The sequence below is a fragment of the Daktulosphaira vitifoliae genome, unplaced genomic scaffold (genome assembly GCF_025091365.1).
Source record: "Daktulosphaira vitifoliae isolate Bord-2020 unplaced genomic scaffold, ASM2509136v1 Scaffold_5, whole genome shotgun sequence".
Lineage (NCBI taxonomy): Eukaryota > Metazoa > Arthropoda > Insecta > Hemiptera > Phylloxeridae > Daktulosphaira > Daktulosphaira vitifoliae.
This window is the reverse complement of record NW_026099576.1, coordinates 31,681,362-31,799,733: the sequence shown is the minus strand read 5'-3', so window position 1 is coordinate 31,799,733 and position 118,372 is coordinate 31,681,362. Positions and strand designations below refer to the sequence as shown.

Genomic DNA, 118,372 nt, shown 5'->3' with positions numbered 1-118,372 from the left:
GTTTTTTTAGATGATTTTTTAAATTTTTATTTATTTAAATAAATTAAAAAATAATTTTTTGTAGTTAAAAACATTTTATTTATTAAATTTATTTTATAAAAATACTGTGAAAAAGTCACTGGATCAAAAGTTATAAGATTTGTTAAAACCACTCAATAAATACTGAGTAGGACAGATTTAACTGACACTATTTAAAACTTATGATACAGTTATCATTTTGATATAATTTTTTTTTTAACAATTTTTGCATTTGTAAAGTATTATAAATCATATTTTTTACTATTTCTTTTAAAACATTTTTAAAATAAAATAATTTTTTCAAAATAAATATTTTTTTACTTTTTTACAAAAAAAATTTAATTATTGAAAAACATTTTTAAAACAAGTACTTTTAAAGTTCAAGAATTTTAAAACATATAGTGGGTGTAACAGTTTGTACTGGTGTAAATATATAAACTCCATAATAAGAAAAAGTTTGATAACAAAAGCTCTTCCTAATGTTTTGAAGTTAAAGTTCTGGAACATTTAAAAGCTTTAACATTATCTTAGATTTGAAGCAGTCAAACATAGATAGATTATTTACATACTAAATACTGCTCCTAAGTATAGAGATTTTGCCTATGAAAATTACCCTTAATAAACCCAGCCGCAAAAATTTAATCAAATAAAATTGATATTTTTTAAGTTTGCAGTTATATGTATGAATAAAAAAATGTATAATTTGATAATTTTTTATTTCAAAAAACAAAAAAGTAATAAGTCTATACAAACCATGCACTAGAAAATGCTGTACCTTGTGCTAAATATCTGCAAGACTTTTTAAATCTTTTGTATTAAAAAATTATTTTTTGTTAATAAATTTAATTTATATGGGTATACCTCACATGCTCATGATGTTGACACTTGGTCTACAATGATATATTCCAAATATGTTAGTCAGACAGTGGTTGATATGTGTGTGAAAAAAAAGATACATTATTATGGAATAGGTAGGAGGCGAAGCATGTAGGTTTTTTTGTTATAAGTTAATTGTGAACCGTACGTTGAATATTAAGTCCAGTGTGTCTATTCGCACTGAAAGTTGAATTCATATGTAAAATTTACAAGGAATATTCTAAAAAAATTAACCAAAATAAAGTGTTTTAATTTAATAAAATATTGTAAGCTACCAACCAGAGAGTAAGTAAGAAAGTCAAACATTTTTTAATTCTTAGATTTATTTAAAATATATAATTTTAAAAAAATTAATAATTTCTAATTAGGGAATAAAATCAAATGAATTTTTTAATTAATATCTCTATAATTATTATAATTTCCAATGTATCAAACATTTCATTTAAGATTTAATTAATTTAATGACTTTATCATTTAAATTATACAAAGTATAAAGAATAATTTAAAGCAATGACCCAAAAAATATAATATAAGGTAAATCTATAGATAAATTCTGTGAACTAAATTGACAAACAAAATAAAAATAATTATTAAATCACCAAAACATTTATTTTAAAGTAAAAAATCATTAATAATAAGAGATTCAAACATTTTTTATATTTAATGTTAAATAAAGAAAAGCGTATCCATTATTTTTAACAATTGAACTGTTTCCTTACTGTTTAACCCTGGAACACTAGCGTAAGTCAGACTGATGCATGCGCCGATCGCTTCCTCTTCTATCCCTTCCCTCCTGCACCTCTGTACTTTTTTTACGTGATTTGAATAAAGACACTTAAAAATGATCATAGCTCGTTTTTATTGCAACTCACCCTATACTCACACCATAAACAATAAAAACTATCAAAGGAGTCAAAATGACGCATCACTAATAATATGCGCCTATAAGATATCGCTAGCGTTCCAGGGTTAAACATTTGTATATTACTTCATACTAAATTTACCTGAGGAATTGACACAATTAAAGAATCATATTTATTCAGTATTTCATTTTCATCCTTCTTTTTGGTAGAAAATGTAAAGTTTTTAATACTATATTGAAGTCCTTTATCTCCTGCAATCCAATTTTCAGATATTGTTGAACTATAACCAAGTGCTAACAACGGTTCAGATGTAGTTTTGAACTGTCTTGGAGGAGCTTTTATAGGATCAATAGTCCAATCTAAACAGTTAGGAGGCACTTGATTTGAATGTGGCGATCGTAAATTTGAAGTAGATGGATAAATGTATGAAGATGGCTGAGTAGAATTGGACATCACATAAGGTGGATGGTTTTGAAAATTAGGCCAAGATAACAAAGGGCCAGGATATGCAAGTGAAACTACAGCTTGTGTTGAGACAGGCTGCACATCATAAATGAAAGAGGAAAAGTGAATACCTTCAGAGGTATTTGTTTGTAATTCTATAAGACTTTGAGGATTAAGTGGAAAAGGATTTGTAAACTTTGAAGGATCCGAATCCATCAGATTTATTTATAACTCGTTAACTTTTTTTTAGCGAACCATAGTTTAATAATAAAACACAAATTTAATTAAATAATATTAAAATCGATAAACTATAATCTTATTTAAATTAAAATCTTAAAAAATTACTCTTAACAGTATAAGTACTAGTTCCAACGGTATTTTTATTAACTATATCACCCCATATTACGAAACTAGTATAGTTACCAAGAATGATACCAAGTGCAATTTTCTATATTCTTTCCATGACAAATATTTTTCTCCATGAGGATTTCTAATTAATAAATATTTGTGGAAAACTGTAATACCTCGTCTACATTTTTTCGATTTTTTTTTTTGTATAGCATAAAAACAACACTATTAAATCTCCATAGGAAAAATACGACTATGAAGTTAGCAATTTCTTTGTAACAATTTCTAATCAGATACCAGCAGCGGTTACAACCCATTTCCACCTTATATTGCCTATCAATAACACTAGAGAGAGCTACTTATTCCAAATATTTATTATATTATTATTAGTGATGGGAAATATCGAATAGTAACTATCGAACTATTCGATAGTCATTCAAAAACTATTCGATAGTCTATTCAAATAGTTTTTAAAACTATTCGGTACCTCCATTCGAATATTTTTTAAAATATTTGATAGCCTATTCGAATAGTTTTTAAAATATTTGAAAATGCCCATCGCTAATTTTTTTTATTATAAATTGTATCCTATTTATAATCGTAGTACCTTGAATAAACAGTTTTAAACAATCTTATTTAGTCGTTAGTGTTATTAAAACAGCAAAACTATAAATCTGACTATAATTTTACATAAGACCAATGTTTTAAAAAATTTAACTTGACATATTTTTTTTTACGAAACATTTTGTTGTAAAATGATTATTTCGAGAATTAAGAATGATTTATATTCAAAAAATGAATTTTAGCAAATTATTTTTTTATTTTATTTGTTTGAGCAAGTAAAAATAATTTTAGAAAATTTTTGTGAATATAATTTTAGAAGAAAATATTAAAATCTATAATTTATATTCTATATATTGTTACGCTAAATGTTCAATGATTAACCGACTAATAAAAATAGTTCATATAATTTTTAAAGAGGAGCAGTATTTATTGTTGTCGCCACTTTTACAAATGTAAAAATTTAAAACGCGCTGTTCTCTTTATCGGTGTTATACCTTTATATGACAAAAGAGCAGGTAATGCTAGACTAAGAACAGTATACAAGGTATTAAGTGTAAAATAAGACTTTAGTCAAAAAATTGTATAACTGTTCAAAAGTCAAATGTTATACCTAAAACAGTGAAACGTCAAAAGAAGGTCTTGGAAGAGGGACGTCAATCATAAGACTTGGAAAATCACTTTGTATCTTTCTTAAAAAACAAAAAACCTGAGTAAAATGATCGTGATAAATTATTTCTTCTTTCCTTACTTCCACAAATCAAAAAAAATTCCCGAAGACCAGAAACCTCAATTGTATATTATAATTTTAAGGACTATCCAAAGAGCCAATTTAGGTAATCATCAAGATCCTTATTATTATCAACAACCACATGGTTTTAGCAATATTAATAATTTTCAAATGCCGCTCCTCATAGTTCACCCCAAAGTTCTTCATCCTCCTTCTCTCAGAAAACTCAATATTCAAATTTCCAGAATTATTCCCTCCAAAAAGATATTCCATCAACTTCTCAAAAAACTATTATAAATATGATGTTCTCTTCAACGCCTGTTGTAGATCCAAGATCCGACACACTATTAAACTCAACTCCTTCTCACTTACAAACACCAAACACAGGATCTTTATTTAGTAGATATTAATTTGAAAACTTATAATAAAATGTACATTACAAATTTCTTTTTAACACTCTTATATTAGTTTCACCTGTATGTATGTATGTTTGTAACTCTCCAAACGCCACGCGTTATCGCATATTCCGTCGTCTAGGCTAGACTGTCATAACGCATTCACCACACTCCACGCCACGCTCAACACACGCCGGCAATACTATTCCTACAAAAATTTATTTTTAGTTATCGTACCCGTACACACGTGCTTGTCATCAATTATATATATATGTATAAACACATTTTTATTTTGACTGACCATTATCATCCGCGTGCATACGGCTTACGTATATATTCCTACCGCCGTTTATACCTAAGGTATAACGTTAGTCCGATCCGCCCGCCCACAAAACACGGCTATACCTAATGCATGATACGTTTACGTACTTAAGTCGCTTTACATGTATATATATATATATATTCTAATTACTATTAAAAATATATATTAACACACTTTATTCTTATTTAGAGATATAGAACTCATTCATTCCGATTACAAAGGATGAATCCAGTATCGTCATTTTTCGTCACTACCTCCATGTTCCGGGAGTGGGTAATTTACGCGTCTGCTGCTTTCCTTGGATGTGGTAGCCGATTCTCAGACTCCCTCCCTGGAATTGAACCCTGATTTCCTGTTACCCGTTACAACCATGATATTGATAGTAACTATTATCATAACATAAAACTAAAAAGTAAAAAATATATATAGTTTAAAAAAACTAAAAAAACACGCTTTTAAAGCACATCGAACTAAAAAGTTAAAAATCATTTTTAAAATAATTATGAATAAAAAATACTAGTATTATTGTGATAAAAGCGTCGGGCGCTCAATATAAGAAAAATNAATAAAAGCATGAGTGTTTTGTGCCATATTTTTCTTATATTGAGCGCCCGACGCTTTTATCACAATAATACTAGTATTTTTTATTCATAATTATTTTAAAAATGATTTTTAACTTTTTAGTTCGATGTGCTTTAAAAGCGTGTTTTTTTAAACTATATTTTTATTTTTTACCTCAATTTAACTGTAAATCGCTCTTCTGGTGGTATTGCTAATCGTAAATAAGTATCCTCGTTTTGAAGTTTTGATTCTAATTATTTGAACTAATAGCATCTTTAAATTTCACATAATTCATATGTTTTTTTTAAATTTAATATTGATTCCAAACCGTCCTCTCTTTTACCGTCTTCACAAAATCTTTTTCATTTTCTCCTTTTAATTTCCACCACCGAATCTTTGATTTTTCCCCAGTGTTTCTTCTATTTTTGTTTATCCTCTTTCCAGTACATCACAACTCCATTACCATCTATATTGTGTAATTACACTCTCAACTGGTAAAACTTTACTCGCTTTACGCTCTCTCTCTTCCACATAAAATAATCCATCTGTGATCTATTCCTCCCACTCTTATATGTTATATAATGTTCTTCTCTCTTTCTAAAATAAGTATTAACCACAGCAAGATCATACGATATTGCAAAATCCTGGATTCATTCTCCAGCCTCATTCTTCCCACTAAAACAATACCTTCCATGTACTCTTTCATATCCTCTCCTCTCATTACCTACATGTCCATTCATATCTCCACCTATCACCGCATCCTCATTACCAGGTACCCCTTGCATCATCTCGTCTATCTCTCTCCAAAACACTTCCTTGTCTATTTCATCACATCCCACTTGTGGTGCATAGGCACTTATTACATTCAGCACTTTTTCTTCTAATATCGATTTTACGACCATAATTCTGTCACTATTCCTAGCTACTTCTACTACTCTACTTTTCATCTCCTCATTTATTATTATCCCTACACCATTTTTTGTACTAGACTTACCTGAGTATATTATTTTATAACCCTCACCTATTTTCCTTGATTTCTTTCCTTTCTACTTAGTTTCCTGCACTCAACTAACGTTAACTTTTCTCCTCTTCACTACTTCTACTAATTCTCCACTTCTAACAGTTAATGTTTCAACATTCCAAGTACCTATTCTCACTTTGTATCTATCTTTCTCCCTTATACACGAGTCCAGCCTAGAGTTAATTGGTGATGTCCCTACACTGTTGACACTGTAAGCATTGGGTAGACCTATACACATAACTGGTGAAACAGCTACTGCACAAGTTGGCCGGCTAGTATCAAACATTATTCCTTAGGCCTTCTCCGTTTTTAACTACTTTCTGTTGTCCCCGCGTACATCCGAAATGGGACAATCCGCCTAAGTTTTTTTCAGGATTCCTCATACTTTTTTGACAAAGATTTTTACGCCGACTGTCGAACTGACACAACCTCATTAATCGTCTCTTACGACTGACAGAGGGGCCGTGGAAGTATTCTTATGCAATATCCACAGGGAATAATGAACAAAAAGTACGATTTAGTTATATTAATAGTAATAGTAGTAATTAATTCTAACAGATTTTTATAATACACTATTAAAGAAATCGTCAATAATATTTTTAATTTTTATTATATCATAAATTAAATTTATGATGATAACTGATAATAATTTATACCAATGATAATGTCCTATAGAGTTATCATGTACTATGATTGGCATTAATAAAAAATATTTTATAGCCTTATTAATATGTGGCCCTTGCTATATTTGTCATGTAAATTATGGCAACACTGTTACCATTTGATGAATAACGTCTAATTCTTTAGATTTTTATAAAATAATGATAAAATTTCTTGATTACCTGTTTTATTTTACACTTTTCATTACTCTTTGATGTAAATATATTTTATTAAGTAAAAAAAAATTATTTATCTAAATAATATCTAATACCCAAGACTATAAGTTGAATTTTTTTTTTATTTTGTATTATGTTCAAAACTCAAAGCTAATTATGTCTGACATTTCTTTGAGACTAAAATGTCGTTCGGGTACATTCCCTGTTCAAATATCATCAACATGTAGTTTAATTGATTTTAGGGAGCAAATAGCGGTTCTTAGTGATATATCGTCTAATAAAATCAAGTTATTGTTTGGATTTCCACCAAAACTTATATTACAATTTGAAGGTTCTGTGGCAGATGCAGGAATTAAATCTGGTGATACTATTATAGCTGAATTGGATACCAATAGTTCTAGTATTCAAAAAGCTAAATGTAAAGCAGAAGAAAATACTATGAAACATGTTACTGAACATGAAGTTGGTGAAGGGCCACCATTAATATTACGGAAAGTTGTACCAGCTGATAATTCATGTTTATTCACCAGCATGGGATTTGTTTTAGGAGGTAAGCTATTAATACAAAATTTAAGTTTTAAATATTTTTTGCCTTACTACTTTTTTTATCAAGGTATAATTGTATGAAGGCATTTAATGTTATTCATTGTAAACTATAAAAAGTAGTAAATAATATAAGTTACCCTATTATTTATATTTTAAATAAAAATTTTTTTTAACTAATAGAAAAATAGTAATAAATGGTTACTATAGTTCTTATAATTTCTATAATCTGTTTTTATTCTCCTTATAATTTTGTTTATTGCTATTTTAATTATTATTACATTTTTATTTTTAGTCCTAAAAAATTAATTTTTTATGAGGTTGATGGGTTTAGTAAGTTTCTAGAACAAACAATAATATTAACTTTACGCTATCACTATCCTTACTACCAAAATTTTACATTAATGCAAGGTCCAAAGTCTCCATGTAAATATTTCATTTCCAGCCTCATAAATTTAATATTTTGGGAGACTTTAGGGTTTGAACTAAAAAATTTGATAATTAAATTTTCATATAATAATTAATATCAAAATGCTATAGGAGTTTTCTTTTTACAAATCTTGTTTTAAATATATTTCTGTTGTTTATTTGAACTAAGATTTTTATATATTTGTAGGTAAAATTGACTTAGGTAGTGGTAGTTATATGCGAGAAATAATTGCTAATGCAGTAAAAGATAACCAAGTTGAATTTAGTGAAGCTGTTTTAGGCAAGCCTAATGAAGACTATTGTAAATGGATTCGAAATCCAGATTCATGGGGTGGTGCAATTGAAGTATCTATTTTATCAAATTTCTATGGAGTAGAAATAGCTGTGATTGATACACAAAGTGGGTCAATTAGTAAGTTTGGAGAAGACAAAGATTATCCTCACCGTGTATTCCTGATTTATGATGGAATTCATTATGATCCGTTATATTTGGAATCACCTTTTGGTGTAAGTCTTTAAAAATCATAAGCTTTAGAATCAATAGTAAATTATCACACTTTCTATTGACCTTCAAAAATAATTTGTAATTCTATTATTTGGTAGCATAAAAAACAATTTCATTAAGTATTAAATGAATAAATTGTAAAATTATATTATTATATTCATATGTAAAAATAATAATAAAATTTAACATTTTCTTCCATTCATGGGCAAGACATTACAATGTCACAATTTACGGTTTAATAACATTAGTTATGACAATTTTATTTTTTATTAAATGGCAATTTTTTTTTTAATTATAAGAAGTATATTATAAAAAAAAAAGGTTTATATTTAAATTTAAAATTTGTGTCAATTGATTCCATTTATCAGCAAATTGTTATATGTCTTGGGAATACAGACAACATTAAAATGTTAATAGTATTAACCTTTTTGTTATTTAAGTTATGTATTAACTTAATTCATAATAATTATGATTCAATTATATTTTAGATTGGTGAAATACAAACATTGTTTCCAAAAAATGATGATAGAATGTTGGAAGCTGCTCAAATACTCGCTAATGAAGCCAAATCTAGTAGACAATATACTGATGTAAATCGATTTACGCTCAAGTGTCTGGACTGTGGCTGTATAATGATTGGACAAAACCAAGCACAAGAGCATGCTAAATTGACTGCCCATACAAATTTTAACGAATATTAATATAAGATAGCAAACTTTCAATCTTTTTATATCATATTAGGTACCAATAAATTATTTTAAAATGAATTTTTGCTAAAATATTTATTATTGAATAAACTAAAAGTTTATATTAAATAACAAATCTGAATTAATATAAATACTTAATAATCAATATAAATAGTTTTGAAATTAGTAAAATATTGCAAAAAATTCCTTTATAAACTTATTTGAAATTAATTAATACTTGATCTTATTATATTCAGCTTTATTGCATACAAACCATTGTATGATATGAGCTTTTAAAAAATAGTAAAACATTTTACTTAATATTAAAAACATTTCTTAAAATAACTTGAATTATCAACATTCTTTTTATGTCTTAACAATTTTTAATGCAGTACATCTTTGATATCTATTATGATCTATTTTCCTTGCATGTCTTTTTAAACATTTGTAAAAAATGAAATGTTTACTGTATTGTAGGATTTTAATAAAATTATTTATTTATAAACTGTATTAGCTAATGTTGAGTAAATTACTTCTAAATAATATGAATAGTATGTAAGTTTTTTGTTATATCTATGACATTAAGAAAGTCACTTATTATGGAATTGTTCTTGGTATTCGTTCTAATATATACTGCTTTGATTATAGCTATTATGAAAGGGTAGTCTATGTATTACATAGTTGATTTGGGAATAATTCTATTATGAGGTTAAACCAGTTTTTATATATCATGCTAATAGTACTTTTTTTGTGAAATGAAGCCAGTTTAGTGTTGATATCTAGCTTTATATCTCATGGAACAATTATCAATTGTGTTCTGTTTTATGTTAGTTTGCTAATTTTTTTAATTTTTTTATAGAGTTTTGATTTTGTTGCGGAATAGATTCTTTACATTTTAGCTGCATGTTTGAGTGAGATATTCAATCTTCTTACTTTGAGTGATAGTTCTTCCAATAGATTGAGAATGTTGTCTGAAGAGTTCATACGAAATACCCCTATAGTTAGTTTAAAACCTGCGTTATAAGTGCCATAAAACATTTTAAAAATTGTCACAAGTCTGAAAAGTCGGGAAATTTGAAAATTTTTAATTTTTTGTGGCAACCAAGATTTTCTGTTTAGTGTAGACCAGGTGCTATGAGGGAGATTCATCCCTTGTACTTCAATATTAGGGTCGAGTACAAGTTTCCCGTTTGTTACAGTAGCGCTAGCCCATTCTTTCCGCCATTCCTCAGCACTGTAAAATCCTGAACTGGACAGTTTCCTAGCGGTCTCGACTAAAATTTTGTTTTACATTTTGAATTACGGAAATACAAGACTTGATATTCGAAAGACTTTTTAACTCGAGAAAATTAAATATATTATCTGTATAAATAAATATCTTGCAAAACAAAATCAACAAATACACGAATTTTGTATCATTGATCTTGTCATAAAGACCTGATGCTGTATAAACACATATTGGGTGCTAATAAGGATCTTCAATTGAATGTAAAATAGCATTTTTAAGTTCTAAGAAATGTTTTTTATAGTAGAAGCGACTCTAGAATAATTCCATCTAGTGTCACTTCTCTTGGTAGACCGACTAAAAAACGTTTATCTTGGATATATATATATATGTATGAAGCATTCCATACCAAATCAGCCACTTTTTAAGGTCGTCCTCTCCAATTTTTTTGAAAATTTTTCATGTTTTTAATACCGTCAAAAAACACCTTCATGAATTTTTTTCAAATTTTTTTGACCACCCGTTTCTCTTAGATATTGATTATTTCCAAAATTCAAGTTTTTTTTTCAAATAGCTATACTTTGTGAAAAATACAGCTACCGAGTCCCGTTTTTTTTTCAAAATATTTGTGTTTTAATGTTATTTTAAGAAAAAAATGTGATCTTTATTAATTTATTCATAGTTTTTTTTTAAGTTTTAAGCAAAAAAGCTACTTTTTCATAATGTATGCTCCCTTTGATTTTTTTTTGAAAAAATTCTCAAGAATAATTGAACAAATATAGAAAGTTTTTAGACCAATACGATAGTGGGCAAACATTTTGTTCATTTTTCTTCTTAATTCAATTGATCTATTGAAACAATATGTATAGTAAATAATAAATATTTCTTTACATTTTTTAGCTAAATCAACTTTCTGACACAAAAAACTTAATAATCAAGATACATAACTAAAGCCATTTAATACATTTTTTGTATTATGCAAGTTATACATAAATTATAAAGCAAAATCTAATTTTCTATTGGATTTTGAAAATCTATCAATCACTTTAGTGACCTCTACATGTATTAAATGGCTATAGTTATGTATCTATATATTTTTTGTCAACTATGTCAGAGACAAGATTAACTGGACTTGCTCTTTTGAACATTCATCGTGATATTACCGCTGGTCCTTTAGTCGATCTTAATAATTAATGTGCGTGTTGGCTAGTTTTTGGGCTTAACCGTCCTTTAGTTGGTATAGTGAAAAGGTTTGTGCTGGTAGCTGACGAGAAGCCACCCTTCAGTCTGTTACTTTTGAGCTAGACCACCATGCTGACGGGTCTAAACTCTACCCTTTAAGTAGTTCACTAATTGGAGGGATTGGGGCTGACCAGTGTATCCAACGGGAGGATTTGAGAAAAGCTAAAAACGATGAACTCGTCGTTAGTTAATTTGTGTACTACTTTTGTGTCTACGTTGGGGTACTACCGACGTACGAAAACGAAAAAGAACCCAATAATGTAATAATTGATACACAAAACAATGTTATATGAATAATGTTATACCACCGACTCGAAACACCTCTTGGTCGAGGCATCCAATATTTTCGCCTGTTATGGACACGACTTATTAACTTAGTTCAACTAAGATAATTAGTAACAATATTTTTCTAGTACATAAAAAAAACAAACGATTATTTATTTATAATTAATTACAATCTTAACTATAATTAGTACTAAAAATGTTAATATACAATCAATATTGTGTGGTTCATGTGCAACCTGGCTACAGTTCTCCGTCTTCGGTCCTTACGGTACAGAAAGGAGATGTTCTCCTGAAGTTGATCAGCTAAAGGACATCCAAAATTTTCCACTTGGAACAAAAACCGCGATCACAGGCTTAAGACGGGGCTCTCAAAACCGAGACGCACCGTTACCCGTCATAGGACCGTTTTAGCACAAGCGCCGAACACAGGCTCGCCGTATACACCACACGCGACCACTTAGATCGAGTTAACAGGTGCGGCGCCACTGGCGCTGCGTTTGAATAGGAATTTCATTCCTATTGAGTGAAAACGCTGAATGCCACCATACATATCAAATGAAATCCGAAAAACCATTAGAGTTATACTCAAAATATTAAACTAAAAACTACTCAAAATATAGATGATGCAGTAAAAAACTTAAGAAAGTCAATACAATACAAGCCTCTACCATTTCTGCTACTCCTTCCAGTAATAATCAGTCCCATTTTAACACGCTTTTATTAGTTTCACATGTATGTTGTTTGTATGTTGTAAGTTTGTAACTCCACGCGGCACGTGTTATTATGTCGCGTATCCCGTCGTCTATGACCTTGAGACTAGACCGTCGTAACGCATTCACCCCACCCCGCTCACCAGTCGGCAACTACACTATTTTTAACACGCTTATATTAGTTTCACGTGTATGTTGTTTGTCGTTTGTAAGTTTGTAACTCCACGCGGCACGTGTTATTATGTCGCGTATCCCGTCGTCTATGACCTTGAGACTAGACCGTCGTAACGCATTCACCCCACCCCGCTCACCAGTCGGCAACTACACTATTTTTTTTCTGTATAATTTTGAGTATTTGACTGACCAACACCGCGCGTTATACGCCGCGGTGCAAAGTCCAGCAAGTGCCGCACGGCCGACGACGTACCGCCGCTAATGATACCGTAGTATTCTTCCTGTTGTCAAAGTGGCAACGTCAATAAACCGATCTCCACTCGCGCACCGTCGCCATCAACGCTGCTAACCTTTTGACGCCCGAGGATCACGCCGGACATCGCGTCGTCGACGCCAACGAAAGTGCCACGATATTATGCGAAGATTATATATTCTTACCATCGCCGCTAATATTAATATATATATACATATATATATTATTATTTATATATACGTATATGTTAATATTCATTTATATATCCCTACAGCCGACGCCGCTACCGCCATATATGCCTCGCGCCCCGCCCGCCAACAAAACACAGCTATACCTCGTGCATGATACGTTTACGTACTTAAGTCGCTTTACATGTATATATATATATATTTTAATTACTATTAAAACTTATATATTAATACGCTTTATTCTCATTAAGAGATATATAGGGTATTTATTCCGATTACAAAGGATGATTCCCGTATCGTCATTTTACGTCACTACCTCCACGTTGCGCGTCTGCTGCTTTCCTTGGATGTGGTAGCTGTTTCTCAGACTACCTCTCCGGAATCGAACCCTGATTCCCCTTTACCCGTTACAACCATGATATTGATAGTAACTACTAGAGTAACATGTAACTAAAAAGTGAAAAATAAATATAGTTTAAAAAAACTAAAAAACACGCTTTTAAAGAACATTGAACTAAANGCACGCTTTTAAAGCACATCGAACTAAAAAGTTCAAAATTATTTTTAAAATAAGCTTAAAACAATAATGAACAAAAAATACTAATATTATTGTGATAAAAGCGTGGGTGCTTTGTGCCATATTTTTCGTATATTGAGCGCCCGACGCTTTTATCACAATAATACTAGTATTTTTTGTTCATAATTATTTTAAAAATTATTTTTAACTTTTTAGTTCGATGTACTTTAAAAGCGTGTTTTTTTAGTTTTTTAAACTNAATTTTGAACTTTTTAGTTCGATGTGCTTTAAAAGCGTGCTTTTAGTTTTTTTAAACTATATTTTTTAACACGCTTTTATTAGTTTCACATGTATGTTTGTTGTAAGTTTGTAACTCCACGCGGCACGTGTTATTATGTCGCGTATCCTGTCGTCTATGACCTTGAGACTAGACTGTCGTAACGCATTCACCCCACCCCGCTCACCGCTCATAGAAAAACTATTTTACTGTATAATTTTTTCATTTATCTTCCAACTTACATTCGTAGATTAATAACTTAAAAACACAATAATTAAAAAAAATAAAAAACCTAAATACTAAATAATATTATTTCAAAAAGAGTGTTGTCAGTGGATAGCTTTTCTTCTCAAAATAGTCATGTCAAAAAATCATAATCACCTTTTATGGTTATTGTACTAATATTGTATAGATTGTATAAATCAAATAAAAAAGTAAAAAAATTTTTTGATTGTTACATAGCAACAAGTTTTTATTAAAAAAATTATAGTTCTAATCCTACATATTTTGCATTGTTCTACTTATAAAACATAAATGAGGTTAATAGAAATCAAAATTACAATATTAACATACATTTTTATTCAATATAACTTTTTTCTTGGGTGTATAAAGTGAAAACTAAAAATTGATTATATTATAACTGTAATTTTTTGGAAAATTTCCTTAAATTATGAGGACTTTAGAGTATTCATAATAATTATTGAACTGATAGCTTCAACTAGATATGTTTATTGATTTTATGACATAATATTGATCAAAATTGTGTCATATAAAAAAAAAAAAACACCGAAGAGTAAAATCAGTAGTTTCTCAGTTATGCATTAAAGCTAAAATTTGTAATAATATTTATAAATTATTATTTATTTAAAATTGATAGGAAAAATTGTTTTTTTAAACTTAAAAAATACAATATATCTAGTACTATTTTAATTTTATTTTTATATTAATAGAAGCACAATTTCAATTTATATTCATTATTTTTATAATTAAAATTAAATTACATAGATATTTTATTGGTTATTGCTTATCTTTGAAACACAATCATCATAAACCTGTTTAAAGTGTTGAGCCGATTCTTCATTTTTAAAACGAACAGCCAATAATTCTTTTTGTGCTTTAGGATTATCTTCTGTAGTATTCATACATCCCCAGCATAACGCTTTGTTCGACGACTTCATTGGAACTAAAGTTATTTCTGATGATATGAGGTGATTACATACAACTTTAAAAACCTATTTTTACAATAAAATATAATAAATTATTCAGTGTAAAATATTAATTTTTTTAGGGTAAATGGACTTTCTGATTTTTTTTTCACTTTCATTTTTTTGCATAATATGTAATTTGATTATAGGGGTGATCACACTATTTGGCCAACATCCAAAGAGCTATCAGTATTAGGGGTCGACAATATAAAGGACATGAAACAGTATGAAAAGCAGATAGTATATTTAAACAAATTTCAAAAATTATATTATTATTGAATCAAATAAATTATACTAATTAAAAATAAACTTTTCTCGTCATTACTTTTGCTTACATATTTGGCAAACTATCACCCATTGGCGTACGTAAGGAGAGGGAGAGGATTAGGGGGTTGAAATCTCCCCCAAAAATTTATAAGCTAAACGACAATTTTGAACCATAAACAATAAGTAATAACTATAAAAAAGATCATATCATACTATAAAGTAATTGAAAACAGGAATTTTTGTAAGCTAACAATATGGGCAGTGTCACATCTAATTTTCTTTAAATTTCAAAACCACCCCAAGTTTAATTTCTGTGTACTCCACGGCTATCACCTATAATAATTTTATAGAAAAGTAACAAAACTCAATCAAACTACGGTGCCTACCACAATTAAAAAAAACTTAATTCACATGATTAAACTAATTTAATACAAGAACTTATAATAGAATGAAAATTATGTAAATAAATATTAACTTACTTTTTCTCGTCTAAATAAAAGGCGATAGGTTTTTCTATTTGGATGATGAAGTATTTTCATTTCACCAATTCCTCTTTCTTTGTATTCATTGCCATCTTTTCGAAACAGCTTAGCCCTCTCACAAAATACTAAAAATTATTTAGCATGAATAAATGCCATAGTAAATATAATTTAATTATATAATAAAAATTAATCACTTACGGCTAATATTATTTAAAATTTTAAGTACAGGAGTTACGAAGTTATGACAAAAATTCAATAACTTTTTCAAATTCAATTAATATTTAATATTAATTTCTTAATTTTTATAATTTAATTCTAATATTTTTTTTATATTGTTTTTTAAATCAGTAAAATTATATTACACTTTGATATGATTTAATGATTAAAAAATTCATATTATAACTTAGATTATAATAATAATTGACATACTTATAAATTTAAAAATTAATGATTTATAAAACTATTAAATTATGTTAAAAAATATAATGTGAATTTTATAATATAAAAGCTGGTTTAGCTAAGAACAATATGAACTACTGTGTAATAGAGAAATTAAAATTTATAAAATATATTTTATAATATATTATAACTTTAAGTATGAAAAAAAAAAATTAATAAGAAAATTTCGATTTTAAATGATTTTTAGGTTACAAATTAGAGTTTTCGATTATTATTAATTTGTTAATTTCAGTATATCATATAATAATGATAGATATTTTTATCACCTTCTTTATCACATTTTTATAACCTTATGAATATAACAAAAGAGATATATAATGAAGAGAAAGAAAGGTACCCAATCTACTATACGGTACAACCAAAAATACTGGCACTTAACTTTGAAGAAATAAAAAACATTGTAAAAATGTTAAAGAATAACAAAGAACCGGGAGAAGATAATATAAACATAAAACTAATTAAAATATCAAACTCAAAATAGCGTCAAAAATAAATGGAATTATTAAGGATAATTTAGAAAATGAAATTATTCCTCAAGAATGGAAAACTTCGATTATATGTAAAATGTATAAAAAAGGAGACCCAATGGACACTAATAACTACAGAAGATTATCACTACTTAACACGTGTTAATCGACAATAGACTACACAGGTGGCCCACCACTCACTGACAACTTAAATAACTTTTGATCCAGTTAATAATTTTAGTTGATTTTTTTTTTAAATAATAGTTAGACGTTAGGTCTATAGCTATATCTCAATAATTAATTTTTTTACATTTTATTAAAAATATTAATTATTTTTAAATTTTAAATAAAATGTAAAAAAAAAATCTAAGATAGCTATTTTGTAGAGTAGAATTTAAGAAAAATTTTAGTAAAAAAATATCTTATTAATATTCAGTAGTAAATATTCTGTAGCGTTTTGAAGTTTGTGAAAATTTGAATTTTCATGTACTATTTTACGGTATTAAACATTGAAATACGTATTGAGAAAAGGACAGAAGAAAACGCTATCTTTTCAATATACTTTTGAATGAGAGTGATAAGTAATAATTGCCTTATCTAATTTCTTATCATGGTATTTATGCCAAGTTTGTAATGTATACACACTATCATCATATGTATACACAGTAATCATGAAAAGATAGCGTTTTCTTCTGTCCTTTTCTCAATACGTATTTCAATGTTTAATACCGTAAAATAGTACATGAAAATTCAAATTTTCACAAACTTCAAAACGCTACAGAATATTTACTACTGAATATTAATAAGATATTTTTTTACTAAAATTTTTCTTAAATTCTACTCTACAAAATAGCTATCTTAGATTTTTTTTTTACATTTTATTTAAAATTTAAAAATAATTAATATTTTTAATAAAATGTAAAAAAATTAATTATTGAGATATAGCTATAGACCTAACGTCTAACTATTATTTAAATAGTTAAATATTTACTTCAAACTAGCATATAATAGTATTATAAGAAAAGTTATAGAAGACCCAAGAAGAGTTTGAAGTTCCAGATAAATTAATTCAACTGGTGAAAGAATGTAATTCAAACATCTTTTGCAAAGTTAAATTTAGAAACAAGATAACATAGAGTTTTGAAGTAGGTACAGAGATTAGACAAGAAGGTGCACTGTCTCTAACTCTGTTCAACGTAGCTCTAGAGAAAAATAAGATATTTGCCAGTTTAATAAGGAATGGAATTACTTGGAAACAAAACTATACTTGCATATGCAGATGATATAATGGTAATTAGATGCTCACGTTAAGAAATTATTACTAAAATGTGTCCTTAACGAGGTGGCATAGCCTATGGAACTCGAAATAAATCAATTATATGATTATAGACAGAAAGGCTGAAAGTGCACAGGACCTAATAGTCGGCAATTACAATTTTAAGGCTGTAATCGACTTTAAATATTTGGGAACTAATATAAACAATGCAAATAATATGCATAATGAGATAAAGCTAAGAATTGCAGCCGCTAACAAAAGTTATTTTGCACTGGGAATATTATTTAAATATTAATTCAAAGTTTAAAACCAATAAAATCAATATTTACCCTTAACACAAGTTACCGATGATCATCTTTATTTTATGTATGTGAAACGTAGTCGGTTACAAAGGGCAGTCAAAAGAAGCTTATTGACATTCATAAGGAAAATATAGACTCTAACATAAAAAATGGAGAATATAGAAGAAAAACCAATAAAAAAGTCTACCAAATATACTCCAAGCTCAACATCAAGACATTTTTAAGAGGCAAATGATTAGAATAGACGGGACATGCTTGGAGATCCATTGGTATAATAAGAGATATAAAGACAGGTATTATCAATGGAAAAAACCTAAGGATAACTAAGACAGAGGTGGATAGACATAGTCCAATCAGACATTGAAAAATGTGCATCAGGATCAAAATTAGAAGAGTGCGTAGGTAAAGATAGATGACATCAAATAGTAGAAGTAGTAAATGCCCTAAATTATATTTAGGGCCAAGAAGATCCATTGCCTCCAGAAACTGTTGTAACTCGTTGTATATCGATAAATGCTACAATTTATTATTTCTAACATAACGAAAAAATTTGTGAAATTGTTAATATGTTAAGACTCAGAAGAAGCTCTTTGTATAAAAATGGCAAAAAAAAAAAAAAATTAAAGAAAAAATGTGTTAAAAATAATTTTGTATATATTTGGTCAAATTTTAAAATTCTACCATACTCAATTGTAAAAATACAAAAACAAAATATGTTGAATCTTGAAAAAATAGAAGAATCTTTAGGTATTGCGGAAGAAGTTCAAACTCAGGGTAATGATGGAAAAAAAATACATAAAAATTTGAAGCAGTATTTAATAAAAATCATGGATTAACAGCATTGAAACAAAGATATAAAATTATTTGTGAAACAAATACTGACATGGAAGGCACACCTGAAGAACTAAACCTTAATAATTTAAATTTTTACAAATTATCTCTTATTACATCAGTTGATATAGAGAGATCATTATCAATATACAAAAATATTTTGGGCGACAACCGAAGATCATTCAAAATTGACCAAATAAAAAAACACTCCTTACTTCAGTGTAATCAAGTAATTTAAATAAAATTTTTAAATTTAATTTAACATATATTACTTTTAACACATCATAAGGACGCACTATTTCTATAACATTTTCAAAAGTTGAAAATATTAATTGTTAATACAAATATTGCTACTTTGAATTCATCTGTGGTCAAGTATAGGTTGAGATTTCAAAAAATGATGTTTTCTCTGACCTTTGGTTATTAATAAATTAATGGATATTGATAAACAAAAATTTGTGTATGGAGCTTTATGTCAACATAACTTAATAAAGTACACCTGTTATTTACTAAAGCTTCTCTAATTAATATACAACACTGATATTGTTGCATGATATTGAGTAGTTTTTTAAATTGTGTTTTTAAATACTTGTACTTAATTATAATTAATAAATTTAGTTTAAATTATTTAAATGAATTTTTATTATAACCTTAATTATAAATTTATTTTATAATACACTTCTATTCAAGAACCAATCTATTTACATATTTGCTTAAAGATTTTACTCTTTTTAAAATTTTTAATATTCAATAATTATGACTAGTAAACTATTTAAGGTATAAAATAAATTGACTTACAAACAGTTTCATTTTCTTCTCCAGTAGAAACTACAACAGCTTCAGGTAATGGTATAATTGGTTCAAATTGAGGATCATGACTATTATCAACTTCTTCTTCTCCATTTTCTTCTTTTTCATCCTCAGCAGTTATATTTTGATTAGTTTTACCATTGCATGGATCAACTAACATACACATTAAAATATTGAATACAAATTTACTTGAGTTAAATAATAATTGAGAAATATACACACTTGTAGGTTTAGAATTTTTTTCTAATGTTCCAAATTTAAAAGAGCTTTCACATTTTGGAGCAAATGAAAATATGTTTTCTGACTTTTTATAATCAGACTTAAAAAACTGTGGCTTGGTGGTAGAAGGTAAATTAAAAAGTGAATTGGTTTGAGTTGTTGTAGGAGATACACCAAAAATATTATTAGATTTATCATTACTAGAATTTCCATAATTAGTTCTAGTATTACCAAATATTGGATTGGATCCAAAAATAGTAAGGTTTGTTGAGATATTTTTTAATGCATTTGAAGTTTTATCACCAAATAAGAAAGATGTTGGTGAAATATTATTGGTTGTTGTTATTAATGAATCACTTAAATCAGAAATAGTAGATAAAGTATCTTCTTTTGCATTGATATTTCCCGTTTCCTAGTAATTAAATATTGTTAGATAATTTACAAAAAACATTTTTGGTTTTTTTTTTAATATTATTTAATTTATTAAATACCTTTTCACAAAATGTTTCTGAACAAGTAATTTCAGGTTTATATTCTTCTTTGTCTTGATTCTTAAACAAAATTCAATAAGAAATATTTCAACTTAGGTAGCATTTAAAATTAATTAAAATAATGTTTATAAACATGTTTTAACATATAATGTTATATTAACATTATAAAAATGTTATCTGGAAATTAATAATAAAGACGAAATATACTTCTTAATTATGCAAATACATACATCATCACATCCAATACATCCTTTACATTTGGGTTTCACCTTATATAAGAAAAAATATAAAGGAAGTTTTGTTTTTTCAGCCATAACTTGATCTTCTAAAGAAATTATATCTTTTAGATTTTGTACTTCAAGTAATTTAACACCATCATCTGAAATATTGGACATTAGTTTATGTTTCAAATATTATATTCTCATTACTCATATTTGTTAAAAGTTTTTTCTAAAAGTTGTTACTTATACCAGAAATAGAAAAATATACATAGATAAGCACAATAAAATAAACCCTAGGGTATCTTTATACCAATGCGTACAACAATAGTACACAATGCATTTATAGCACCGTGTACTGAATACTTAAATGGCTCATTAAAAAATTTTATTAATTTTTACTTTAAAATTAAATATGAGGTTTTTACCTTTGAAGGAATGAAAAAAATTATTTAACTACATATTATTGTATTTTTTCAAATCAAACAAAATTTTCAATAGTTTTCTAAAATGATTGTCTTTATTATTAACGAATCATCTAATACATAGTTTTTGTCAGATACAATAACCTGCATTGAAAAATAAAACATTGATTTTTCCAAAAGAACTTAGATATCAGAAAATGCTTTTTTAAAATTTTCATATCCTCTAAGTGTTGTCGAATAATTAATACAGCAAAAAATAGATTACGTTGACAAACAAATTTAAATCATCTATCATAACTTTATTTTGATGTTTTTTTATTCATTATCGCATTCTAAATCATAGATCCTAACAGAACCTTATTAAAACCATCAGATACCTTCTTTTTTTTGTATGAGCTACCCTGAAACTGTCTTAAATTATAACTTCTGAACAGCAAACCCACCAGATACCTAATTGATCTTAAAAAATATACTAATCAGTCTTTCTAAAAAATAATAATTAAAACTGAGGTGCTCACCATTATCCAAGTTTTGATATGTGTTCACTGAAGCTATTTACAGAAAAAAATTGAATTAAAATTACAGTTATTAGTTACAGATAATATGACAAAAATATTATTAACAATAAGAAATAAGGTAGAATTGAAGAATAGTTTTGACTTTAACTTTCCAGATTTGTCGATAAAATATAAGAGTAAAGTTCAACTTGACTAAAATAAAATTTTTATAAAAATAATCTTTTTTTTTTAAGAAAAACATTTGTCAATTCGGTTTTAGAATGTTAACTTTTTTGATTTTTCAAAATGTCTAGTGATAAAAGTAGCAGTGCCCCCATTCCTCAAATTCAGTCAATATTTTAAATTGTTAATAACTTCTGAAATTTTGGTCAAAAATATATTTTCAGTAATTTTCTTAATTGCATCATTTTATAAGCTAGTAAAATGTATTTGTTGCCATTTGAAAAATAAAATTAACACCTCAATGAAGGGATGAACATAAAAAATATTTTATAAGAGATAAATGGAAATACACATGTAACTAAACAAAGACAAAAAAAAAAAAATATTATTTTAAAAGAAATTGAGCGGGTAATGTTAAAAGAATCACCTATATATTAATCAATTCTAACAAGAAATAAATACTTACTTTCTAAATGTTTGGGTAATATATCAACATTTAACAAAGGAGATTCTAATTTCACTAAAATTTAAATAAATTTTAATTAGTTTTTAATTTTTTATAGTCAGTTTAATAAATAAGAGCTTACCATTGGGAAACTTATGATTAGAACTTTCAAATTTTATTGTAGATTGTGGTTTGTTATATTCATCACTTTCATTATCACTTTCTTCCTCATTACTATTATCGCTTTTGTCAGAATCATATTTAACGAGTCCTGCACTTTCTTCCCTCCATGTTAATGGTTTAAATTGATCTATATGCTGAGATGTATTATTAGATGCATTACAGTTTACACTTAGTGAACCAAAAGATAATTCAGACGTATTAAGTTTAGGTGCAAAAGTTGAAATAGCTTGAGCATTTTCTGATTGTGATTGAGGCATACCAAACTTAAACATTGAAGAAAAGGATGACTGTCCAAATGAAAAACCAGTGTTTGATGATTTAATTTCAGTAGTGTTGTCTATTATAACACCAGGTTTAGTAGTATTACATGCAGGACATTTGAGAACACTTGATTCGTGCGATAAATAACATCCTTGGCAAGTCCATGAACCAGGCTTAGGTTTGAATTGTGCCAAGTCATTTAATTTAGGGAGATTTATATTTTGTTGAATATCTGATTTATTACTAATTCCTAAAAGTTCATTTGAATTGTTCTCTGGCTTGATAGATACTGGAGCACAATCTTTAATATTTTCTTTCAGCTCATTAACTTTATTTTTAAATTGATTTAACTGTTGCACAGTTTTAAATCTAATTGCATATAATTCTCTTTTATTTTCTCCTTCAGAAAAATCTTGGCCAATCCATGATACAGCTTTATCAGAAGACAAAACAGGTTTTAGTTCTAAATCTGCAGTAAGTCTTTGATTACAACAAATTTTAAATATTATTTCTCTTCTCATTAATAACTGATAGTATCCTTTTTTTGAGTTATGCAAAATTTTCATTTGACCAATACCTTTTTCTTTCCATTCTTTTGAAGTTGAATCAAATCGTAGTAATTTTGCTCTATCTTCAAATACAACATTAAGTCCTTCTTCTCCTGTGACTATATCAACTTTATCAGGTAATGGTATAACTGGTGTAAATTCTGCGGTTGGAACAAAGTCTTCACTTTCTTCAGTTGGTGTATTAGGTAAATCATTACTTGAAATATTAGATTTTATTATAGCATGTGGAGAAGGATTAGTTTTGATATTAAAAACAGTGCTACCAGCTCCTGGAAAACCTTTAAAATCAGAAGAATTGTTAAAACCAACAGAAGGTGAACTTTTGGCTAATGTACTGAAATAAGATGTTGCAGATAATCCAGATGTTAAATCTAATTTAGGAGTGAAATTAAGTAGTTTATTGTCATCAGTTTTAGAAAAATTAAATGATGAATTATCATTTGCAGTACTTCGATTCAAAGATTCATTTATAGGTGAATTGAATACAGTTTTTTTCTCTTCTGTTGAATTAATTTGACTTTCTGTCATACTAAATAAAGGTTTTGTCAAGATTGATGTTAGAGTAGGAGTTTCTTGAGTATTAATAACTGGCGTTGAAAATTTTAAACTAGAGAACAATCCTTTAGATTTTTCTGGAGTTTTTTCTATTTGTTTAGGTTCAACTACTTCATTGACAATAGGGGGTGCACTAAAAGTAAACCCACCTAAAGTGTGTTTCAATGAATTTTCATTTTCTAAAGATAATGACAAACCACTTAGCCCTTGTGAATTTTTTTTGTTTTCATCAAAAATATTTTGTTTGTTATTAGTAAGTGAATTTTCAACCAATGAAGAATTCTGTGAACATGGCTGTTTTGTTTCGTTGAAAACTTTAATAAAGTCTTTACAATCTTCAGCAGACTTAAATCTTGCACATAAATTTTCAATTTGCATTTGAGTTGTGTCAGAATAATCATTAGCTGTCCATAATACTGCCTTATCATTTTTAGGTTTAAGTTCCATATTGTCATACAAGAAATGATTTGCACAAACTTTAAGTACTTGTTCCCTTCTCATAACCAACCTAACTTTTGCAGTGTCTTTGTTTCTTAAAATTTTTAAAACTCCAACACCTTTTTCTTTCCATTCTTTTTCAGTATATTTATATAATTTTGCTCTGCGCTCAAATAACACAATATCATTTTCTTCGCCTGTAAACTCTTCAGCTTTATTTGGTAATGGTATGATTGGTAGAAACTCAGGTATAGGATCGTGTTCTTCAGTATGACTATCATCAGTGTCAGTGTTTTTAGATTTATTAAGAGATATGTCTAAACTCTCTTTAAATGTAGATAAAGATGTTTGAAAAACAGAAGGTTTCTCTGAAGATTTAGATAGCCAATTGGATGGTTTTAAATTATGGAAAGTAGCAGATTCAGGTTGATTTCCTAAAAGCTGATTATTGTAATTAATAGGTAGATTAGAATGAGAATCAATGGTTCGATTTATTCCACTAAGAATATGATGTGTTGGTATAATAACACTGAGTTGAGGCTGAGAGACAGGAGGTCCAACAGGTAAAGTATCAGAAGATGTAATATTTACATTGGGATTTGAACAAAGAGAAAAACTTTTATTGGTTTGGCTATTTGCTTGACTGTATACTTCATAATTATCACTATTTGTTAATGGAAGTTGGTTCAAAGGAGACTCTTCAAATGTATTATTATCTTGGTAAATATTATATAAATCATCATCTTGTTTAATCTGAATAATATCACTCAACGTATTAATTTTTTCATTTAAATGGTCCTCAAATTTGCTTATTCTATCAATAATTTTAGTGTCTGGTGTAATCTTCATGGGCAAATTATTTGATAAATTATCAAATTTAACAATGGATTCTTTTATATTATTTAACTGATCAATTATTTTATCCACTTTTTGTGATAAAGTACGCATGGTTTCAGTTAAATTATAATATTGTAATCCCATAGTTTGACATTGAACATTTTGTGATTGTACAGCTATTTTCAATTCATTCAATTCTTTCATAACAAGATTATCATCTTCTAGTTTTCGACTCTAAATATAAATACCAAACAATTTTTAATAAAAGAGAAAAATTTTATTTTAACAAAAATTTACATTTGTAGAATGCATAATTAATGAATTATGTGGAGATTTTACAGGTGTACTGGTGGTATTATGATAAGACTTATCATTAAATTTGTGTTGATTTTTTCTACTTGATATATTCATTGTATCTACATATTCTTCTCCAGAATCAAAGTTCATTTCTTTTCCTACACATACATGAAATAAAATAAATCGATTATCAATATATTTATATTAACAATATACAATAATCATAATATAAAATAAAATTTATACATACGACTATTAACTGTTCCATTAAGGTCAGTTTCTAATTGCAATTCTAAAATTTCATCTTTAACTTGAAAATTTAATGGATGTTGAGGATTATTTTTTAAGCGCTCTTTAGTAAGATTTAATAGGTCTTTGACTTTAGATAGTAAAACAGAAGATGAAATGGTATTAGCATTATAAGTGTTCACATCATGCTTTGCCATTTTTTTATAAATCTAAAAAAAGTAATTATTTTTTATGTTGCAATAAAGTTTCAATTATAATGATTATTAGTCTACTTTAAAAGTTACATATTGTTATATTTTTCACTATTAGTTTACAATTTATTTGAAATACAGTTTTGCTACTTAAAATGTTAGCAAAAAAAGTTGTCATGTGAAAAGGATAATATCCTTTTATACATATAATATATAAAGTATATTAAGTATTAATAAATATTTTATAAATTAGTAAGGGGGATTGTTCACTACCAATGATCACGCGTACGATCACCGGTACACGCATTATTAACAATTTATTGTTTATCAATAAAGACTTAATTTCTGTTTAACTATTTGATGTTAAAAACTTTCATATTAAAAACACAACAAAGTATTAAAAAAAAAACAATTTGTATTATTTTATTAAAAAGTTATAGCAAAAAAAACAGGAAATCTAAAATCAAAAATTTTAACACAAAAATAGCATGGTTTTTAATTATGAATTTAGTAAACTAATTTAGAGTTTTTACAAAAATGTAATAATTTTTTTACTTTTAACACTTAAATTTCAGTATTCAAAAAAAGTTATATTTATCTTTTTCTTAATTATGTATTTTTAAATATATTTGGAATTTTTAAATTTTATTGTGTTCTCAATATTGAACAAGATATTGATAAAAAATAAAATATTTTTTCATAAAAATAATTTTTTTTTTAATTTTATGTTAATAGGTAATCATACAAAAATATATGCAAGGACCTTTTATATTGCTTATATGTTTTCCTAGAAAATTAATTTTATCCTTTTTCCCTCATTTTAATATTTAAAAAGATACATGCAAAATACTATATTTCTACCTATTTTCATCAATTTTCAACTGCTATGAGGCAAGGGAAGGGGTTAACTTAGAATGCTCAAAATTTACAAAAAAATTTTTATTTACCACATAGAACAAATTGTTGGGTTCTACCATTAGATTTTTTTTTGGTCAAATAAGGACCACCCCACTGATGATATAAAAATACATAAGGTATTTATATAAAATAAAATCATTTTGATTCATATATTTTAAAGAGTTATGATAGTTTTAAGAAAGATACGTTTAAAAAAATAACAAATTTACTAATTTTAAAAATTGTAATTTTTGTAGATGAATTTCCCCATTTATAGAGAATGAGGACATTTCTTCAATTTTAACAGCAATGTCTTCAACTAGATACGTTTTGTGACCTTTGACATATTGTTAAAAGAAATGGGTCCAATGAAAACTGAGAAAAGTGGCAACAGACAAAAAAAAAAATTATTTAAACATACCAAAGTAAAATTAATACCTTCTCAGTTTCATATCGAAGACAAAAGGTTTTTTTGATAATATAGTGCATTTAGTACAGACCAATTAGAAGTAGGGAATCTTCGCCACTATAAAAATATTTTAAATTTTAAAAATAAGTTTAAATTCATAAATTTAACTAAAATAATGAATTATTCTATTGGGAATTTTATAGTAATGAGTTTTCCTGTTAAAATGGATTTTAAGAAAATTAGTATACATAATTCCAGAAAGTAGAAATAATTAATAACAAAACATTTGTTACTTACCATAGCTTGGTAAAATGATGCATATGGAGAATTTAACTTTTTAAATGCTTCAATAGCTTTCTCATATTGGTCATTATTCATCATATTACAAGCCAGATAAAATTTACCTTCCTCCAACAAATCCGCTATTTCAAGGGATGTAAGTTTTTTTCTATTTTAAGTTAAAAAAATATATTCATTACATATTTTGCTTAAGAAATTGTATAAAAACACACAAATTAATGCACCTTGAAAATTCAAAGAGAGTATGTTTGGGTTGATGCTCAGTCCCATTATATACAATTCTTTCAAGTAATTGAACAGCCATTTTCCAGTAAAGAATAGCTCTTTTTTCTAATCCATCTTTTAGGAGAAGATCATCCACTACTTTATTTGCCTGTTTATATAAAGAATGAATGTATAAATAAAAAAAACAATGAACATTTATATAAATTAAATGTTAAAAATTGAATCAATAATAAAATAGCACAGAAATACTGACTTACACATTGTAATATACCTAAAAAAATATACCTAAAGTTGAGGTTGGCAAGTACTCTCTTTATTTTTAATATTTGGAAAATTATTAAATACAGTAAATATATAATAGTGTATATAATTTATTGTAATATAAGTTATCCATATTTTTATTGAATTTTCCCAGTTTTAATAAATTAATTATTGATAATAAGTATAGTAATAGTTAATACATTTTACATTATCAAATTATTTGATAATAACTAAATGTTCATAACACAATTTTATAATAAAAATAACATAAATGAAAAATTAGTATTAAAATCATTAAAATTTTGAATTACACAAAAAAAGTGATCAATTTTTTATTTTGATTCTGTATAATCATGTTAATATTTAATTATTTAAACAATTGTATAGAAATTAATTATAAAACAAAATAGTTTTTTTTGATACATATTTAACAGCCAACAGTTGTGCACATGTATTACTATAGTACAATCTTATAGGTTTATTATAATAGTTGTCATGGTAGTTTGAACCTACTATGAACACTCTTTCTCATTTCTTATCTATATCTATCACAAAGTGCATTATCATCATACTAGCATGGTTGAAAATAGATAATATCATAGCCCATAAACATTATTCATATGTATTTTAAACTGCACAATGTGCACATAAAACAACCTAATGAAGGTAAAACATACTACAAAAATGTTAATACTTCACTAATAAATCCCACACTTTAATAAGTTCTCACCCAATTTTATCAATACACCAACAAAACTATTCTTTCAGATAAAAAAATATCTGTAGAAAACGTCAACATATCAACACATGAATATAAAATCATTTGCTAAAATAGCTAGTAATTTTAAATTACACATTAAAGACAAAGTTATCCTTCTTAATTGACATCCTATATGAAAATACACCTTATAAATACTATATCTTAGAAATTTTGTAAACTAGTTAAACTAGAAAGTAATATACATGCTTCTCACATCTCGAACAGAAGATTTTGTACATTTTTATCAAATAAAAATCTTGTAGACTAATTAATATAAAATGGTAAAACAATACTCATTCACAGGAAAACATGAAAACATAGACTGCTTAATCCTTATAAGAGTTGTAATATCTAACTTATTGCTAAAATAATCCATCTTTATTGGAAAAACATGAAAAATACAAAATTATGTCTGTTAGTCCAATATAATTCTGCAGAGCTGGTATTCAATTGGAAGGGTATAGACATATCCTTAGTTTTAGAAGGCTAATGTACATTAAACATTTTTTTAAATTGTTCTAAAAATTTAAAAATTATTATTATCAATTTAATACTTAATTTAATTACTATAATAAATAATAATCTAAACCCAACCAAACCGTATAATACATATAAATCATAAAACTTGTCACCAAAATATAAATACTTAAATAGTAGTTCTTATTGCTTTTGGAATAATTCAATAATTTGTTGTAAAACTTAAGCACTACATATTTTTATTGAAGCGTTTTTTGTAATAGTAATTTTAATCACTAATTAAGATAATAATAATAATTTTTAAATTAAAATAATAGACATAATATATTATGCCATGATTTTATGAATCTTGAAATTTCGAAAATTTCTTAGGCGTCTTAAATTTTATTAATTTCTATGGTTTCATAAGTATCTATACAATCAAACGTTACATATAATATCAATATATAATATAATATATATATATATTATATTATATATATATATATAATATAATATATATATATATTATATAATATATTGATATTATATGTAACGTTTGATTGTATAGATACTTATGAAACCATAGAAATTAATAAAATTTAAGACGCCTAAGAAATTTTCGAAATTTCAAGATTCATAAAATCATGGCATAATATATTATGTCTATTATTTTAATTTAAAAATTATTATNTAGAATTAATGAAATTTCTGTAGCAAAGTAGCACTTAAACTTCGAAATATGCAAAAATATAAAACATTAAATTTTTACATTTAACTTGCTAAAATTCAAATGGAGGCTTACAACCCGATTAGGTATAAACCAATGGCTATTCACATACCAGTAATGCCAAGAGATTCCAAGAAAATCTTGGGAAAACAGAACTCTGGAATGAAACACAGCCATCTGGAAAGTCACCATGAAGGTGGCTCTAATAAACAAATTCTATTTGTTAAGTGTGGATAAGAAAAGCAAAGGAAAACGTGGAATGCACAACTAAGGAAAGTTCACCACATAGGAATGCTGGCGGAGAATTACCCATAGGGAGGTTGCGTCGTATAGTGACTGTAAATGAAACTTATATTACACCCTAACCAGTGTGTCTTTTTAAATGTTAGCATCAGTTTTTCTGAATGTATGACAACATAATACAATTTACGCAGATAAATTTGCGTCATAATAAATGTATTGCTAAGGACTCTAACTAAGAGGAATATAACACCCTTACAAATAGATCTTATTTAGGAACCGTGGCTACATGGTATTCAGATTAAGGGACTAAACTTAAAGGGCTTTATACTGTTTTACTAACAATCAGACAAACCATAGTCTTGTATTTTGGTTAATGATAAAATAAAAACCAGTTAGTTATTTAATTGGAACTCTAAAAAAACAAACTGGAACAACTACGGGGCAGATATTTTTCATAACCTAAAAATCCTACAGCTTAGATTAGATCCAGACAAAATACTGAAAGAATAAAATTTGATGAACTCATCTTACTATGGAAAAAATAGTGAAAGGGTTATATACCTCGAATCAAACAGCTTATAAAACAAACTCCAATTAGGCTTTAGAAAAAATAGATCTACTTAGGACTATTTAGCTGATCTAGAGACAAGAATCATTGAATACTAGCTCAGAATCAGACAACAACACTAATATGTCTAGATATAAAAAAGGCATACACAAAAAATACAATAAATTAAAAACTTCTTGTCAGACCAAATATTTAAAGTAAAAATAAAAGAATAGTGTTCTGTCTAACACTTACACAATAGATAATTGAGTTATTCAAGGATCATCCTCAGTATAACTTTATTTTTGATATTTATTAACAATGTAGCAAATAATATTTCAGCAACCACACAAATCAAGCTTTTTACTAATGTCAATCAGTAGTATTTTTAATATAACAGGAGAAAAGCCTTAATCACTAAGAGAACTTACACTTAGATACATTGTTTATTTAATATTTGACTACAAAAACTTCTCAACATCAATATTTTTTTTAAATACAATATTGATAGGTACATTGTGATATCAAATGTGATTATTTTTTTAATATCAAAATATTTATATATAATATAGTACTGACATCCACTATCACTAAGTGTTGCACCAATATCAATTTTTAAAAAAATATTGTTATTGAGCCCTAATTTTTATGAACTAAATATATGTGTTATTATAAGGAAATTATATTTTAAATCTACAGATTACCTGATAAGCAAAGTTTTTGGCTAAATGAACCATTAATTGTACATCAATTCCATGGTCACCAATTAAGCGAATTGCTCCTAATCCTTGTGATACTGTATTTTTCAATTTAGATGTATTTTTGATATCAACATCTTTAGTATATATTTTATATAATGATCTCCACCTAAAGTAAAATGTATTGTTAAATTACAATTTTGAAATGCAAGCTGATGATTTTTCCTATCACAAAACACATGTAACTATAAATGCCCACTATGATACACAAATACATGCACATATAAATTTGATTGCCAGTGCAAATGTGCATTTATCACTCCTATTAAATAAATGTTTCAAGTTATTAAACTTGAAATACTATACTTTATTAATAAGTTTTAAATAACAATAACATACGTTGAAAAGCTACTGTCATAGTGCTTCTTTATCAGTATATGTCATTCATTTGAAGCGTAAACAACAACAATTTTTTTTCACTCAAATATGTCGAAATTTATGCCTAAAAAAGTGTTTTTGCGAAGAGTTCTTTTTCATTACTTTAATATGAAGAAAACAGCTGCCAAAATTCATCGTATTTTGGTGGAAATTTATGGTAAACAAGCTCTAGCTGAGTGAACATGTCAAAAGTGGTTTGCAAGATTTAAAAATGGTGATTTTGGCTTGGAAGATGAAGAACGTACTGAGCAGCCAAAAAAGTTTGAAAATGAAGAACTGGAAGCATTATTTGATGAAGATTGTTGCCAAACACAAGAAGAGCTTGCAGAATCTTTTGAGAATCAATCAAGCAGCCATTTTAAAATGTTTAAAAGCATCCGGATACATTCAAAAGCAAGGAATTTGGGTGCCATATGAATTGAAATCAAGAGACGTCAAAAGATGATTTTACATGTCAGAGATGCTGCTTGAACGTTACAAAAGGAAGTCATTTTTGCATTGGATTGTGACTGGTGAAAAATGGATCTATTACGACAACCCCAAGCGCAAAAAGTCATATGTGAAACCTAACCAACCAGCCAAATCAACAGTAAAGTCGAATATCTATGGCGCTAAGGTAATCCTATGTATTTGGTAGGATCATAAGGGCGCGCTGTATTATGAGCTGTTGGATTCGGGTCAAACGATTACAGGAAACTTCTATCAAATACAATTAGTTTGCTTGAAGAGAGCAGTCACCGAAAAACGGCCGGAATATGCGACCAGACAAGAGGCAATAATTTTCCATTATGACAACATTCGGCCTCATGTTGCAAGACAGGTTAAAAACTATTTAGAAAACAGCAACTGGGAAGTTTTGCCTCACCCTCCTTATAGCCCAGACATTGCCCCTTCTGACTACCATATGTTCCCCGATCGATGTAGAATGCCCTTACAGGAAAACCCTTCACCAAAGTTGAAGATATCAAAAATTGGTTTGATTCATTCTTGGCCGCCAAGTTGGCGCAGTTCTTTTGGGATGAAATCCACAAATTTTCAGAAAGATAGGAAAAAGTTACAACTCTGGAAGGGCAATACTTTGAATAACATTATTGTACATGTTTTTCTTAAATAAACATTAAAATTTTGAAGAAAAAAAACCGCACAAATTAAGTTATAGACCCAATATATTATGGTATAACCATGATTTTAAGTATAAGTTAAACCCTACTTACTGTTGAATAATATTTAAATTAAATAAAAGTTCATTTTTTAAAAATTAGAGATAAAAACTTAGTTTCTGTTTTTCATCAATAATTTATAGCCATATTAAATAAGTATATACAACTAATAATAAAAACAGTAGTTTTATCTAATCAATAAGTATATTAACAGCATATATTTCATAAATTGAACACTGTATAGGTTTTATTTTTAATTAAAATTTAATTATTTCTTTTTTTTATTAGAAAACTTATTTTATAGCTTTATAAAATAAGATATATGACAAAAACTTTGGTTATGATTTATTATATAATAAAATATTATATTACCAAGTATCTTGCTCTATTGAAGTTAATGATTCAGTTATATCTGATGGACATATCTGTTGATATTTAAAATCACTTTTTGATGATTTACAGTCAAGAATTGAAGCAACAGAAAAAACTGAAAAGTGTATAAAAACACTTATAAAAATTGGTTATAAAATAACATAATATTTGGTTGGGTTGGGTTTGATATATATATAATATTTAGTAATTTTTACTGTTATAGCATTTTTAAACATAGTCTAAGAATCCATAAATTATTATTTTTTTTTAAATTAACTCAAAATATTTCGTAGATCAAAAGTTATTAGATTAGTCAAAATATTGTGAATCACTCTGTATAATATAATGTTTAAAAAATTAATATATTATATAATCTCTTATTAATTAAATTAAGATCAAGGTTCGAATTACTAAATTATCTTTTAGTTTATATGTATCAAAAAAAGTGTAAAAACTTTACCTGTAGCATATAAGAAAGTATTTAAATCTATTTGGCATACTGATTCTATATTAACAGAAGCAAAAGAATTGGCTGTTAAAGGTAAATTTTTAAAACCTTTACTTCTAAAACCTATAGGAAAGACAGTATCTTTATTTAGTCGTAATCCAGTGTTTTTACTGTCGTTTTCCAATAACTGCAATCCATACCAAACTAAATGATGCAATGAACCAGGACGACTCGACTCAAATGATAACACTAAAAATTTGAAATTTTTTTTTTTAATTAAAAAAATGGATTATATTAAATTTTAACTAAAAAGTAACTATTTTTAAAATATAACGACAATAACATACTAAACAATATGATACATTAAAAATATTATTAAATGATTGTTGATCATTGAATATTTTTTAATTATATTTTTTTATTATATTTAGTATAAATAAACTATTTAATAGGAAAAAAAATAATTGAAAAGTATTTAACAATTAAAGACCATTCAATAATATTTTTAAAAATATCATATATTTCAGCTTATGCTTTATTTATTAAAAAAGATTAAAACATAAGTTTTAAAATTAGTAAATAATTTATTTTACTTATAATAAACATAAATATTAGTTAAAATACATAAAAAAATTAAGCTTACTTGAGACCTATTAGAAATAAACCATATAATAACGCTAATTATGATATCCACGCTATCAATTTACAACTTACAATTTTGAAATTAAAAAATTTGTATTCTACAGTAAAAATCAAACAATTTTGATATACTAATCATAATATTTAACCAAAAATTGAGTAACAGGCCATTTTTTGTTTTATGGTAAAAGTACTAAAAATATGTTGAGACCAATACAATTTTTTTTTTTTAAATCTCAAATTTTCACAAAATGCCTATTTTAATGTATATAATAAAGTTAATATGGTTCTCCTTAAAATTTTAATTGCTTTTTTTTGATCCACCTTAATATATATATATTAAAAGCAGGAAAAAAATTTGCATGGGCTAGATAAGGTAAGTTAAAATACAATATTGATCGTGTATTCTGATTGTAAAACTCATTGTATTATGATTTTGTTCTCAAAGTAAGTCTTAAATTAATTTAACATGCGTAAAAAAATACTTTTAGTAGACTTAAAATATTAAATAAATTGTATATTATTGTCGAAAGGCGGTCACCTTGTCCTAATAGGTAGAAATTTATGTTTCGTATTTAATGATATTATCATATTCCTAAAATATAACAAATTTTTTAAAGAAATGTAATACAAAATATTCAATGGATTAAAATTTATAATATGAAAAAAATTTAATAACTTGTTATTAAATGAAAATATTTGACTTTTAGTAAGGCAGAAATGTTTTGTTAATTTCAGAATTTGGTAGTGGTTATTTTACTTTACACATCTTTACATATGTAACATTATAATTACACTATTAATACAGTAGTTAATGCATTATAAGATAACCCTATTTTTCTTATTGTTATTTTTTTATTTCCAATAGTTTATATTATGTAAAAATGAATTATTATACTAAATTGATTGTTATGTTATATTTAAAAATGAGATATAAAAAATGGATTTTCTTTGTAGGTAAGTAAATAGTTAGATATTTATATTATTATTTGTGTATAAATAAAAATTTAATAGTTAAATAGTTAGTAAGAAATTGACTACACGACTAGTCAATTTCTCAGATATCAAATAAATTACACATATTAGGGTAAAATATATATTTTAAATGTATAGATTTTATTTTCATATTTCATAAAATTATAGTAATTTTGCATCATTTTCATAAATAACCTGGGTTAAAAAAAACAAAAAATCATTCCTACCTAACAATCATGTGTTGAGAAAGATGACGGTATTCGATATATAAGAAAACAACTTCTTAATAGCATTCACATGTATTCATACATAGTATTCACTATGTAACTCACATATTTTTTTCATTTGATGACCAAGTGTGCCAAATTCAATTTGGAGTTAAGTTTAAAGTTAAAATATCAAAAACTTTAAGTCTATATTTAAGAAGGCGACTTTGTATCTAAGATAATTTTCAAATGAAATATTTAAAATTAATGACAAATTTCTGTATTGTACATGTTGTGATAAAAGTATTGATAGGTTAACATGTTTAACCAAAATTACAGACTTCTATATCATCAATGAAAACTTATAAAAATTTAATAATATTTATTTATGTTCATCATTTATTCACACGGATATCCCTATTTTTACACTAAATTTTGATTTTAATGAATTTTTTAGAACAATACCGCTGGTTTTTTTCAGATGAGTTACTTAGGAAGCATTAAAATATTTTAGTAAGAGTAATTTCTGAAGAAACTTTAACATTAATCAGAAAAAATATACAGAGTGAGTCCAGGGTTTTTATTGACCATTAGACTAATAAAAACAGCAGATATGTGAGACATGTTATTGTAAGCAAAGTAATGTTATTAGCCAAATCTGTTATTTCTCATAAATTGAAAAAATTAGATAAATGCAAACATAAAACAATTGCTAAACTGTATGATGATTCAATTAATTTAATATAGCCAGAAAGTGTAAAATATGAAAATGTTTATTTATTTTTGTCTGATATTGCACCATATATAAGGAATCCCACCAGGTTTTGCTGGTCATATAATCAGGTGGTGTATAGTTTTTTTTTTTCAAAATTATTACACGTCAAATTTCTAGTCGTCTATGGTTTAAATTGTATAGCAGAAATAATAAGATTAGGGTTACTTTGATATCAGTAGTAACAGTAAAAAAATATTTCTTAAGTCATAGAAAAATGTTTGATGCAACAATCATTTTAACAAGAAGGAGACATGGTAAATTATTACACAATTCATTATTGTGAAAATTTTAACAAAATAAATTTTTTTTATCTAAAATCTTGATATTATTTTAAAAGTTTGAAAGGTAATAAAATATATTGATTCAAAAAATAATTTATTCTTTTTTTTTTTTAGATTTTTATTTTGCAAATTTTTGGTTTTTGCTTCCTATAAACAAATAAATTGGAATCCCAAAAAATTCTTTTGACAGAAAGTTTAAGCATTGTTAAAAAAGCAAGGAACAAATTGGGTACAACAAAAATAAATGTACGAATTTTAAATGAAAAAAAAATTGATTTTTTTTTAACTGTTTTTACAGTTAACACTTGACCAACCAGATAGCATAAAATAATTTTGCAACCAAATAATTATTCTTCTTTTTCATCGCCTGTATCCCAACTACTCGGGATTGGCCACCCTTATCTTAAACTTCCACTTAACACAATCTCCCACATCAGCCCAACCTGACACAACTTCATTAGTCACTCCCTTATAACTGGTAGAGGTGCCGTGGAAGTATTCTTATCACCTATCCACAGGCATAAGAATCAAATCATTAAAATTTTAATTTTTTAAAACTAAGAGAATATGTTGTTTTACATTATTTAAGTAATGAATGAGCAGAAAATTAAACTAATTGTTATTGTTACTATTTTTTCATTAGCTATAGAAAAAAACATTAAAGCATATACTATCTAATTTATTTAAGAATAATCTTTAATAAATAAAAAATTGTATCAATTAAATTATATTTTAAAAGTTATATCTTTACACAATACATACTATGTTTTGGCACTGCATATTGTATTAATTCTGGAATAGAATACACTAATTTTTCTGTTGAATACTGAATAAAAAATGATGAAGATACCACCAAAGATGAACCAATATCAATAAATATCCTCTACAAATAATAAAACTATTACTAAGAGATTAAAGGAGTATAATAGTAAAATAAAAAATGTATACCTTATAAGTATTTATTTTCCACTCATTACCCTCACTGTACAATATTTTGATATTATCAATAAAATGTTCATCTTCATTAGCTATCATTGATCTCAAAACAAAGCCACTTTCAATTATTCTTCTAGTACCTTCTGATTCCCATAGTGAAACATTGGATCTTTGTTGTTCACTAAATTCTTTCTTTGACATATTATCAAATGCTTGTTTGTTAACAGTTGGTGCAAGGGACATTAAAAAGAAAGGTGCAGCCAATCTATTAGTTTTTTGCCATGAAACACTATTATCCTTTATAAATAAAAAAATTAATTAAGCAACATTAACTTCAATTTCCTTATTTATATACTGATTAGTAGTTCTTAAATTTAAAAGTATAATTTATGAATATTTTTTTTAGCAATTAAATATAGTATGAAAAAATATACAATAATTTAATATTGTAATTCTTATGGATAAATAATAAAAAATGAATGATAAAGTAGTATATTTTGTTACTTTTATGACAAACATGTATAAAAATTAAAGGGTTTGATGCAATACTTTATAAAAAATTTTTTTTTACTTATGAATAAATGCATTGGTCTACAAAAAACATTCATAGGAATCAAAAATAAACTTTTTGCACAGTTTTAAATTCTGAATTAGACTTTTTCTATCACTTCTTATTTTGATATTATTACTAATTATTAAAATATAAGTATATACAAATAAAAAAATAATTAAAAAAAAAAAAAAAAAAATTGTTTTTTAAATATTACCGATTTTTATTTTTAATATATTAAAAATACCAGTGCAAAATAACATTTTTAATTAATTTTTTTGGTCTTTTAAAGTTGATATTTTGAATGCTTATGATTAAAAATAAAGTGAATCTGTTACCATAACTTTTAACTCAACTCAAAAGTTTGAAATTTACATCATTAAAAAGAAAATTTTATGAAAATTAAACAAATGATATTGTTAAGATTAATATTCAGTCAGGAAATTTTATAATTACTATTTACTGTGAATTTATCAGAAAAGCTCAATATTTTTTTTGCATATTTATCATAATAGATCACTTAAATAGAAATCATAGTAATCATTTCAAAGTAACTATTGGTTTTTAAAAATATTCTACAATTGAAATATTTAGTTTTTAATTAATTTTAATAATTTACTGTAAATAAAAAAAACAATCAAAATGTTGTTAAAAATGTTTACACATTTGAGCGTTTTATAAAATTTGACTATAATTATAAAAATCCATTGTTAAATTCAGGTAAAACTAAAAATTATTTTTTTTTTAGAAATGATTTATATAGTAACATATCACAAAAAATTTTGAATATTAAAAACTGGTAGTAACGCACACAGATAGTGGTAAAAAATTGATTAATTACAAAGAAAAATTATTTAATTTTGTAGTTGAAAACTATTATCATATCAAACCTAATTCGACGATAAATACTTTAAAAATATTAGAAACGAATGATTTTAATTGTCTGTGTGGAGAAAATTGGTTAAGCAACTTTTTACTTGATAAAGGTGATTTTTGTGAACATTATCTTTAACTAGATAATAATTGTGATCATTTGATGAACAGTTAAAAAAAAGTTGGTCAAGTGAGATTTCAGAAAATAAATGAGAGCCAAAAAAAAAAAAATAATACGGTAGCCAAGACAAAATAAAGTTCGAAATTTTTTTTTTCATATTACAGTATATTACATAAGTATTAATTTAAAATATGTATTAAAATGTCTGTATATCCAGAACACTTTTAAAAGCTAATTTTTATGAAAAAGTTGTCCTTTTGAATCCCCCCTTATAGGCAGGTAAGAAGTCAGATTTATAAAAAAAATATACCAAATGATAGATAAATATCTGATGTATCTATTGAAAAAAAATTGTATTAATCCATACATTTTTTCAACAAATTATGGCAGTCTTAAGAAAAAAAATTTAAGGATTTCCCCAATTTATAGGGAACAAGAGTAATTTTTTCAATTTTTAAAGATAATGTCTTTGACTAGATACAATTTGTAATCTTTTGATGTATCGTTAAAAGAAATTGCTTAGTTGAGAGCTGAGAAAAAAATAATAACTGTCACAAAAATTTATGACATATTATTTTTTAATAATACAATATAAATAGGAACAATATATCTGTTATAACAGATAGATGGAAATACATATGCAATTAAAAAATATTAAAAATATTTTTTAGTTATAAATTAATAATGTTTTTAAGATAGTATTAATTTTAAATATAAGCCAAGTGATCAATTTTTAATTCTGTAACTAAAAAAAGCCAAAAATATTATTTTAAGACAAATTGAATGACTAGTGTTAAAAGAATTTCCTTGTATATTTAAAAGGAAAATACCCTATAATATGTTTGGTTACTTAATTATTTTTAGCTTCATTGCGTAGCTGAAAAGCTATTTTCTCCTACAGACCAATTTTACTCAAAAAAATATCAAAAGATCACAAAACCTATCTAAACGAAGCTATCAGAGCTATGATTTTTAAAAATTCCTCTCAATTCTGGTTATAAAAAGTAATCTCAAGATAAATTACAGTTTTCATTAAAAAATCATTGTTGAAATTAGTTTTTACTTAACATTGAAATAACTAGATGAAGTAATTCAGATCTTAATTTGTTGTCATATTGTTAACCACTACTTCGACAATACTGCAAAATTTTTATTGATAATACTACAAACTTTTGCTAGAGTCAAAACAAATTTTTTTTTTGAAAATCCAATCCATTAACAAAGGTTTTATATGATTTACAAAATTATTATTAAATATTTATTTTTTCAATTTTTTATGTTCTAAAAAGACTTCTTAAAACCTACATTAAATATGAATTTATCAAAAAAAGTTAACTTTCTTAATTTGATTGTTCTGATGTTCTCTACTTAAATATTATTTAAGTTATGAAATTTAAATTTATCATAAACCTTTGGTTATTAAAACATTTTTTTTGGTAAGGACAGTTTCCTTCCTTTTACTTATTAGATGACATTAACAGCTGCAAAAACAGTCCTTAAAAAATGTATAATTAAAACTTAAATCATGAAAAGGGGTTCTAAATAGGGGTATTTAACCTACCTTTATGAGTGTCTATTTGACCTAAAATAAATAATAGAAAAAATAAATATTCCAATAGAACATTATAATATCAAAAAACGATGATTTTTTTAACCAAAATAATAATTTACATTTAACTTTTTTACAAATAGAAGACAATTTGTGGAACACAATTTATATTTTTTAACTTACAATAAGTAACATAAGTTTTTATTTATCATATGTTTGAAGCTTAAGTATTTCTGGAACATTTTAAAAATTTATATTTTAAAGGCTTTACTTTCCATATATATATATATATAATTTTTAACATCCTTTATATACACGAAATGACAAGATTTTAAAAAAATTATGTCAGATAAAGGGAATTTATATCAAGGGTTTAAAAAAAATTTCTATTAATTTGTTCATTTTTTAAAAAAACTATAGCAATTTAAAGCTCAAAGCTTATTTCTAAAATTGAAAATTTGAATATAAAAGTAACATGATTTTTAACTAAACTAGTAATTTGTAAATAGTGAATAAGGTCAGGACAATTTTTTTTAACTTATAAGCTTTAATTTAACATAAGTTTAAAGTTTGTACTATTTCTAGAATATTCTCAAAAGTCACCTTATTTTTTTTTTTTGAAAATAGCTACTTTGAATACCTCTGAAGGCAGAGTAAGGATAAATAATTGACGCATTAATAAAAAAAATATTTGTTTTAATTCAATCATTTTTAAAAAAGTTGTGACAGTTTAGTCCAGTGAGGGATAAGAAAAAGTAGAGATGGAAAAGATAAAATATTTATAACATCTTCTCAGTTTTGCATATAAACTAAATATAAAAATGTTTTGAAAAATTGTTCACAAAAAAGGGACAAGTTTCTTCAATTACTACCCATTAGAATTATTAACTAATCATTTCAACAATAGTGGCAATAATTTTTCATTGAAAAATAGTAATAAGAAAAAAATTCAGTCACGACTTGGAATAGAAAATTCTTAGATTAAAATCACTATTACTATAATTTCCATCATATTGTGTTTAAAGACAGGTTAATTATCTTAATCTTAGAACAATTATAATTTTAATACAAATTGAATTTGAAATCTATCATAAACTATTAGTAGCTAGAACATGTTTTCAAAATGAAGAAATCCCAAAAAGCTAGAATATGCTTATTGGACGTTGAATGTTAATTAGATAAATACACTGATATTTACAAAATCTTTCCTAAAAACATTTGTATTTAAAAATAATTAAATATATTTTATTATTTTTTTTAAGGAGACTGTTGTTTATAACAATAAAGATAATTATTAACACCTTCCATGTCCTCTTTATGTTTTTACTGTTTTGGCTTAAGTATAGGCTCTAAAATTTGAAATAAATAATTGAAGAAGAAAATCCCTCTAACTTTTTTGGTCCTTTAAAGTGAAAGTTTTAATTAAAAAAAAATGACTTTATTACCATAACTTTAGCTCAACTTGCAAATTTGAAATTAATATTATTAAATAGAAAAAAATGAAATTGTTAAGATTAATATGCAATCAGGAAATTTTATAATTATTATTTACAGTAAATGTATCAGAAAAGTTAAATTTTTTTTTACATTTTTTACGTTATGGATCACTTAAATAAAAATCATAAAAATCATTTCCAATTAACTTTTGGCGTTTAAAAATTCTACAATTGAAATATGCAGAACTCAATTAATTTTAATGATTTACTTTAAATAAAAAAACCAATAAAAAAAAATATTTAAAAAGATTTACTCAATTGTGAGTGTATTATAAAATTTGATTATAATTGTAAAAATCCATCGTTAAATTCAGGTGAAACTAAAAATTATTTTTTTTGAAATTTAAGATTTATATAGCAACATGTTACAAAAAAATTTGGAATAATTTAGACTGGTAGTAGCACACACAAATAGAGTTAAAAAAATAAAAAATTACAAAGTAAAATTATTTACTTTTGTAGTTGAATACTTTTATCATATCAAATCTAATTCGACATAAATACTTTAAGAATATTAGATATTAAAGATTTTAATTGTTTATATGGAATAAGCTGGTTAAGCTACTTTTTATTTGAATAAGGAATATTTTTTCGATTTTTTAGAGTAATAACTTAAACTAAATACGAATTATAATCATTTGATGTATCGTTGAAAAAAATATAAATTTCTTCTTACGAGGGGAGATTATAGTGATAGGATCCTTTAAATTTATTGAATTTATTGAATTTAAATGAGATAAATATCAAATGATTTGAAAATTTTATTGTAATTCAAAAAAAAATGCAAAATATAAATTGCCACAGACGAATTTGAACCTCGTACCCTAAGGCAACTGTTCGTTGATTTTGTCGCATGATAAAATTAGTTATTTAAGCTAACTCAAATTTAAAACTTACTTTTTTGACATTAAAAGAGTAAAAAATTTTTAAAAAGTTTAATTTCTTGTGTCTTATGAACTTTATTCTTTGTCATTCAAATTATATAATATTCATGATAGTCAGTGTATTCCCCTAATAAGATATTTTAAAATAAAATAAAATACAAAACCCAGAATTTTAATAAAAAATAGCATATTTTTGAATACGGTAGCCATTTGCGCATAGAATATAGGTCGTCGGGATAAATTTTTTTTTTTCATTTAATAGTACATGACATAAGCTTTAATTTGACATATGTTTCAAGGAAGCAGTATTTCCAGAACATTTTCAAAAATTAAGTTGAAAAAGTTAGTTTTTGTAAAAAAGTTGCTATTTTAAATCCCCTTTGTGAGCAGAATAAGTATTAGATTTTCAAAATAAAAATGATATCAAATGAAAGGGAAATATCTAAGGTTTTAGTATAAAAAAAAATTATGTTGATTTGTTGATTTTTGAAAAAGTTATGGAAGTTTTAAGAAAAAAAAGTGAAAAAAATGCGAAAATTAGCGATTTTTAAATTTGTAATTTTTTTGGATATTTCCCCCCATTTGTGGGGAACGAGGGAATTTTTTTCAATTTTTAAGGGTAATGTCTTCAACTAGATACGATTTGTGATATTTTGACGTATTGTTGAAAGAAATCGGTCCAGTGAGAGCTGAGAAAAAGTGGCAACAGACATAAAAAAAAAAAACACATCATGGTAAAATTAATACCTTCTCAGCTTCGCATCGAAGCTAAAACTGGAATTATATAATAGCAATTTGGTTAATAAACAAAAAAAAATTTTTTTTATCTTAAATAATATTCATATTTGTCCCTAAAAATTCTGAATCTTCTATTTAACAATTTAATTTAAAAAATAATTATTGAATATTTTTGTTATTATATACCCTTAAATAAAAACAACTTACGTTTTTGGCAGTTTTCATTATAAGACAAGCTAGATTAAAATACATCTGATTTGATATATGGTGTATTAAACTTCGATAAAATTCAGTTTGTATAGATGGCATCTGTATAGCTTTATATAAAGCTTGATCTAGCCTGAAGTAGAAAAATACATTTTTTTATAAACAAAATTTAAATAGTAAAAATATAATTTGTGTAAGGGCTATCAGCAGTAAATTTAGTTAAATAAACAACTTCTATCATTGATCAATTTTAGAAATATATCGAAACAGGAACTATGAACTATTTTATTTTTAGTATAGTATATTAATTTATAAATTTTGTAAAATTTCCATAAATTTCTGAAATATTAGACATTTTTATTTAAGAGCTTTTAATTTACTATTTTCTTAAGTTTATCTTTAAATTTTATTAAAAAAATAAGAAAATATGACTCCCTTATTTTTAACATATTTTTCTATTAAATACTAATAAACAAAAAAAAAAAAAATTTAAATGAAGTTAGAATAAAATTTAAGTGGCTGTAAATTTTTGCTAAATATAGAGCTAATTAATAAGTAAGTCTAATTTTGTAAGTAGAATCTATTATAAATAACTTTTTACCATAAACCCATAAAGCTTTATTAGTCAAACATAAGTATTTTATTAATTTTAATAACACATTTCAAGGATTTTTAGTGAGTAAAAGCATAGAATTTTAAACTCTTTAAATTCAGATTTACATTATAGAAAATATTATTATCAATAAACTATTTTCAAATAATCATAAAAATAATTTTATACATTTATGTTACTAAATTTCTATTTTAATCATTTTTAAACTTGCTACTCTAACTTACAATGAATTAAATTCTAATATATTTTTCTCCGTATAAAATGTTTATATCTGCTTACTGAAAATAGCATTTGATTTAATAATGTAAAAATTAACATTAAGATTTATATGTTATTATGAAATTTGTTATCACTTCATTAATTCTTAAATCAATACAAATTTACTAGACGTATATAAAGCCTCATTATCAAAATTAATCATTCAGATTTTTTTATCAGTTTTTTCTAAGTATATGCTAAGTCTTTTGGGTAGAAAATTTTTTTAGGAATTTTACAATCTTTAATAGTTTCTCCTATGCAAGCATTATATCAAAAAGAAAAAACATTAGGGATTAACCAATGTGTTTATTGCTAATTAAAAAGTGTAAAAGCATAAAAATTATACATTTTTACACACACAACTTTTATTTTTAATAGCCACATTCCAAATACTCTATTGCTATTTAGAATACAATAATCAATTTTAAAGATTCTTTTAGTGCAACAACCACCAGATGTTTCTGGTAATTAATATGATGTGATAAAATATTATCTATTATGAAAAATATTAATGATTAGAAATGTGAACAATTTTCACAATATTAAAATTATCTAATTCACTCTATATGTTGAAAATGAGCTATTTTTGACAATATTTAAAAATATATTTTTTTTTCAAGAAAAATTTTTAATGTTAATGAATGTATAAAACTTGTTATTTTTTTAATTAAAGAAATAAAAAAAGAAACATTAAAATTTAGAATAAACATCAATTAATTGGTAGTGATGAATAAATATTTTTTTGGAAAAAGGATGTTGATTAATTTATTGTATTTTAAATAAATATTTAAATTATAAAAATGTGTTATTTTGTTTTGAGTATAAATGAAAATATGCCTCTAAGATTAATATATTTAAGATGATTTAAACAAGTTAAAACTGCATATAAATCTAAGCTGTTATTATATGTATACCTATAAAGATATTTGTAACACTCAGATATTTCATTACACTTATTTTTTAAGTCGGCTATCTTCAATGAAACTAGACGGTCATATATAGGTAATACTGTCAAATAAAATTCCCACTGGACTTGATTAGAATTTTCAAAAGACTTAAAAAATAAAAATAAAATATAATTATTAAAGCTTTTTTATGATTATATCAATAAAAAATAAATTAAAGAATAAGTTTACTTCACAAATTTGGGATGCTATGATATACCAATCAATATTGTTTTTTTGGAAATTAGAGGTTTTTTCAATATTAATCACATAGTTGAAGGCTTCAAGTAAACGATTAGTGCTTTCAAATAATTTTAACTGTTTTATTCTAAAATTCACATCATCTGGTCTCGTTATAGTTTCCACTATATATAATAATAGCATTTTTTTTTTTAATATAAAAATAAGTTATACTGATAAATTTAAACAATATATTATACCTGTTAGACTGTTTCCAACTTTAGAAGCATCATAACTATTGTTAGATGTTACCAATCTTTCTCGTAACTTAGAAACTGATGGATGATATGGATACAATGCTTCGACTTGTTCACATATTGTTGTGGCTTGAATATCATCAAACTTAATAGAAGAATCTATTAGAAGTTCACAACCTTAAAACATAATTTCATTTATACATTATGCTACAATTATGAAAAATTAAAAAACCCATTTTATATGTATAATTAAAAATTAACATATATTTAAAAATTAATTTTTAAAATGGAACAACCATAAAATGGGATGAAAATATCAAAAAATTATATTAAACTCTAGACCTACAATGATAATCAAAAATTTTTATCATAATTTAAATTTTAAACGAGTTCTTTAAAAATATTTTTGAGTACTTAAACTTTAATACTCTAAGATATAAAATTCTTAATTTTATAAATAAATAGTCTTTAATGAATATAAAAATTATGCACTGTAAATATTTTAGATAATAACAGAGCATACTTAACATATACAAATCAATTTAAAAATTGTTAGAGCATTATTCAAGTAAATTTAAGGAACATAAAAGAAAATAGACACTATTTGAATCATTGAGTTAAGAAAGGGGTCATAACATTTTTTGGTAAACTTATTATATCATGCAAGTTAAGTTTTTAACACATAAAAAAATATTGGGTGTTGAAAAAAGGCATTTCTTATAATAGATTAAAATATTTGTTGAGTGCAAAATCTAGACATGTCCTAATTAACACATACTATAAATATAGCTTTATCAATAATAAATCAAAATTTTCTACTGGATTTTATAATAAAATTTAAATTTGTATTTTAACTTAACATTTACAGTATGTACTTTTTAGCTTTGATGCGAAGCTGAGAAGGTATTGGTTATACTATGATATGTTTTTTTTTTTTACTTAAAATAGCCATAACTTTTTAAAAATAATCAAATCAATATAATTTTTTTTTATATAGATGCATGATATCATTACCTTTCATTTGGTATATTTTTTTTATAAATCTGACTCTTTACCTGCCCACAGGGAGGGATTCAAAATGACAACTTTTTCAACTTAACTTTTTAAAATGTTCCGGAAAATCTGACACTTTTATATATATCATAAATTAAAGCTAATGTAATATACTTTATCATGGAAAAAAAAATTATTTAATTTTTATGGTGAAAACAGACATCAAAGTTACTAAAAAAAAATTCTTTTTTATATTTTTAACTTTATAATGCTATAACTTTTTGATAGATGTCTGGATCAATATAATTCTTTTTTTTTATGGATGCATGATGTCTTTAACTATCATTTGGTATATTTTTTTTATAAATCTGAGTCTTTACCTGTCTACAAGGGGAGATTCAAAATGACAACTTTTTCACAAAAAATTTACTTTTTCAACTTAACTTTTGAAAGTGTTACAGAAAGTCTGACACTTTTATATATTTCTTAAATTAAAGCTAATATAATGTACTTTATTATGCAAAAAAAAAAAATTTCGGACTTTATTTTCTCTTCATGGTAAAAATACAACAAATACTATTTTTGTGTGAAAATTCTCGATTTTATTTTTTACAATTTTAACTTTATAATTCTATAACTTATTGAAAAGTGTATGGATCAACACAATTTGTTTATGAGAAATAATATTTTTTAATAATCCCTTTTTTATTCGACATACTTTATCTTAATCAGGATATCAATAAGGAAATAGCAGATCATGTAGCTTTTGGAATAATCCACCAATTTTTTAAAATTAAACACTATCTAAAGATTTGCATCAAAGCTTTTTTTTTTTATAGTTATTTTAATCACTGACAGATATCATTATATTTGATCCAACTATGCTAGGTGACCACTGTGCCGCGTCTCCCTGTGCTGAATTTTTAATTTATTTGGTTTAATTATAATAGTAGGTTTTAACTAGTTAATTTTTCAGAAATACAAATTAAAGAAATACTATTTGATTATTTGTAATTTTTTACTAACATTAACTTAAAAGATTATTTACATTTAAATATAAATAATTTAGTTTTAGTCAATGATTTAGATAATTAAAATAATTGAATCTAATATAAATAGAGAAAAAAAATGGTATTAGTTTCTTTAGCATTTGAATTCAAATAGTTTATTTTAAATCCAGTTTAAATGTTGAGTAAAGTTTTAATACTAAAAAATGCTATGTTGATCATTTTTATAGTAATTAATTTATAACTCAACAATAAAAAGTTACTTACAAGACAATAATAATTCTGGTTGATTAGGAGAAATAGTTAATGATTTTTGAAATTCAGAGAAAGCCTTTTCCTTTTTTCCAAGTTTCACATAACACTGACCAAGTAAACGATGACCTTCAGGTGAATTTTCATTTACGCTTAAGTAAGTCATAACATATTGTTTAGCAAGTTCAAACTCGCATACTTTGTAATACATACGAGCAAAAGATAATCCATTTTGTTTTTTCTAAAATAAAATAATGAATATTAGCAATTTAATCTAATTGTTAATTTAATTTTTTTATTCAAATCATCTTAAAGTTACTTAATGTTTGTATTAAAGAAAATAAGTAAACCTGTACAGCTCGGAGGAACATAATTTAATCTTTAAATTAATGCACCAAGGTGTAACACATTCCTGACTATACTATACACAGGTTGCCTAATGTTCTAGATAATCTATATATTATTTAAACTAAAATTTTAAAATGTTCAGATAATTTGTTGTTTCAAAAACTTTCCTTAATATAAGAAATATAAGTAAAAAGAAATTGTAATATAATAATGTTGAGTTATAAGTCAAAAATTTTTAAATTATTTCTTATAAAGCTGATGATGTTTAACATTTATGAAAAGAGTACTATGTACATAATTAGGGCCAGAAAGTGAATGCATATATATATTTTGTTGAAGTGACTCTAAATAGTGTTAAGTTTATGTAACGTTGTAGTAGAAATATATGGCAGCATAGAAATTTTTTTTTGTTTTTGAAATTGGGGGATAAAACTTCTTAATCCACAAAAAACTAAACCTCAATAACTATACATTACAAAGTTGTTTAATAAAAATTTTACTGACCGGTGGTATGTTTAGAATAACTTAACAGTTATAAATGCATAAAATATGAAAACTCTTCTCAATTAAGACTTCTAGTATCTAATAAAATTAAACCTTCTCTAAATGGAAAAAGTCTATAAACCCGGTTTTATATGGATTAAAATTAACTTGTTAAATGAAAATCTTCATTTAATGAATAAAAATTTAGTCTGCTTATATTTTATGATTTTACTTGAGATTACAGAAATTATAAAGTTTTAGATAATTTAACATTTAAATAGATCATAGATAAAGTTATTAAAATAAAATTTTTATTCTTGATAGGATTAGTCAATTCCCCTAATATTAATATTACAATTTTATAGTTTTAAAATAATTCTTATTCTAAAGGAAGCTTAAGGTATTTTTACAACCTTTAAAAAGATTCCATTAAATCTTGCACATAGAAATAACCATTATCCTCTACCTGATTCGATTTTTAAATTAACATCACTAAATAACAACATACACTCTCTACATTTTTTTTATTAATAATAAAAAGAAACGAGCTGTATTTAGTTTGTTTACAAACCTCGTGTACGTTGGGGACTTTTTTCAAGTGTTCTTCAATTAGGCGATCGACATCTTTTTTAGAACGGTAAAGCCCGGACTTTATATTACCAATCATTTTTAATTAAGACTCAATTATAAAATTAAAAAAACACATGAAAAGTAAAATTAAGCTCGGTACGATATAAATATTGAAATAGAAACGAAAAATATTGTCTATTTAACAGTTGTCAAGTAGATTATCAGCAACTCACATTTATTGATAAAAAAATTTAGATAAAAAAAATTTAAAGTAAAATAATAATCCTTAAATTTAAATCGATAAATAATTGATTACGAATAAATAAAAATGTTGTTGATGATCCCACAATAGACCAAAAAATATCCAATACAAATAAAATCCTATAAACACAATCTTTCAGAAGCACGCACCATCACTGAACAACTGCCCGCATTTGTAACCTGTATTCCCGAGAAAAACGGTTATTGTACAATATTTGGTTCAACGTTTATATGTATTATCTGTAGAACGCAAAATGGCTTAATGATAAGACTGGCATACTACAACCCCGGTTGTTATTTTATTATTTCCGCTTGGGATAACGATATTACTACAGCAAGTCAATTCAACGACTCTCTTTGATTTTTTTACTTCGAATATATATAGAAACTGTAAGAAGGCCTAATTATTATAATTTAAGGAAATCCGTTATTAAAACCTTGATATTCCATATTCCACAACGGCACTTATAGTTTTACTATACGACTTTATAGCTAATACAACTAAACAGTGATAATTGGGTCACCAGATGCCACGAAAATTCCATTGGGACACTTTTCTTATTTATGTAAACTTTACATATACTTTGTTCTGAAGGGCTCAATATTAAAAATTATTTTATAATAGCACATGATTTGAATTAGGAAGATTTGATAATTTGTTTAGAAGTAAAGTTATTAACAATTAGGTGTATACGTATTTCGTAAACAATTAAGAAAAAATTTTTCAAGTTCATCGGTAAAGAGGGAGGAGGGAAAAAATTACACTTTTATGTTTTGTATTATTTATTACAGATAACATAATAAGAAAATTATACTATTTTTTTATTTCATTTTTAAAATTTTTTTCAGTCAATAATATTTTGTCCAATATAAAAATTTTTACACCACTTTACAATCAAATTTGATTAGGTAAGTGGTTTTTTAAATATGTTACAGAAAATGGAAGGCCCCCTGCCACCCTCTGGTATTGCCACTGGCTATATACTACCTTTTTTGTTACCAAATAAAGAGTTGATTAACTACTAGATTAATCGCAAAATAAATAAAACCCAGCATAGTGGGGTGGTGGCACAGTGGGGTCGTGGCATAGTTGGGTCCAGTATAGATGATATCTGACAGTGATTAAAATCACTATCATAAAAAACGCTTTGATGCAAAACTGTAGAGTGTTTAATTAAAAAAAAAAAATTTGTCAAAAAAGTAAGTCAAATGAGAGCTGAGAAAATAAATGATAGCTACAAAAAAAAAGCACATAGTAAAATAATATTAATATGAATTTCTTCTCACGAGAGGAGACTACAGTAATGGAATTTTTGATATTTATTGAAGTTATTGATTCTAAATGAGATAAAAATCAAATGAGTTAAACATTTTATTTTAACTCAAAAAGAATTAAAAAAAAATTCAGTGCCACAGTCGTGAAAGACCCAAGTGTTACCGTCTCAAAAACCATACGCCTCATTCGTCACTTAATAAAAATGGAAATTTAGCTAGCTCAAATTTTAAAGTTATTTTTCTCGACTTCAAAGAAACAAACAAATTTAAATATGATTAATTTTTTATACTATGTCATTTAGATTGATATAATATTTATGAAAATCAGTGTAATCCCCTTATAATAAAATAAAATACAAAACCAAGAATTTTAACATAATAATAGCATATTTTTAAATACGGTAGCTATTATCACCATGTATTCTCCTAATAAGATATTTTAAAATAAAATAAAATACAAAACCTCGAATTTTAATAGAAAAATAGCATATTTTTGAATACGGTAGCCATTTGCGCATAGAATATAGGTCGTCGGGATAAATTTTTTTTTTTCATTTTATAGTACATGACATAAGCTTTAATTTGATATATGTTTAAAAAACGCAGTATTTCCAGAAAATTTTCAAAAATTAAGTTGAAAAAGTTGCTATTTTAAATCCTCTTTATGAGCAGAATAAGTATTAGATTTTCAAAAAATAAAAATGATATCAAATGAAAGGGAAATATCTAATATTTTAGTATAAAAAAAAATTATGTTGATTTGTTTATTTTTGAAAAAGTTATGGAAGTTTTAAGAAAAAAAAGACAAAATTTACCGATTTTTAAATTTGTAATTTTTTTGGATATTTCCCCCATTTGCAAGAAATGAGGGAAAATTTTTCAATTTTTAAGGGTAATGTCTTCAACTAGATACGATTTGTGATATTTTGACGTATTGTTGAAAGAAATCGGTCGAGTGAGATCTGAGAAAAAGTGGCAACAGACATAAAAAAAAAAAAAACACATCATAGTAAAATTAATACCTTCTCAGCTTCGCATCGAAGCTAAAATGTTAGAAAAATGATAATTGATTTCTTTTAGTTACTTGTCTTTCTTGATTTATCAGCTAAGAAATCATATAAGCCTTAAAATCATCCCTTATATCTTAAAGGGGTGTCAACTTTATTTTTTTTAATGGGGTAACATACATATTTATTTAACTAATACAATAGAAAATTATGTAATGAAGAATGTGACTGACCGATAACAACTTTTGGATTAATACTTTGGATGTTCCTCTAATTTTTTTTATCTAGACGAGATTAGTGATAAAAATAGCATCACTAACTCCATAACCTCAGTAAGTACTTTAAATTGTTAATAACTTCTGAATTACAGGTCCTAAAGTTGTTATCAATCAGTCTCTTTTTTAATTAAATCATTTATTATTTATAAGATAGTTAAATATATATGATGCCATTTAGAAACTTTTCTTTTTTGTCAAAAAAAATTTCTTTTGAAGTTCAATTTTTTACAGTAAATATTTGTTTAAATTTTTAAAAACTAAGGTTTTTGTCTATATTTGGTTACTATAAGTGCAACTAGATTAAAATCGTGTTTTTTTAAGGTGTTATTTTAATACTTTAATTTATTTATTAAAATTTATTAAGTGGAAGCTGATAATTTTTATGGATAGACAATTAGCATTCATATTCTAGTTTCGCATCGAAACTAAAAAAACACAACAAAAAATGTTAAAAGAACTTACTTAATTGAGCGTAATATAAAAATTGATTATAATGGTACAAATTTATTGTTAATTTCTGATAAAACACAAAATAATTTTTTTAAAAATTTATCAGTAACATATTACCAAAATAATTGTAACACTTTAGAATGGTTTTAGACAATACAAATAGAGTCAAAGAAGTAATAAATAACAAAATAAAATTATTTAACTTTGTAGTAGAATCCTATTATAATATAATACCAAATTTGACAATATATACATTGAAAACATTAGAAATGAATGATTTTAATTATCTATATGGAGAAAATTGGTTATGCAACTTTTTATTTGATTAAGGGGATTTTTTTATAATTTTTGAGGGTAATTGAGGGTAAATAATGCTATAACTTTTTGAAAAATATATGAATCAATACAATATATTTTTATGAGAAGTACTATTTATTTATTTCTTTCATTTGACATACAATTTTTTTAATCGGACCATTTCCCGTTTATACAGGGGTGGTTCAAAACTTTAAAATGCGTATAGAAAGTAGAACTCTTTCAACTTATTTTTAATTAAAATATGGTTATTGATTATTGATACGTAACCTAATAATCAAACATAAATATTTATGACATTAATTAGAAGGATTTTGTTATTATTTAGGCCATATGCGAAAGTCTAATGGCCGATTTGAAATCGGCGCAAAAATGTATTTAGGAAAGTATATATTGGTCTCGGATGAAAATTCCTTGTAGACCAGTAGATTTATTCATAAATAACGAACAATTTTTTTTTAATTGTTGTATCAAGACCTTCAACTTTTATATACGTTTGCCATAAAAGTAATTATTACTATATAATTTTTTATAATTACTCTGTAAAAATTACAATAATAAATCATTAAATATCAATTTCATAGTATACTTAATTGCTATAATAAATATTTATTCATATATTACACTTATAAATCATAAAACTTGTAATTAGTATATAAATAAGGAAATAGGAGATCATGTTGCTTTTGGAATAATCCACCAATTTTTAAAAATTAATAGATTTTTGCATCGAAGCGTTTTTTATGATAATGATTTTAATCACTGTCAGATTAAATCTATACTGAGTCAAACTATGCCACGAACCCACTATGTTAGGTTTTTTTTGTTGCAATTTCTGATTAAATACATGCAACGATTACCGCAGTTACTATCTGATAGTTACTTACAGACACCGCTAGAGGGCGCTACCTCTTTTTATTTTTATTTTATTTTAAATATGTTATATTATGTTTTTTATTATTATTTATAATATAAGCAAATTATAAGAGAAATAAAAAATTCGTTAAATATCTATAATACTCTATATTATACTTGGGAGCCAAATTGTTGAATTGTATTAGTAGCTGTAAATAAAAGTCATGCATTTTTTGATAAAGTTCAGAGACATGTTCAAGCAATAATTTTATACCAAATAAAAGTTTACAAAATTTCGTATTTGGTGGTATAAGACGCAAATGATACTAGTGTACAAGTAACACCGATGAGAGAAAATGCTGGTATGTTCATAATATTCATCAGAGTGACTATCAAAATAGACTAAAAATGTCTATTCTTTTAACGATCTAATCGAGAACTATCTTAGACCGAAGGATTGTATTATTATAATTCATATTTGAAAAGACACATCAGTAGAGACAATTATATAACACAACACTCGATAACCAACAATGTTTGACAAAATACATCAAAATAAACAGAAAACATAAAAACTTTTTGAGAACAAGCACGTGTAAAGATCGATTGAGTAATTTGGCAATTTTGCAAATAAAACGCGAAAGAACAATTTTAATTGTTAAAGATGATGTATATCAATTTTTAATTCTAGTACTGAAAAGCGATTACTTCTTTAACAATAGTATAAATTGTTATTGTTATATAATAATACATTTTTTGTAAATTTTAATATCTTGTTTATTTAATAATGTATCATAGTTTCTATAATTTGTTTAGTCAGATGAAAAGTTGTATTTTTGATAAAATGAAAACATATATTATTATATTTTTTTGTATACAGAGCGAGTCCCGAAGATGTGATAAACCAAAAAAATTCTGGTCTAAAAAACATTTGACTGTAACATTTTATTTTGCAAATTTTGCATTTTTAGACTATGTTAAAAGCATATTTTTTATAATTTATCTTTAAGGAAACAATAAAAATAAATAAATTTCTAATTTTTATGGAATTTTAAAATGCCCATTTTATAACTATTTTATTACAATAAAAATTAATAGGTAATTTTCACTTTAGGATACACATTACACATACAAGTATTTTAATATAATAAGTGGGTATGAAGCGCACATGAGTATAGGTCATATTAATGTATGTGCACTCCACCTACGCTGAAATGTGAAAAGCATGCAGTACATAGTTGTTTGGGTCGCTTATTTTTAATTTTTTCGCTTATTTTTATAAGTTTAAAAACTTAAAACTGGATAAAGGGAAATCAAAATCGCTGTTAGCCTCTCAGAAAACATTTAGCTGAAATTACGCTGCTGTTTCATCATGACCATAAAGAGAAGGGTTCGAGGGAAGTGAATACATCTGTTTAGACTACTCAAACATTCTTTCCTTTTCTGTATACCAATTTTGTTTATTAAAATACCTCAATATAAACACGATAATATTCAAATTTTAAATTATTCTAGAAATTTAACTACATAAATCATCCAGAGATTTTGCCATCAAATTATTTCTCATAATGGAAATTAGTATTTTAGTTCTATTAAATTTTTTATTAAGTTTATAAATCTTCCCCTTGGCTCAATTAATATACAAGATGGAATTCTATTCATTGTACATTTAATTTTAAAATTTTACGCATGCTTTCTATTGTGACTATAAAGGAATACATCCAATTTTCAGGTTTCTAAAAAGAAAAAACTTGTTGTTTAAATACAGAAGGTGTAAAAAACAAATATATGTAGTGAATACGTGTAACTTAACACATGTTTCAATAATTGATACACTGGCAATGGTCTAAAAATCTCCCACCCATGACAGATCTACAAAAATTAAAACAAAATAACATATGTTATAAATTTTAAGTCTAATAAATGGTATTTATACTATTCGAATACTTGATAAATTTTAATTTTTAGTAAGTAAATACTTTTACAATGTAATGAATATTATAACTATAATAATTAGTATTTATGTTTTATAAGTATTCTACTGTGTTATATTTTTTCCTTATTGCATAGCTTAATTCTTAAGTTCAACGAGTAGTGCGCCAAAATTCTAAGGATGTCAACTCTACAAGCTCGTCACCGGGGACATAATATACCTGATGGAGTGACAACATTTAACGAAATAGAATATGATAGAGAAGGCGGTATATTTCTAAACAAGGCAAAACTTATTTTACTGGGAGTTATCATGCTCTTATTAATAGCACTATCAGTCGTTCTAGGACGTTATTCAGTTGAAAGACAAATAAGGCCAGTATGTATAATATAAAGTTATTTTTCTAATTTTAAAACTTCTAACATTTATTTTAATCTTATAGCACACATATATGTGAACATATATATATGTATGATAATATGTGCAAAAATAAAACGCAGAGATGTTAGATATTTCAATGCAAAATGTAAAGTTGTTTAATGTCTTCATTTTAATTGCCAATCTTACTGCACGTACAGTAGTAGTCAATATTATAAAACACCCCCAAATAATATATTTCACGCGTTTAGATTTTGGGCTTGATTTTCGGCAGCCATTTGCACATAAAAGATAATGTAACACTTTTTAACACATCATAAGGACGCACTATTTCTATAACATTTTCAAAAGTTGAAAATATTAATTGTTAATACAAATATTGCTACTTTGAATTCACCCTGTGGTCAAGTATAGGTTTAGATTTCAAAAAATTATGTTTTTCTTTTAGTGTATGTAAAAATGTCTGTAGTATTACGAAGTGATGAAAATTTTTTGTATACCAAGTTCTTTCAATTCTTTTATATAACTTTAAAGTTGTTAATCTTAATATAAGATAAAGTGCAGCATTAACTATTTGTGAGTGTACTATTTTCTGGGAAAAAACACGAATACCTACTCGTACATTTTGGCACTGTGTAAATGATTCAGCTTAAATTATTATCTTCGATGCGAAGCTGAGAAGGTATTAATTTTACTATGATGTGTTTTTTTTTGTGTTTGTTACCACTTTTTCTCAGCTCTCACCAAACCGATTTTTTCAACGAATGTCAAAAGATCACAAATCGTATTTAGTCGAAGACATTACCCTCGAAAATTAAAAAAATTTCCCTCGTTCCTCGTAAATGGAGGAAATCTCCTAAAAAATTATAAATTTAAATATCTAATTATGGACATTTTTTTTACTTAGAACTGCCATAAATTTTTAAATAATGATTACATCAATAGAATTTTTTTTTTTATAGATGCATAATGTCTTTACCTATCATTTGATATATATATTTTTTATAAATTTGACCATTTAACTGCCCACAGGGGGAGATTGAAAATGACAACTTTTTAAAGTGTTACGGAAATACTGACACTTTATATATATATTAAATTAAAGCTTATGTAATATTCTTTATTATGGAAAAAAAAATTTCGGACTTTATTTTGTTTTTATGGTGACAATAATTATCGAATGCTATTTTTCTGTGAAAATTCTCGATTTTATATTTTTAACTTTATAATGCTATAACTTATTGAAAAGTGTATGGATCAATACAATTTTTTTATGAGAAATAATATTTATGTCCCTCTTTTATTCGACATATTTTTTTTTTAAATAACACCATTTTTCTTAATATATATATATATATATATTTGTTTATTCATATATCAAACTTATAAATCATATAAATTGTAATTAGGATATAAATAAGGAACTAGCAGATCATGTAGCTTTTGGAATAATCCACCAATTTTTTTAAATTAAACACTATCTACAGATTTGCATTGAAGCGTTTTTTTATAGTGATTTTAATCACTGTTAGATGTCATTATACTTGACTCAACTATGCCACATCCACACTGTACAGCGACCCTACTGTGGTGGGGTTTTTTTTCTTATTTAGATTTGATTTGTAGGAAATCTTTCAGAGGAGACTCTAGGTATAAAAAATTCTAAATTAATAATAGTAATATAAGTTCTTTAAATTATGTTTGTAAAAACAAAGAAATTTAATTATACATTATTTTTAGTACTTTCCTCTACAGTAGTGGTTAACATTGTAAGACACCCCCAAATCATATATTTCACGCGTTTAGAATTTGGGCTCTTACCCAATCGTAGACATTTAAATCATAAATTCATGAAACTTTTGCCTTTGTATAATATGTTCACAATATTAAAATAAAAACGCTTATTTTGCATTAGTTCTATTTGCAACATAATTTTTACTTACATTTTCGTTAAAAATGTTATTTCTGCAAATACAGAAAATGTCAGTCATTAAATCATTTTAAAGGCTTTCAAAACAATGTTTACTAATATCCAACTGCGTAATTTTTTTCTACATGTTATTTGGATAATTAAGTTTTATGAAAAAAATTTTCAAGCCATCCAGTTAAAAAAATTCAAACCACAAGCAAATAATGAGAATTTTTAAGCAAGGTAAAATTAGATATTGTTAGTAATTTACTGACAAAGAAGTTAATTTATTTAATATGATAGGAAAAATCACATAAAAACGTATTAATGTTTTTGTATATTTATATTTTATGTTATTTCAAAAAAATGATATAAAAACGTAATATAGATATTTAGTAACTTACAAAATAAAATAAAACATTATATTTTTTTAAAAAATTTTCAAAACATTGATAATATTTGGAAACCAAACGTCTTTTTTTTAATTTAATAAAATAAAACGACATATTGTATATTATAATTAACATAAAATAATTATAGGCATTTATTTAACAGTTTATATGTTCAATTATTTAGTATTTAGTTGTCCCACCTTTAGCTTCATAACAAGCTTGAATTCTTCTTATCATTATTCTGAAAGTGTCCTACAGTAAATCTGACTAAAATTTTGTCAAGCAAAGGCTATTTCTTTTTTGACTAATCGAGATTGCGCTCATTGATCATTCTCTCAATTTGATCCCAAGCATTTTTTTTTATGTTGAGGTCTGGGGAACGGACAGGCCATTCTAAAAGAGGAATTTGGTTATCATTCATACATTTTGAATTTTTCTTGAATGTGTGACATGGAGCGTTATCTTGCCGATAATACAAAATTTTGCGTCTTTCGAAAACTTTTTTTAAGAGGAAGCATATAATTCTCCATAATTTGAAAATATTTGTCACTATTTACTGTATCTTGTACAAAATTCTATTCCTTAGTTCCTTTTCCTGACAAGTAGCCCCATACCATTATAAAACTACCGTCTTTCTGAACTTTCGCGGCAAGATAATTGCTATTGCATTTCTCACTACTCGTGCGTCTCATTCGTTTTAGTCGATCAGAGAAGAGTTGGAACGATTACGTTTCTAAATAAATTTGTTAAAATAATATAAAATATATATTTTTATGTGATTTTTACCAGCATATTGAATAAATTAACTAATCATGGAAAATTGTTTTCTTAATATAACTTCATTGAAAAATTTTTCTTCTTTGTTGTTCACGAAAATGTTCAAAAATTGTTTTTGGCTATGGGGACCAATAGCATCAACGTGACGGGAACTGAACAGCGACACACACCTTGCCACTATACTAATTCCCTCTGCTATAATAATGTTACATCAAATCGCTAAGACAATAGTGACCCCAAAAAGTTGAAATGGAGGTTATGGCGATGATGATTAAATGACTGATAGTGGCTTTAATAAATAAGTTATCCTGTTTTTATCTCAACATAAACCACTCTCTCCTACATCATTTTTTTTGACTTTCTAATTAGTTATGTTTTGAATTATTAAAGACACAGGAATCTTTCTAGGTAATTTAACATTTTATTTATTTCTAGGATTTACATTTTTATCGATTTGAATACTGAAATAGGATTTTAGTTACTATTTATAATATACACATATTAAATAAGGGAAATACCATTCGTATGTTTAATAAAAATAAATGAAAGTAACTGGAATAGAGAAAGAACTTAAAGAGTTATACAAATATTTAAACTAATAAAAGGAAACTGCAATATAAAAATCATAAATTGTTTGGTAACTTTTATTCAACGTCTACAAAAGTATAAAATAAAATATAAAAATATATTAATATTCGGTGTTATTAAATTTTTACTTATTTTCATTATTTGTTTACCATGAGTATACGATACCTCAAACCAATTTTTAGAATATTTTATTTTACCATTGAGTAAGTTATTAATTATTTGAAATATGACTAATATTAACTTGCATATATTTAATACATGTATTATATTGCATAACTATTACGCTATCTACTACTAGGAAAATGAAAATCATCGTAGATAATGTTTTTTTTGTATAAACAGGGCCTCAACTTTGGTAATGATTGCCCGGTGGTTGGTTTTACATAATAGTTCAAATATGCATATTAGAGATTAAATAGTATATTCAAGAATTCAAATAGTGTTTTGGGAGTTATTAATTATTTTTTACAATAAGTTTTATTATTTGCTGGTTTTAATGAACTCTAATAATTTAAGGCATTCTGCAAGACTGTTTGGTAATGTAGCTTCATTTCTTTTTGCGGTATTATGATATTTAATTGAAACTATAGTTTCACAAGATATGCATGAATTTGATTCTGAGTTGTTCATCGAGTGTTTATGGCTATGATAGATAAGACACATTCTCAGTCTTTTCATTATTATATCTTGTGAGGTTTATTTTATCGTGTTCACCAATTTTCAACAGTGAATTTTATTTTTCTTAGTTTAATATCTCGTTGGGTTTATTATTCATTTCTCCATGTATTAGCGATGATTTTTTTGTTTCTCTTTTTAGAAAGCTTTGGAATATACATGGAAAAATTCTACTGTACAATCGTTGACGAATTATTTTTTTTCTAAGTTTGTTCATTCATTTCCTTTAATGTCTATATAACTAGAGAGCTGATGAAATTATTTCTTTGTTTTGGAGTATTCAGTTCATTAATGATTGGAGAGGTAACTTAACTGGAGTTGACTTGATTTTGAATGTATTTTAGTGCTCTCAGTGAGTCTGTCATTACGTGTTATTTTATGACATATAATTTAATTAAAATTTTAAAAATTATTTCAACGTTTTTTTAAATATTAATATATTTTTTTAACTGGGAAATTTGAAAGTATTTAATATAAAGAGTCTACAAATAATTAAAAATGTACAAAACATTTTTGAAATTTATTTTTATATTATTACACTTTTTTATAGTACTTAAATGATGGTTCATCGATGAATATAAATGGCGATGACTCGTTTACATTATTCTCAGCTATTGAACCGGAAAATTATAAAGTTTTAATCGACCCTCAACTATACATTACTAATGGTACAGTGTCCAAACATGACGCCGAGTATAATGGAGAAGTGGAAGTAATTTTTAGGCCAAGAATTGACACTTCTGTTATTAAATTGCATATTGGACCATTAAAAATTGATAATACAAAGACTTTGTTAAAACGAAGAGAACATATTAATACGGAAACAGAAAAAGTATTGAACGTAAGTAAACTTAGTTTTAATAAATAATTTATGAATTTAACTAAACAACTGTTTTTCGAAAAATAACAGGACAGATATGAATTTAAGATAAATGTCGATGTAAATGACGATCAAGAAAAATTGACAGTGACCGTAGAGGAGCCATTGAGAATGGGACTGTACTATAGCTTATTTGTCTATTATACGGGTAAAATTGGTCGAGATCCAGATTGCAGTGGGTTTATTAAAGTTGTCTTTGACGAAGAAAACGTTAGAAACCAATGGTTTGTAACCACTAAATTAGCATCAAACAAGGCTAAATATTTAATGCCTTGTATAGATAATCCTAGACACAAAGCTTTTTTTGAAATGAGTGTGGTAAGACACAATAATACTAATGTCATTTTTAACACTCAACTGAAGTCTTCTATTATATAGTAAGTATATATAAGCTATAATATTAATATTTAAAATTTATTTTTATGTTTTGTATTGTTAAACGTTATTATCAGTGATTGTCTACATAATGTGATATTTATTGCCCCAAGGTGCTATAATTAGCACTGACTTAGAATAATTTATTTTTGGTGGGGTCATTTTAATATATTTGACCAGGAAGCAGTTATTTTTAAACTAGGAAAAATACTAAAAAAAGACTTCTAAATTATATAATAAATTTGATGATTTATCGATATAATATATTTATCAATATAACTATCAATGAAATTATGGTATTGCACTTATTTTGCATGACTAGTACGGTTCTTCTATGAATAGATCACTAACTATGGTTATTTTCATAATTTTCTAGAATTTTAACAAAAAAAAAAACTTCTAAATATGTTTAATGACCGAAATTAATTTGAAAAAGTAGCGTTAGGCGTTATAACAGTAAGCTTTGTTGAAATAGTTCTTAAATACTTCTGGTTTATCTTATCCTACCCAATTGAAATAAGATATAACAATGAATGTGTTAAAGCTTTCATGGATTGTCTTGTTTGAAGTGCTTGAGGATATAACAATTTAATATATTTATCTTATTTTCACTTCATACATGATCATTTTTGATAATGGCTAGTTTTTCATGAGATAACCATCTTGGTCTTTCAAAAACTCGTAAACCTCTTGTTTTAATGTAATGTTCAGTTTTATTGTTAATTAAATAAACTTTTAAGAAACTAATTCATAATATCAATGAATTCATTACTTTTAATATATGTATTTACAGAACATATATTGCTAAGTTCTTCAATGTATAATGTTGACAATTTAATAATTTGATCTATTCATTTTTGATTGAGTAAATCATCTGCTAAATTAAAATGGTTTAAACAATCTGCCTCAATAATTGCTTTGGACACTGATGCTTTTATAAATTTCCATAAGAACATACAGATTTAAATCAACTGCTATTTTTCCAAATGTATTTATAATAGTGTTGTTAGCAGTAAACAGTTTCAAGCGTGAGGCATTATCAGGTTTTACATGGTATTAAAGAGATATCTGACCCGTATCTATAAGAAATTGTCCAATTTTTTAAAATTAGATAGTGACTAGATATCTTTTTTAGTTTTCTATCAGGGAAATGAAATTAGCATAATGTTTACATGGCTCTACACACTTTTTAGCTTTTTGCCTACAGTTAGTGTGATAAAAAATTAGTCCATTTTAGTCTGACTGGAATCTAAATTCGTGTTCTTGATCCTTGTGATTTGATGTTGTTTTGAAATTAACATTCTAGTTTCAATTTTGAAATTTCAATGATAAGAATTTTGAGGAGTTAGGCAGTGGTACCAGTAGTTATTGTCACAACTACCTTAGTTTTAATTTTATTTTAGTTACTTGTTAGCTAATGTAGCCAATTTTTCAATTGAACCTTTAGAAATATCCATGGTGAAGGGCAGGTGTTTAAACCATAATGATTTAAGGAATTCTACAATTAAATTTGAACCACTGAGACGTTTCTTTTTATTAGGAGCACAAATGGTTTTCTATCAACTAATTCAATGTCACTTAATAGTTTATTAAGATTTGATTGTTGCTATCAAAAAATAAATCGACTAACCGTGTTATTAAGATTGAATATTTTTCATTATTTGGACGTGATTGCACTATACTTGCTACTTAATAACATGATATAATTTAGTAGTATCATTAGTAATGTTGCATAATGAAAATTGAGTTTCTTTTAAGAAAATCATATGCCTGCGGATCGTTTTTCCAAAAAGGAAGGGATTTTAATTTTAATCTGTTGACATTCAACTGCTCTTCTGGTACGTTACCTAATGTTCCATCGTTTTATATTTAACAAATATCTGGCGGTACTTGTCATAGGTCACCAATTGTGGTTGTTCTCAATAAAAACTATATAAATACCGATTTTAATAGACAAATAATAAATTTTATTACAATGATATATGAAAGGTACTGTAGGTTGTTTTTAATAAGAATTCTATAAGTTAATACAAATTGAATAAAAGCTACATTATCAACTGTTATCAATACAGTATCATCATGTAATTTACATTTAACATTTAAAAAACATTTTAAAAATACAAATATTCTATATATTTTTTTAATTTAAGGGTATATTATAAACATATTTAAAAATGTTTGGAGTATATTTACTTTATATCTTAATGTTCTTAAAAATCTGAAATATCACTCTTTAGAGATAAATGTTATTCTAGTAAAATCTATCAGTTTTTAATAAAAATTATCCGCTTTTTTGTGAAACAAATCCAGACAAATTGAATGTCAATTTGTTAAAAGAGCATTAGTTAACAAATATACATCTTTTAAAAAATAGTTAAATTCTAATTTTTTGAAATTTTAATTGCTAAATATATATTTTTTAATATTCTGAATCCTAACATGTATAATTGATATAAAAAAAGTTTCATCACTACTGCCATAGTGTGTAATTCAATTACCATGATTCACGGCATTTAACAAATGTTGTTAAATTGAATGTTTCAAACAAATTAATATCTCTAAAAATATATTTTTTTCTTCAATAAATTTATTTTGAAGAGAATTTAAGACTATAATGGATAAATTATTATTGGATAAGAACTTCATATTATTTGTATGAAATTTTATTTTTTTTATGCTGCATATTTATAGTGTGACCAATGTAACTTAATAAATTCGATAAAAATATTTTACAGTAAAGGAGATTCGTTTTTAGATAACTTTGAGAAAACTGGACTAATTAGACCAGATTCTCTTTGGCTATTTATATCAAATTTCAAAAATAATACAATTTTCTCTGACGAAAAAGTACATATCAACGCGTGGAGTCCTATTTCCTTAACTACCATAGACACATTAGAAAAATATGTACCGAAAACTATAGACGTTATGGAAAAGTATTTAAAAATAAAGTTTCCAACTAACAAACTAGAAATCGTCTTATTACCCAGCAAAGTAACTTCTCTAACTGACAACTCTGGAATAATAACTATCAAGTTTGTACAATAATAAATATGTGTTTCCAACTAAACAAAAATTATTTAAAGTTTTGTTTCAGAGATTTAACACTTATTGAAAAACAAAATGTTTCATCAGTTGACTATCAAAATTTAGTGGAGGACCTAATACAACATGTTATCCACCAATGGCTTATACCGTTGCGTAGTCTTGATAAAATTAGTAAACAAGATATATGGTTACATGAAGCAATAGCAGATTTCTTGAAAATTATGAGTATTAATAATGTGAGTAATACAAATTGTTTTTGAGCCTTAGGATACTATCACACTAAGACAGTTACACCCCACAGACTAAACTGACGCAGTCCAATCGCTCATAATTTCACAAGTCACACTATGAAAATTTTACTGTTTTTTTTTTGGACTTAAAAAAATACTGGAATTATTTGTGTACTAGGCAACAATGTGTTACTAAAATATAGAATAAAGCAAATGTAAATTTGTGTTGATGTAATAGTATATAATACATCAAAACAAATTTTAGTTACTAATGAAAAATAAAATTATAACATTCTCTACAATATAAAATAGTTGATGTTGAATTTCATATTTATGTCAAACTCCAATGAACTAATTACACTCTAAATGTTGAGATTGAATATATTATAGTTTTAGTACTCAATAATAATATAGATAATTAGAAAAACATATTCTATAACATCTATAATATAATATATTACGATATTATATCCAATAATATCTTAATGTCTACATTATACAAAACAACAATTATTAATAACCAACTACCTATTATTTAGTACAACAAGTATATATATATATATATATATATTTATATAAGTGTTTATTTATATACGTGTATATGTGTGTCCGTCACAATTATTGCAATATACACACACAAAATGATGTCCAAATAAAAATTGTCTGGATTAAAAAAAATATATATAAAACGGGGATAATTAAATAGTTGTTCTAGCATTGGCAAATTTTTAAATGTTTTACTATACAATAAAATATATTTGATAATTTTCAAATGAAAAATCTGTCGAATAACTCTTCCATGTTTTTTATGCTGTGTTTTATTTGTGCGTAATAAATTTATATATTTTATAAATTTAAATATTATTAATTTACAATATAATACTATGTTTAATTAAAAAAACAACCCTCCAGAGTAGGGCTGAATAATAGTTGGGACAAGTATAGATGATATTATATAGTAATTAAAATAATAGTGTAGGACATTTTGCCGCCAAAAAATTCGCCGCGGACGGTTCGCAGAACCAGACTCTTAATAAATAATAAATTTATTATCATTAATTCTTTTCGAAAAATTATAATTATTTGTGCCTAATCCTTCATTGATAAGTCCTTAAATACAGTACAATGATAAAAAATTAATTATTTCTATAATGACACAAATTGTTTAAATTTAATTTGTAATTGATTTAATTATTAAAATTTGACATAGTCCTGTGACGCTCCGCGTTACACGTGCCACCTTTATCAGCCATCGCCTTACTATTTGTATATGGTAGTTTGACTGACTAACACTGCATGCGATATACCACGGTACAAAGTCCAGCAAGTGCCGCACGTCTGTCGACGATCCCCACATATATACGTTTTAGTCAGACATCTTTGTGACACCACGAAAATCACCTTTGTTTAAAGACTACTTTACTTTATTATAGTTTTCAATTTTCGTTATCATATGTTCAGTGCAGACACGTATCCATGGGGGGAGGGCAAGGGGCCCAGGCCTCCCCCGAAATCCTGAAATTCAAAAAATTTTTCCATGTGAGATTTTCTATAGAAAAGTCTTCAATGTAGAATTTTTTCAGTATAGCATTTTCTATTTTTTGAAATTTAAGTTTTCAGTCGTCAGAAATGGACATTCAGCGTTTCAAATTACATACGCAATATAAATATATTATATTTGTACATATATGAATATGTACATTTATGTTGAGTTGTGAATAATGACATTAATTATTAAAGCAGTTATTTAATGTTATTTTGTTTGTTTATAATACATGTCCATTACAAACCACACCACGGCCAAGGCGGAATACCCCTTGACGAAAAAAATCCTCAGATTTCGTTTCTGCTGTAAAATATACAAATGATATATTGAGTTCATTTCGAAAAATGCGGGAAACTGTTAGCGACACTTTCAGAGGAATTTTTCAAGCAGCGTCGAAATTTTCAGCGGACCTTTTTGACGCTGAACTTCAAGCTCCAAGAGTTGCATCACGACAGAAATCTCGTGTAAATTTATTCCTTGTATCGATGTTTTGATACAAAATTTGACGGATAGATTTATCAAGAATGAAGATATTCTCTCAACTCAAGTTTCAACTGCTACTTCCAGGATATGCTTCCGAGAAAAAAATGGATGAACTGGAAAAATTAGGTTCATACTTTGAAGACGAAATGTCATTGTCCGCAGTTCAAGCTGAGTACAAGTTATGGTGTGCCAAAATGTCATCAATTGACCCATCAACAGAAATTTTGAAACTGTTGGAATATTGTGACAGAACATTTTTTCGCGCGATAAATCTTCTTCTCAAGCTATTGGCTACTATTCCAGTCACAACGGCCAGCGTAGAAAGATCGTTTTCCACAATGAAGAGGACAAAAATTTTACCTCGTAGTGTGATGGGTCATGACAGACTAAGTGCACTCGCGATGATGACAATTCACTAGGATACTATTGTTGATCCGGAAGAAGTGCTCAACCACTTAGCAAACAAAAAAACAAGAAAATTACTTTCAAAGGTGTATATTTTTTGTAAAAATTCTTTCAAATATAGTTGAAGTTATTTATGCACTTTTTACTATTTGTACTATTAATAAATTAAATGTCACATAAGTATTTTTTTTTTTTTGCTCGGCGAAGAATTCCTAACTATGATTCTGGAACTTGACCCCCCCCCAAACCAATTTCTAGATACGGGCCTGGCTCAGTGATTCATTTTTTATAACATTAAAAGAATATTGTGGAATTGTTTAAATAAACTGTTCCACGTGCCAACCACAAACTTAAGTGTCGACTACTTTTTTTTATATTTATTATTATTATCACCGAACCAATTGTGTGTCAACTGTTTCAACTTATGGTTCGACTGGAACGATAAATTGAATTCGATAGAAGGAGGAAAAAAATGCGGCGAATCTAAGATTTCAACCCGACCCACCAAATAATCTTCTTCCCCTGAATGATGATATCTCCAACGAAAGGACCATGCAACCGGAAGATATGGAATACGAAAAACACTCTGAAGATGACCGGGAAGTTGGTCACTATCATATGACACATACGATTATTATTATTATTATTATTATTATGTATTTATGTGGGTACGTCGAGGAGAAAGCCAAACGGTACGAGGAATTGAAAGCAACCAGCTCCAAAAAAACTGAGTCATCCAGCTCGAAACAAAGTTGACAACTTGATCAAGCAGGTCAACTTGTCCGCCTGCGATGAACAAGGGGTCCTAAGTACTAGGAACCAATGAACTGTCCCATAAACCTGTTCGTAGAGCAAATTATACCAGATAAGACGGAAAAACCACGGTTGCAGACAAAATTTTCGGAAAATCGTCGTACGAGTATCCAGAGCGTTTTTAATCAATGAAGATAACAATTTCTCTAGAAAAAATGTACGGTTTTCTGATTCAAAACGAGAATCAACCAGAAACTATGAAGTAGTTAGTAGTAAGTAAGTAAGCATGTAAGTTACTTTTACCTGGAGAAAAGGTCTCAGACACTAGAGAACCGTGACTTTTAACAAGTCATCATTACTTCCGTCATACAGTTTGTCATTAGCACGAGCTTCCCTGCCGGAGTTTTCAGCAATAGACAGGAAGATCTGACTATATTTATATCGGAAGTTTAAGCGGTCCTTGACGAGGCAAGAACACCATTTAACAAATGGGTACAAGTGTTAGCACCTTATTTCAAGGAGGCGCACGAAACTGTGGAGAAACATACTTTGTATAAACCCAACTTGGTAGATATTCCTACATTAATTTATGCGATGGTTAAACAGCAAATCTATCCAGAAACAAATTCTCAACGACTTTTATAATGGTACTCAGGGAGAAAACTAGACGTTAGGCGAATTCATAATGTGAAAGTGTCAACTAGCTCGCCGACTACATTTTGGCTTGCGGACTACGAGCTAGTCGACCTTATCATGTCGTGGATGAACAAAAACTATGGGTTAAATGCACATATTAGGTGACCGAAGTCAATAGGTGATCTATCGAGATGACTGACGATCTTTTTTCGAACGAGATATCGATGAGTTCCAACTTTAGATGAGAAGAGATAAAATAGAGGAGGTATGGAACGAGTTCCAACAAGTGCAGGCAGCGCTGGAAGGAGAGAGTAACGAAGAGTCAAACAAAGGGAACACTTACAATATAGAGAAGAATTCGAAGAGCCATATTATAAATTAGTAGCAGAAGCGGAGAGAAGATAAAATAAAGAGGGAGCCCCATCAAATGAAAATAATACAATTACAAACACAGAACGGCTGTTAAAACAGCCTATCGTAAAATTAGCAGCGATAAGAATATAGGTTTTCAATAGGATATATGAAGTGTGGTCGGCATTTTACGATATGTTTAATAGATTAATACACTTAAATAATGACCTAACACAAATTCTTCTTTTTAAGATTTACCCTGCAAGAGAAGTGGCTGACTCTATAAAGTATTTAGAAACTATCGAGGAAAATTATTTATCGGCTGACCAGAGTTTAATTTCCAGATATAATAATATCAAAGTTTTAGTTAGTAGGGTAAAAAGGGAAATTATGGTTCCCTTGCTTCACCTACCAACTGACCGACAAGTCATCAAGAGAGAGGGATAATAAAATTTAACATTAACTAACCTAATGCGATGGGAGGGGTGGAGTGATGAAACATGACCTAATCTAACGCAACTTGTCACGTGCCTAAATCAATTATGCGAAAAAATAAAAATTAATTTTCCGAGGTAGGTACGCATTAACCCTTGAACGTGCGTATGGTGTGCGTCGAGTCCGCGTGTTTGTTGTGCCGTACCCCATATGCAAAAGCTTAATCCACCGACACTCAAGCACATTGCCATATCGCATATATTGTTACACGATCGCCGTCGACACTACTATCACCAACACCTAAGCCGCCGACAACGACGATGATAATCGCTCTAACATATTGATGAATGTTGATTTCAACTAATGTGTTAATAAACTGTATGTATTTGTTTGGATTATCACGCAGCAGGTGGTTATATAGATATACGAAATATCGGTTTTTTGACGAAAAAAACGCATTTTCCAGGTATTTTAAACGTCGAATCCCCTATTTTGATATGCGACATGCACATATTTAGATAAAGACCGTACGTAAAATATTAATTTTACCTAATTAAAAAAAAAACATAGATTTGTTTAAAACAGACATTGTGCCAGATGGCTTTTATAGATGATTATATATATTTATACTATCACACTTAAGATGAATACAGCAGATGGCTTAACTCGGTGTCGATGTCGCCATCAATAATATTAAACGTCAATTGTTAATATACGAGTTAATAAGCTGCGCTTGACTGTTATTCGTATAGTAAATATAGTTATAGATTCGTATAGAACAATAACAAACGGTCACGACTTGATCTCGTTGATGGTATCACATTACCTCAACCTTTAAGTATTCAATACCTTTATATTGTGGTGTCGATATTTAAAGGCAAGGGAGACATACATGAATGTGGAAACTATAGAGGTATAAAGCTTATGATTAATAGTATGAAGATATAGGAAAAGGTAATAGATAAGAGAATAAGAAATGAGACATCGGTATCTAAAAACCAGTTTGGATTTATGCCTAGTAAGTCAACAATGGAGCCATTATTTTGTTTGGGACAATTAATAGAAAAGTATTGGGAAAAGAAGAAAAAGTTGTGTATGGTATTTATTGGTTTTGAGTAGGCGTGCGATATAGATAGAATACTAAGAGTATTCTATCGCATAGGCTGAAAGGTAAATTCTACAAGACTGTAGTGAGGCCAGCTATGATGTATGGTTCAGAGTGTGAGGCGGTTGATAAAAAAGTAGAGCAGAAAATGAGTGTAGCAGAGATGAGAATGCTTAGATGGATGAGTGGAGTGATTAGAAAAGATAGAATAAGGAACGATCATATAAGAGGGAGTATAGGTGTAGCGACAATCGTGGATATGATGAGAGAAAATAGACTTAGATGGTTTGGTTATGTTATGATGAGGAGACAGGAATCGGAAGTTGTAAAATGAATATTGAAGGAAAAATAGGTAGAGGAAGACCAAAAAAGAGATGGAGGGATAAAATTGAATGCGATATGAGGATGGCTGATGTGAGCGTAGATGATGTGGGTGATCGTGTCGTTTAGATAAGTGTAAGTTTAGGATAAGGGTGGCCGACCCCAAGTAGTTTGGATTAAGGCAAGGAAAATGAAGAGGAAGATATTATACTTTTAAATTAAAGAACTACTAATCAGGAATAATGAAGGAAGTAGGAATTCATTTTGCTTTTGTTATAATTCAACAATATCTTAAAATTAAACACTCTACAGATTTGCATCGAAACATTTCGTATGATACTGATTTTTAATCACGTACAGGTACAATTTCACTCCTTCAGGACTCGCCATGCTGGGATGGAGATTCCGCTTGAGAACTCCAAGACTTATCTAGGCCTAGTCGTAGACAAAAGTCTAATGTTCGAACCGCCCATTACCCGTGCGACCGAGCGGGCCCAGAAAGTCATGAACACCCTGGCGGAACTCATGCCTAATCTGGTAGGCCAAGGGATATGCGGCACAGACTATTAGTCAGCGTCGTACACTAGATCCTACTGTACAAGTCCCCAGTATTCGTTAGTACTTTTTAGTATTCATCGAAGAATCGAGAGTCCAGAGTGCAGTGGCAGGTGGCGATCAGGACAGTTTCGGTATACCGAATTATGTCCGGAGTGGCGGCTGGTATCCTGTCGTAAATTTCCAATCCATTGATTTATTTTTTTTAGATAAATATTGTGTTATTATACTATTCCATACAATGAATATTTGATTTTCATATCCAATCGACACGCACATATATGTAACAAAAGCAATCGATCCTCCATTGTGATAATTCTCCTATTCGCTACAAACTAACTAACAAATGCGATGATAAATAAATTCACTTCACGAAAAAAAAAATAGATATACTACTTATTTCATAACTAAAACATATTATAAACTTAAATATATCTTTCAAAATAATAAATTGACAATTCAAACTAATCCCGAGAATAATAAAATTATAACTTGTATTTTAGTATCTATGTAATTATATTTCGCATACCTAGTCTAAAGCTAGAATCATTTAAACATTATTTTCATTTTATATTTTGTCATAAAAAATGATAGCCCGATAAGTGCTTCTGTGTAATATTACGATGTAATCTTAATTATTTAATTATTAATCATTTTTAGGTGTTTTAACAATACAAGAACTTATAAACTAATACTTAATATAAATTTTTAAAATAAATAAATTAAACTGCTGAATACCATCATTTCCGATGCTGTTAATTTAAATCTCGCTTTATGAATACTTAATAATTTACTTTATATAAAATACTTATTCAGTCTGATTAAAAATTCTCAAAGCATATAACTAATATTGTCATACTAGGCTCCGCCTAGTTGAGGCTCCGCCCCAGACCCGAAGCCCTCCGAGCCTTACGCGCCGAAGTTGCGTAAGTCTCTTCGGGCCGTCATCATAAGTAGGCCACTGATTCCGGTAGGGGTACCCGGCTACGCCGGGTATGATAAGTGTTTTTCAGAAAAAATATTACATCAGAATCAGTGTAATAAAACTATATATAAAAATGTTATTATTAAAATCAGGAAAATTCAAAAAGAGAATATAGTAAAATGTATTGGGTATAAGGTTGACGTTTGTTAATGAGGTATTCCCTTTAGGCCTATTCAAAAATTATTTTAGGAGGGTATTTAATATTTTTTACTTTGTAAAACATGTTATAGAAATTTTTTTGTTAAAAATTAAAGTAATGATGAAAAAAAAGGACATTAGGTCCTTATATATTAGAAGTTGCCTAAAAAATATTGATAGCGCTGGTTCAAGGGGGGCCCATATCTCTCTTAAATACACCCCTGTTATACACAAAAATTATTAATAATCTAATTATAATAATTGTGTTTATATTATAGAATAATTAAAAAAAAATTTAGCAGGTTATTATACATGGCACATTGTAAAAAATTTAATTTTAATAAAAATATTGGTAACCGCGATTTAACGTTGAACACCATAGTTATCATAGATGAATCCCAATTCAAACGATAAACTCATAGTCTCATAAATCATATATGAGAAAAAAAAATTATTAATAATGTACTGTTCTGATAATGCTAGTACAAACTTATATAATTATAACGTCTTGAAATTTATATATAACATGTAATATTCCTGGATAAAATATAGTGAAAATACAAAATAGTGTCCTAAAAATAATAAATATTACACCATATAATTAAGGTTCACAATAAACGTATGAGCAGAAATGAATTACTGCGCATATTAAAACCATGTGTGTGGACTTAAAAAAAAAAAAAAAATGCTCGTAAGACGATGAAAATTGAACGGATTGAATTGATTTTTTTATCATATCTCAGGAATGTCATTGGGCGGGTCTGGTGAAAATTTCAAACCTTAAGTCGTAAAACGCTGGCGTCAGCGAGCGTTTTGCCAATAATTTTCCCGAAGTCTGGTGACCGAGTACTTTCGTTGAAAAATAAATTTTGAAAATCCGAGCACGCTAAGTAATGTTTTCAGAAAAGCGTTTTTTTCGTTGTTCTATTATATATTGTCATATAATTTTTAATAAACTTTATAACCTTAATACATGTCATAATTTATTGAGATATTTTGTAGAAAATAAATTTTTTAAGTCAAAACATAATTTATGGTTAATAAAAAATGTATAAGTTTTTAACATCAAAGAAAAAATTTTTACCATAAAATACATATATTTATCTATCTAAAATACAAGATCAAAAAAAAATTCATATTAAAAATTAAAATTAAAATTTATTACACTTTTTTGAAATTATGTAATAAATTTTGGACTTATTGTTTGATAGCTAAACAGTTGTATTTTACGATAAAAGTACTACGATTTAAATGTGCTAATTATGATTTTTCCAAAAACTGTATATTTCTTACAACTTTATACATTTTTTTTACTCTCTAATTTTTATCGGAATATTTTGAAGTAAAGAACAAATGGAGAGGGTATCTCATTAACAATATAAAATTCGATTTTTTTTTTTGCACTACACTAATAATTATTATTATAATATATTATTAGTTTAAAAACTAATCATTGTGGTAGAAAAGAGAAGAATTTTTTTTCATTGATTTCTTATTAAATAATTCAGTGTTACACAATAAAAATTCTTTTAATAAATAATAACTAATAGATAACTTTGTCAGTTGTATATTACTTTAAAATTTTACTATCGCTCATATTTTTTAGAAAACACTTTTTTTCTTTTTTTTTCACATTTTTTTTTTTAAATTTTTATTTTTGAAAGTGTATAAGATTTTAAAGTCACTTAGCTTTTGTAATAATCGTGTCCAAATCGAGAGCAGTTTATTCAGTTTTTGGCTTACAAAATAAAAATATAACGCTTTAATCCACATTTTTATAAACTATTAGATTCATCCTAATTGGAGTTTTGGAGCTAGATACTCGTTTGACACTTTGCAAAAAGTGATGTTTTATGACAGTTTTACGAATACGGAATCATTGGCTCGTAATGACGAAAGTTCCAAATTGTATAAATTTATTTCTCCTGTTAAAGGTTAGTTTTATAAAGTTAGTATAAAATATTAAGTACATTAATAACTTTCAAGTTATTACGATTTTAGGAGCTACAATTTTGTGTATGTTAAATAATACATTGACTGAAGAAGTTTTTAGTAAATCTCTTGAAGAGTATTTACAGGTTGAGTAAGCAAGCAAACACTTTTTAATGAAATCTAATAGTTTTTTTATGGGTAACCTAAGATTTAAAAATTTCTGTTTTTTCTAAGTATGTACAGACGAAACGAATTAAATAGTTTTTGGACCATATTAGAAGAAAATGCCAGAAGCACATCAATTGCACTGCCAGAAAATGCAGCTATCCTACAAGTAGTTAGAAGTTGGACAACGAATAAAAACTACCCATTAATTAGTTTGAGTACAGATGGAAACGATTTGATTGTTAAACAAGTTAATACAAAAAAAAAATAATAATTTTTTACGATTCAACGAAATATACTTAACATTTTCAATGATATTTTTTAGTTTAGATTTGAGTATGGCGATCTAAAACCAACAAATGATTGGATAATACCAATAGTTATTAATTCTGACGATAAAAACAAAAAAAATGTGTGGTTGGAAAATAATCCTGAAATAAAACTATCGGAATATTTTTTAAATGCGAATAAAACTTATGTGTTAGCTCATCAAAACAATAAAGGTAAGAATTCTAACTATCAAATTAAAGAACTAACTTTCTTTTTAATAATAAAATATTGAAAGGAAAATGTTTCCCTAGCTTTTATAAATAATAATACTAAAATAAATGGAATATTTATTCGAAATTGGATGAACGCGATGGCACTCACGCGGGTTCGGTAACGTTTGTTGTTTTATTTTGTCTGAAGTCAGGCTATGTTGAGGAAAAGGAATAAGGTTAGTGGACTATATAAATGAATGTAGAATATATTTTCAAAACATATAACAATTATTTGTATTATACATGAATCATAAAATCTTATATATACACCAATGTGGATAGAGGGACACTTAATACTAATGCCACAATGGTGTTGATATAAATAAATTTTAAAATGAAGATGAATAAGCATTATACTTATCGGCTAATTGTAACGTCTGATGATAATGTTGAATATTGAATGGATCAATTAAAGTCAAATGCAATTAGCTGACCAACGTGTATTATATGCCGTGAGAGGTACTGTGATATATCTCAGAAAACAAATAGACCCAAAGGCTATATACTAAGAGCTCACAAGGGTGTGACAATTGCAAAGGTATTTCACTTATTACAACAAATAAAGAAACAAAATTATGGGCACACAAGCGCCATAGAGCTTATAGCTTAAACGCGCTAAGATGGCGGCGGCAATGCAGACATAGAGAAACTCAGTGTAGCACAATAATAGCAGTAATCACAACACACAATTCACCGACAGCACATTCGACCGATGTGTATCTAACAGGAATAGTCCTTTTATTTTTAACAGTAATATAAAATTTTAATGTTATTGACTTTATAAGTTTGTTATTTTATTGAAATTTGGATTTTCACCAAATTATTTTTGTAAAACTTGAGGACACTATTTCTTTTAGGTTGACTATTGCCAATAATGGTGTAAAATATCAACATTATAATTTATGAAAATACGACAAGTACATAAAATATATATATCAAAAAGTTTTATTAATAGAACTAATATTTTACGTTACTTACTATTTTTTTTAAACTTTAAAAAATTGTAGATATTTTATGTATAATCTTTAAAAAAAAGTTGTAAATTGAAGAAGATTTTTTAAATATTTTCGTTTTGTGTATCATTTTTTTGTTCATCATGTTTTGTTTTTCACCGATTTCTATATTTTTTTCATAAATTTTCTAAAAGTTACCCAGATTGAAAAAGTTTCTTCGATCAATACACAATTCTCAAAAATAGTGTTGTCCTTATTATTGCGCCATTGGCTCAGTTTAATGAGCGTCTTATTAATACATCAAAGTAATGCTATTATTATTATTTTTAGGTACCTTATTAAAAAAATGAAACATTAAGGCTAGTTTTATATTCATTTTAATTATTAAAATACATTTCTTATCCTATAACTAACCGTTTTCATATATATACCTATAATATGTTGCCATAAATGGTGCAAATGTGTACCCAAGGTCATGAGGCAACTTTTTGGGTAGCCAATATTTTTAATATTAATGTAGTGTATCCTCCACACCTTGTTCGTTAGTAGTATTATATTTTATTAATACCACATTAAGTCTATAAGACTACAACTAAANCACTTGTGTATATTCCTTGTTCGTTAGTAGTATTATATTTTATTAATACCACATTAAGTCTATAAGACTACAACTAAACCAATAACTTCTTTTTATTCAAATTAAACAATATAAAATTCTTATTCATTTTAAAAGCTCAATTACAAATGCTAGAATTTAACAGAATGATTCCAGTTATCATGGGTCATATAATAAAAAAGAAAAAGAAAAACGAGGGTTTTTCTAAATATTGCTCTACTGTGATAATATTATTGCCTTCCGTTTCTGTTTCGGTTAATATATTCAACATTTTCTTGAAAACCTTTTTGAATTCTCTTGTTACTTCTTCCTTATCGGTTATTAATATTCCTTCGTCATTATCGTTGATCTTGGTTTAAATCCGTTTTTAACCTTATTTGCCTTTTAAAAAAATAGTTTTGTGTTACTTTTGTAGCTATTTTCGATAGTTTCTATTCTAGTTATCTCCCACATTCTTTTGTTTTTTCTGATTATCTGCTATATTAACATTATTTTTCTTGCATCGTCTCTGTCTACCATAGCAGTCCTGTATTCTTTATTATACCAATTATTTGTTGCTCGTTTTCCTTGAAATCCCAGAATTTCTTCTGCCATTTTCTTGATTGACTTCTCAGTTTTTTTCCAACATCTCATCTATACCGCTCGTCTTTTCCATTAACCGCAATATATCATTTTACCTATTTTTGTACTGTTCTGCCGTTTTTGCGAGTATTTTTCAGTGATTCAATGTTTATCTTTTTGACAAGTGTCGTCTTTCGCTCTTTCCATTTTATTCATAGTCTTAATCTGACTTTTTCACAATGAAATGGTCTGTTTTTCCGCTACTACTTCTCATGTTACATACAACTATTATACATCTTTTAAATCTACCATCTATTACTACGTTATCTATCTGGTTTCTCGTTCCCCCATCTGGCAATAACCACGTTTACTTGTGAATGTTTTTATAAGGAGAGATAGTGTTACTTACTACCACATCTCCTCCCATAGCAAAGTTTATAAGTCTCATTCCATTGTCATTTGAGTTCATATGTAGACTATTACTCCCTATTGCCGGCAGGGCCGGATTTAGGGGAGGGCTGAGTGGGCTTCAACAAATTTGGTATACATTGGTATCACAAATATGATAATAATTGTGATTTAATAAGTAAAAAAATATATTTCCTTGTTTATGTATAAGGGGCCCCCACAAAGCATTCCGCCCAGGGGCCACCACATACCTAAGTCCGCCCCTGATTGCCGGATGGAAGATTGGTACTTGACCTATTTTAGCATTAAAATTTCCAAATATAATTTTAACTTTACTATTTGGTAGTAAGTCATACACTATGTCCAGATATTTCTAACTCACATAAGTAGTCTCGCATAATTTTTTCTTTTTAAGTTTTCGTATGCCCAATTCACCGGGTGGACCGGGCCGTCCACCTATAAAGGTTCTGGCCCCATAAAAGTAACTTTGCACAATAAGACTCCGACGAATGGTCAACTGCCAGTACGAAACGTAAGTCTAAAAAACTTCCTACCAGCACGGTTTCTCCGAATCTACAATACTTATTAGATAATCAACCGCAACTACTCCCAACTAACATACAATTTCAGTTCAATATTAATGAATCGGCCGATAACAATGAAACTAGTACAGCATATCTTAATGATGCCATTACTCTAACGTCGGATAGTAATACTAATACTATGGACATTAATAATGTTATGAATAACAATAGCGACCTTGATATATATTAACACAAATACAACAAATAAAGTAAACAATGATTCTGTAACAGTGCATTCGTGTAATAATTCGAGTGTAGATTTTAATTTGAAATCTTTTTCAAACAATTTTAACGGGTCCCCGTTAATTTTCGTTGAATCCACGGTCAGCGACCAAAGTATCGGCAAATTACACCCGCTAAAAATTGGGAAACTTTTCCACAGCAAATTCGGCGGTATAAAACAAATAACTCCCATTGGCTCCAGAGTTAAAGTTTTATTTGATTCTGAATGTGTTGAAACTCATGGATTGTCATATTATTTGAAAAGCTTGAGGATTTATCCATGTTTGCAGTTGATTGCTGGCGTTTCGGATTCATTGCAGAGTCTATCTTCGGAGCGATAGTTACTGCTCGGTGGCTGAAACTATACTGTTTCAATTTACAAAAGTAAAAATATCGTGGTAATAAAAACAGTTCCCAAACTATCAACCTGCATTTTGTCTTTAATAAAAGTAATGATTGGTCTTCTCCTAATGGCTCGTTTCTCGAATACATATCCACTAACTCCTATGCTGAATTTGCTGAGAAATCCTGGATCACTTCTTTGATTAATCAACTCTCTTCAGCTGTATATAATACTCCTTCCTCTACATTATCATCCCCTCAACCTTTAATCAATTAATTGAGTCTCACATCCTTAACTTTCTCTCTTTATCTTCTAATGACAGTGAGCAGTAACTTTCTCATCTCTTCATTATTAATATATTTTTTTTTTCACTCATTGTCCTTATGACTTTTCATGCATTTGTCTATGTGCGTCTTTATGTAATATATACACGCATGTGTGTTTATGTATGTACATTTGTCTCCTCGCTTGCCTATGTATATTTTTATTCACTTATTTATATTCTTTATATATATATATATATATTTTACATGAACATAAGGTTTATATATATCTGTCATTTATTCCGTTTCCTTTTCTCCTTTTACTTTTACTACAATAAATAAATGTTAAATATTTTGGATTGGAATATTAGAAGTATCTTATCTAGAACACAAGACCTTGTATTTCTTATCCACTAAAATAAATGCCAAATTGTTCTACTCTCAGAAACTTTGTTACTTCCAAATAAAAATTTTCAATTTCCAAATTTTAACTCAGTCCGCTCTGATTGACAAGATGGTTATGGCGGTGTCGCCATCTTCACACATTCCTCAATTCAATATCGTCCCATTACACTTAATAACAGTCTGAAACAAATGCTCAGTACCTTTTCTATCGACTTAGTTGGTATCAATGTATTAATGCCGGACAATAACACCCTTCAACTATGGTCTATTTACATTCATCCTTCATCTAATTCCTCTACTCTAGTAGTTTCTCAAATTTTTATTTCAATAACTCTATTATTGCAGGAGATTTTAATGATCATCATTCTGCCTGGGGTTCACTAAATTCCAATTATAGAGGCAATATTATTCACTCAACCATCAGTCAGCATAATTTCTGTATTCTGAACACAGGCGTTCCAACTAGAGTTAACCGGCCACCGATACCGGATACTGCTGTTGACATAACAATATACTCCCCTAACATTTCCTTGTCCTCTTCTTGGTACGTTTTGTGTGATCCTCACGGTAGCGACCACTATTCTATTGTAACAAGTCTTTCTATACAGCACATTCTGAGTTCGGGTCGCTTTAACTGTGACTCTTTTTCCAATGTTTCAGATGACTTAAGGTTTAATTTAGACTTAGCAGATTGGACCTCTTTCTCTCTAATTATGTCTACCTAACTAGAATCTTGGTCTGAATCCACCTCCCCTACGACAAATTATAACAATTTTGTTGATATCCTAATAAGAGCAGCAAAACTTTCAATCCCGTGTAAGCGTTCGAACAATAAATGTTTTAGCCATTCTTCTCTTTGGTGGAACTCATCCTGCACCACTGCAGTTAAAATGCGCTCATTTCATTTAAAAAAATACAGATCCTCAGGTTTTCTTCATGACTACATAACATATCAAAAATCAAAATCCAACACAACCAAAATTCTAAAAAAGGAAAAAAAAATCTTGGTTACATTTATGCAGCAATCTACACCCTTCAACGTCCATCTCTGAATTTTGGACCATAGCTAAAAAATTCAAAAACTGTATAAATCGTCCTTCTTCCACCACCAACAATGACTGGTTTGATGACTTTTGTAATAAAATTGCACCTTCTTACGTTCCTGCCCCTGATGAACTTGAATTACATTTTTCAGCCAATTTAGCAAATAATAGTAATAATAGCTTCCTTTCCTCTCCTTTCAGTCGTCACGAACTGTCCTTTGCTATTTCTACCAGGAAATCTGCTGCTGCTGGTTTAGATAATATTTCTCCTTTTTTTTTTAAATATCTTCCAATAAAAGTCTTTGATATTCTTTTAACTATCTTAAACGGTTTATGGATTAACAATATCATTCCTGAGTCTTGGAAGCACTTCAAAGTAATTCCTATCCCTAAAAGTGGTGCTGCTACTAACACATACCGTCCAATTGCCCTTCTGCAAATTAACAGAATTTATGCTAAAAACCCGTCTGGATTAGTATCTTGAATCCAACTCTCTATTATCATCTAACATGTTTGGTTTTCGACGTGGACTGGGCATAATGGAATGCCTATCCTCTCTTGTTGATCCCGTGTACCATTAATTTGTAACCGCCAATTTACAACAGCCGTTTTCGTTGACGTTTGTGGTGAATTTGACTCTGTTAACATCCATCTTCTTGTTACACGTCTACTCTCCATCAAAATTCTTATATCGGTGTGCAAATTTATCTTTTCTTTATTTAAATGCCGCCTTCTTCACATTAACTCTCTCTTACCAACGTATTACTTATAAAGATCTTCCTCGAGGAAGCTGTCTCAGTCCTATTTTATTTAATATATATACTGCTGATATAAGCAAACCACTCTCATCTAATAATTACTCTAGTTTACTTTACTCCAATGATATAGTTATTTTCTCCTCTCATAGTTCACTCCAAGTTACTGTATCGAATATAAATAATGCACTCCAGATCCTCTATTCTGTATTCCAGCTTTCCTATTTTGAATCTGCCCCAGAAAAAAACAATGCTATTATATTTACTAGAAAACACATTCTACAACAACCTTCAATTTTGCTTGTTGGGGTTAGCTTATCCTTTTTTGATTGTGTTACTTACCTTGGACTCAAACTAGAACAGAAACTCCGCTGGATGCCTCACTTTAAGTACCTCATCTCTTCCATATCACGCTGGTCTAATCTTCTACGTTCCATTGTAGGTGCCTGCCGCGGCTCCCACCCCTCCTCACTCCTACTTATTTTTAAAGCTCTTATCCGCTCTAAAGTCGACTATAGTTCCTTTTTATACGCCTCGGTTTCCACTGTTCATTATAAAAAAATAAATTCTCTACTCTCTGCTTGCTTACGCACAATTATAGGTGCAGTTTACTCTACCCCTAATATGAGTTTAGAAGTAGAATGTGAATACCCTCTCATTGAAATTCGATCTCGTTACTTAGCCCATAAATTCCTTTTAAAACAGATATCCAGTCCTGCCAATTTAATATTTCATTGCTTTATTTACTAAGCTCACTTTGGTGATATGTACCCAAAACTATTTCTCTGCTTGCCTCTATTTCTACTACCTTAATTCCATAATTACCCCAATCAATCGCCTACCTATATATGACATTCCATTTCACCCACTTCCTCATTTTCCAAAAATTCACTTTAACCATCCATTTCTTTCTTATAGCAAGCCTCAATTACAATATTTCCCAACTAATTTTTTCAATTATCTTTTTGATGAATTTGTTTTCTCTCGTTTTGCTAACTATTGCCTCATATTCCCTGACAGCTCAGTTTATACTAACTCCACCGGCTTTTTCTTTTTTTATTCCTAGTCTAAACATGAATTTCTCAGATAATCTACCCTCAAAAGCTTGTTCATTTACCACCGAATCTTATGCGATATCCACGGCTCTCAAATTTGTCAAATCACTCAATATAATAAATGTTCTGATTGTCTCGAATTCATTTTCAGTTTTATCCTCTCTTTCCTTAGTTCCTTTTAAAAAAAGTAGATCCTTCCTCACAATCAAAATTAATGCCTTAATTTATAGTCTCTATTTAATGGAAATTAATGTTGAATTTTTATGGTGCACGAGTTATGTTGGAATCTCTGGCAATGAGATAGCAGACCATCTAGCCAAACTCACTAACTCCTTCAACCGACCACCTATCCTAAAAATTCCCTCTTTCGATCTCCTTTCCTCTTTTCATCTAACTATTAATAAAGCATAGCAAGATAAATGGACAAATTTCTCTTAAGAAAACTGGCATAAATCTATAGTTCCAATTATTCCTAAACATCCTTGGTTTTACAACCTTCCTCTGTCCTGTTTCCATATTACCTCATTTTCCCGTCTTAGATTTGGTCATAATCGGCTACCTTTTCATGCCTTTAACATGTCACTAAACCATTCGCCCTTCTGCCCCAAACACAATGATGAAGTGCCCTGTAATTTTCCTCATTTACTATTTGATTGTCCAGCTTTACAACATAACCGTTTACTCTTATTCAATTTCCTGTCCTCCCTTAATATTTCACCCATTAATAGTTTTAATATCCTTAATACAAAATCCTCCTCAATAATTATACAAATAATTTCCTTCGTTCATTCAGCTGTCTTCGTTATATAATATTTTTCTGAATGTTAATTTAATATCCATAATATATTGTTTTGTTCTTTCTTTTTTAGTATTTTGAGTACGTTTAATTTATTAATTTAACAATATGTTTAATTGTGTTCAATAACATTACTTTTTTTTTTGTATAGTCTTAGTTTCTATTTTATAGTTTTATTTTAATTGTTTAGCTATAATACTACTTCTGTATTGAATTCTAATAAAATATATATATATCATTTATAATAAGTATTTAATTATATAAAATTTTTTTTTTAATTAGTACATTTTGATTAATATATGTAGAATAGTAATCTGGACACACTTCTATGATATAAACTCGGCATATTAATTTGAGACGTATTGCGTAATCCAAAGGGGCGCACAATTATTCACAAGTATATATACAGTTATCACAACTTAATATGTAATCCAGAGAAGGCGCACAATTATTCACAAGTATATATATAAGTATATATACAGTTATCACAACTTAATGCGTAGTCCAAGAACGGCGTACAATTATCTATCAAGATATATATATATATATATCTATGTATAAGCCGTAGTCGCGTTCGTTAGCACTATGTACGTCAAAAAAAACAAAACGAAACAGAAAAATACACCACTTCAGGTGAACGTCGAAAACGGAACAGGACGCAATATCGGTAATCCATATTCGGCGGCGGCCTTATCTCAGTGTCAAGGTCGGGGAGACGACCGATGACAACCGATTGTCATATTAATAGCTGGACGGCTGATATCGAGAGAGACACGGGTGAGCGCCAGCCTAGAGCAAAAGGCGGTGCCATGTCAGACGTATTGTACAAATCTTTGTCATTTAGCAATCTCGAAGTTTTTTGTAAAAATAAACTCGGGCTTTTACTCTGACCCATCCCAACCAAACCAAACCATACAAAATTTACGGTTTTTTGTATATCGAAATTGTATTAAGTAATAATATTTAGCTAAAACTATGTAGATCACTCTATTTTTGTTTATTAACGTATTATGGTTTGAAAATGAATTAATTAACTATTTTTTTATTTTAGGTTATTTTAGAATTATTTATGATGATTCATTACTCGGCAAAATCGTTGAAGAAATAAGTAAGGGTGGTATAATAGATGAGTTTACTATAGGACAAGTTCTCATTGACCACTTTGAAGGAGCTCTTGCTGGTGCCATTTCTTTTAATACAGCTTTGAATTTACTTAATACTGTAATAGAAAAGGCTGAATTAAATAATGGTTGCTGGAAAGCTGTTTACAACGTGCTAAGCAAACTAGAAATGATTTTACATAATACAATTCATCATGATAATCTTTCGGTATTTATAAATTTAATTTTTCATTATTAAAAAAAAATAACTACTCGAACGACAATTCGCCGAGATAGGTCTCGTTACTGCTACAGACAAAATTAAACTAAAAGCCCATTTTGAGATTCCAGTGTATTTAAAAAACTTTAACTTTATAGTAAGCTAAAATTCGCGTACCTCTCATTTGGCAACTAATTCCAGAGAATGAATTGATACTAATTATCTTACTCGCGTACACGAATTTGTCGATAAATTTGTGATATGTCATATACAAAAACATACCTGATAATGCTCTCACCGTATCTCTGATTAGCGCTCTGAGTCGAACTCGAAAACTTTTGTGACATATCTGATGTTTTATGCCATAAGGTCTAGATTACCGGATTCCATTATACTTAACCAAGGCCAACACCAATACCTTGACGCTCTTAAAACTAATAAAACTATTAACACATTTAAAATACAATATATAAAATAATACTGTAATTATGAGATTTGTAATATTAGAAACAGACAAGAGTATAATGCGCATGTCTAACTGCAAAAATAATCATAAGGTTGAAAAAAAATTACGATATATAGTGTGGTTTTGTTGTCAGCATACGTGTTTGTTCAATTTTTTTGGCGTCTAAATAGTAATAAACGATTATATACCGATCATGGAAGACTAGTCCTTCTTGGCTGCAGTATTGACTGTGAATTTTTTTTATCATTGGTAGTGTAAATATTTTTCAAAATATGGACGAGTTTCGACACAAAATCCAATATTTTGACGAGATTAAATATATCGGACTGTGATACACAGGCTTCGAACAGTCGTTTCTACATAGAGGACGCCCATAAAAAAATAAAATACTACAAATCACGTCGATGATTCAGAGTTTCTTAATCCCTGTTATGTTTTCAGGAATAGTATTAATAAAAAATAATAGCGGCGAGATCGATTCCTTTTTTATTTTATTTTATTTTAAATATAAATGGACGTAAGTCCTTAACAAATAATTTGCGCGTATAAACGTTAATAATAATACAGTGATGTCATAGAAATGACAAATTACAAGCTGAGATACATTGTACATTTATAAGTTACAAATATATACAAGAGAACGAAAAAGGTAAATAACAACATAGAAAGATCTAAGACGAGATATGCTAAACAAAATCAAAGGTAATTGAATTATCTGCAGCCATTAGGATATTAGGAGGAAAGTTCATCATATAGTTTGTTTTATAGGGGACGGGATAGAATAAATCACTGAATCTTATATTACAGTGGTTTATTTTAAAACGGAGGAGGGAAAGGAACTCTTCACAATCGATATTCCCTAAGAGTATATTATGTAAAAATTTGGATAGTAATAATGTGCGTCTAGTTTTGAGTAGAGAGAGATTGATGAATGATAATATTGAATCATAGGAACGGTGAGGTGGCCTATAAATATTAAAGTTGAAAGAAATGAAACGGAGGAAGTTATTTTGAACTGATTCGATCGCATCAATCTGTTTGGAAGTGTTATTAGTCCAAATTAATGGACAGTATTCTAGGTTTGAGCGAACTAGGGCACAGAATAAAATTGTATAACTGTACAATCTTTTACTTGTTCTACGTTCTCTGTTTTCCACATAAAATAAACAATCTGTAATCTATTAATCCCAATGTTATAAGTCATTTAATGTTCTTCCCTCTTTCTAAAATAAGTAATAACCACAGCAAGATCATGTTGCGAAATCCAGGATTATTTCTCCATCCTTATTCTTCCCGACTAAAACGATACCATCCATGTACTCTTTAATATTCTCTCCTCTCATTACCTACATGCCCATTCATATCTCCACCTATCACCGCATCCTCATTACCAGGTTTGGATCACCTTCCAAACTGCACTTGTGGTGCATAGGCACTTATTATATTCAACACTTTTTCTTCGAATATCTTTTTACGACCATAATTCTGTCACTTTTCCTAGCTACTTCTACTATTTTACTTTTCATCTCCGCATCCATTATTATCTCTACACCATTCTCTGTACTAGACTTACCTGAGTATATTATTTTATAACCCTCACCTTTTTCCCTTGCTTTCTTTCTATTCCTCTTAGTTTCCTGCATACAACAAATATTAACTATTCTCCTCTTCAATACTTCTACTAATTCTCTACTTCTATTAGTTAATGTTCCAACATTCCAAGTACCTATTCTTACTTTGTATCTATTTTTCTTCCTTATACACGAGTCTAGCCTAGAGTTAAGTGGTGATGTCCCTACACCGTTGACACTACAAGCGTTGGGTAGACCTGTACACATGATTAGTGAAACAGCTACCGCACAAGTTGTTCGGATGGTATCAAACACTTTATTCCTTAGGTCTTCTCCGTTTTTAACTACTTTCTGTTGTCCACGCGTAGATCCGAGATAGGACAATCCGCCTAAGTTTTGTTCAGGATTCCTCATTGGTTTTTAACCAAGATTTTTACCCCTGCTGTCAACCTGACACAACCTTATTAGTCGCCTCTTACGACTGGCAGAGGGGCTGTGAAAGTATTATTATTCCCTATTCACAGGGAAATAGGTTATTATTATTCTGTATTATATTTATTTTCGAGTATAAATTTTGATGGCAGAGAAAACAATAACCACGGCCCTCAGTCCCCGACAGACCTTAAATAGTCAGAGGGTGCTAAGAATCTCCGATTCAGCTTTGAAGATTGTAACTTGGAATGTAAGAAGTTTGGTTGAAGATGATAAGTTAGAGAATATCTTGAAATAAATGGTCAGAATGAAAATAAACATTCTAGGAATAAGTGTTACGCAGTGGAGAGAATCAGGTAGTTTTATAACAAGAAATGAGAAACACAATATATATTATTCAAGCAGTAATGAATTAAGGCATCTGTATGGTGTTGCCATCATAGTGGATAAATCTGTGATTGGATTTATACTCATTTCAGAAACGGTTATGATGCTTAATATTGTTTATAATGAATGGATTATTAATCTGTTTCAAGTTTATGCCCCAACAGCAGATAAGTCAGACGGAGAAATAGAAAATTTTTACGCAGACATTAAAACATTTATAGCATCAACAAAGAGACACGATATCACTGTGATTTTGGGAGACTTTAATGCGAAAGTAGGGAACATTGTAGTAGATGGATACACAGGAGCGTTTGGGTTGAGTGACAATAATGAGAGAGGTGACAGGTTCATTGAGTTTTGTCAAAATGGAGAAATGATTGTGTTCAATACAACATTTAAACAGCCCAAGAGGCGTTTGTATACTTGGAAAGCTCCGGCTGATGGTCACAACTATAACATTATGATAAATCAGATTGATTATATCTTGATTAGAAAAATATTTTGTAACGCTGTAAAATGTGTTAAAACATACCCTGGAGCTGATACTTCATCAGACCATAACCCTGTAGTTGTTTGTGTTAAAATTAGATTGAAAAAAGTAAATTGTAAAAAACGTAAGAATATTTTGGATCTAGCAAAGTTAAAAAATGTTGAAGTAAAATTGAAGGAAAATATAAACAAAAAATTACTAGATGTTCAATATGAAAACTTTAATACCAATAGTGTTAACATCAAATGGAAAAATATTTAATCAATCCTACTAAACGAATGTAAAAAAGAGCTAATGCCAGATAGAATAAATAAGAAAGAAAGGATGACAGTAGAAATTTTGAACCTTATGGAGCAAAGGCGTAAATTAAAAAAATATTAGTGTGCAACAGTACAAAAAAATCAACGCAGTAATTAGAAGAGAAATAAGAAAAGCCAAGGAGACATTCAATATAGAAAAATATCGAGAAATTGAAATGCTAGACAAAATTCAAGATAGTTTTAATATACATAAGAAAATTAAAAAAAATGACTGATACTACTAGGAAAAAGAAAGTTGGCATTATAAGGGAAAACGATGGTAGTATAGTAACAGTTACAAAAAGAAAGATTAGAAGATGGATGGAATATGTACAAGAACTCTTTTCCCAAAATATGACAGAACAAGTTAGTGTCAGATTGGATGAAGGATTTAGTATAAAGAAAGAGGAAAAAACTGTTATATTGAAGAGTGTCAAACTAAGGAAAGCAGCAGGCCCTGATGAAGTACCATCTGTATTGTTAAAACTGCTTAATGATGATGGATTAGATATGCTAGTTAATTTATTCAATACAATATATACATCAGGAAGTATTCCGGATGAATGGTTAACCTCAACTTTTATAACATTGCCTAAGAAAAATAATCCCAAAGAATGTTCAGACTATCATACAATAGCTCTAATGAGCCATACTTTAAAATTATTCTTAAAGATCATACACAGAAGGATATGTGTTAAATTGGAAAATGAAATAAGTAAGACGCAATTTGGGTTTAAACAAGGAATGGAGACCAGAGAAACATTATACGGTATAAATACCCTTATACAAAGGTGCTTAGATGTCAAAAGAAATATTTTTGTTTGTTTTATAGATTCTACCAAAACATTCGATAATGTACAACATGTCAAATTAATAAGTATATTAAAGAATAAAAATATTGACAGCAATGATATAAGAATAATTTCAAATCTCTATTGGAACCAGCTGCCAAAGTTAAAATGGAGGATAAGTTCTCAGATGAAATAAAAATAAAACAAGGAATTAGACAAGGTTGTATTTTATCTCCTTTATTATTCAATAATTACAGTGAAGCAATATTTGAAGAAACTATCCTCCATGAACACATTGGTATTAAAGTAAATGGGTAATTTGTCAACAACCTATGATATACTGATGACACAGTTATTTTGGCGGGTACCATAGCTCATCTGCAAAGAAGCATGGACAGCTTCAATGTTACATGCCACAAATATGGACTTGAGATGAATGCTAAAAAAACTAAATTCATGTTAATAGCAAAAGATCAAACAGAGAATCGCAATGATAAAGCAAAATTAATTTTGACACAGCGACATAGTAGAAAGAGTATATTCATACAAGTATCTTGGAACATGGATTAATAGTAACGGGGATAACTCAAAAGAGATCAAATGTCAAATTGAAATTGCTAGATTGACATTCTCTAGATTAAGAATAAGTTTTTCAAACCGAGATCTACCTTTAGGTTTAAGAACTAGGATGTTGAAGTGTTACATATATTCTACTCTGTTGTACAGAATGGACGCTTGGACACTGAAGAATGCAGTTCAAAAATTACAAGCATTTGAGATATGGTGTTTCCGTAGAATTCTTAACAGATCTTAGGTTGATAAAGTTACAAACGCAGAAGTTTTGAGAAGAATAAACAAAGAACCAGAGGTGATGAACAATATAAAATCTAGAAAGCTTCAACATTTTGTACATATGCTGAGGGGTGAGAAATATCAACTCTTACATTTATTAATACAGGGAAAAATTTGCGGTAAGAGGAGAAGGGGAAGACACAGAACAAACTGGCTGCAAAATTTAGGAGAGTGGTTCCAATGCAACACTAAGGAACTATTCAGTACAACCAAGAACAAAGGCCTTATAGCCATGATGATTTCCAACCTTCAATAGAAGAGGAACATTAAAAAGATGAAGAAGATTATTCTGTAAGTAATTGAATAGGTTATAATAAAAAAATAAACCTGTATATGTATGGTCAATGTGCAACATGGTTACTTCATTCATTCAGTCCTTAAACATTCTTATGATTTTGGCGGACATCCAAATTACACTTATTACAAACAGTGTTCTCAGATCTCAGCTGTAGGTTCTCAAGTTGAGATACTCTACTATCCGTTATAGGATAGTTTAGCACAAAAGCTCGCTGGCCGCGTTAACACACAACCAGAGTGGTTGCATTAACCGGTATTACAAATAAGTGAAGCTAATTTTGAAGTAAGGTTAATCTTCCTTCTTGGTAGACGTCGTGATGAGGAGAATGTCTTACAAATGGTTCATGAATGGACGATGACCATTCATAATCTATAAGTAAAAAGTTGAAAAAAAACAAACAATTTTAAAACATAATATAACTAACTATATCAAGCTGTAATGTCAGGTACCAACATAAATACATGGATTATATAAAAAGAATAAATAATAGTTAAAAAATTAATTAATATTGCAGTTGTTCATCACATAAAATTTTTTTTTTTTTTACTATAATCTTAATAAAAATCGAACATAAAAAAAAGTCTCATTTTTCAATCAATAAAATGTAACTCATTCATTTTATAATATTAAACCATAAAATTAACAAGGATATATGGAATCATCAGAATCGATGGGCAATACTACTAATTTAACAACAAAGTGGCGCTACACTTGTTTGGCAATTAAACAATCATTATCAACGGACTTAATTATAATAAACGCCTGATGTTCTTCAAACTGCTCCGTATATTTTTCCACAGTCCCACCCGCGAGACAACACAGGTGTTGTTTTGACATATTTATACATACTTTGACCGACAACGTAAATACATTACGCGCTGCCTGCATTACAGTGTCCCTCACGGCTTGAACAAGCACCAATGCCCGAAATAGCTCCGTCCTACCACTGTGCTTTTATTACGTGACATGGAATACTGTCTTTAGTATAATATAACTCATCGACGTAGGAAGAACGGATAAAAATATAATTTTAAGCAGTGAAAATCAATAAATATTAATTTAATTAAATAGGGTAATAAATAACATGTATTAATACAATTTCCTTTGATTTTTAAATAACTACATTTCATTTATAATTTATTATTTTTAAGTCTCATTGACTGCTTTAATTTACATAGGTTAATTTTGTTTATAAAAGGTGTTCATGGAATCCACTGTTAAAAAAGCTTACCGGTATTTTCATAACATTACCACCGAAATCAAACCCGATGGTATTATTGGAAAAATAGATACATTACATTTTGCTAATCATGTGGAATTAAACAATTATGTAAGATGGGCAAAAAACGAGTTCGAAATTTGGAAAAATAAAGAAACCGATAAAAACCCGTAAAAAATTATATAATTATTTAACATTTAAGTAAAAAAAATATATGGATTAAAAAAAAATAATACTAATTTATGTAGATATTAAATATACGGAGTGATCGAAATCTGGTACTCAGAAACTATTAAGAATTTTTACATTTAGTAAAAAGAAAAAATATGCGGCCATCGTAGTGGCAAAAATATGTTATGATAGCCTATAAATTATTATTCATGATTGTTATCAAGAAAAATTTTCATGTCAGTTATCTAAATGAGAGATAATAATAATACATTGTCACTATCGAAATAGATAATTGCTGTTACCATTATTATAAAATCAAATGTATGATAATTTTGACAAAATGAGCGTCTTACTAGATTTTGATCACTAAGTATAATGGTTCATTATATTAATTGCTATTTTTTGAGATAATATTTTCGATAAATGTAATTGAACGTAGGCTAGTAAATAGGATTTTATTTCGGGGGAACGGGAACGCACATTAAAACTTTTGGGTGATAATATCAGGTTTTAATTCATTCATAAAGTTTCAAAATTATGTCAATTTTGTTATTTTTAGTAAAAGCTAAAAATGATAGAAAGCGACTCCACCCTAACTTTTTCTTAATAATTTTATCGTACAAATTTTATTATAAAAAAAAATTCTAAATTTTAGAATCGCACTTGATCATCGTGAGTTTGTTTATTGTACAACCATGCAGTATGCCTCAAAATCAGATCGGCGATTTTTGATGAACAAATATAAAACAACAGAAAATTTTTTAGAGAGAATGACGATCGTTAAAAGCTTTCCTTGTTCCCAGAACTCATTATTTTTAAATAAGTTGGGTTATGATTTAAGAAATCTTAAAAATTTTATTTTAACAATTAATTTTAATTTTTAATTAAAGAATAATATCATTAGATGAAATTAGAGAGGAAGATTACGATGCCCTTTGGCAGTCTTTTATAAAAAATCCAGTTTTGAGTCCACAAATTTTCCATTATTTAAGAAATAATTGGGAATCGTTGTACAAAGAGTAAGTAATTGAAGGCACTGGTGCAAAAACTAGATATATCCACTTATGTAAATTATTATTAAAGCACAAAAAACAAACTTATTTTAAATCAAAATACAGTAAAGAAATAGATATGTCATTATTTATTCATAGGCGCAAACTAAAAAACCATGGAAGGGTTTAGCTCTTTCAAAATTTCAGGAAAAATACAACTACAATTGAATAAAAAAAATTTAGTGAGGAGATTACAAATAATGATCCTTTCCATAAATTTTATTGTAATTGTACCTATGTATTTGTTGTAACTTCGCAGCAAATCTTTAAACATGGCTGATTTTATGCACCTATATAATAAGTAGTTTATGCTACATGAAATCATTTAAAAAGTGAATTTTCAAGAATAGTAGATATATTAGGTTATTTCACCTGAGCCTTTAATTAAGAAATGTTTAAAAATACAATTAAATTATTTTTGCTATTTTAATATTATATTGAACTAGGTACTCTGACTCTAACAATAATTTGTTAATAATTATGCTGCGTGTAGCCATGTGTGGATTAAATAGTATAACTGACTTGGATAATGTAAATCATTTCATCGAGAAATATTTCGGAGTTAATGTTGAAAATAGAGACTTACAACTTTTAGATGTTATACGTTTCGAACTTGAAATACTTGAGCAAAAAATTGCCTGGCAAGAAAAATACGAAACAGTTTTTTTAAACTGGTTAGCACCAAAATTAGAAAAAATCAAGTCGTATATTGACAACAGTGACCATGATACAGAAGAAGACAAAAAAAAGCCTAAAACGGAACCTAGTAAATTAAATAAAAATATTTCTCAATCGGATTCAAATAACAATATTTAAAACAATATCATAGTAAACAGTATTAAATAATTATCTAACAATACGTAATAAAAATACAGCTTAAATTAAGTTTTTATGAATATTTTCGTGATAGTTTAAATTTAGAGTTATTATAAATAGCTTGAACTATTATAAGATTTAGTTAATATTTTATTTTAATTTAAATGTTGTAAGTTAGATTTTAACAAATAGTTGTTAATATATACGTCATATTGTTCTAATACTACAGAATTTTTTTAATTTTTTTAATCCATTACCAGTGGCGGTGTGATATTTCCATAATAAATATATTTACATACAAGGCCATATTCATTAGTATAGTTTACATTTGGTCTGTGATAGCATCATGAAGCATTCATGGCCACAACAAATGAATTTATAAATCGTTAGGAAAGATGCTGGAGTTAACAAAGTTGGTGGCACTATCCACCAAGATTATTATTTAAATTGATGAAAATGGATGGGAGGATAAGACTATAATCCCACTGACGAAAATTTCAAGCTATGTCCGTGGCCATATTTAATTTTTTGAACCTCGTAAAGCCTGATCATACCGACACTGTAGCGCAGCACAACGGATATATGCTACCTTTTCATTTATAGTAGTTCTTTTTATATAGTCAATCGCCTTAACGATTCGCCCATATACTAATACGCAAATATAGTAAATCGCCTGCAATCTGTTTGTATCTTTGTACATCATGATTTCATTGTATTGCGATTACTCACACCTCACCGGTGTTAATGAATTGTACTGACCGTTTGATGATAAAGTAATCCATACAAGGTCAATTCATCCGTTCAATATTCAAGATAACAGTTGTAATGGTGTCACTTTACCATCATTGTACCAAATCATTATAATAAAACACAGACAGCGCATCCGCTTCTAGAGACTGATGAATTGACGATTGATGGTTATTGCAAAATTGATAATCGTCCGAATTACTATTGAAACCCAAAGGACCTGGCCATCGTGGTCAGTAGATTCCAATGCTTTGTATCATTCATCAGTCTCAGTACTCGGTTGTCGCTTTCCGGTTTACAGTATTAAGTCAAGTCTTTGTTTTTTTTTTTACTTACCTACTTTCGTCTTCTAAATCTCAGAGTACTTGTGTCATGCACTTCGTACTCTGTTGTCATCCTTACCTGGTACGCCTAGTATTTGTGTATTGCACTTCGTGTGCACCTCATACCTAAGTTTCAGCCTTATTCCATTCCTATAACAACGGCCTTTCAACACCCACAACTGATACGGGAGTGACTGCCGAGCACAATAACTGTTGTATGATAACACGTGCGTGAATATCCAGGGAGCAGACTTATCATCTTCGTACCTATACTATTCTATGCTTACTCTTCCAGTAAGCTTTTTTGAGTTACGACACAGTAATTGAGAAGTATTTAATTATTTGTCATTATTTAATTACGTTTATGAACATTATTTTCCCGTATTGATATTTATCAGGATTGAATTCTCAGAAAACCAATGAGATTTTTCTTGTAATTTTCTCAATGGCGGTGTCTAGTGTCTGGTGAAAGCCATACATAATACCCATCCCGTCTATCATTAGGCCAATGATAGTCAAGAACAATTTTTGACTCTTTAACATATGAAAGAGAGCCACCATTCTCTGTAACAAGATAAATTAAGGAAATATAAGTATAAATTTATTACTTATGTTTAATATTATTTAAAATTAAAACTATTTTAAAAGTACTATTGACTTAAAATTAAAAAATAAAAAAAATTTTAACTCAAAAAGCCACAAAAAAATAATTAAAAAATGGACGATAATTATTTTAGGAACAATGTTACTATTATTAATACTGAACACATACCTATTTTATTTAATTCTGAATGTTGTTAATGCCAAAATGATTAAATATCCATAAACTTAATTTTTACATACAAATACTATAAAAACATCCATTTGGTTAAAATATAAAAGGAAACTTTATTAAATAATAACAAAAATCTTTTAATAGTTGGGGTTGAGTCAGTTAAATCATTTTGAATTCTGAAAATAAGTATTCATATAAATAATTGCAATACAACATATGAATGTAATACAAGTTTAAGTTCATATAAACTAAAATACTTAATGAATTATGAACTTAAAGATCTATTTCATATTGTTACAATAATAACCAATTGAAACATGATTAAAAAAAGTTTAAACAGATTCAACTAATGATGGTTTTCAAGATTTTTTGTTTGTTTTTATTTGAGTTTTAGTCTGTACAAAATATGGAATTAGTATTCCGTTTCTGTAAATATCCTTTTTTTGTCGACGATCTTAAGATGTTTATGGTAGTTAACACATTAGAAGATTGTTATAAGTTGTAACATTTTATTATCCGTGTCAATAAGTGATGTAAAGATAACCATTTATTAATAAACATCAATAAATGTGATTAGATATAATTCACTTGACTTAAAACCCTGTTTTGTATAATTATTCTATTGATAATCATTACCTTAACTCGGTCTCTTCCATTAAAGATTTGGGTATCATTTTGTCCGCTAATTTCTCTTTCTCTAAACATATTTCATTTATCTACCGTAAAGCAATGCCTATGTTAGGATTCATCAGGCATCAATGCTATGATTTCAAAAATATTGATTGTCTAAAAACATTATATTGTTCCATGGTACGTTCAAATTTAGAGTATGGAACAATAATATGGAATCCTTATCAACTTAATCACGTTAAACTTCTAGATGATGTACAATCTTACTTCATGAGATATTTTATTAATAACTTATATTATAAGTTATTAATGAATCGTTCCATTAAGTATCTTGCAATGAAGTTAGGTCTACACTCACTCTCCTTTAACGCAAATTTAATGATGCATTTTTTATCAAAAAGCCATTTTTCCCCAAATTCGGGTGGTCCTTTACAGTGGTTATGTACGATTTCTGAACATCTCTATTGCTGACACTGGAACACTGGAACTCTCAACCAAGATACACAAATTAAATGTGCGTGAGTGTATGTTTCGTTCTTGATTACAATTCTATATAAATCTGCACTATTATTATGCTCTTTCGTAATTACTGGGATTTAAAAGAAATATTATACATCTTATTTTCGGTCGAATACTTTTGGTGATATAAATATTCTAACACATATAAAACATTGGTATTTATTTATTTTTTTTAATCTACATATATATATATAAATATACTAAAAAAATACATGACTGGATTGCAATGTGTTCTATTACTTATTGAAGGGCCACAACCTAGCTGTACAGAGTACTAGCACAATAACATCATAGTTAATACTCCAACTAATTATAAGCGTTCTCCAATGTATCTCTCCATTTATTGACTAGCCAGTCTGATCTCTGTCACAGTGCGGGCCATCGGAGTGTAGGACACTAACATAACATATTGTGCATAAATCTATAGTACAGTCACATCTAACCTAGGTCATCCTACAGGTGATTGAAAAGAAGTAGGCCACATATCATAAGGCTCTTTGCATAAAGATAAAGATATTATTTGAGATCTCACGTTGGTATAACCAGCTACGAAATAAAAATAAATCAGAGTCAAAATATTATACTAATCACCTAAACAACCAAAAAGTGTCTCTCCACTTATCGACTAGCCAGTCTGTTCTCTGCCACAGTGCGGGCAATCGGAGTGTAAAACACTAGTATAATCTATTGTACAAAGAACCAAAATTGAGCTCGTATCTACCCTAGATCACTCTTTGGACGACTGAAAAGACGTAGGCCACTTGGAAATAGTTTGTTGCACAGGACAATTATGTTGTTTAGAATTTCTTTATTTGTTTTATAAATTATTAAATAACAAATACATTAGTGTAAAACACCACACACAAGTTTAAAAACTATACCACATAAATATAAAAAAGGGTTTTACATAAAAAAACAGTGTTACAATAAACTTAGGTTTCACCTTGGGTAGATTTGATATAGAATTGTACTAGAAAAGTAGTTACACGCGAGTTAATAATAACATAAACCGTATAAAATTAAATGCGTATACTAATGCATATACGTATATATCAATAATTGTTATATCAACTACATCATTCATCTCAAGAGAATATATGTCTTATCAGGATAGTCTGAGGTAAGTGAAAACATTTATTTATATAATAAGTCTATAATAAATCCTTTACTGAAGAACTTTTAGTAATAAACAATTAGAACAAGATAAGTCATTGAGAATAAACTAAAATACTTTTATAAAGAAATACGATACTTGTGACTTGCCAGAAATTCGTGTACGCGTTTCATTGCAGAAGCTAGGTAGTGACCCTTCTTTGCAATTCCATCTTATTCATATATTAGACGTCTTCACGTAAGCATACATACCCCGAGATCCCTTTCTATTTCATTTTATTGTAGTCACTGCCCGGTATCTATAGCCACTTTTACTTTCCATTGCTTTATTGTAATAATTTTATATTATTTGATCACTGTATACATTACAACCTCGTGGTTTGCTTTGTTGTCTTATTAGTATTGAACATTTGAATTTTTATTCTTAATTTTAATAAGATCAATTAAAATTCAATTATTTAATAAAACATTTATCTTTTATCTATGATAATCCATTTATTGTATAGCTTTATTTCATCGCATACGTAACGTTAGGTACGTGATGTTCTTTTCTTTCATCAAATATGCCATGTTTCATGACAGTAGCGTTTTTGGCACATATTATTCACTGAGTCGACAAAATATTAAAATTTTATGGACGCACACATATATACCAATTACTATTAAAAAACGTACTGAATTCTTTGCCTCCTTTCTTATCTTTTGAGCGGGAAGACAAGAGTTGATTTGCCTAATCTAAGCAATTCGTTTTTGTTGTTATTGTTATTTCATCACCGAAATGGAGTTTTTAATAACTGAACAATAGGATTATTTATTGGATTCATTGTTCTATTTTTAATTACCTAACTTAAAAAATAAATACACCCTCTTTCCTTTAACTCACGTCCTCGAATACACGTAGTTGTACAAAACGTCTTTGATGCAAGTTAAAAATTGCTTCACCTCCAAAACCACCACTGTTTAATTACTATTAAATTTTTTTATTAAACTGCATGATTGAACTTTCTAACCTCTAAACTCTGCTAGCAAATTTAAGTTTTCCCCACTTTTTTGTTCTTTTATATTGATCGGTTATCAAATACAAATCATTTTTTAGCACAAGATGATTCCTGGAAAAGAAAGAATCGCCAAATATAGACAAAAACTACAAGAGGACGCAGAAAAATAAAAGCTCACAGAGAGAGAGAGCGTGAACGCATGAAAATTAAAAGAGCTTTAGATAAAAATGACCAAACCAGGATGATGGCAATACGTGAAGCAAGTCAGTAGAGAACAAAAAAATATCGGGATAAGAAAAAACAAAAGCAAGAAATTTATTTAAATTTAATTGGTTCTTTTCGCAATCCACGATATTTAAAGCGAGCAGTCAATAAGGAAAAAAAGACACTTCCGGATAGCCCGAGAAAAAAAGAGCTGTTTTAAGTCGTCTTGTAATCGAAAATTGTAGGAAAGAGTTAAATTTAGTTCAAAAGAAGAAAAAAAAAGGAAAATCATTGTTAGCAGAAAGTTGAGAAAAAGTGATTAATTTTTATTGTAGGGATGATATTTCTTGGCAAGCTCCAGGCATGAGAGACTACGTTTCAGTTCAGGACCCTGATACTTGAAAACGTAAAAAAATTCAAAAACTATTTCTTCTGATGAGTGTGGCAGAAGCAAAAAGTATTTTTAACGAGGGAAATCAAGAAAACATAAGAGTTTAGACAAATTTGATAAAAATCGTCCTAAACACGTTCTACCTTTTGCCGATATACCCCATTCAGTATGCGTTTGCAGCATTCATGCAAATATTAATTATATTTCAAAAGATTTATCACCATTCCTCGATGATAGTATTAATTCTTATAATGACATTTAAAAAAAAGCAACTGCGATGTAAAGAATGAACGATGTATGACCAACAAGTGCGAGAAGTGCAAAAATTTTAACGTGAACTACCTCCTCAAACTGTGTTATAGGAAAAAAGGTGACCAAAAAATAAAGTGAAGAAATGGGGTACAGTTGATAAGTGTACGCAAGTAGTTACTGTTTTTGAAACACTAAATGATACAGTAAATAAATTCAATAAAGACCTCAAGTTTTTTAAGTGCCACTCATTTGTGAAAGTTACTCAAGCTCAACATTTTGAAGATACAAAAGGTTCATTAAAATCGGGTTATGTTTTAACCCAAGTTGATTATGCTGAAAATACTTTATTAGTACCCCGAGATGAAATTCAAAAATCTTACTGGAACGATAAACAAGTTACTGTTTTTACGGGCGTTCTTTGGACTACTGGCAGGGTAGATTCGTATGTTGTTGTAAGTGATGATTTGAGCCACTCAAAACATTCATTTGGGTTTTTTTAAAAGCTATAATTGCTCATTTCAAGCAAGGATATATTTTAGATCATATTTTTATGTGTTCAGACAATTTTTCTACTCAGTTTAAAAGCAAATATACTACAGCTAATATTTGTTACTTAGGCAAAGACTTTGGATTCAAAACTGTTTCTTGGGATACATTTGCACCAGGACATGGCAAAGGTTCTGTCGATATAATAGGAGGGTCAATTAAGCGTGCGGTATGGCTTGCTGTTAAATCGAGGAGAGTTCAAGTTAACTCAGCTCAGGATTTTTACGAGTGCGCTAGAAATGAAGCTAAAAAGATACATGTGTTATATGTGTCTTCTTCTGATGTTAAGGAAACTACTCCTTTACTTGATGACAGATGGAAGGATGCCCAGGAAATCAAGGGACTGCAAAGCTTTCATTTTGAAAAGTTTGACAAAACCAAAGTTTCTAACGTAACGTACGTAACGTGAGTTAGTTTATTAATAATGGAATCATTCAAAAATATCATATAAACTTCTGATCAGAGCAATAGCTTTTTGAATAGTCAATGACATTTCGCATATTTATTGCAGTTAAAAACTTCTATTATCATTAAAATTCCTATGAAAAATTTAATGCATCACGTACGTAACAGAAATAATTGCTGATATTCAGTGTTAAATTTTTGTCTTGGTGATTATTGTACCACATGACACGGCCCGCGTCGCTTCGGTATACACGGAGGCGACCTTTATCAGCCGTCGCCCTACTATGAGTATTTGACTGACCAACACCGCGTGTTATACGCTACGGTGCAAAGTCCAGCAAATGCCGCACGCCCGACGACGACCCGCCGCAATTGGTGCGGGAGTGTTCTTCCCGTTGTGAAAGCGACAACGTCGACCATCCGATCCGCACCCGCGCACCTTCGCCTACAACGCTACTACCTGTTGCCGTCCAAGGATTACGCCGGACATCGCGTCGTCGACGCCAGCGAAAGTGCCGCGATATTATGCGAAGATTATTATTACTGTGTTTATCTTTTCGGTTTGTTTTATTTTGATTAAAATAATGTGTTGTCGCTCATTTAATAAACGGCCCACGGGTCTCTACCCTCAAAACCAGTGTCGACCACTTTTTTGCGACGTAAGTCGTGTCACACATCCTTTCAAGGCGCTAGCGCCAGGACACAATGGGCCACCACAATGCCACCTTGATAAAATTTTTACATAAATAAAAATATTTCTGAATCTTATTTTGGCCAAGCCAGAGGAAGATTTAAAAATTATTGGTGTCGATCTTTCAATAAAATACTCCTCTCAAAAAAATTATTTATTCAACAAAGGCAAAAAAATTAATAAGAACAAATAATAAAATTATATCTTTAATAAAAATATACTCTAGTACGAGGACGGGGCGCATATATGTTGTACAAGTCATTTTCGTAACACCGCCCGAGACTGATCGCCGATACACTGCGTTTTAACCAACTTATATTGTGTTACTTAATAATACCGTCCATATTAAATATTTAGTTTTTTACTCTTATGTGTGAAAAACTTAAACACATAGCTATCAGAAGTAGATCAATTGTTTCTCTTTTTTTTGTGATTAATTTTCTGACAACAATATACGACTTTGTTCGTAAAAAGCTGTATTAACCTATATTTTTGTGTTTTATCACGCTAATCGTGACATATGTACCAATTATAAATGTTGTCCTACCACTACCACGTATAGAGACAAACAATTGTTCTATACTATCGATGGGGATAGAAATAACTTCTGAAAATAAACGCTTATTAACACATATTGCAAACCCGCCTCTTCACAAATAACTCGTTTTGTAGTTTCGGTCAACATGATAAACATTAAATCTTTGAAGCAAAACTCATTAATCTAAAATTGAATCATTAAGCCATGATTCAAATAGAATAATATAGTCAATCTTATATAATGACATGTTACATTTTAAAGTATTTAATATAAACGTACGCCACGAATATTTTGGTAATAACCCGTTAACACATATTTATTATTTATAATTTTTTCCTTACAATCTAAACAAGTTGAATTGTGACTAGAAAAATATTTTGGGAGTCTATTTAGTGTTTTTGTACAATTAAGTATATCGTTATTATATTTATTATACTGTTAAGAATCCCTGTTTATTATATTGTAATTGCGTAGAGTATAGAATACATGACCGTCCAACTGTGATCAAAGACTGTAATTTTCTTTAAAGAAAGATTTTTTGACCATGTATTCTTAATAAAAAGTAGTTAGTTTATCATCTGATAAGAGAAGGTAATGGACTTTAAGACTTTAATTACTATGATGATTTTTCGCTAACAGAGTTGCTTGTAAATGAATATTGAACTACTGATGGCTTGCAATATTCACTACTGTTTTATTACTAATCTAATTCATACACCATTTCTCATTATTATAAATAAAACAAGAAAGTAAAAATAATACATGCATATAAAATTTAATTTAATGTTTATGCATTGTACATTAAATATTTGAAAACAAATTTATCTTTTAAAATTTATAATAATTAAAAAAATTAAATACAAATTTGATAATAAATATTTGAAAAATAAATTGTATACAATAGACTATTAAAATTACTAAGGAAATTCAATTAAATAAAATTTTTACTTAATTAAAAAATTTTAATGTTCAATTATTAATGTATTATATGTATATGATGATAAAAATCAATAAAAATTCATAGTTAAAAAAATTAAATAAATCATTAATATACAGTTTTCCATACATTTTTTCGAATGTTAAAACTACAATATAAAATATTTGGAATTAATGGTATATTAAATTAATTATCACAGTAGTGCCATTATATTAAAAAAAAAATTATAAATAAAATATTAATAAAGATAATTTAACCATATAAATTAACATAAAAAAAGTACTTTATAATCAAATTATTTTTTTAAATTTCAAATTTATTGCATTTAATGATATTATTTTATTTGTCTTTTAAGAAATATATATGGCACACTATTCATGTTTGTTAAGAATCACTATTTATATTTTTTTTGCTGTCTTTAAGAGTGGAAGACATTCTTTGGTAGTGTGGTTTCCATGTTCCATTAGGTCGCTGATAATCTAGGTGATCATATTCTTGTTCTAAAAACAAAATAAGATATACCTACATAGTTATCTATTTAAAAATATAGAAATTCTTTAAAAATTACTCTTAAGAACTAATGTCATTTTAAAATCGTTCACTTTTCACTATTATAATTAATTGAAAAATAAAAATATTAATAATATATTCGCCGTAGTATTGAATATGCACGTATTGTTTAATAAATATTGTATACTAAAAATTATATCATTTATTACAGAAAAGTAATATGTGTATCAACATATTTAACTAGGTTAGGCTGCATGCAACAGAGAGCTCGTAATGTTGTTTTTCGTCAACAATGGACTTGTAAGAAAATAAAACTACTCAACTAAACCAAATTAAAGGTATTGGCTTTATTACATAAGGAAAATGAATCATTGAGAGAAATGATAGTAGAGTTCCAAGCTAGCATTAAATAGTTGAGAACTCAACAAGTTAATCAGGATATAAACATCATATATGATATTAGTAAAAATGAAATTATAATTAATCAGGCTGTAGTACAGATGATTCATTTAGTCTACCAAAAAAATGGACAAATGAAATAAAAACGAATATTTTTATGAAAACCAATAAGTTGTGAAAACTGTTAGTCATTCGGACATACTCAAAAAAATCTATTTGTGTAAAATATGGTAAAAAACATAAAACAGAATATTGGTCAAAATCAAAATGTGCCAATTGTAGAAAAAGCCACACTGAAATTTTGGAATTCAGTCGATAAGAGAGCAGAAGAAAGAACCCATCCAAAAAAACTTATCAGGCAGAAATCAATAAAAAAACTGTAACATAGGAGTTTCATATGCACATATAACGACTTATTGCAATAAAAATAATATGTTCAAAAAAACAACAAATACAGTCAGCTAAAAATGATAACTCCATTTTAATGGAAATTTTATCAGCTCTTAAAAATATAACAAAATCCTTAACAAATCTGAAGTAAACTTAGTATTATTAATTATCTTAAATCTTCTAGACTTCTTTGCTATTAAAGATATCTTTTTTAATTATGTTAAAGCTGATGAGCTGATAGATTTATCATCTGACTACATTTCTTTGTTTCCAATAATTTTGGAATATCATAATAATAAAGACAGAATATTTTACTAACAAATAAACAGAAAGACTGGGACAATTAAAAAAAAAAGAAATTAGTTTTGTTTCACACAATTTTCAAAAAGTTACTATAGTGTTAAGTAAAAAAGTTTAATAATGTCGATAATTAATTTTAATTAAATTTGTATTTTTTGGGGCATTACTTTCATTTATGGGAATGAGGGATTAATTATTTATTTATAATTTATTTTATTAACTGTTTGTTTTAAATAAAAATATCTTTTTAACTAGGGTAAACATTAAAAAATTGATTTTATTTTTATTAATATTGTAAACAAGAACGAATTTTTTAAAAATATTTTTTTTTATATAAAATTAATTTAGTAATTTTATCAGGTGGGATAAATCACGAGCCAAGCGAGTGGCTTTATGAAATAATAGGCTGGTTAAAAGTTTGCTCCTATCTAATATAATCTGAAATGACGCCTAATAACTGTTTAATATAATTGAAAATACACAATTGAAAAAAAAATTTATTGACATTAAGTTAATAAATATTTGGTCATAATAATGATGACTTTTTTTGTAATCTTAAAATCATACATAATTAATTTCATTATTATTAATACATATTTTTATTTTTTATTAATTAATTAAAAATAGAGCTGAAATTTTCATGCAATGATTTAATTTTATAAACTTATCAATTTGTTGATACGGTGTATTTCATTTTTAATTTTTTGGTGGGGAGGGGGGGTGCTAAGCCTACACCACGGTTTTTGTGCTGAATTTGTTAATAATTAAATAATAAATAATTTTCGTATAAAAGATATATTCGTATTTCTAAATTTTTGTCAATTATAATGTAGTATTCGTAAATATTCTAATTTCGGCAAATCGATAAAATATAGTAAAATTTTAAATTTTGCTTGAAAACTAATGAGTTAAAAAAAAGGGGGTAAGGACTAAACTTATAGTTCACAACATTGTCAACAATTTATATTCTATAATTTTTTTTCTATGATCGCTCATTTCCGAATTAAGTACAAAACACTAGAAAACTACCCCTATTGTCCAATTTTCAACCCCGCATAGGCACGAGTTAAACTTGGCTGATTGACGTGAAATTCTTTAAGGTTCGTTTTTACATGTATATAAACAAATTTGGGTGGTGAGACCAAGGAATTTCTAAAAGAAAATTTTCATAATCTATAACTAAGGACCATTTTATAATATTTATAAATATATATATATATATTATTAGTTTCAACCATAAAATAACAATAATTTATAAAAAAAGTAGCAATTTACTAAACTTTAAAATAACAGGGGTCACATGTCAAACTTAACGAATCAGAAGTGCCATATTAAAGATATATTGAATCTTTGGCTACACTGTAGTGCAAGCCGTACCATAGGTGTAGGAATATATTCAATACATAAATTGTTAGTTGGGTGCTCATTTATTTAAATCTATGTTCATATAAACATGGTGTATAATAAAAATCGATCACAAGTGGCTAATATTATTTAAAATTAAAAATATTAATATAAAACTAATAATATTTAATATATTTTAGTTTTAAACTAATATGTTTTATATAAATGTTAATCTAAAATAAATATGTTGATTTACTTATCATGCACTACATAATTAAAAAAAAAATAAAATAAAATAAATGAAATTTTTAATAGTTTCTTTTAAGATTATGTTTTTCTCAACTAATAACATAAAGTTCTTTTAAAGTTCATTTCTTAATCCCTTATACTTATGAAGGGTGTCGACTTTATTTTTTAAATGCAACATACATAATTAACAAGTTTATTTAATAGTTAATGATCTAATTAAGAGAATGACTGGTCGATAACTTTTGGAGTAATATTTCAGAAGTAGTTAACATTTTTATACCTTAGCAGTAGAAAGAGTGAAGCTAAGAAATGTCTAAGTTTTATATTGATTACTTAATTTTTACAACTAAGACCACTAACACTATTGAAAAATGTATACAAAAATAAATTAATTTTAATAAAATAAAAAGGTAATTTTTAAAATTTTTAATTATTTACATACCAATGTTAAATTGAAGATACACTTTTACTTTTGTCTGGTATTTATAAAATATTTGTATGCAATTAGATAAATATAGAAATTATATTTAAGTAAAATAATTAATTTGTTAGTTAAATAATTATATTTTAACATCATACCTGCAGCCGCTAATTTTTTATCATCTATCTCATCATACAAATTTTCAGACTTCAAATCCTCCAGACTATTGTAAATATTTGGATTATTAAGATCAGCTTCTCTGTTTTTGGAAATAGAAGTACTACTTGATGGTAATACAAAACTACCACTGTCATCATTTACCAAAGAGCAGCTAGCTTGTATTAAATTATTTGGTTTAACTTGGAGATTATTTATAATCTGAAAATTATTTAAAGATTGATGTTCATCCGCTGTACTAGATGACGAGTTAGCAGTACCAAAGGAATAAACAGGGTTGTCAAAGTGGAGTCTATCTGTAAAAGAAATGTTTTTTTAATAATAATAATAATATAAACATTCTATTTAGAAGATTGATTAATTAAAATAATAGATAATATTGAAGAATGGCGTATTGAATATCTAAATGAGTTCATTATGAAGAAGATTGATGGAGAAGAATTTTATGATAATGATTAATAAAAAGATGGTTTTAAAAATACATCTTGGCTTATAATTATTGGTGTATTATTTACATATAATTAATAATTATATGTAAATAATACATATTCTATAAAAAAAATGTTTGAATTTTCAAATACACGTATTAGAAGTTTTTAATAATAATGAATGTACTACTGTTGGATACTATAAAAATAATGTAAACACATTAAAATTTGTTAAAATTTAAATGAACAGCGAAAAAATCATTAATATATAATAGGAATAGAATAGGAGCTATATGTGATCCTAATAAAATTGCAGTTGTAATTTTAAAAGACATGGAAACATAATTGTATTTAATAAATTGAACATTATTAGTGTAACAAGAAATATCGTCACACATAGGGACGTCATTTTTTTCGCGACATTGATGTGTACATTTATTAAATTTTTATTTTTAAACCATAGATTCTAAAAATATCGAAAACTTGAAATAAAATCGATTATCTTATTACATAATAAAACAAGGAAAAAACAGATTTTCTGGAAAAATTACATAGCGTGCTCGGATTTTCAATTTTTTTTTTCAACTAAGTACTCGGTCACGAAACTCCGGGAAAATTAATGGCGAAGGTCGGAAAATGTTTGCTGCTAGCCCGCAAGCATTTTAAAATTTCACAAGAACCGTCCAATGACATTTCTTAGATATCATACAAAAATCAATTCAATCCGTTCATTTTTCACTGTTTTACAACCTTTTTTTTTTTTAAAGTTCACGCACACGGTGTTTATTTGGGCATTGACTCATTTCTGTTGTGCATGTTTATTGTAACCCTTAATTTGTAAAATAAGAATTATTATGACAATTTAATTTTCTATTCAATTCATTATTAATATATGCTATGGCTATCATATATGAATTGATTGTGGTTGTTATAACTATCCTTTTTTATGATATTATGTTTGTTATTTTTATGTATTAGGGTTTAGTTTATTTAACATACTTTTATTAAGATACTTTCTGTTGATTTATTTAATCATGTTTATAGTTATACAAATCTTTTGTTTGAACTTATGCTTTATAATTAGCTTACTGTTCAATTGTACTTTTTTCGCTTTGAACTTTTTTTTATCTACGCAGAGTATATATTATGATATTATTTTGCCTTTGCACATACCACTATATTCTGTATATTTTATCAGGGAATGATATGTGTTACGTATAAATTTTAGGAAGGTTATAAGTATATAAGTTTGTACTTTTACTATCAGAATAGTACAGTATTAATAATCTTATTTATCTCATATATGATGTAAAAGTCTATGAGTTTATCGTAAAAATTGGTATCCATCTAAGACAACTATGCAGTCCAACATAAAATACAGTAACCAATATTTTTATAAAAATTAAATTTTTTATATAGTCCCAAGTCATATAACCTGCCGAATATTTTTGTTATTACTCTATAATATAAATACAATTATTATAATTAGAATATTAATGATTATTATGTATACTAGGTTCGTATTTAAGGAGGATGTGGGCAATTGCCCACATTGAACCAGCGCTATCAATATTTTTTTAAGCACCTTCTAAAATAAAATTTGATAATCACTTCAACTTTTAACAAAAAAAAAGTTCTATAGCAAGTTTAACAAAGTAAAAAAAATTAAATACCTTCCTAAAATAATTTCTGAGTACGCCCAAGGGTAATATCTTATTAACAAATGTCAACCTTATACCCAATACAATTTACTATATTCTCTTTTTAAATTTTCCTTATTTTAATAATTAAATTTTTAATATATTTTTTTTACACGTATCTTCTAATGTAACATTTTTCCTGTAAAACACTTATCGTGTCCAGCGTAGCTGGGTACTCCTACCAAAATCAGTGTACTTCTTATGAGGATAGGCCAAAGAGGCCAACCTGTCAAAAACGCGTGAGGCTCGTAGGGCCCCAGGTCTCAGGCGCAGCCCCAGCGAAGCAAAATCTAGTCAACTATTAATAAAAAAAAATGTATTTTTAACGTAGTCCAAATCTATAAAAATGATTTTAAAAAAATTTAGCATAGTGATATAGTGTAGAAGTGGCATAATTACAACATGTATAGATGATATCTGACAGTGATTAAAATCACAATTATAAGAAACAACGCTTTGGTACAAATCTGTATAGTTTTTGAAAAATTAGTGGATTATTTTAAAAGCAAAATTAATAATAAAAAAATCACAATTAAAACAAATTTAACGCTAGATATTTTTTTAAGATATGTTTAAAATCAAAAACAATTTAATTAAGTAAAAAATTAGGCGGTTTGTCCCTTTATTTACGGTAATTGTACAATGTATTTCCAGGATTATAATATAGGCAATTAAAGCTAAATCAAATTTTCAAAGTTGTTTTTCTTAATTTAGAAAGTAAACGTAAATAGTTGGGATTAAGATGTGGAAAAAGAAGATTTTTTCACTTTATATATTTAAAAATAGAAAAATTTATCTATTGTGATTTTTTATTAAAGAACTTTTAAAATATGTATTTATAGTAACTATACTTTGAAATATTATTATGTTATATTGAATTTTTTATATAGGCATTTAAATAAATCATATAATTTAATCAATTGGTTATCGACTTAACTTTTGAATAACAACGTTTTAATAAAAAATTGTTATTTGTAAATATTTGATACACCAATTAAACAAATGAAGTTCGAAATCCTATCCATTTATACTTATTTAATCGAAAATTGTATAGTTAAGTTCTTATTTGTTTTTTAGTTTCCATCTGAATTAAAAGGCTTCGCTTCCCTCTTGCATTAAAATCATACACATGTATTTTATTTATTTTAGTTCATGCTTGAGCAATAATTTTAAATAAACTATTAGACATATAATAAAAATAATTGTTGGAATATGGAACAAATTTAATCACCAATAGAACTAAATTATTATGAATAAAATAGAATTAATTTATGAATGTGTTAAAGCTTTCATGGATTGTCTTGTTACTTGAAGTGCTTAGTGTGCAATTGTAGTTGAGTCCGAAACGTCAGAACTCAACTACAAACATGGTTAAATCCTTAAGCACTTCAAGTAGAATTAATTTGTTATGAATTTTGATTAGATTAAAGAAAAATTCTAGATATTGATTAAAATGTCATGATAATTCAAATTTCATTTATATTTTATGTCCTTTATGAAAAAATGTTTTATGAGTTAGAGTGGACAAGGAAACCTATACTGTTCAGCACAATAAAATCAAATCTTATTACCTACACATAGAAGGAAGATGCCTTCCCAACTAGTCTATTTACTTTGTATGACTAAACACCAAAAAAATATGAGGTCATTCATTGAACCCTTTATTAGACTAAACTTCTTTTAAACAAAAACTTTCATTGGTCCCGATTTCTTTATAGATTAAAATTTACCTCTATAAAATGAAAAAAGTGTGGTTTGCAGCGTTTTCATTGAAAGGAGGTTTCATGGTATATATTACCTATGGAAATTAATTAAAATGAGAGGGTGTTATTGCATAGTAAATGGTTATTTATGGCAATAAAAATATTTATATATAAATTTAACTATACATATCATAGAATTGACAAGATATCCATTGCCCAGTACTTAATAACACTAATTGTAGTTAAATCAAACGACATTCAGTTTTCTTATTGTATAGATTATATTGTAATTAAATTTTTAGGTATTTGTAAAATTATAAATATTTTATATTAATTGTTATTTGTTAATATTTGATATTCAGTTTTTATAATAAAGGTGTAATCTAAATCAAATAAGCATGGTATTGAAATAAAATGATTTTATTACCAGTATTCATACTATGTGGATCTGCTCCATACTGTACATGTGCAATAACAGTCTTAAGTGTTGCAACTCTCTTACGATAATAGAGGAATATTATTATAATTACACCTAATAATAGGATTGCGACAAAAATTCCAGCAAATGTTCCTGATGAACTTTTTTCTGCATCATTTGAACCAATTATACGATTAGCTAATGATTCATCACAATTTTCACCTATAATAATATAAATTAGTGATTTTCATTTTTAGTAACAATATAAAGCAAAAAAAAATTATTTTTGTTATAAATAAAGTTTTTTTCTGTAATTATAAAATTTATTATTACATCAATACCTCACAATTATAATGTTTACCTGTATATCCTTGTCTGCACACACATCCATCAACTGTATGGCAAATGAACATATCATTAGGACAACTACAAATTTTCATGCAATAGTCACCATAATACTGATCAGGACAAACTAAGACAAATTGTGATAGTAAGTTTATAAAGCTTGTTAAAAATAACTAATAAATAATTAAAAGTCACCTTCTGAGCATGATGGTCCAGTAAATCCAGGTTTACAATGACAAGCACCATCAATTGCTCTACATGTAGCTCCATTTTGACACTTACATTTGAGACCACAATTTATACCATAGGTTCCATCTGGACAAACAGATGAACAGTTGGAACCTCTCCATCCGGGATAACAATGACAAACTCCTACACACATATGAAAAAATATACATTGATTTGGCTAAATCAAATAAATGAAATATTACATAATTTACTAATCAATTAATATAAAAAATATTGTGGACATCAATAAAAATTAAACAATATTTATTTAAAGAATAAATAAAAATTTAGAATTTACCGGTTACATGATGACAGTCACCAAATTCACAATTACATAATTTTGAGCAATCTTGTCCATAAGTTTTAGAGGGACATGCATGTTGGCACATTGGTCCTATATATCCAGGTCGACATTTAAATTCACCAGTTACATGATCACAAGCTTGATTTTCTTAGTAAAAATTGCAATAAAGGTCAATTTTAGATTGATAATACTCATTAAAAAATATTTTTAAGTTTAATAAAAAGCTAAGAAGAAATATCTTTTTTTTAAATTTTTAAGTCCTTAAAAGGAGTTACACAATTATATACATAAATTAGAAAGTAAGATACAAGCAAATGTCTTACTACCAGAATTGTATTGGTTGAACATTTTTATTTGTAATCTTAAAGAATAAACAATCTCTGTCATTGATTAAATATTTTGTTTTATATAGTCATCTGAACAGAGATGCAGGGTCTACTTATCTGAGTATATTGTAGATATAAAAGGAACAAATAGGACCATTTACATAATTGTGATAATTTACATAAAATATAAAATTTGTTTTCATATTTAATTTATTGACTATTTATTTTACTGTAAATTTATCGAGCACTATGAAATAATGACGTAAAATTTTTTTATTTTAAATTACCTCCAGAATTTTTTTCAGGACATTCTTCTTTACACCCATATCCATAAAATCCAATTTTACAAGGTAAATCACATTTTGGTCCTTCCCAACCACGAGAGCATGTACAAAATCCATTGTTTTGATCGCATGAACTATCATTCTGACATTCACATTCATTTTGGCAATCTTCACCAAAGAGACCACGAGGGCAAAGTGTTTCACATTTTACTCCTGAAAAAAATATTAATACAAAAAGGTTTGTATTTGATATTTATTAGTAGAATATTTCTGGTTCCTTAGAGATCCAAAATCGAAAAAGGTGGCGAAATTCATATAATCTAAATTACATCTAATAATATTGTCAAATAGGTTAAAATATATGTTTTTGAGGTCACTAAATTTCAATATCAATTATATCACTAAAACAGAATAAAACTTTGGATATCAATATTTAAATTTGAGCCCTTATTAAGAGAGGTCAAAAGAGGTATTTTTAAAAAATTTAATCAATTTTTCAAATGACATAGATTTATACTATTCAAAATCACAGAATTCAAATTTTTTATAAATCTTTTTAATGGGTGGATGTTTTTTTTTAAATCAAGCCTATTTTTTAAGTGATACATCAATTCATATTTTTATTAATTTAAAGTGCATAACATTAGCTTTATTTTAACCCATGTTTGAAGCTCAGAGTATTTACGGAACATTTTCAAAACTTAAGTTGAAAAAGTTAAATTTTTGTACAGAAGTTGCTATTTTGAATCCCCCCTGTGGACAGGTAAAAGGTCAGATTTTCAAAAAATTTATATTAGATAGAAGAGAAATATCTTTGGCTTAAATATATAAAAAAAAATGTCGAAATGTATCTAAAACTCTAATCATTAAAAATTCTGAAAATGTATTTGTCACTATTTTCTTAAAATAGTTTCCTTCTATCACTGTGTCTGAAGTTTTTGATTTGTTATTTAATTAAAATCTTGATACTAATTAAGGATCTGATAATGTCCCTAAGATAGTTTATGCATTTTGTTTTTCACTAACTTGTTCTATTCATTACCTATTTGATTTAACTTTCGATTTGTTTCATTTACGATAGAAATTAAGTTTTAATTACCCGATTTTTAAATCTGGTAATAGAATCAACATCTTTATTTATCAGCCCATTTCAAAAATAAGTGTATTACATAAGCATTAGAAAAATCATATTAAAACTAAAATTTTTATTTTATTTAAGAATGTTCTGGATAATAAACAACATGGATTTAAATTATCAAAATTACCTATTTTATCTAGATTTATTTTACCTATGTGAAAGACAATAGCAAATAAAAATTGGTAACTCATTATCATCAATAATTAATGTTATATCTGGTATTCTAAAGAGTGGTCATTAGGAAGGATATCCCAAATGGTGATTTTTCTTAAGACTACTAAAGGTCGCACTGTATACATAAATACCAAGAAGAGTTTACTAACTGACTTTAATTGCATCTATAAGAAGAAAAGAGCAGCAAAATTTCATTCAAAGAAAAAATGTTGGAAGATTAATCCTTTTATAAATGCGATTAAAATCAGTTAATAAACTCTTTTTGGTAATTTTGTATACTGTGCGACCAGCAGTAGTCTTAAGAAAAACCGCCATTTGGGATATCCTTCTTCCTAATCTGACAAATTTTTTCTTTTATTTTTTTAAAAACTTTTATATTAAAATTATAAATAAAATACTAAATCTTGTATTATTAATTAATATGTTATAATTGGACTAATAATAAATTAATTTAATTTCCTAGTAAATAATTGAGATAACATCATTAATGCTCTTACAACTTATAACTAATTTGTGTTAATTTCTCTTGAAAGTTTTGGCAGAGCGAAAATCTTAGTACATTTGCAGGTGTAAACACTAGTGATAGAAGCTTTTAATATCACAAGTTATAAAAATGTATAAAATAAATTTAAGTTATAGATAAACTCTAGTTAAAAAATAAATTAAAAAATCTATTTATTATTGAACATTTAATACTATAATAAAAATATAAACTTAAATTAAAAACAATAATACCTTTCCAGCCTTCTTTGCATTTACAATCACCAGTTACTGGATCACAGGAATCTGTTTCTTCACTGCAGTCACATTCTTGTTTACAATCTCTACCATAAGTTCCAGCTTTGCATTTAAATTCACAGTTTTTCCCATAGAAACCAGGTTGGCATGTACAAGTACCTTATTATTCAAAAATATTAGTAAGCAATTACAAAATAACTATTTTTTTTTTTTTTAGAATATTAATTTAGATAAAAATTGATTTAGATATATGGTCGGTTTATGTGAGAAGGTTGGTTAAATCAAATTGTTATTTTAAGGTATTAATCAACTTTATTAGAAAATGTTCACTGTACCTATTAGTCATTATAATCTTGTTTTAATAGGTAATTAGTTTTTTTAAATAATTTTGATTTGAATTTAAAAAATCATATTTTTGACTTGACCATTTTTTCACAAAATCACATAAATTAAGAATAAAAATAAAAACACATTAAATATCAAAGGATTATTAACTTATACTCATATGTAAACAAATTTTTTCCTCAAAAATTAAAATAAAATATATAGAGTGGACACAAATCTAACTGACAACTTTAATAACTTTCATATAATACAAATTACACTATTTTGATTCTGATTTTTTATTTTACATTTTTTTAATTCTTAAACTATGTTCAAGGCATATATTTTATTTTTAATAGTATTAAAAAAATTTTTTTAAGTTTATCAGATTTTAAAATTACTCATAATATACTAATTGAGTTATAAAAAATTTAATAAATAATTGGTATGTAGCACAGGTGGATTATGCGTTATAAATATACAATAGTACTAACTGTATACACCCACATGTAATTTAAGAATGCAAAATTTTTTTTAAAAATTATAGTAAAATTTTAATTGTAATAAAATTTATAAGAGTTGTCTATTCCAATCTGTACAATTATTGTATGTTAATTTTTTTTTCATCGTACATTAAAAGAAAAGCATGAATATTTAAAAATTATTGTTAGTTAAAAAAGGATTAAACTTTAAAAAAAAACACAATATGTTACTTGGAAAACTTAATTACTATTATTTATTATATAATATGTATCACTATTTTTATTTTATTTTTTAAATGGTTTCTCATAATAAATATTAAACATAAAGTTTAATGCTACATGTATATCATATAATACATTATCATCTTAAAAATAATGTATGTTTTTAATTACCAATTGAATATAACTATACATAATTATGTTACAATTAATTTCAGATCCTTAAAACATTTTTAGTATTTATAAGATATACATTGTTTCTATGAATTCCCAATAAAAAATTTAATAAAATTAGATGATTAGGTATAATTTTAATAAAGTAATTTAAAAAATCTGCAAAATTAACTTAAAATTTTCATTAAATATTTATTTATTCTTTAACTTTTTTATGAATTAAACTAAGTTTCAGAATTAAAGAACACATATTGATATTTAAAATAGAAAGGGGTAATTCAGATAGCAGACAATCCTAAATTAGATTTAGATATAAATATAATAAAAAATTAGTTATAGTTCTAAAAATAATTACCATCAAATGGATTACAAGCAGCATCATTTTTACATTGACATTCATGTTTGCAGTTTTCACCGAAATAAGATTTTTCACATGGTAAATTACATTGTTGCCCTCTCCATCCAATAGGACATATACACATACCTGATTCCGGTGAACATTTTGCATTGTTATTACACTTACATTCATTAGAACAATTTTCGCCATAAGTACCTTCAGGGCATGTAATATTACATGTAACACCTCTGTATCCTAAATGAAAAAACTGTTACTTTAGACAAGTTTAAATACCTTTAATAAAACTTTAAAAAATTGGACAAATAACATTATGATTATTTAATCATTTTCATTTATATTATTCTGGTTGATATTGCATCATTATACTGTCTTTTAATACAAAGAATAAATAATAGTTATCTATACATATTTAATATTTTTAATATAATTAAAACTTAAAATAAATTTGAAGCAAAAACTTTAAATTTTAATTTCTGACCTATAATTTACTTTTGTATAAGAGCAAACTTTAGGATTAGATAGAATAAGTGCATCACCAAAAAAAAGTTTATCTTTGATTCATTATATTCTAAATTTTTGATAGTGCATATAGTGTTAATAAAGTGTCAACTCCTATAAAAATAGTTAAATGACTAAATGAAAAGTTTTTAGTAATTTTTTTATGAATTTTAATAATTTCACAACATAATATTTTTGGGGCATTATTATATAATATTTTTAATAATTTAAAACAAATTTTTTGACAGTTAAATTAGAATTGACTTCCATTTATTCTAGGGAGTGAAGATAATCTTATCCCCTAAAAACATTTTTAGTTCCGATGGATACAAATTAGAGAATTATTAAATTCTTCACTGATATTAAAAAACCACTTAAACAAATTTTTGCTGATGCATAGAAATACACCGAATACAAAACACACGAGACGCCTGCTAAGTAAATATTAGGACATTCAACAAGAATAATTTTGATTTTTTAAATAATATTGATTATTCTATAATCGAGTGATTATTCTATAATCGAGTGATTATTTCTAATGATTTCTTGATCTTGAAATGTATATAATCGAATAAAAGTTATTTCGAATGATGTCCATGAAACGATGAAACGAGAGAATACTATTTTTAAGTTTTTATTTAGCATAAATTATAGTCGAATTATTGTTAAATTGTTGACTTCGAGTCTTCTTATTTTCAACTCGTTCAATCGCTACTCATGGCAACACCTTATCTGTCACATTTTTGGGAAGTATGTGACGATTAGAACAAAGTTTTGTCCTGAACTGTCTAAACTACCGAGTTCTGATTCTCTCACTAGTTGTGAATTTATGAAAAATCAATTAGGTGTGGAATTAGGTGTTTTAATTATGATGGTCAAGCAGGCTATTGCTACCTCATCTTAAGTTTTTATTTTTAAATTTGTTATCGGTTTTTTTAAAATATAGGTAATAATTATTAAATAAAAAATATAACAACTTGTCTTTTATTTAAAGCGCTTATTAATAATGCATTATTAATATATTATTGTTATTATTATTCCTAAATTATAGTTTAATATATTAATTATAAATAAACACCAACAAATAAAAAAAGCAAAATTAAATTAATAATTATTTACTATAGGTATATTTATTCATATTTCGAATAATTTTTCGATTCTCTCGATAAATAATAATAGTTGATTATTCTTATCATACGAGCAGACGATTTTAACTTCGAGTGATTTTTCGAGAGATTCACTCGATTATGAAAATGTCTCGATTACTAATCATTCGATTAT

General features: G+C 27.2%; 5 protein-coding genes across 6 annotated transcripts in view; 2 read left to right on the top strand and 3 right to left on the bottom strand.

Annotated features, from left to right (window-relative positions):
• The window catches only part of LOC126907883 (methyltransferase-like protein 23), a 4,030-nt gene extending 1,443 nt beyond the window's left edge, over nt 1–2,587 (bottom strand). Inside the window, exon 1 of the mRNA XM_050689541.1 lies at nt 1,899–2,587. Coding sequence (XP_050545498.1) covers nt 1,899–2,417 — 519 coding nt within the window. The 5' untranslated portion in view covers nt 2,418–2,587. The remainder of the gene's footprint in view (nt 1–1,898) is intronic.
• A 4,383-nt stretch (nt 2,588–6,970) lies between these two features.
• Nucleotides 6,971–9,219, top strand: LOC126907885 (uncharacterized). Its single transcript, XM_050689543.1, has 3 exons — nt 6,971–7,525; nt 8,135–8,454; nt 8,941–9,219. The coding sequence occupies exons 1-3, from the start codon at nt 7,132–7,134 to the stop codon at nt 9,151–9,153; spliced, it is 927 nt and encodes a 308-aa protein (XP_050545500.1). The 5' UTR covers nt 6,971–7,131; the 3' UTR covers nt 9,154–9,219.
• Nucleotides 9,220–14,923: 5,704 nt separating this feature from the next.
• Nucleotides 14,924–50,703, bottom strand: LOC126907865 (E3 SUMO-protein ligase RanBP2-like). 2 transcript variants are annotated; one of them, XM_050689506.1, is made up of 24 exons: nt 50,247–50,701; nt 48,860–49,085; nt 46,596–46,769; nt 46,348–46,520; nt 46,126–46,265; nt 44,341–44,473; nt 37,935–38,219; nt 37,749–37,869; nt 34,123–34,359; nt 33,663–33,777; nt 31,699–31,861; nt 27,997–28,145; nt 27,770–27,920; nt 25,977–26,184; nt 25,727–25,884; nt 22,729–25,663; nt 22,608–22,661; nt 21,980–22,012; nt 21,049–21,197; nt 20,819–20,878; nt 20,331–20,739; nt 20,097–20,261; nt 15,961–16,088; nt 14,924–15,241 (listed from the first exon to the last, which is right to left on the bottom strand). In XM_050689506.1, exons 1-24 carry the CDS (start codon nt 50,340–50,342, stop codon nt 15,020–15,022), a joined length of 6,684 nt encoding a protein of 2,227 aa, XP_050545463.1. In that variant the 5' UTR covers nt 50,343–50,701; the 3' UTR covers nt 14,924–15,019. The 2 variants fall into 2 exon arrangements, with proteins under 2 accessions (XP_050545463.1, XP_050545462.1); XM_050689505.1 differs by having other exon boundaries at nt 20,097–20,739; nt 50,247–50,703.
• Nucleotides 50,704–56,522: 5,819 nt separating this feature from the next.
• On the top strand, nt 56,523–94,614 carry LOC126907871 (aminopeptidase Ey-like). Its single transcript, XM_050689516.1, has 15 exons — nt 56,523–56,653; nt 56,757–56,997; nt 61,889–62,179; nt 62,249–62,595; nt 65,329–65,628; nt 65,691–65,877; nt 75,374–75,518; nt 75,586–75,667; nt 75,751–75,931; nt 76,007–76,184; nt 85,279–85,556; nt 92,332–92,522; nt 93,179–93,346; nt 93,414–93,542; nt 94,022–94,614. Exons 2-15 carry the CDS (start codon nt 56,800–56,802, stop codon nt 94,389–94,391), a joined length of 3,045 nt encoding a protein of 1,014 aa, XP_050545473.1. The 5' UTR covers nt 56,523–56,653; nt 56,757–56,799; the 3' UTR covers nt 94,392–94,614.
• An 8,991-nt stretch (nt 94,615–103,605) lies between these two features.
• The window catches only part of LOC126907873 (protein draper-like), a gene marked incomplete at its 5' end in the record, with an annotated part of 40,995 nt that continues 26,228 nt past the window's right edge, over nt 103,606–118,372 (bottom strand). Inside the window, 9 exon segments of the mRNA XM_050689518.1 lie at nt 103,606–103,960; nt 107,232–107,546; nt 111,509–111,721; nt 111,861–111,971; nt 112,040–112,216; nt 112,371–112,523; nt 112,990–113,199; nt 115,034–115,195; nt 116,591–116,827. Coding sequence (XP_050545475.1) covers nt 103,845–103,960; nt 107,232–107,546; nt 111,509–111,721; nt 111,861–111,971; nt 112,040–112,216; nt 112,371–112,523; nt 112,990–113,199; nt 115,034–115,195; nt 116,591–116,827 — 1,694 coding nt within the window.

What these genes read in the sequence shown, in the direction of transcription:
- LOC126907871 (XM_050689516.1), top strand. Translation starts at nt 56,800, where the DNA reads ATGTCAACTCTACAAGCTCGTCACCGGGGACATAATATACCTGATGGA. An exon ending in TTGAAAGACAAATAAGGCCA is followed by an intron (nt 56,998 to 61,888) that starts GTATGTATAATA and finishes ACTTTTTTATAG; the next exon opens with TACTTAAATGATGGTTCATC. An exon ending in ACGATTTGATTGTTAAACAA is followed by an intron (nt 75,932 to 76,006) that starts GTTAATACAAAA and finishes GATATTTTTTAG; the next exon opens with TTTAGATTTGAGTATGGCGA.
- LOC126907885 (XM_050689543.1), top strand. Translation starts at nt 7,132, where the DNA reads ATGTCTGACATTTCTTTGAGACTAAAATGTCGTTCGGGTACATTCCCT. An exon ending in CATGGGATTTGTTTTAGGAG is followed by an intron (nt 7,526 to 8,134) that starts GTAAGCTATTAA and finishes ATATATTTGTAG; the next exon opens with GTAAAATTGACTTAGGTAGT. An exon ending in ATTTGGAATCACCTTTTGGT is followed by an intron (nt 8,455 to 8,940) that starts GTAAGTCTTTAA and finishes ATTATATTTTAG; the next exon opens with ATTGGTGAAATACAAACATT.
- LOC126907865 (XM_050689505.1), bottom strand. Translation starts at nt 50,342, where the DNA reads ATGATTGGTAATATAAAGTCCGGGCTTTACCGTTCTAAAAAAGATGTC. An exon ending in TAGCATCCCAAATTTGTGAA is followed by an intron (nt 46,266 to 46,347) that starts GTAAACTTATTC and finishes TTATTTTTTAAG; the next exon opens with TCTTTTGAAAATTCTAATCA. An exon ending in TGTTACAAATATCTTTATAG is followed by an intron (nt 44,474 to 46,125) that starts GTATACATATAA and finishes TTTCTACTTCAG; the next exon opens with GCTAGATCAAGCTTTATATA.